Source organism: Artemia sp. Qi Xiang Cuo, chromosome 4, assembly GCF_049724085.1.
Source record: "Artemia sp. Qi Xiang Cuo chromosome 4, ASM4972408v1, whole genome shotgun sequence".
NCBI lineage: Eukaryota > Metazoa > Arthropoda > Branchiopoda > Anostraca > Artemiidae > Artemia > Artemia sp. Qi Xiang Cuo.
Window position 1 is genome coordinate 5,245,646 of NC_142797.1, and position 110,968 is coordinate 5,356,613.

The 110,968-nt window shown below is 34.8% G+C and overlaps 2 protein-coding genes across 2 annotated transcripts; one reads left to right on the forward strand and one right to left on the reverse strand.

Moving 5' to 3' along the window:
- Positions 1–9,248: 9,248 nt before the first annotated feature.
- Positions 9,249–87,856, reverse strand: Rpi (Ribose-5-phosphate isomerase). The gene is made up of 7 exons (XM_089088051.1): positions 87,731–87,856; positions 59,536–59,593; positions 56,430–56,545; positions 51,156–51,289; positions 34,880–35,024; positions 20,256–20,355; positions 9,249–10,529 (listed from the first exon to the last, which is right to left on the reverse strand). Exons 1-7 carry the CDS (start codon positions 87,854–87,856, stop codon positions 10,438–10,440), a joined length of 771 nt encoding a protein of 256 aa, XP_088944177.1. The 3' UTR covers positions 9,249–10,437.
- Positions 87,857–91,946: 4,090 nt separating this feature from the next.
- Positions 91,947–93,978, forward strand: LOC148952708 (2-aminoethanethiol dioxygenase). The gene has a single exon (XM_089087370.1). It carries the CDS (start codon positions 91,972–91,974, stop codon positions 92,683–92,685), a length of 714 nt encoding a protein of 237 aa, XP_088943496.1. The 5' UTR covers positions 91,947–91,971; the 3' UTR covers positions 92,686–93,978.
- The last annotated feature ends 16,990 nt before the right edge of the window (positions 93,979–110,968 follow it).

The following is a 110,968-nucleotide window of genomic DNA, read 5'->3' on the forward strand; positions in this document are numbered from 1 at the left end:
AACGATTTTAGGAAAACCTTAATTAAGCCACTCTGTAAGAAAGGTGATAAAAGTGAGTGTGGTAATTATCGAGGCATTAGTCTGGTCTCTGTAGGTAGTAAATTACTTAGTAATATGATAGTTTTCAGACTGAATGCCGTAGACAAAGTTTTAAGAGAAGAGCAGTGCGGTTTTAGAAAAGGTAGAGGATGTGTTGACCAACTTTTCACTCTTAGGCTAATAATTGAGAAGTGCCTCAGTTTTCAAACACCATTGGTCCTCAGTTTCATAGATTACGAGCAAGCGTTCGATTCTGTTGATAGAAGAGCTTTAGTAAAGGTTTTATCCTTGTATGGTATACCAGACAAATACATTAAAGTGATTAGTGCTATTTCGATAATAACACTGCTGCGGTTAAGGTAGGAAATGAGGTTAACAGCTGGTTTTGTATTAAATCAGGAGTTAAGCAGGGTTGTGTTCTATCCCCCTTTGTATGGATTATTTTGATGGACTTTGGCTTAAGGAGCACAGGAAAGGCAATGGGAGACCACGGAATCAAATGGGGAGGAAAAAGTCCCCAGGACTTAGATTATGCTGATGATTTAAGCATCTTAGATGAAAGTGTGAGCAAAATGAATGAAGTTTTAGAGGTTTTGCGAGTTCAGGGTGCTAGAATTGGCTTGAAAATTATTGTTAGAAAGACTAAGTCACTAAGGCTAGGAATAAGTGAAGATGAAAAGGTGACGTTGGGTAATGAAAAGATTGATCAGGTGGGCAGCTTCACTTACCTTGGTAGTATTATTAGTAGTAATGATACTATTGATTCTAATTACACATGAAAACCTACATTGAATTGCGCAAGGAAAACCCACTATTGATTCTAATTACACATGAAAAAAATCTTTTCAAAGAGATTCAGAGCTCCCTCACATAATGGAATTTGAGGGTCGATAAAATGAAATTATGTCACTATTCTAGTTTCTCTAAACCAGTATTGCCTATAACTTAATTTACGTAGACAATGAACGATATTAATTAATGTTTTGAATAATAGGAGCGTGAATGATTCTAATTAGTGATTGGATTGTATGAAGGTGGAGAAAAAAAAAGGATTATGAAATTATGTCTCTATTCTAGTTTTTCTAAACCAGTATTGACTATAACTTCATTTACGTAGACAATGAACGATATTAATTAATGTTTTGAATAATAGGAGTGTGAATGATTCTAATTAGTGATTGGATTGTATCAGTGGAGAAGAAAAGGATTAAACTGATTAGCAGTTAAGGTAACCCAGAAGGAGTTGTTAACTGAGGTAATTTCTTATAAATTTGAAACAACATCAGTCTAGGAAAAATGCCTAACGACGAATCGGAAATGTTTGATTAACATTTGCAAAAAAAGGAGTAATGTGATTTGCGAATTGGAGGAGATGGGGTGATAGTTTACTGTATAATACACAAGTGATGTTTTGGAGAGTATTGCCAATTTAAAATAGTTTAGAAATAAAAAAAAATTTAACAAGAAATGGCTGAAAAGTGTTTTGAGGGCGATGGGTTGCATGGAGGGTTGAGTTAAAGGGGGTACAGTTACACGGGGGTTTAGTTAAATTGGGTCAAGTTGCACGAGGGTTCAGTAGCACGAGAGTTCATTAGCACGGGGGTTCAGTTGTACAGGGTTTCGGTTATACAGGGGTTCAGTTACATGGAGGGTTCAGTTGCACGGGGGGTTGAGTTAAATGGGGCTTGAGTTGCACGAGGGTTCAGTTAAAGGGATACTGTTACACGGGGGTTTAGTTAATTTGGGTCGTGTTGCACGAGGGTTCAGTAGCACGAGGGTTCAGTAGCACGGGGGTTCAGTTGTACAGGGTTTCGGTTATACAGGGGTTCAGTTACATGGAGGGTTCAGTTGCACGGGGGTTGAGTTAAATGGGGCTTGAGTTCCATGAGAGTCGACTATAAATAAGGCTTTTGCGTCTTTCTGAACTTTCTGTGAGAGGCAGGGCTAAGTATTTAGTTTCAATAATTCTAAGAGGAAATCTAACGTTCCCTTCGTTCCCCCATTTCTGAAGGCAGGGAGGGGAGGGGTCAATTTTGGAGGGAAAACCAAAAATACTCAGAATCAAAAATAAACGGGATCTGCCTCAAGGGAAAGGCTCAAAGACCCTTCGTTCCTCCATTTCTGAGGGGCAGGAGAAGTGGGGGGTCAATTTTGGAGGGAAAACTAAAAATACTCAAAAAGTTCATTTTGAATTTCTTTCATGAAATGCAAGAGTTGGTATATTTCAGTAGTGTTTTGTTGTGCTTTACCTTGTCACAGTTACATTCTGTTGATTTTCATGGTTCATTTTGAATTTTTTTCAGTGAAATGCAAGAGTTGGAATATTTCAGTAGTGTTTTGTTGTGCTTTACCTTGTCACAGTTACATTCTGTTAATTTTCATATTTCATTTTGAACTTCTTTCATTGAAATGCAAGAGTTGGAATATTTCAGTAGTGTTTTGTTGTGCTTTACCTTGTCACAGTTACATTCTCTTAATTTTTCAAAGTTCATTTTAAATTTCTTTCGTTGAAATGCAAGAGTTGGAATATTTCAGTAGTGACTTATTGTGCTTTACCTTGTCACAGTTACATTCTCTTGATTTTTCGAAGTTCATTTTGAATTTCTCTCAGTAGTGTTTTGTTGTGCTTTACCTTGTCACAGTTACATTCTCTTGATTTTTCGAAGTTCATTTTGAATTTCAGTCGTGAAATGCAAGAGTTGGAATATTTCAGTAGTGTTTTGTTGTGCTTTACCTTGTCACAGTTACATTCTGTTGATTTTCATAGTTCATTTTGAATTTCTTTCATTGAAATGCACGAGTTGGAATATTTCAGTAGTGTTTTGTTGTGCTTGACCTTGTCACAGTTACATTCTCTTAAGTTTTCAAAGTTCATTTTGAATTTCTTTCGTGAAATGCAAGAATTGGAATATTTCAGTAGTGTCTTGTCTTGGATTACCTTGTCACAGCTACATTCTCTTGATTTTTCATAGTTCATTTTAGATTTCTTTCATTGAAATGCAAGAGTTGGAATATTTCAGTAGTGACTTGTTGTGCTTTACCTTAACACAGTTACAATATGTTTATTTTTCGAAGTTTATTTTGAATTTCTTTCGTGAAATGCAAGAGTTGGAATATTTCAGTAGTGTTTTGTTGTGCTTTACCTTGTCACAGTTACATTCTGTTGATTTTCATAGTTCATTTTGAATTTCTTTCATTGAAATGCAAGAGTTGGAATATTTCAGTAGTGTTTTGTTGTGCTTTACCTTGTCACAGTTACATTCTCTTAATTTTTCAAATTTCATTTTAAAATTCTTTCGTGAAATGCAAGAATTGGAATATTTCAGTAGTGTCTTGTCGTGGTTTACCTTGTCACAGCTACATTCTCATGATTTTTCAAAGTTCATTTTTAATTTCTGTCGTGAAATGCAAGAGTTGGAATATTTCAGTAGTTACTTGTTGTGCTTTACCTTGTCACAGTTACATTCTCTTGATTTTTCGAAGTTAATTTTGAATTTCTGTCGTGAAATGCAAGAGTTGGAAAATTAGGGTCTTAGTCCACCAGCCTGAATGGTGGAAATCCACTAGCTCAGTATTGGGGTCTTAGTCCACCAGTCTGAATGGTGGAAATTCACTAGTTCAGAATTAGGATCTTAGTCCACCAGCCTGAATGGTGGAAATCCACTAGCTCAGTATTGGGATCTTAGTCCACCAGCCTGAATGGTAGAAATCCACTAGCTCAGTATTGGGGTCTTAGTCCACCAGCCTGAATGGTGGAAATCCACAGCTTTACCTTGTCACAGTTATATTCTCTTGATTTTTCGAAGTGCATTTTGAATTTCTGTCGTGAAATGCAAGAGTTGGAATATTTCAGTAGTGTTTTGCTGTGCTTTACCTTGTCACCGTTACATTCTGTTTATTTTCATAGTTCATTTTGAATTTCTTTCATTGAAATGCAAGATTTGGAATATTTCAGCAGTGTTTTGTTGTGCTTTACCTTGTCACAGTTACATTCTCTTGATTTTTCGAAGTTCATTTTGAATTTCTGTCGTGAAATGCAAGAGTCGGAATATTTCAGTAGTGTTTTGTTGTGCTTTACCTTGTCACAGTTACATTCTCTTGATTTTTCGAAGTTTATTTTGAATTTCTTTCGTGAAATGCAAGAGTTGGAAAATTGGGGTCTTAGTCCTGCCCTCAGAAATGGGGGAACGAAGGGAACGTTAGATTTCCTCTTAGAATTATTTAAACTAAATACTTACCCCCACCTCTCACAGAAAGTTCAGAAAGACGCAAAAGACTTATTTATAGTCTACTCTCGTGGAACTCACGCCCCCATTTAACTCAACCCCCCTGCAACTGACCCCTCCAGGTAACTGAACCCCAGTCTAACTAAAACCCTGTAAAACTGAACCCCCGTGCAACTGAACCCTCGTGCTACTGAACACTCGTGCAACTCGACCCAATTTAACTAAACCCGCGTGTAACAGTATCCCTTTAACTGAACCCTCGTGCAACTCAAGCCCCATTTAACTCAACCCCCCGTGCATCTGAACCCTCCATGTAACTGAACCCCTGTATAACCGAAACCCCACAGTTACATTCTCTTGATTTTTCAAAGTTCATTTTGAATTTCTTTCATTGAAATGCAAGAGTTGGATTATTTCAGTAGTGTTTTGTCGTGGTTTACCTTGTCAAAGTTACATTCTCTTGATTTTTCAAAGTTCATTTCTAATTTCTTTCGTTGAAATGCAAGAGTTGGAATATTTCAGTAGTGTTTGGTTGTGGTTTACCTTGTCACAGATACATTCTCTTGATTTTTCAAAGTTCATTTTGGATTTCTTTCATTGAAATGCAAGAGTTGGAATATTTCAGTAGTGTTTTCTCGTGGTTTACCTTACCACACTTACAGTCTCTTGATTTTTCAAAGATCATTTTTGATTTCTTTCGTTGAAATGCAAGAGTTGGAATATTTCAGTAGTGTTTTGCCGTGGTTTACTTTGTCAAAGTTACATTCTCTTAATTTTTCAAAGTTCATTTTGGATTTCTTGCGTTGAAATGCAAGAGTTGGAATATTTCAGTAGTGTTTTGTCGTGGTTTACTTTGTCACAGTTACATTCTCTTGATTTTTCAAAGTTCTTTGTGGATTTCATTCGTTGAAACATGTTTTGTTGTGCTTTACCTTGACACAGTTACATTTTATTGATTTTTGTTAGGTTAAGTTAGGCTAGATCAAGTTAGGTTAGGTTAGGTTAGGTTAGGTTAGGTTAGCCTACGTACGCGCGCGTACGTAGGCTAACCTAACCTAACTTAACCTAACCTAACCTAACTTGATCTAGCCTAACCTAACCTAACAAAAATCAAGAAAATGTAACTGTGTCAAGGTAAAGCACAACAAAACACATTTCAACGAAAGAAATCCACAATGAACTTTGAAAAATCAAGAGAATGTAACTGTGACAAAGTAAACCACGACAAAACACTACTGAAATATTCCAACTCTTGCATTTCAACGAAAGAAATCCAAAATGAACTTTGAAAAATTAAGAGAATGTAACTTTGACAAAGTAAACACCGGCAAAACACTACTGAAATATTCCAACTCTTGCATTTCAACGAAAGAAATCCAAAATGATCTTTGAAAAATCAAGAGAATGTAAGTGTGGTAAGGTAAACCACGAGAAAACACTACTGAAATATTCCAACTCTTGCATTTAAATGAAAGAAATCCAAAATGAACTTTGAAAAATCAAGAGAATGTAACTCTGACAAGGTAAACCACAACCAAACACTACTGAAACATTCCAACTCTTGCATTTCAACGAAAGAAATTCAAAATGAACTTTGAAAAATCAAGAGAATGTAACTTTGACAAGGTAAACCACGACAAAACACTACTGAAATAATCCAACTCTTGCATTTCAATGAAAGAAATTCAAAATGAAATTTGAAAAATCAAGAGAATGTAACTGTGACAAGGTAAACCACGACAAAAAACTACTGAAAAATTCAAACTCTTGCATTTAAACGAAAGAAATTCAAAATGAACTTTGAAAAATTAAGAGAATATAACTGTGACATGGTAAACCAAGACAAAACATTACTGAAATAATCTAACTTTTGTATTTCAACGAAAGAAATCCAAAATCATCTTTGAAAAATCAAAAGAATGTAGCTGTGATAGGGTAAACCACGACAAAACACTACTGAAATAATTCAACTCTTGCATTTAAACGAGAGAAATCCAAAATGAACTTTGAACAATCAAGAGAATGTAACTGTGACAACGTAAACCACGACAAAACACTACTGAAACATTCCAAACCTTGAATTTCAATGACGGAAATACAAAATGAACTGAAAAATCAATATAATGTAAGTGTTACAAGTTAAACCACAAAAAAACACTACTGAAATAATCCAACGAGCATTTCAATTAAAGAAATTCAAAATGAACTTTGAAAAATCAAGAGAATATAAGTATGACAAGGTAAACCACGACAAAACACTACTGAAATATTCCAACTCTTGCATTTCAATGAAAGAAATCCAAAATGAACTTTGAAAAATCATGAGAATGTAAGTGTGACAAAGTAAACCACACCAAAACACTACTGAAATATTCCAACTCTTGCATTTCAAAGAAAGAAATTCAAACTGAACTTTGAAAAATTAAGAGAATGTAACTGTGACAAGGTAAAACACAACAAAACACTACTGAAATAATCCAACTCTTGCATTTCAATTAAAGAAATCCAAAATGAACTTTGAAAAATCAAGGGAATGTAACTGTGACATGGTAACCCACTACAAAACAGTTCATTAGTCACAAATTTAGAAAATAATAAATGATGTTAGTTAACGTCCTATCAAAAGAATACACAGATGTTATTTTGCTTATCTGTTATGATGTCACTGCTCAAAGGACTGAGAAAAGGGCAAATGGTGAATCTATTGAGTGTGCCCTTTTGCAGCCCATTAATTAGAGATTGTGGTGCATGGAAAAGTATTTTTATATTTCAAAACATCATATAGCAACGTTAATATATAAACTCCAATGCTTTGCATTGGGGGATTTTATTTATTTCTTGTCTTATATTTCATGTTTGTACAGTGTGAAAAAAAGTAATATTAACCTATCGTGTTATATTGAATTGTTGCCTTTAGTGTTTGAGTTGCTTTTCCTATGCGACGGAAATGCCCCGCGTGAACGTTTCAATAGACATTTGGATCGTTAAGGTGCCAACTTAGCTCAGTCAATGAAACAAATAGTGGCGAGAACGCAAAACGAAGATTAATTGTCCCAATAACCATATTGTTCAAAAAGTTATCATAATAAATGTTAATGGTAGAAAAACGTCAATAATTTTTCAAAGTTGGTTGCAAAAATTTCAAAATTTTTCAAAGTTCGATAGCAAAATACTCCCAGATATTTTAACGTTATTGAGTTTTGAAGAAAAAAGACCATTTTAATCCTATAATGTAATTTTAATCCATTTCAAATTCAATAATGCAATTTTGTTCTTCTACAAAGAGCTGGCGTTTTTTGTACGCGTATGAACTAGAGTTAATTATTAAAAGAACTATTTTATCAAGCGCCAACAGTCTATTAGTATGAATTGCACTTTAGGACGAGATCAGATTGGCTTCCGAAAAATATAAAGGACACTAAAATGATTTTCAATTCTTTAAACTGTTTAAGCGGAAACCTACACAACCATATACAACTGAAAACACAATGAAAAACTTGGAGTTGAATTTTTAGCGAAAAAAATCTTCAATATTTGATTCAGTTTTTACACTCGCGCGCACCAAGTTTAAAAATGAACGTGCGTGAAAAATTAGCAGAAAATGGAGCTAAAAAGATATATCATCATGAAGGTCTAAAAAATGTTACTGTCCTGATTGCTATCATAAGCAAAACACGATCATTAATTCTCAGTAAATTATTTGCCAATCTAGTGATTGGATGATTAAAATTATGTAAAAATATTATGTAAAATTATGTAAAAATTATGTAATAGGCTGACCCTAACATCTTGTTAGCAAATAGAAATTGGAAATAAGTGTACATCGTAGAACAATTTAAAATCTAAGCTATTCATTAATTTTGTTATTATTTAAATTATTCAACGCTTTAAATTATTAGTTCTTGACTTACCTGTGAGAACATCATTTAGGAAAGATTTATTATATTTATCTCTTTCAAATATTTATCGCAAATTATCACTTTTATTACTTAATTTGTGTCGCATAAAGCAAACACATTAAATTCATAGTTTCGCTTCAGAAACCAAGAAAAGAAATACAGACATGACACATTCAAGCGTAATAGAACGACTTCTACTGAAATATCATTAGTCTGTTTGACTTATACAATTAGGCTAGCTCTTATAGGATAAACATCGAATACTGTGTAATGGAAAACTTAGAACCTCCTTAGATTATTTGAATGTTTCTGCAATATCTTTGAATTTTTAAGTGTTAAAAGTGTTAATTTTTAAATCAAATTTTCGTCATTGGTTTCCGCGTATTGTTTTTCACGGTTGGGTTTGGAAACACTATAAAACTTTGCGCCCAAATTCTGACCTCGAATATCTTGTAACAACCAAACTATAATTCATAGAAAATCCTTGTTGTCAGTTATGGATAGACCTTAGATAGAGCCAGGGAGCAAAAATGTTTTCATTTTGATGTCCTTGGTACTTGCTGTTCCTAGAGGGGGGGGGGCTGGGTTGGCTGCCCAGGGTGCCGTAGCTGGGGGTGCGTACTGGGTTGGGGATTGTCAACTTTGTTTGGACCTGTTTTGCTTATATTTGAGTTGGGAGAGGGGCGCTATGATCACATTTGACCCAGGTGCCACCAACCCAAGGAACGGCTCTGGGTGTCATTATTACATCACAGGGCTGAAACAACAACATTCCATGGCGATTACACAAAAAGTAGACGCTTCGCTCCTTAATGGGTATCCTACTACCCCGGGTTTACAATTTGAAGTAATACAAAAACACTTTGAGCAACTCACTAGACATATGAATGATCAGAATCCTTCACTTCTACACAAATTGGGGAGCCAGGGGGGATAATCTCTATTAAGGTTATTCTAAAGGACTTTTCCAAAAATTGTTGACCTAAGACAGCTTTGGTTTAATATCACTCATCGAAAACCCTCCCGTCTCTCCAGTGGCTATGTAAACTTATCAGCTATAGGGTAGAATGATAAATACTTGGAGAGAAGGCGTGCGTAAAAATTTAATAAACAGTAGTAAACAAAAATAGAAAACAAAAGAAAGATACGATACTCGTTATGTTGAAAGGAATGTTGTAGAAGAACAAGTAGCCAAAAGATAATACAAAAAAGTATACATCCTATATTGACAAGTAACTATCGATGGAAGTAAATTCGGTGCAAAAATTAAAGCTTTTATTCAAGAAGACGAGTCGTGGCAAACCTTTTAAAACTCACTGTCAAGGTAATAAAAAAATCTGAAAAATTCAGAACACGAATCTTTACACAAAATTCATTACACAAACGTAAGCAAGAGAGGAGGGGGAGAGGTACTGATTTTTAACATAATTCTACAAACGACTAATCGTATGAAAACCCAAAATCTGTGGTCAGTTTATTGTGATGGATCCCTTTGATTGAGTTCAGTTTTTAGATATATGACTTTACATTTAATACTTCTGGAGTTAGACCATTGCGATGGTTAAAACCAACGTCTCTCCTACGGACAAGAAAACGCAAGAAATGAGACATTTTATATGAAATTAGCTTAGATTAAAAAGATCAATAAAGTATATATATATATTATTTTGTAATTATCGTTGTTTTAAGATTATTTTGCAAAACTTCACGTTTCGGGCTCCAATTGTTTGGACGTTTATTCAATCACCAAATATTTTATGTTTTTTTTCTCAAATTCTTTACTAAATATTTTCAAAATTATTTAATATGAACTTTCTTCATTCCATTAAGTCAGTTTTGGACCCGACAACCGCCTCCTTCTCTCTCGAACAAACTTTTTGAGGGTATCGATAGTTTAGGGTTTGATATATAAAACCCAATTTGAGGATCAAAATCCCTAGATCTCGGAAAAATTCCAATGAGTAGGAAACTTGCACACTACATTATAAATTTTCATCTAAAAAACCGACCGTAAATTTTCATCTAAAAACCGTAAATTTTCATCTAAAAAACCGACCGTAAATTTTCATCTAAAACCGTAAATTTTCATCTAAAAAACCGACCGTAAATTTTCATCTAAAAACCGTAAATTTTCATCTAAAAAACCGACCGTAAATTGTCATCTAAAAAAATATTTAAATTGCTTAGATTTGCCAAGTGCCGTCTCTTAAAAATATCGCTCAAAAGTAAGGAATACGTTGTCAAACGCTTTGTATCCAAAACGATAACATAGACTATTCACGCTGCTTCGTCATTACTGATCCATCCTTCATACCAAAATAAGCCACATGTGCCATATCGATAAATAGCCCGTTCTCAACAACACCTGAAAATAATCATTGTTCAATTTATAGCGCGTTTAAAAGAGCTGTAAATCCCTATGCGTCGTCGGCAGCATACCATAAGAAAGCATTACAACGAGAAGGTCTATAGACACAGAAGAATCATCCAAAAGGTTTAAGTTCATATCACCCATGACAACCCTATCACACGGCTGATTTTGGACCAATTCCATGGTTTCATTAAGAATATTTAAGAAATCTGGAATAAAATAGCCATTTAAGATTCCTTTCCATGAATACACATAAAATTTTGAATAATAAAATCTAACTAAGGGCATCAGGATTTTAGAAATGCCCAGGTGGGGTATGGCCCAAAATCAATTGGGAATTACTGCTATAGCCTCAAGCGGTGAGGCCCCATCAGACAGTGAACTAGTATATAACGAGTCAGGTCATATTTAAACGAGAGACAAACGTTATGACCAGACACAGTATAAATACATTAAACTGACAAACGTGAGGAAAACTAAACTGCTGAAACGGAGCTGAAAAGGGGAAGCATTTTTTAAGTAAAACGAATATAAAATATGTTTATGATTCAATTTATCCAAAGTTAAATAAGCTCGAAAATTAAGAGAGTATTATCCGTTAATAGTACGAAAAAAACATAAAACGTATTTTATATATAATTATTATATATAATAATTTGACTTTTTAATAATTTATATATATATATATATATATATATATATATATATATATATATATATATATATATATATATATATATATATATATATATATATATATATATATATATATATATATATATATATATATATATATTAATTTTATTATATATATTATTTGACTTTTATAAAGATAACCACCCAAATAGGATAGTGGAATACCAGAGACGATACATGTACTAAGGAAGAACCAGTGAAAGAGAAAATCGAACTTGGAAATAAATGTTTCAGAGCTCGTTTCAGAATCTTAGTAATTTAAAATGATATATGAAATCAGGTAATTTGAATCGGTATCTTTATCGAAAACAATTTGTAATATTTTGACTATATTTGTGTATTTTGTATATTTGTGATATTGTTTTGGCTTTTTCTACCGTTATTAACGTTCTACCAAAGTACACATCTGGGAGGAGGGGCCAAATTTCATGGAAGTTTGATAAAACGAACAAAACAGGCGTCACTGTACTTTTAGTTTCTGACGGGAATTAATTGAAAATTAGTGCAATTGAAAACACTAGAAGAGAAAAAAAAAATTTTTACTCTTGAAGATCAAATGCCCCATACCCCCTTTACAAAGGAGCAAATTCCTTACAATTCCAGTTCATGTTTCCTTTTTCTTTTTGTTTCCTCTATGTTTCCTTTTTCTTCTCTGCACTATGAATTTTACAAATACGCAAATACACCTTAATGTCTCGTTTTACGTCTGATTACCTGAATAATTTGAAAAAGTCAAAACAGATTTCTTGGACTTGTTAACCTTACATTTTGAATTAAATTTCAAATTTAATCCTGCTTAGTTTTCTTCAGAAGGGGTGAAGGCTGGAGAGGTGTGACTATACTTAAAATAAATCAATTTTAGATTCTGATTTTAAATTATTAATCGCTTTACATAGTGATATTTATATGAAACTCCAAATTTTGGCGAATTTAAGAAACGATATAAAAAAAACTTCTTTTTTTACAATTTAGTTATATAATCAAATTAATTCAGCATATTTATGGTACTTTGAATTCTTTCCTCATAATTAGAATATTGTTGCTTAGCAAAATGTAGTAAACAAATGGTTGTCTGCAAAAAGGGTGGGGGGAGGTTTTAGAGACAGCCATGAATTTGGACCTGACGCTTTTTCATCCTTTATCCCATCCCCATCTAAGAAATCTTTACAAACTTACTTACCTCATCGGGTATCATCGGGCATCGACACAAACACCCACTCAAATTACACAACACTTGACTAAGACAAAAAACACAAAACACTTAATCAAACTGACTAAAAACGTGTAGTGTCGTTAAAAGTCTAGCCAGAGAGTAAAATCACGCCTCTAGTTAATTTTGAAAATAAGTTACCACATTGCCTCTTGCAAAATACAATATATTATTACCATATTAATTAGAACAGCCTAGGTAATTCCATATTAAAATTTCATAGAAAATGACCAATAAGAATTCACAACCGCATTTACACAAATTTCCGCACCGTTCTGATATATGGTATCAAATCCAATTGAAATTTTAACAGGAGACACTATGTTACTCGGAGTAGATTTCTCGGGTAGTTGGAATTCTACTCATCGCCTACAATCTTCACCGTCACAGAATAGATGGCGGAACAACCTACCGGCGTCCCCAAAACAGCGTTTAGCAGAGAGAAATTTTGATAGCTGGTATTAGACCCAGACGCCACGCCAGTTTTCTCTTCGGCGAATAATTGATTTTTTGGGGAATGGCGGTGCGCCGTCCGCCATTTTTTTTTGGCACTTTCGATTTTCCTCCGGCGACGTGCCGCCGGCTGGCGCCGATTTTTCTTATTAGGAAAGATATCCAAATCTGTTCAAAAGCCCTGAGCGACATATCATTTAAATGCGAATAAACAGAAAAGTTTGTTAAAGCCTTTTAGAACTGCGAAGACACGTACTACAAAATAACACGTAAATTCGAGGAAAACACGACAAAAGCACCAACACTCATAAATCTGTAGGATCGGGTGTCTTTTTGTCAGACTTCCTAATCTCTTGCTTATCAATAATCAGCACCGTTCTCTTCCCTCCATGCTTGTGTTTGATTGTGTGTGATTTCACACACAAGAAGTTCAGACTCGGTTTGTTTGGGGGAAGAGGAAGAAAAACAACAGACAATCATTTCTTACAAATACCTTATTGATCTTACAAACTTACAAAACCAGCTTGATTCAAGTTGAACACTGAGCAACAAAATAAATCAGCAAAATATGGCCTTGACTGCGAGAATTCAAGATATAATTTCAACTCTTAGAAATATTCTCAACTTAGAATAATTGATCTGAGCTAGTTTTATCTGAGTAAAAAAAAAAATGATTGAAGGTATTTTATTTTAGCATCCCAATTCGAAACAAATTCGAAACAATTCGAAAAAAAAACTGTTCTGGTTCTTTCATTACTATCATAAATTCAAGCTGTTAAAATCTTTTGTTACTCCATGACATTGTCAGGTCGTTTTATGAAGGAAGAAAAGCTTTACGGAAAAGATCACCTTGTAATCCTCTAAATCATAAATCTCATATATAATCACAAGGCCGTATCCAGGGGGGGGGGGGTTACCCGGTTTGAATCCCCCCCGAAATTTTTGACCGAGTCGAAAATAAGTCTAAAATTAGTAAAACCTAGGTAAAAATCAGTAAAATTAGTCGAATACTGAGTAAAAAATATAGTAAACCCCCCCGAAAAAGTCAAACATTAGTACCCCCCCCCAAAAAAAAAAATCCTGGATCCGCCCTTGTATAATCATATATCTATATATCTTGCCTCATACTGAGTCACTTGAAAGATGGAAACTGATAATCCTTAATCCAAGATTAAAATTAAAAAGAAATTCTTTCAATGAAAGACACACTAGATGGAATGACAAATTAGGGCTAATGATGTGAGATAGATCTTAAAAGTGAATAAAATAATTTCATCTGAAAGTAAGGAGCAATATTACAATTTAAAACGAATAGCAATTATTCCTTAATCTTCAATCGCTCAATCCCTCACTCTTCACGCTAAAGTTTCTCAGTCCTTTAAAAAAGCTTCTTATTCTAATAAAATAACCCTTGTGTTTCAGGAGTCATTCTTATAGAGTTGGGACAAAAACTCAAAATTTAGCGTAAAGAGCAAGCTATTGAGGAGGCAACCCCCCCTCCTTATGTGGAAGATTCCTGATCGTTTCAAGTTTTAATTTTGCTCCTTACTTTCAGTTGAATTTTTTTTTTAATATAGGTTCTGATCGTGTTTCAAATAATGCCAGGAAATCCAACTCTCCTTTACTGAACCCCCTCCCCACGAAAATCATTTCCATGGGTAGTTCCTCCTGTGCAAAATCGCCCCTGAAAAATTCACCCGAGCGACTCCATCCTCGCTGAAAATCACTTCCATGATATTTCCTCGGACAATTCTGCCTGGAAAAGTCTCCCGACCCACTTTTATCTAAAAAAGACTTTTTTTTTATTTAATTTCTGATAGTTTTACAATCTTGTTAAAAATCCCCACCGATAGAATTTTTCCCTAGAAATCACCCCTTCCTATCCCTCCTGGAAAGGTTCTCCTGAGGAAAACTCCCCCATAGAGAATTTCTGCTGTGGGGAATTCCCCCATAGAGAATTTCTCCCACAGGAAAAAAAACAGGCAATTCCATCAGCGCTGAAAATTTTTCTCCGGACAATTCCGCTGCAACGTCTCCAAACATAAACTTCAGTCAAATAAAAAGAAATTTCTATAGGAATTCTAGAAAATTCTACCGTATTCTGCAAGAAAAATTGTCCTAGTGAAAAATCCCCACCCCCAATATGCAGGAAATAACACACCCTCCCGAAAAAAGTCTTCATAGATCCTAATATCATATACTATACGTAAACAACGGACAAATTCTATGGATACATCCCTTTCCCAAGAGGATGGGGAGGGGCCATGTCATCTCCGGAGGCGTTGTTATTAGATCTTTCTACTATGCTGAAGAAAATGGCTATCTCATAATTTTGATCGGTTGATTTGTGAAGGCTAGTTGCCATCCTTTCTCTTTGGTCACTTAAAAAAGGCACTAAAAATTTTAATATCCGTTCGAATGAAAACTCCCAATCTTGACCATTGGTTCGATACGATCACCCCTTAGGAAAAAACAAACATATAAATAAGCATTCGTGACAGTTTTTCTGGCAAACACACACACACACACACAAACACAAAAAAAAACAACATAATTCCAGATTTTTTCGGGTGAAAGCTTGAACCCTATATAGTAGTGTTCTCTGATACGCTGAATATAACGAAGCGATTTTCATTAAGATTCCTTGACGTTTTGGGTTTGTTTCTCCTTTTTTTTTTTTTTAAATGATAAAAATCAAACAGTTCGTGGTAACGAGTAAACGTGGTAACGTGGTGTAAGTAAGGAGCGACCCGGCTCAATGGTAACCGAAACTCTAGAAAACGGGTTTTTGATACCAATAGATATATCAAAAGAATCAGATTTCAAAGCTGATTTCAAATATATAACTTTCATCAAGTTTAGTGCTACCCATCAAAAGTTACGCGCCTGAGAAAATTTGGCTGATTTTCAAAAAAAGGGGGAAACACCCCTAAAAGTTATAGAACCTTAATGAAAATCACACCATCAGATTCAGCGTATCAGAAAACCCTACTGTGGAGTTTTCAAGCTCCTATCATCAAAAATGTGGAATTTTGCATTTTTTGACCAGAAGAAAGATCACGGATGCGTGTTTGTTTGTGTTTTTTTTTTTTTTTTTTTTTTTTTCCTCAGGGGTGATCGTATCGACCCAGTGGTCCTAGAATATCGTGGGAGGGTTCATTGGAACGGAAATTAAAAGTTCTAGTGCCCTTTTTAAGTGACCAAAAAAATTGGAGGGCAACTAGGCCCCCTCCCACGCTTATTTTTTTCCCGAAGTCCCCCGATCAAAATTTCGAGATTGCCATTTTGTTCAGCATGGCCGAAAATATGATAAATATGTATTTTAGGGTGAAATAATCCCCCAAAGTTCCCAGAGGGAGGGCTAAAAGTTATGAACTTTACCCAATGTTAACATATAGCATTGGTTAATGGGAAGTATACAGAAGTTTTCAGGAGGTTTTTTTCTGGTAGTGGGAGGGAAGGTTGGGTCGGTGGTTATGTTGGAGGATCTGTTCATGATGGAAGTTTTCATGGGGGAAGGGAAATTGCCATGAAGGGGGCGCCGGACTTGCCAGCATTATTTATTGGTTATTGGGAAGTATACAACCATTTTCAGGAAGGATTTTTTCTGGTGGGGGGGACTAGAGGAGGGGGTTACTCTGGAGAATATTTCCGTGGAGGATGTTTTTTTGGGGTAAGAGAAATTTCTATGAAGGGGGCGCCGGATTTCCAAGCATTATTTAAAAAACGATCAGAAATTAAATAAAAAAAACAAGTTTTTTCAACTGAAATGTAAGAAGGAATATTAGAACTTAAAACGAACAGAAATTGTAACATATGTGAGGGGTTCTCCCCCAAGTCAATACCTCGCTCTTTACGCTACAGTTTTTTTTAGTGCTTTCAAAAGAGCTATCTATTCTAATTAAACGGCCTTTGTGATTCAGGGGTTTGTGAATCAAAATTTTTTTAAACTTTTAACGTAAAGAGCGTGGTATTGACTAAGGGGAGAACCCCTTCATATACGTAATAACATATACGTAATAAAAAAAAACAATTAAAAAAAAAGCGATACGGCTCAATAGTAATCGAAACTTTTAAAAACGGAATTTTGATGTCAATAAATGTATCAAAAGAATGTGTTTATAATGCTGATCCTAAATATATAAATTTTATTAAGTTTAGTATTACTCATCGAAGGCTACGAGCCTGAGAAAATTTACTCGATTTTTTAAAGAGGGGGGAAACATCCCCTACAAGTGAAAGAATTTTAATGAAAATCACACCGTCAGATTAGCGTATCAGAAAACCCTATTACATAGGTTTCAAGCTCATATCTGCAAAAATCTGCAACTTTGTATTTTTTGCCAGAAGAAAAATATACGAATATAGAAGTTAGTTACGTAAGTTAATTTGTAAAGACATCCATTTAGCAAAAGAAGAGTAAAATTTTTATGCAAATAAAAGCTGCATTAACTAAAAAACGATCAGAAATTAAATAAAAAAAACAAGTTTTTTTAAATGAAAGTAAGGAGCGACATTAAAACTTAAAAAGAACAGAAATTATTCCGTATATGAAAGGGGCTGTCCCATCCTCAATGCCTCGCTCTTTAAGCTAAAGTTTGACTCTGTCTCACAACTTTATTTTTTAAAACAATAAAAAACTTTAGCGTAAAGAGCGAGGCGTTGAGGAGGGGACAGCCCCTTTCATATACGGAATAATTTCTGTTCGTTTTAAGTTTTAATGTCGCTCCTTACTTTCAGTTTAAAAAACTTGTTTTTTTTATTTAATTTTCTCAGGATCGTAGCTTATGATGGTTAACATTAAACTTAATGAATTTTAGATATTTGAAATCAGGACACCTTTTTAAAAATTTATTTATTGTTATCAATATTTTGCTTCTTAGAGTTTCGGTTACTATTTGGCCGAGTTGCTCCTTACTTACTTGTCGTTGCCACGAACTGTTGGATAATCTTAATAGATGTATAAAAGCAAAATACGATCTGTAAATGGGAAAATTGCTGTTCATGTGAGCCTCTTCAAATAAGTTATCAAACTTTGCTGCAAGAAATCAACAAAAATGCTTCCAGTGAGAGAACAAGCTCTTTAGAAAAATTCTGAAAAATTCTGGGGCCCTCCGTCTTCTCCTTAATTGCGCCACTGCCTGCTCTGTCTGTAAGCTCTTATTCCAATTTTCTGGTTAGAACTCAACTTCGACTGACTTTTCAAAGTAACTTAGCACGTTAGCTTACTTAGCACACCGAAATCAACAAATCACTGCAAAAACACAATGCTAAAGACAGACAGGCCGATGAGGAACCACCGTGCCGCCGAAATTTTTCTCCAAGCCAGTGCGTCCTTCATCAGTTGCGTGCCGCCGATAAATCGGCGTGGCGTCAAGGTCTAGTTCGTACCACTACCGTCTAAAAGATAGTACACCCAGACGTATGTTACTTTACGTAGGTTTACATTAGGCAGTGCCTGGACAACACCTACTGAAAATTGTTTGCCTCGATCAGGACTAATATCACCCACTGTCAATGAAGTAAATACACCCGTGTAAACGAAATCGTTGCATATAGTTCCATCAGAGGATAACTTCTTTTAAACCCCGCTTCTGAGATGAGATGGGTTTTATTTTCAACTAATAATTATATCATACTTAACTGGCACTTACCACATTTTTTAAATAACATTATCAACCAAACCTAGAAAATTGACAAAAAGCAAGCTGAATATCTTTGTATGAAGCGGTGTGAGAATAACCATCCCGCTGAGAGTTGCCGAGCTTCATGTGTTACAGGCATGCGCTCCGTATGGGCCTTCGTTGCAATACCCCAATCAAAATCAGGGGGATTTTTACAATTTTTCTTGTTATATTTTCCATATGACACCTATTTTTGGTAAGTCTTTCCGAAGTTGCTAAACTGTTATTTTAAGGTTAATCTTTAAATTTTGGTTTTAATCATTTCTGTGAATTGGCTACAATTGGCTACACTGTTACTTTTATTAAAGAGATTAAGCTTTAGCCATGTGTCTACACTCCACCCCCCCTACAGATCCAACCCCCATCTCAACATCAATAATGTTTCAATTATTGAATATATTTTTAAAGTAAATGACAACTCAAATGTTGTACATAGATCTAAAAACGGAAATTTATGAAGCATTTTACGAAAAAAAAACACGTTCTAATAACATGTGGAAAGCTGTAAATAAGACTGTGAAGCAACCGTTGCACATATTTTCAAATATGTGCAAGCGCAACCGGCAGATATTGATATAAAAACAGACCCATATGCAGAACTATACGACAATAGTCGTTCACATGAATTTTGAAGACCTGCACACAAGAGTGCATTTTTTAAATACTTGAAATAAAAATTATTGAAAATTTTCTTCAATTATGAATGTCAACTTGTATTCAGTTGTATAGTATGGCCGTATATTCACGACACGGTCTTCAATTGTATGGCCTTCCGTTGACAAAAAATAAACAAAACAAGCTAAGAACATTTGGACCACAGATAATATTTTAAGTGCTCTTGTGGCTTACAAATATTTTATAATAGGTCTATACGTCTATATATTAGTCATTATAAACAAAAGCACTGTGTAAACAATAGTGAAAAAATGCAGTTAATAGACCATATAGAATATGTGCACCATATAGAAGTATATTATAGGCATAAATTATACAAAAATATATAGAAGCAGTGCATCGTATAGAAGAAGTGCACCATATAGAAGTATATTATAAGCATAAATTATAGAGAAATATATAGAAGTAGTACACCATATAGAAGTATATTATAAGCATAAATTATACAAAAATATATAGAAGCAGTGCACCATATAGAAGTATATTATAAGAATAAATTATACAGAAATATATAGAAGCAGTGCACCAAATAGAAGAAGTTGCACCATATAGAAGAAGTGCACCATATAGAAGGAGTACATCATATAGAAGTATATTATAAGCATAAATTATAAAGAAATATATAGAAGTAGTGCACCATATAGAAGAAGTGCATCATATAGAAGTATTTTATAAGCATAAATTATACAGAAATATACAGAAGAAGTGCACCATATAGAAGTATACTTATATTACAAGCATAAATTATACAGAAATATATAGAAGTAGTGCATCATATAGAAGCATATTATAAGCATAAATTATACGGAAATATATAGAAGAAGTGCACCATATAGAAGTATATTATAAGCATAAATAATACAGAAATATATAGAATTAGTGAAAAAATAAAAGATTCTTTTCACAAGAAGATTTTAACAACTTTATCAGAAAAATAACAATACGATTGAACTTTTAAATAAACTTAAATTATTAGAAATAAGGTCAGCATTGCAGAATTACCTGGTATCATATTTAAAAATACTTCTACTTCTTTCCAATCCAAAGTGCTTGGAAACTTCCAATCTAGAATGAAATTGCCATTATCTGTAACAACCGGACCCTGAAATGAAATGAAAAGGAATGAAATAACTTGATAACGGAATGAAAACTCCATTGAAAGGGTTTAGGAAATAAAACCATACGAAATAAAACCAATACGAAATACGAAATAAACAAAACGAAATAAAACCATACGAAATAAAAACGAATGAAATAAATTGATAACGGAATGACTGAAGTAAATAAAAACGGGACGAAATTTGATAACGGATAATTTGAAGTAAATATGGAATGACTTAAGTAAATAAAAAACGGAACGAAATTTGATAACGGATAATTTGAAAACGGAAATTTGAAACGGGATAACAGAAAATTGATAACGGATAACGGAACGGATTGATACTCCATTGAAAGGGTTTACGAAATAAAACCTTACGAAAAAAAAACCATACGAAATAAAAATGAATGAAATAAATTGATAATGGAATGACTGAAGTAAATAAAAACGGGACGAAATTTGATTGTTGCAATCCTCAGAATTAAGCCTGTAGAAAACTCCTGTTAACGATACAACAACACAGTACACTCAAATACAGCGTACAGTAACACTGTATATGCTCAAAATAATTTTCATTTTATTCAGCACCTTTGGCAAGCAAATTTAAAAAATACTGCAGATAATAGTTTATCAATAAAGTCTTCTAATCTATTCTCTTTTCTTGCATATTTCCCTAGTATTCCTTGTTCGGGTGGAAAGTTTTACATAAGCCAAACTCACCAACAATCAGGTGAGCGATTTATTGAGCATCCTAACTCCATATTGAACATCGTAACTCCACACATTTTCTGGGTTAGAAATGTTTGTTGTGAGGGGTATTAAGTTTCTTTAATATTTTTTGTGGCTTGGTTTCAAATATCTATTTGGAATTTGGTTTAATTCATTGGATTGTCCTAAATCTTCTATTTTTTTTGGGGGGGGGGCTCTTAAAATTGCTTTTTGTTATAGTCTTATAAATATTGTTTTTTTTATTTGTCTTGTGTGCCAGGACGGTTAAAATAATTAGGAGTACAGTTAATATTAGTAGTCTTAGATTAGTAGCTGCAGTAGTGGTAGCAGTAATAATAATAGTAGCAGTAGTTGTGCGAGAAGAACATAGGCGCCCATAAGCTGAATTCCAGGGGGGGGGGCAAACCACGTCTAATTGGCACTTTTAATGCTATATAATAGAAATCTCAGAACAAAAATATAAAAAAAGGCAGCATCATTCACCCGGGGGGAGGCGGGCGCCTCTCCCTCCCCCCTTATGGGTGCCCATGGAACAGAAGCCTTAGTTTTATGATGTAAATATTGTTTGTAAAGTGGGTATAAATAAATTGTTTTTATTATTACTATTAATTAAAAAAAAAAACTTTTTCCACAAAATAAGTTTTTCAAAGAAAGGTAAAGAACTCCATTAAACAAAAAATGAGCAAAAATAAAATCAAATAATCTACCAAGCGTGAAACTACCACAAATAAGCATCGATAAATAAATGAAAGCCAAAACCGAACAAAAATTACAATAAATAACCGAGTCAAACTCAAAACGAGCAGAAATTAACATAAGCCGGGCGCAAAACCCTTATGTCTTCCCAAGGCCAGAACAAAATTTGCACTTTACTGAAAAAAATTTAATGTTTTAACTTTTATAACCTTGATAAATCAAAATTTTTATTGGATGTGTTTGGGGGAATGATGGGCGTGGGGGAGGAGGGCTAGTTGCCCTCCAATCACTTTCGACTATTAAAAAGAACACTAACCTTTTAAATTTCCAATGAACTTTTTTTGAAGTTTCTACAACAACACCTTCTATAAAAACCTTATATGCCCCCAGGACATAGCTTAAAACCCTTGCCCTGAGGGCTGTTGGGGAGTATCCTCCTCAAAAACATATTTTCTATTTGGAAATCAACTACGGTACGCTAAACAGAATGGCTATCTCAAAAGTTTGATTGGATGTGTTTGGGGGAATGATGGGCAAGGGGGGGATAGTTGCCCTCCAATAACTTTCGACTGTTAAAAAGAGCACTAACCCTTTGAATTTCCAATCGAATGAGCCTTTTTTGAAGTTCCTACAACAACACCTTCTGTAAAAACCTTATATTCTCTCAGGGCATAACTTCAAACCCTTGCCCCGAGGGTTTTGGGGGAGTGTCCTCCTCAGAAAAATATTTTCTATCTGGAAATCAACTACGCTGAACAAAATGGATATCTCAAAATTTTGATTGGATGTGTTTGGGGAAATGATGGGCGTGGGGGGGGGGGCTAGTTGCCCTCCAATCAATTCCGACTATTAAAAAAGGCACTAGCCCTTTGAATTTCCAATCGAATGAGCCTTTTTTTGAGTTTCTACGACAACGCCTTCTACAAAAACCTTATATTCCCTCAGGGCATAACTTAAAACCCTTGCCCCGAGGGTTGTGGGGGAGTGTATTCCTCAAAGACGTATTTTCTATCTGGAAATCAACTACGCTGAACCAAATGGCTATCTCAAAATTTTGATTGGATGTGTTTGAGGGAATGATGGGCGTGGGGGGGGGGGCTAGTTCAAATTCAAATTCATTTAATTCAAAAACAAGACATAGCTCTCGTGGGCAAAGCCCAAATATGATATCTCTTAGTCCTTGATAGCAAAATAAAGTTGTCTGATAAAACTTTGTCAGGATAAATAAACTAAAGGATAAAAACACTTGAGATTGAGAGTAAAATTGTGTGACAAAATTTCGTCAGGATAAAATAAACTAAACAATAAAAATACTAGAGATCATTTTAATATTTCACAAAGCTTGGCACAAAGCTTTTACTGTAGCGCATGGTGTTACAGTGGACTGGGGTTAGTTTCGGAACCTTCTCAGCCACTTCCCTGGGGGGACGAGATCTTATAGGGACAAAAGGTGGGAGAAGGAATGATCGGTAGATGGGATGTTGAAGGAGAGTGGAGCCAAATCTTTGGCATAATTTTCCTCGGCGGGAAGAGAGGGATTCAAGTTTAAATTCCTCGAGGTAAAAGGAGTAAGGTAGAGGGGAATCGCCATAAATGATTTGCAGTGATCTCTTCTGAACTCGTTCTATTTTATCAATTTCATCCTGGGTAAGAGCAAAGTGCCAAACCGGACAAGCATATTCGAAAGTGATTGGAGGGCTAGTTGCCCTCCAATCACTTTCGACTATTAAAAAGGGCACTTGAACTCTGAATTTCCAGTCGAATGAGCCCCTTTTGAAGTTTCTACGACGACCCGTTCCATATGAAGTGCCTGCTCTAAAGGAAAAAAAATAATACATGGTATATTGTGCCAACATTGTTCTTATGTGCCCTCAGGGCATAACTTAAACTCCTTTCCCCGAGGGTAGTAGGAGAGATTCCTCCTCAAAAACCCATTTTCAATTTGGAAATAAACTACGCTGAACAAAATGGCTTTCTCAAAATTTTGATTGGTTGTGTTTGGGGGAATAATGGGCGTGGTGGGGGGGGGGGGCTAGTTGCCCTCCAATCACTTTCGACTATTAAAAAGGGCACTAGCCACTCAAATTTCCGATCGAATGAGCCCTTTTCGAAATTTCTACGCCAACTCCTTCGATACAAAGTGCCCGACTGAAAAAAAAAACAAAACACATTGTGCCCACACCGTTCTTTACTTAGGCAACGCTAGCGTGCTGCCTATGATTGTCTTTTGGTTAGTTCAACTTCCCCCACAACAAGCGTTGTAAGTTTTAATTTCACATACGGAACTGTTCCTAAGATATTGCTGATATGCCCTTTTGACAGCCTGCATACGGATGTCAGGTTGTCTTCCTCACGCCAGATATTTTCTCTAAAAGTTTCGCCTTCATACCCTCATAGGTGGTGGATTTTGAGCTAGCCAGAAGACACTTTGCGTATTCATTTAATGCTGCTTCTACGGTTACTCTAACTAACGACACTAATGGCATTAAGTTGAAACGTTTAGGGAACTTTTAGGAGGAGTTTCAACTAAACGAAAAACCTATATACATGCAGGTATTAAAAGGGCATATAAGCACTATAGGGCATGTATGGACATAGGCAACGATACTCTATTATAGCTAGTAGTATCATTCATATTTGAAAGGAGCTAATTTGATTTTACATTAAAAGTTCTAGTACCCTCTTAAGAGTCAAAAATGATTGGAGGGCAATCAGCCCTCCTCTTTAGCTCATAATTTTCCACACGCTTCCAATCAAAATTTTAAGACAGCCATTTTTCTCGGCATAGCTGAATGGTCTAGTAACTATATTTCTAGGGTTATTGGGTAGGTCAACCCCCCAGAGTTATTTAATTTGCCCGTTATGCTTAAAAACTAAATGTTGTTTTAAAATGAAATCAAAACACACTGTTTGCATGCTTGCTGCCAATAAGACATCTCAGCAATATACCAAGAATGACTGAGGGTATTAAATTCAAATTTTCGGGGCTACTTCTATTACTACTTCTTCTCTTAAAATTTTACTAAATCAAAAGAGTGTAATTGTATCCAGGCTGTGAAAGAGCATAGATATAATATTTGGGAATGGTATTGAGTTTTTTTATCAGGTCAATTAGAGGATGAATATTACTAAATTAAACACTATTATTTTTGTCATGACTTTCAAAAGAGTTTATGTTGTTAAAAATTGCAGAAAAAGTTTCTCCAGCATATAAATAGCAAACCAAACTTTAAATTCTTAAAGAAAAACCGGATAGATTCAAACTATTATTTTCTTTTTTCCCTAAAAAAGACTCTGTCAATATAGAACGTAACAGAAATTAATTAAAAAAAACCTTTTCTACAAAATAAGTTTTTCAAAAAAAATGTAAATAACTCGATTAAACCAAAAATGAACAAACATAGAATCATACAACTAGCACAAATCAGTATCAATAAATAAATGAAACCCAAAACGAACGGAAACTAAAATAAACAACAGAGTCAAACTCAAAACGAGCAGAAATTAATGTGATTAGGGTTCAAAACCCCTATGCTTTCTAAAAACAAGAATATAATTTGTACTTTACTGAAAAAGTTCATTTAAATGTTTTCACTTTTATAACTTTAAGAAATCAAAAATTGATTAAGATTTTAAGGAATAAATATCAGCATATGTATATTAAACTGACAATGCACATTCATTTGAGTTTTTCAGTGAATTACAAATTACATTCTGGCTTTAAGAAAGCATAGGGGTTTTTAACCTAACTCATATTAATTTCTGCTCGTTTTGAGTTTGACTCTGTCATTTGTTTTCTGTCCGTTTTGGGTTTCATTTATATATTGATACAGATTTGTGGTACTTGTATGCTTGGTAGATTATTTGATTCTATTTTGTCCATTTTTGATTTAATAGAGTTCTTCACTTTTTTTTCAAAAAGTTATTTTGTAGAATTTTTTTTTTAATTAATCAAAATTAAACGGTCAGATATTTTCCCTTTAGAAGAAAGTGCGACTATATGAAACATACATATGATTATGATAAAAATCGTATAAATCGTTGACATTTCGGGGAGAGTACAGAGGAACGTGCTGCAACCGGCGGCAGATCTGGTATAGCATATGCCCAATATTCATTGAATAAAACATTCCAGAGGTCTTCTATTTGCTACCTTATCTCTGCTGAATTAAACAAAAAAGCAAGTTTTTCTACTGAAAGTAAGAAGCAGCATTAAAACCTAAAACGAACAGAAATTATTTCATATATGAGTGGGACTGCCCCCTCCTCAATACCCCTTTCTTCATGCGAAAGTTTTTTAAGAACATTTTGATTCTAATTAAACGGCCCTTGTGTTTCTGGAATCGTTCTTAAAGAATTGGGACAAAAGGTCGAACTTTAGCGTAAAGAAAGGGGTATTGTGGAGGGGCCAGCCCCACTTATATACGGAATAATTTCATTTCGGTTTAATGTTGCTCCTTATTTTCAGTAGAAAACTCGTTTTTCTTTATTTAATTTCTGATCGTTTTTCAAATAATTCAAGGAAATCCGCCCCCTCGAGAAAATATCCCCATGAAAAATTCCTCCATAGAAAGTTCCTCTGTAAAATTCTTCCCCGTGAAAGTTATCCCAAAGTTATCTGATCAAACTTTTGAGATGGCCATTTTGTTCAGTATTGTGGTAACCGCCTAATTAAGCAGAAATAATTTAATATGAAATAAAACATTTATAACACAAAAAAAAAATACAAGGTGCAAAGTTTTGAAACACTACTTTTTACCAAGATAAAAGAGCACATGTTTAGGCTTGAAAGGAAATTGCTAAGTAACCACTTTTCCTGGCTAAGTATGGCAATTGGCCGGATTAATGCGGTTGATATTTCATATATATATTGAGATTTGTGAGACCGAGCTCGCTCTAATCCATTTGCCAGGCAAACTTCTGTCCGTTTCATACCTTAGAAATACCTTGGATTATATGTTCAAATATCGTAAGTGTTCAAGTGTCTTATTGTATTATATCTTATCATAGCATTCTTATAATTCTTGATTCTCTGGGACAACTAGTCCCAGTGGTTTATAGCGGTCCAAGCGGTTAACTAGTCCCAGACCTTGTATCGGGTGTTGCATAAATAAAAGTATTATGTTAAAGCCAACCTCTCTACAATCTTTTTTAAGCTTCTCGGTTAACCCCAATCGGTACGCCCCAAAAGTAATTGGTCTAAGGCACGCTACCAAAGTTTACTTACCTTAGGACCGTAATTATACCCCCTATAAAGGGCGTAATAAGGTACCAACCCAAACCTACGATATACCAGTTGGTAACAGTTGGGTGGACAACTATAGCCTTACTTTACAATAAATATAACCTCACTTCTACAGTTTGAACCCACTTTACTACAAGTATAGTTGAAAGATCCATTAACTATGTCTTTAGGGGTAAAATGACCCCCCATAACCCATGGGAAGAGGCCTGAAAGTTGTGAAATTTGCAAATTGTTTACGTATAGTATTTGTTATTGGGAAGTATACTTTAAGTATTTGTTATTGGGAGGGGGGGGGGTGATTTTTTGCTTGAGGTGGATTTTTATAGCGAAAATCTTCCTTGTTAAGGTAAATTTCAGGGGGGGAGGTGACCTTTCTAGGGAATATTTTACAATGGAAAGATTTGACATATTTCCTATATGAAATTCTTTTTAATGGTTCTACATTTTCTTTGCCAACTCAATTTTGCACGTGGAGATGTTCCGTGGAGCTGTCCGGGGGCTATTTTCCTCGCTTTTTGATTTCCGCAAAAATATTTCCACGGAAGGGGGCATTCCCTGAGTGATAAAAAAAAAAACGATTAGAAATTGGTCTTTTTCAAATGAAAGTATACTAAGAAAAATCTTTCAGACTGAATCGTCCGCAAGAAATTTTACGGGGAGGCGGATTTTCAGTGAGGATGGAACTGTCTGGAGGAAATTTGACGGGAGGGGGGGGGGGGTGCACTTTACGTTGGATGAAATTTCAAAGGAGTTTCCCGTGAGGGGGGGGGTATATTTCTAGGATAGTGATCAGATTTACCGGCATTACTTGAAAAACAATTATAAATTAAATAAAAACACAAGTTTCTTTAACTGAAAGTAATGAGCAACATTAAAACAAAAAACTAACGGAAATTGTTCCGTATATGAAGAGTTGCTCCCTCCTCAATAACTTGCTCTTTACGCTAAATTTCGACTGTTTGTCCCAATTTTGTAAGAACGGCTTCTGAAACATAGGGGCCGATTAATTAGAATAGGAAGCTTTTCTAAAAGTGCGAACAGCTTTAGCTTAAAGAGCGAGATATTGAAGAGGGGGCAAACCTTCATATACGGGATAATTTCTGTTCGTTTTGAGTTTTGATGTTGCTCTTTACTTTCAGTTAAAAAACTGTTTTTTTTTAAATTTAATCATATAAAAGAAGCATCTTGGCAAAAACACATGTGCTAGAGAGCAGCCAGCAGAAATGGACTTTTAATGAATTAGTTTTAATTTCAATTAAATGGATATTTTAAGATATCTTATTATCTTTTTAAGTGCAGTCATTTTGCGAACCCACAACTTCACAAAAATGCACCTGGTAGGGTTGCCTCCCCCCTCTGCTACATTTATCGTCGCTACTTCCGTTAACTAATGCGTCAGCTTCTGACCTCGGGAATATATTCCCAAGACCTACTTTGAATCTTTCAAGAATTTTAGGTCTAATGCTACAGTTTATTTGCTACTTGTATGGAATCCAGTAAACAGGCGAGATGTGAAGTTGGGTTAATGCTGATGAAAAAAAAATAAGATGAAAATATAATAGTTTAGAAACAAATTTGGGCTATATATTTGCACATTAGGGGGGATGGGGGTAAAGCATAGCATATATTAAATATGTAACCTAACTTAAACTAGCTACCTTTTAGTCCCCCTAAACGCCAAAAAACTAACGTTTAAATCTTTGTCACCGAGTGAGCAGCATCACATAAACCTGTTTGTCAATAGCAGCTTTGAGATTTTGATGCAGTATTTCATCGCGTGTTTACCCGATTCCATACAAGTACCGTTTATTTTTAAGCAAACAAGGTAGATAACCGAAGAAAACGTAAAAAAAAGGACCGCGAACGCTGATAGTATCTAGTATCGTAGTCTAGTATCGATAGCATGATAGTATCGCTGATAGTATCACCGTGAGTCCTGTCCTCAAATTGGAAATGAAAAGGATAAACTAGAGACGAAGACAAACTATCTGAAGTACAGAGCACCGTTTACTACTATACATTAGTTCCATAAAAGGCAGAAATTAATATTCTTTAATTAACCGTCTGTTCAACTACAATTTGACCAAAACCTTATCTTGATCATTTACTACTCCCAAATGGCAGTACAAATTATACAGAAGGAAAAGTTAAAAACTTGATAAAATGCACTCTCGAAACAACTTTGCCTCAGAAGTATACACGAATCAAACTAGTCACTTCTCTCAGTACAAACATGTACATCATCCTACGAATTGTAAGAACAAAAACCAGCCCCGTCGTTTCTCCGAAAACTAGGGAGGAGGGAGGGCAAAACTTTCGAACCTTCATGCACGTCATTTCATTTAGTCTTAAAAAGGAATTTTTGGCCTCGAAGAAATGAAAGATTTCAATTTATCAATCCGAGCTGTGAAATGCACTAAAAAAGAATGCGCCTTTAATTTTTCAAAAAAAAAAGACAAGAGTAAAGCAGCGAAAATATCTACTCTGCTTGAGCAAAAGGTTTAAAACTAGACTTTCTGCCAAGAAGCAGCGAATATGTCAAAAGATATTTTGCAAAAAATGTATTGTATTTTTGCCAAAATAACAACATTCCTTCGTAATAAAGAATAAAAATAACAAAAAAATACGAAAGTCCGATTATTTCACCTCAGTAAGACAGTAAAACCAATCATACACGGAATGTCGACCACTTTTGTAGAAAATCACCAAACTAAAGAGGAAAATCACCGGATTATAGAAAATCACGAATAGAGTGGAAAATCACCAAATTTGGTGATAAATCAACGATGGTGGCAACACTGGACTTGAGTCATTTTTCTGTTTTGATTCAATCCCGTTTCATTCGGTTTTGTATTGGTCAAAAGTTGGCAAAACTTGTTTTTTCAGTACAGCTGATTCCTGAAGATAAAGGGAGCCTCACATCAAAAGTGATTCATTTTACGATTGTAACACCATGCAACACATTGTAACACATTCCTGAAGATAAAGGGAGCCTCACATCAAAAGCGATTCATTTTACGATTGTAACACCATGCAATTTCTGTTTACGAAAAAAATGTAAGAGATTTAGAACAGCGGTGGGCGGTGGGTAGTCAAATTTGAGAATTGTAAAAGTAGTTTCGTTAGTGCTTACCAAAAATACCGAACACTGAAAATTTATTGGCAAAGTCTTATTGGAAATTACATTTGGAAAATATAGGAGCCAATAAGAAGGAGATGCGACTAAACAAAAATGAGACAGATATCCTAGTTGAACATTTCGAAGCTGCGTTCAGTCTGTAGGAAATCAGGAGCCCATCAAATTTGAGAAATCTTGGAGACTCGAGTCATTTTCGATTCACGACCACTCCCACTCACTTGGTTCTGCATTGGCCAGAAGGTTGCATAACCTATACTAATTGGAATTCAATAGTTTCTTTAAAAAAACAGTGCAAAACGGAAAAATGGTAAATTATTCTGAGAACTGTAGAAACTCTAAACTTTCGAGGGAAATGGTAGAGATGAACACCCGATTTGGAGAAAGATCCTTCGGTGGGAAATTTTTTCTATAATAATCTCCCATTTATTGTTAAAGAAAATTTCAAGCAGATCGTCGGTTTTCTTTATCAAAACTATATAGTTTATAAAACTTTAACAGTTTTTTTGTAAACCCCTCCTGGAAAAATTCTTTTGTAAAATTCCCCCCCCCCCTTTTATTCTTTGTTTAAAAAAAAAGGATCAGCCCTATTTCATATGCCGTTAACTACAGTATATGCTAAAAAATTAATAATATTTGCTCTTTAGCATAGGAATTCATCGCATATTCAGTTTATATACACACATTTATAAGACTGCCTATCTTTATACCTATAGGGATGTGTGGAATTAATAACAGAAAATATTTTAAGTTAAATAAACTTAAGGTCTTTAAGAGTCAAGACAATAACAATGATTTAAGACTCTTTAGAGTGAAGTCTTCCGTGTATTGTCCCCCCCCCCCACCTGCCACTTCATATGAAAAGGTTGATTGTAGAAACTTGGAAGTGAGCAAATTTGATTGAAAACTAAAAATTCTGGCTCTCTTCTTAGCACCAAAAGTGAATAGAGGGTAATCCACCCCCTGGGCTTTTTTCCCCCATGATCCCCTGAACAGTTTTGAAATTAAATTTGCAAGCTCCTGGTTAATGGAGGCCTTTTTAATATACAATACCAATTTTAAGTTGGGGTATGAGCCCCCTGGAAAAGGGGTCCAAAAACTATTTTTCTGATCGGCCTATAACTCATGTCCGTAAGTCCACGGGCAATGATTCCCGATAAAAATAAAACTGAACAGAAACATTGATTCGTCAAAAATTTGGGCCCAAAAAAGGGCCAAAAAATATGTTTGCCGAACGGCTTTAATACCACATTCATAAGTCCTTAGGCTTATAAGACCCTAATGTAAAAACGGAATTTTTAGTTAGGGGCACGTCTGGATGCTGAGCCGCTGGGCCGAAGTGTTTAGCCGAACACAAAAAAAATTTAAAGTTTCAAAATGTGTAGATATAAATCAAAATTTGGAATCTAAAAACATAAATTACTCCATTGAAAGGGTTTTTTCTACTTCCTGTTTCAGCATGTCAGAACTCGACCCCTTAAAACTAGCAATAACATTGTCTATTACACAATCTATTACATTGTCTATAAACATAAGACAATGTAATGGGCTCAAACCCTCTAAAGGCGAAAAAAGTCCAAGCTGCAAATGAGATCCAAAAGACGCTCTTTATGCCAGAAAATAGCAAGAATGTACCCCCTCCCTAAAGAGTTCTAAATGCGCACAGGCACCCAAAATTATAGCTATATCTATTGACTAAGATTTGTTAAATGAATTTAAAAAGCCCTCCAAGTAATGCGGCAGATTAAAAGGGACTTTGACATCCCTCTCTTCTGCTAGAGAGGTCAGGTCAGAGGTAGAATATGTAGACACACCTATTAGCCTTGCTCTTATTTCCCAACAGGTTTGGTTGGGATTTGACATTACACATGTGCTTATGATAAGATTCATACTTACCTCCCAGACGGAGGTCAAATAAATCAAAGACTCCAAAATAGAATAGCTGGAACATCAACTGTTGCTTCTAGCTTATTTTGTTTAGATCTAACAACCCCTTTCTGGATAGATACTATGGTGACAAGTATAAAGGTACCCCATTCCCTCCCTCCTACAACAGAAGTCAGACAAGTCTCAGACTAGAGACTAAGGTCCTAGAAACTAGGCAGACTAGAAAACTAATCCCTTCCAGTCCGGTCCCTGTTCCCAATAGGAATTATTAGACACAGCGTGAAAAAAAAATGATTTCTGTTTAAGTTTTGGCAAACTTTAGAGAAACTTTTCTTCTCCATTTCACGGTCCCCAAGCAAGAAAATCTTACAAGTTTTTCATATACAGTCGACTCTCGATAACTCGAACCTCGATAAGTCCAAATCCTCGGTATCTCAAATTATTTCAATACTCTTGGAAAAACCTGTGAAAGTCGAAGAAAAAATTATTCATAGCTCGATATAATTTTGCCGTTATATTTTACCTCTGTAAAACGAAGTGACCATAGAATTACCTCTATAGCTCTATATAATTACCTCTATATAGTGGCCGGAGAATTACCTCTATAGCTCTACATAATTACCTCTATATTCAGTAAATAAGTCGTCATTTGATTTTCATTTTACCTCCACAAGTCACAGTTTCTCCAAGTATCTGTATCCCCAAGTTTTTTCCAACAGACTTCTGTTAGTCGAAACCCCGGTATGCAGGTTGTAACGTGTAAACTTTGATATGTATTGATTTTGTTTAATATATGTATCAGATTCAGTTAATGTTCATGTGCCTGTTTCCTAGCAAACTAAATTTATTATTGACATTGAAAAGTCAAGTCTAACATTTGAAAGTAATATCTTAATACGTAGTGGCTACAAGGAGTAACTTAGCGATTTTGTACATCAGTGACCCGATTTTCCATTTGGCTTACCTCTAGAACTTGTAACCTTTATAAGGCGAATTTTATGTAGAATGACCTCTGAAACTCGAACTATGCAGAAGTCGAACTATACGTAACTCGAAGAAAAATCTTGGCCCCGTGATTTTTGAGTTGCAGAAAGGGAATTTTTAAGCTTCTCGTGGGACCAGTTTTCGTTGATAGTCACAGTGGCGGATCCAGGATTTTTTTTAAGGGGGGGAGGCAAAATAGGTTGATTCGGCAAACTTGCGTTAGGAGCAAGTTTAATTAACGCAAACTTGCCTTAATTAAGTAAATTATACTACTTCAGAGTATTTTAGGGGGGCGCGCGCCCCACTCGCCCCTCCCCTGGATCCATCACTGGATAGTCATGGTACTCTTTCTACCAAGGCTTGGCAGACTTTCAGACAGAGATACTAAAACATTTATCTCCGTCGATCTACAATAATGCATTAGTCCTCATACCTCAGTCTCTCCTACCTCCTACAATTTACTTGCATCCCTGCAAATTCAAACAGTAGATAGAATTTTGGTAAAAGAATATTTTTCAGCTTCTGGCTTTTTTTCTGGAAAATATGTTGATTACATTCGTTCGTTTGGCTTGTACGATTTCACAAAGAGAAAAGATCGAATACAGCAAATTGACAAAGTTACTTAAATAGAATGGTGCAATAATGGTCGCTACTGAAAGAAGAAAATTAAATGCTCTACAAACCTGGCAATTTGATCAGCAACTTTTCCTTCCTCCTACATTTGCTTCCGAAAGGGAAAGCAATCCCCCTCCTGCATTTTGTTCAAAAAGGGAAGACAATCTCCCTCCTTCTGCTATCGAGTGCAGCTCTCATCACCGCCAACTGCTACCTATATCGATCGTTCAGTGCCCGTCTACAAATTTTTAACTGGCTGCTCTAATGCAACATATTTTTCAAAACCCTCCATTCAGGAAAGTTTTTTTTTGTGGGAAAAGTGACACCAGACACGATTTTTGGGACTCCCCAAAAACCGTACTATGAAGTTCTGGCTGTACTTCATAGTAACTAATGCGCAATTCTGAATTACTGAACATATTTCTTTGAAACACCACATAAAGCAACTTCATTAAATGAAGTTTAAAAATTCTGAATTCTGAATTACTGAACATATTTCTTTGAAACACCACATAAAGCAACTTCATTAAATGAAGTTTAAAAATTCTGAATTACTGAACATGTTTCTTTGAAACACCACATAAAGCAACTTCATTAAATGAAGTTTAAAAAAATGCCTACATTAATCATTTATCTTATATAGACTACATGACTTTTTAGGAACCAATTCGCCACAAAGCGATATCCCTTCCTAGGACATTGGGAAGCTGAAATACAGTTTTGCTATACTTTTAAATCCGTTGGCTATTTCAGAATTTTTAATCGATAGCAAATTGGCCCTCTTTGGGGAAAAATTGTAGTTTCGTGCCATACAATGACAAAAAACGTCACTTTACCGGGCATAATCTTTATGACTACTTGCCAAAAAGGCACTAGATCTTTTAATTTCAGTTTAAATGAAATGCGGAAAATCACTTTAACCCATTAAATGAAGCTCAAAATGAACAAATTTCAATTCTCAAAAACAAACGAATTCTGCCAAATTCAACCTCACCTTTGAGACCAAGGATTCCAAAGGTATGACATATTGATACAAGAAAGCCTTCATGCAAAATTGATTATTAATTGTTATAATTGATTAATTATTAATATCATTTCCACAAATTAATTATTATTTTGAAGCTACAGTTCTATTTACGACGGAGTTTTGCCGTATTTCGCTTTTTGCAAACCATAGTGAAATATATTCTCAAAATCAACATTTTCATTGGTTATTCCCAAATGCATTAACTTACAGCTTTACTTTCGCCTGACAACCGTAGATCAATACTTCCTCCATACCGAGACACGATTTTCATTTCCACACATCTGTAGGAAAAGGGAATGACTTCAATGGGAATGCCCTTGGTCCATTGTTCACCCAAGTTGTTGGACTTTTTCCTGGAAAGGAATGACGGTGATGGGATCTAACAGACCTTACAAGTATTACTAATAAATCACTTCAGCACCAAGCTGCATGGGCCAAAATAGCTACAGACGCACTTCATCGATCCCAGTCTAAACAACGTATCCTTCTTAGATCCTAATGAAAAGTTCTAATTTCCCTTAAAACCTTTCTTACGACCTCCTCCCACCCCAGGGACTACATGCTTTTCGTGTGGCCCTAGATGATTCGCCAAAAACCCAAACTTGTTCCAAAAAAAGTTAACTTTCAATTTCAATAAAGTTTAACTTTTAATTTCCCTATTTTTTTCATGGATTTGTACCTCTACAGGCCAGGATAGGGGGTAGTGGAGGGATCCACTAAGAAAAAAAAACACTTTGAGATGGCACAAAAGAAAAACTAAAAACTATATTTATATACAGCTATTCAATATGCAATGATGCGCTAAAACTAACGGACGAAACAGCAGAAACTTACAAATTAAAAACAATGTTCCACAGTTAATCATTTACCAAGCTGCTAGTACCGAGAGATATTACAAATCATCTATCCTGCTAAAAGATACCTACCAAATCTTGCCATATTCAAATAAGGATGAGCATTACTGAGTGATACAACCAAAATCGGAATTGCTGCCCAGAGCCTAAATGGGTCAAATTCACCCTTTAAATACGGAGGGGGGGGCTATAAAGTTTATTTCGTGCTTGTACAAAGAAAGAGATGTCTTCCATGGGGGTTATTGAGGTCGTGGATAATGAAAATGAAGGTAAAAAGGATACATCACCCGTATTACAGGGACATTTTTACGAATTGCCTCTTAGAGTTTGAAGCGAGAGACCAAAACCAGTGAAATGTCACTTTTTAGAGAGTAAAGAGTCCTTTCAAGGATTTAATTGATTGTGTATAACGAAAAAGAAGAGCAAAACAGACTTACAACCAACAAAACAGCCGCAATTACAATACCACTGAATATGAAATTCTTAGTTGAAGAAAGTTTTTTTTTAATACTGAATAGACAGAACGAAAGTATAGAACACAACTTAGCTGAATGTCCTGCTCAAGAGAAGAAAAAAAATCCAAGGCTTCAGGATATTTAAATTATAGCCAATTTAATAACATAGTAAAAATCTATTCATATAAAGATTAGAAAATTAACTAATTACTCGTTGGATCCTTAAGATCCAACATTATTTTCCACCACCTTCTTGGGGGCTCCTACCACCGTCTTCTTCTTCATCCGTGCTTCCTTTGCTCACTTTAGATGCTGTGAATTCAGGAATTCTGTAAATTCATCATCTAATTTAATCATCTAAGGGTATATCGCACCAGTGTTGCGCCACTGCTGCTATTTTTTGCCCCTACCGCCACCGACCTTCCCTTATTGGTACGGCGCCGGGGTCTAGTTGTATAATAGAAATCACAGAATAAAAAATAAATAAAAATATAAGACAGCGTCATTCGGCCAGGGGGGCGCTGGTGCCCCCTCTGCCCCCGCCCCTTATGGGTGCCCATGGTTACTGTTGAGCCACATCGCTCCTTACTTGCAGTTCGTTACCACGAACTGTTTAACCAGCTAACTTTTGTTGAAATCCTAAGTTGAGGAAAGTTTTTTTTTAAGAATGAATAGACTGAACGAAAGTGTAGATCACAGCTTAACTGACACAACTTACCCTACTCAAGAAAAAAAAAAAAATACAATGCTTCGAGATATATGAAGTATGACCCATTTAATAATAAAGTAAAACCTATTCATGTAAAGACTAGGAAGTTAACTAAGTACTCTTGGAATCCCTATGAAGTTGGAAGTTGGATAGTTCAAGTTAAAGTTCTTCAGATATGCCAGAATTATTATGAACATTGGCGTCTAATCTTTCATGTTGACTATGTTTATTCTCTCTTTCCGTCTAAATACTGTGTGCACCACCTCTGTTCCTATTAAAGGTATTTCTCCCTCTACCCGTGTTAAACTCGTAACTATTTCTGTTCATGTTGCACAGGTTTTCTCTTTGTTTATGTTTCATTATAGCCACTTCTTGTTGGTGTAGCTTTTGATCTCTTCGTTGAGCCTCTCATTAGCCTCTTTGAAGCTTTCCTCTTTTTCTACCGCCTCTTTTTTTTCTTTCAACAATTGCTCCTCAAATATCGCTGACAAAACCATAATTTTATCTTGAAGCTGGCTTACAACATTCGCGTGCAGAGCAGAGCTTTTGATCTGTTCGTTGAGCCTCTCATTAGCCTCTTTGAAGCTTTTCTATTTTTCTACCGCCTCTTTTTTTCTTTCAACAATTGCTCCTCAAATGTCGTTGACAAAACCATAATTTTATCTTGAAGCTGGCTTACAACATCCGCATGCAGAGCAGAGCTTTTGATCTGTTCGTTAAGCCTCTCATTAGCCTCTTTGAAGCTTTCCTCTTTTTCTACCGCCTCTTTTTTTCTTTCAACAATTGCTCCTCAAATGTCGTTGACAAAACCATAATTTTATCTTGAAGCTAGCTTAAAACATCTGCGTTCAGAGCAGAGATTTTGATCTGTTCGTTGAGCCTCTTATTAGCCTCTTTGAAGCTTTCCTCTTTTTCTACCGCCTCTTTTTTTCTTTCAACAATTGTTCCTCAACTGTTGTTGACAAAAACATTATTTTATCTTGAAGCTGGCTTAAAATATCTGCGCTCAGAGCAGAGCTTTTGATCTGTTCGTTGAGCCTCTCATTAGCCTCTTTGAAGCTTTTCTCTTTTTCTACCGCCTCTTTTTTTTCTTTAAACAATTGCTCCTTTACTGTTGTTGACAAAACCATAATTTTATCTTGAAGCTGGCTTAAAACATCTGCGTTCAGAGCAGAGCTTTTGATCTGTTCGTTGAGCCTCTCATTAGCCTCTTTGAAGCTTTCCTCTTTTCTACCGCCTCTTTTTTTTTATTTCAACAATTGCTCCTCAACTGTCGTTAAAAAAACCATAATTTTATCTTGAAGCTGGCTTACAACATCCGCGTGCAGAGCAGAGCTTTTGATCTGTTCGTTAAGCCTCTCATTAGCCTCTTTGAAGCTTTTCTCTTTTTCTACCGCCTCTTTTTTTCTTTCAACAATTGCTCCTCAAATGTCGTTCACAAAAACATAATTTTATCTTCAAGCTAGCTTAAAACATCTGCGTTCAGAGCAGAGATTTTGATCTGTTCGTTGAGCCTCTCATTAGCCTCTTTGAAGCTTTTCTCTTTTTCTACCGCCTCTTTTTTTCTTTCAACAATTGTTCCTCAACTGTTGTTAACAAAACCATTATTTTATCTTGAAGCTGGCTTAAAATATCTGCGCTCAGGGCAGAGCTTTTGATCTGTTCGTTGAGCCTCTCATTAGCCTCTTTGAAGCTTTTCTCTTTTTCTATCGCCTCTTTTTTTTCTTTAAACAATTGCTCCTTAACTGTTGTTGACAACACCATAATTTTATCTTGAAGCTGGCTTAAAACATCTGCGTTCAGAGCAGAGCTTTTGATCTGTTCGTTGAGCCTCTCATTAGCCTCTTTGAAGCTTTCCTCTTTTCTACCGCCTCTTTTTTTTTATTTCAACAATTGCTCCTCAACTGTCGTTAACAAAACCATAATTTTATCTTGAAGCTGGCTTACAACATCCGCGTGCAGAGCAGAGCTTTTGATCTTTTCGTTAAGCCTCTCATTAGCCTCTTTGAAGCTTTTCTCTTTTTCTAGCGCCTCTTCTTTTCTTTCAACAATTGCTCCTCAACTGTCGTTGAAAAAACCATAATTTCATCTTGAAGCTGGCTTACAACATCCGCGTGCAGAGCAGAGCTTTTGATCTTTTCGTTAAGCCTCTCATTAGCCTCTTTGAAGCTTTTCTCTTTTTCTAGCGCCTCTTCTTTTCTTTCAACAATTGCTCCTCAACTGTCGTTGACAAAACCATATTTTATCTTGAAGCTGGCTTACAACATCCGCGTGCAGAGCAGAGCTTTTGATCTTTTCGTTAAGCCTCTCATTAGCCTCTTTGAAGCTTTTCTCTTTTTCTAGCGCCTCTTCTTTTCTTTCAACAATTGCTCCTCAACTGTCGTTGAAAAAACCATATTTTATCTTGAAGCTGGCTTACAACATCCGCGTGCAGAGCAGAGCTTTTGATCTGTTCGTTAAGCCTCTCATTAGCCTCTTTGAAGCTTTTCTCTTTTTCTACCGCCTCTTTTTTTTCTTTCAACAATTGCTCCTCAACTGTCGTTGACAAAACCATAATTTTATCTTGAAGCTGGCTTAAAACATCTGCGTGCAGAGCAGAGCTTTAGATCTTTTCGTTAAGCCTCTCATTAGCCTCTTTGAAGCTTTTCTCTTTTTCTAGCGCCTCTTCTTTTCTTTCAACAATTGCTCCTCAACTGTCGTTGAAAAAACCATAATTTTATCTTGAAGCTGGCTTACAACATCCGCGTGCAGAGCAGAGCTTTTGATCTGTTCGTTAAGCCTCTCATTAGCCTCTTTGAAGCTTTTCTCTTTTTCTACCGCCTTTTTTTTTCTTTCAAAATTTGCTCCTCAACTGTCGTTGACAAAATCATAATTTTATCTTGAAGCTGGCTTACAACATCCGCGTGCAGAGCAGAGCTTTTGATCTGTTCGTTAAGCCTCTCATTAGCCTCTTTGAAGCTTTTCTCTTTTTCTACCGCCTTTTTTTTTATTTAAAAATTTGCTCCTCAACTGTCATTGACAAAACCATAATTTTATCTTGAAGCTGGCTTACAACATCCGCGTGCAGAGCAGAGCTTTTGATCTGTTCGTTAAGCCTCTCATTAGCCTCTTTGAAGCTTTTCTCTTTTTCTACCGCCTCTTTTTTTTCTTTCAACAATTGCTCCTCAACTGTCGTTGACAAAACCATAATTTTATCTTGAAGCTGGCTTAAAACATCCGCGTGGCACTTAGCAGAGCTTCTGATCTCTTTTTCTTTAGAAAGATTATTTTGTTGTTGTTTCAGAACAGTGAAGTTTTTAGGGTAGTTTCACATCTTTGTAAGCCTTTCGACACTGAATTAATAATCAAACTAATTTTTTAAATTTGACAACGTTTTCGTCCGTAAAAATTCAACATTAGCAACATGATGGTTCCCAAAGACAATTTTACCGTCAAAGAAAACCCACAACTATTTTAGCTGATTGGTACCAAATGTTTTTCAATTCATTTCCCCGATTTTTCACTTTCCTTTTTTTTATTTAATTTAAATAAAAAAACATGTTTTTTCAGCCAAATTAAGAAACTATATTGAAACTTAATCCAGACATATATAATTCCACACATAAGGGGACCACACCTTCCTCAATTATCGCTCCTTACGTTTAAGTCTTCTGTGCTGAATCGAACAGCTATCTCAAAATCTTGGTCGGATGATTTTTTTTGAAAGTCATAGGCATAGTTATTGGACATGGAAAGGAGAAAAGTTACCCACCAATCCTCTTTGTTCACTTAAAAAGGGCACTATAACTTTTGATTTCCATTCGGATGAGCCCTCCACTAGCCCTTTGGGACCATTGGTTTGATACGATCCCCTAGCAACCCCCTCCAAAAAAAGAAAAAAAAAAAATAAAACAAATAAATAAAAACAAATGCATGATCTTTCTTCTGGCAAAAAAAAAAAAAAAAAAAAATTTTTGAAGTGGAAGCTGAAACTCCTAAAGTAGGGTTCACTGATACTCTCAATCTGATGGTGCAATTATCATTAAATTATCTCTACATGGAAACATCCAAACGTTTAAACAAACATTAAGAGTCAAACGATATTTCGCAGATAAAACAACTTGTGCCTCCAAGCTCCAAGCATGACTCTTTTACTTTGTTCCGGGCCTCTTATCTGTTTCTTGCTCTGCTCCATCTGCCTCCTGTTTGATGGGCATCTTGTGGTTTGATGCTTATGTTTGGCTACCATATCAGCTGTCCATTAATATCAGACGATTTTATCGAAATTTGTAACAAAATTTCTCAGTCGAAAACCAGTTTTTAGTTAAGCTTCACAACAATGGTTAAAATCCATGCTTCCACGTATAAGTATTAAAAGAAAAAAAAATCTCATTAAAAAAAGAAGTTCTTGTGAGAAAGTAAAGAGCTAAAACAGGTTGAAATAAATTCATATAAGGCTTCAAACTTAAAACAAACAGGAAGGGGAAGCCCCCTCAAATACGGAATAATTACTGTTTGTTTTAAGTTTGATATTGCTCCTTACTTTCAGACAAAAAAACTGGTTTTCTCGATTTAATCAATGAATAAACGGTATTAGATGGTGGTACAATGAATAATAGAATGGTGACGGAATAATTAGCATTCTTTCAAGATTGGAGTCTCCATTCTTTCTTTTTTTCATTTTCCCACAAACTTAATAAGTATTTGAAGAAATTAAGTGATCTGAGGATTAAACCAGCAGATTATTCACATTATTAGGACAACGATCAACCGAATGAACTCGCAGCACTTAAATAATAGCCTGATTTAGAGCATATGTAAATTCATTTTACAGTATATACCAAGCATTAAAAGAGATAACATGCATCAGTAATGAGCAAATATTTACAGCCCAGTAGGCGAGATGGCTAAGGAGTTAGAAACGTCCAAAACAAACATAAAATGTAGAGAACAATCCAGCCAAACTGAAAACGGACAGAAATCACCACAGATAGTAGTAGGGCTAATGCCCCCTGGCCCTTTTAGAGCAACGAAATAAAAATAAACATTTTTTTTTCAAGTGAAAACAAGGAAAACCATTGAAACTTAAAATGAATAGAAATTATTCCATATAAGCGTGGCTGCCCGTTCATCAACCCTCGCTCTCTACGCTCTAGTCTTCAATTTGTTTAAAACTACGTCTCATTCGAATTCAACCGCTCTTGTGTTTGAGGATTCTTTCTTAAAGAATTGTGGCGAAAGTCAAGTTTTAGCGTAAAGAGCAAGGGCTGATGAAAGGGGACCCCCTTCCTATAAACGGAAAATTTTATGTTCGCTTTAAGTTTTAATGTTGCTCCTTACTCTCACTTGAAAAAGCTTGTTTCTATTAAATTTAATTCCAGACCGTTTTTCAAATCATGTCAGGATCCCCCCCCCCCCAAGTGAAATTTACCCTGGTAAATTCTCTCCGGAAACTTTTCTCCCAGCAGAAAATTCTCCCCGTGGAAAATACCTCCTCCCTTAGCAGAAAATTTCTCACAATTTTTGTTTAGTATATTTAAAAATACTAGATGTGAACAACGGGCAACTTGCGCACCTTAAAGCCCTTTCACCGGGGACTGGGGGAGGGGATAATGCCATCCCCAAAGGCATACTTATTGTACCTCTCTACCATACTGAATCAAATGGCTACCTAAAAATTTCCATCAAATGTCTTTGGGGAAAAAAAAGGCTGCACTTGGGGTCTAATTGTTCATCTAGGATTATTGGTTTTACAAGATCATTCCTTGGCAAATAATATTAATAATAAAAAAAAGAATAAATACGCATCCGTGATCTTTGAATTCGACATTATTCTAGATAGGAACTTGCAACCTCCAAAAGATGACTCTGATCTGTCAAATCTGATGGTGTGATTTTTATTAAAATCAGTTGAGATTTTGGCCCCCTCCTCCCTTTTTGAATTAATGAATTATTATATAATGTTATATCTGCTCGACTCTGGAATAATAACGTACTGCTCTTTTTTTTATTAAAAAAAACTTTGTTTTTGGAAGTAGCTTTTTTAATTAATTCCTTTCGTTTTTAATTAGTATAATCTTTTCCATTGATCTATAAAAAAGTAATGTTTGTAAATCTGCTTAAAAATAAAGATTTTGGCTTGCTATTTATATTTGGGACATAGAATTTAATATAGAATTTTGGATAGACGGAAAGAGGGAACATTATTCAAATGGCTTAAAAACTTACATAATTTTCAACCTTATATAGGGCGGAAGCCATCCCGACCTGAATCATGGTTGTAACCAGAGTCTAGACAAATACTGATCAACTATTGTATTATATTTGTTTTGACTTCTCGTTTGTTTATATAAATCTATTTTGAGCTCATTTATTAAAAAGATTTGTTATGTTTGTTTAAATAAACACCAATAGAAATAGAATGTCAAGAATCAAATACAGCCACATTTAACTCCTGATTGAGGTTCCCTCTAATCTGAAATTTTAATTGAAGTTACTTCATGTCCTGAAATTTAAAGTAGATAAGCTCAGAAAAAAAGGGAATATTTTACCCTAAGAATTAATACAACTACATTTGTTTCAAAAACCATACTGTCCTTGATAAACTCCCTTTGGTCACCCCAAGCCAAATTTAAAATATACCCTCCCATCTCCCTGACCAATATTCATTCTAAGTTTTAACTGGTCCTTTAAGCCATTGATTTTAGTCCCCGAGATATGGCAGATACGGTGATTTGACAACAAGAGTACATATAATTTCTTCCGAGTTACCCTTACTCTCAATTTACAACTCATCGATTATTGCGACCCCCAAATTAAAGTTTTTTTTTCAAATTAAAGTATGCCAAGGAGAAATTTTTATTTAGCAAGGATGGAATTGTCCAGAGGAAATTTTACGGGGGGGGGGGGGGTGTGGGTGAACTTTCCACAGAGGAGTTTCCCGTGAAAAGATGTAATTTTTCATGCAGATGAAGCCGGAATTACCCGCATTATTTGAAAAACGGTCAGAAAAATAAATAAAAAAAACTAAGTTTTTTCAACTGAAAGTAAGGAGCAACATTAAAACTCAGAAAGAACAAAATTTGTTCCGCATATGAGGGAATTTCCTGCTTCCTTGATATCCTGCCCTTTATGCTAAAGTTTGACAGTTTGTTCCAAATTTTTAAGAACGACTCTTGAAACACAAGGGCCGTTTAGTTAGAAACGAAGACTTTTTTAAAAGTGATAAAAAAAAACTTTAGCGTGAAGAGCAAGGTATTGAGGAGGGGGAGGAACTCCCTAACATACAGAATAAGTTCTTCTCGTTTTGAGTTTTAATGTTGCTCCTTACTTTCAGTAGAAATAACTTGTTTTTTTATAATCATATAAGGGAGATTTGACATGACCAGCACACACTTGCAATTCGGTAATTCCTGTATGTTTTAACTTTGGATAGTCCTCTACTTTCAACTAAAAATCAACCTTTTCAAATTTATATCAACAAAAAATACTTTTTTTTTCTCAATATCAAAAATAATAGGCAGGGCAATAGCACTGCCTATGTAAAGAGAAACATTGCTTCGATGGATTATTTTGATTTTTTTTTTCCTCAGATCACTTCGTATGAGGTGAATTATCGTAGAAACTTCATACGGAGGTCATTTGATTGGAAATTGAAGATTCTAGTGCTGTTTTTAAGTTCAAAAGTGATTGGAAAGCAAAAAAGCCCCACACGTCCTTTTTATTTATCCCCCCCCCCCTACCTCAACACTGTTAAAAAAATTATTATAGCCGTTTTGTCACAAATAGTAAAAAAAACACAAAAATTCAAAAAGTCCAATGTATGGGGAGAGGGGGGTCATATCGTACGGGGGGCGAAGCCGAATCTTCAATTTTAGGGCATCTTATATTCAGTTTTTTAAACATAAAAATTCATGGTAGATGGCCTCCGTGTAGCGCAAAATCGGCATAAGTTTCAAATCAGTCTGAAAAGCCAAGCAACTTTTAACAACATCTGAAGTTTTTTAGCTCTTGCTGGAAATTAGAACTTAGCAGGTTGGTAATATATATTTTTTTTTAATTGAAACAGCCTAAATTCTTTATTTTTATAGGTGTGTAGGCTTCTATTTGTATTCTCTATGGAACGATTCTTATGTTAATTTGCTAGCCGGCTAGACCACAGTCGCCATTTAATTTTATTTTGTCCGTTTGCGGCGATTCCGAACGATAGTCTAGGGGTTATTACGAACGACTTTCAAGCGTCCGGTTTCAACCCTCACTGACCAAATAAAGTAAAGATTTTTAATTATGCTTGTTGTTTGTTCTATCTGTTACTGTTTAATGTTAGCGCTGGATACTAGGTTGTTTTTTTTTACCATTTATGCCAACTGTCTATAATGTACCGTGAGTAAAAGGTGATATATTTAAAATACAAAAAATAAAGTTCCTTCTTTCTAAAGATAATTCCGACTTCCTTTAATTAAGTTTAAATCTAGTTTCAAAAAAAGAAAAATTCTTAATCAGCAAAGAGAAAAATTGCATTTTAGCTTCAGTCAAACAATGACGCTAGACAGTTTTGAATTTCGCTAAGATATTCGGCACTAAAAAAACTACTAGATACATAGTTCACAGGAAACTTAAGTTATGAACATTTAATCATCAGAAATATTTAAAACTAATTATTGGACGAACAGTTCGCATAATGTAGTGAGTTTGCGAACATAATTACAAAATAGCGCCCCCTCCACAGGACTTGGGCCAATCGTGAAAAAAGCTAGTAATGCGCAGGAGCTTTATTTGTGTGATATAGTGAATATAGTTGTGTGATATACTATATGTGATATAGTTTTTTCGTTTCAATTATGGATTGTCTCTATTGCCATCAGCATTACCTTTGAGAGCCAATTTATCCTTGCCTTTGTCGTTGTCATTTGAAGTGAACCACTGCTGTACGCCTAAATATGTAGGTCATAACAAAACTATTGCTTTTCTTCTTGTGTTTATTTTATATGTCTATATCTAGTCGTACGGCAGGTAATTAGTTCGCATGCCTCCAAGCTAGCGTTCCCAGGGATCTGATTTCTACATAACATTAGAGGTAATTGATTTCCAGATAGCTCAAGGAAAAGAGGTTACATTTATATAGTTACACATTTTTTTTTCTCCCAAGAATTGAGGGTGGCGAGGTCATAAGTTTACTTCACTCCCCACTGCTGTGGCTTGAACATAAACTTAATTTTTCATTCTTTTTAAAGCTTACCTAGCCCATTAATTAGCTTAAGAAAATTCACCCCAGAAGAATTGGCGCGATAGATACACCACTTTAAACCAGAATATTATATATGACGCAGTCCTTAGTACTATAAGTGGTACTATCGGATAACTTATAAGGTGTAAGTTCACAGCCTTAAAGCATAATATTACATTTGACGTAATCAATCTTTATTACCACAATTAGTATAGTCATAAAAGTTTATCGCTACAATACTTACTGTTGTAACATTAAGTTATTAACTGAAATAAGTGCTTAAAGTACCAAGAACCATAAAAATGAAATCTGATTTTTGAGTTGGTTACCTGGAAACTTAATGGATTCTTTACATTCTGTGAAATTAGGGAAAACCACAATTTAAATTTCTAATTGAAACAACCTGTTTGGAAACTGTATATAAGCAAAATAAGCTAATTGCATGTGATGCCAAATAGGTTAAGAAAGCCTTAGCCTTACCTTTGAAGGATGTAGTTGTATTTGAGACACAATAGATTGCTACTGTTTGATGTTTAATTACAAAAAGTGCAGTCAAATTTAACAAGTTATTTTTCCCTATTTGCATCCATAAAAATTTCATAATTTTAAAGTAAGCAAAAGAAAAATATTAGGAAATTGCAATTTCTAGTTATGAATTTACGATCTCTCTGAAAAGCAAAAACAGATATTTATTTATTAGTTTCTTGGTACTCAAAGTCGTTTGTTTTAGCCATGAGTAACAGACCCCCTCTTTTTTTAGATGGTCCGAACGTATTTGAGAACTGTTCATGGACATCCTGAGCAGGAGAAACTTAAAAAGGCTGTGGAGTCTGTGTTAGCAGAGAGACTAACCTTTGCCAAAGCTGCTGAAGAGTGTGGGAGATCCTGTTATCCCTGAAGACATATGTCTTCAGGGATAACAGGATCTCCCACAGCACATGGGTTTAAAGCTTCCACAAGTCGTCCATTGTTTACATTTAGAATTTATTATTGGAAAAGGGAGGAATTTTGATCCTGGGTGACGTTAAAAAAAAAAGAAAAAGAAAAAAATACAGAAAAAAAGACAAAATGATGAAGTGAATATGTCAATACCCTTAGGAAACACCATACAGGCCACAGTAGGCCAGATTTAAATATCCTGATTGCAGTCCTAAAACAGTCCTTATGAAACAAAATTTTGCTTTCATTTCCATTACAACAGATGCAGTAAATAACGCAAATTCAGAATTAAAGTAAAATAAACAAAAGTCCCTTTTATGAAAAATCAGCTGGTTCAGTTGTCTAGCGTAAGGACCATAATTGTGCAACACACGTAAAAATTTTTATCTTGATACATTGCGTAGCAACATGAACATACGATCTATGTTATCAAAAATGTACACCAATAAGCTTCATGCATTTTTCGTCTATTTTTTTAGTTCTAATTTTTGTTATCAAAAATTGGTACACCAATAAGCTTCATGCATTTTTCGGCTATCTTTTTAGTTTTTTTTTCTGATATAGATTTTTGAAAGACTCAAGGGGGAGAGCCTCTGAAACAAAATTAATATTTTAAATTTTTTGCACAAAAAATAAATTTGCATTTAAATTTGAGGGTATCCCTTTACAGCCATCTTTTAAGCACCATTACAGGAAGATCAGTGTCTGTCAGCCCGTGGTAGCGAACTGTAAGTAAGGAGCAATTATAGCAACCAAAACCTGTTAAAAACAGAATTTCCATAACAACAGATACATAGAAAGAAAAAATTAATAAAGTTTAACGTTTACCCATCAAAAGTTAAGGGCATAAGAAATTTGCCTGATTTTGGAAAAATGGGGGAAACAACCCCAAGAAGTTAAGCAATCTCAGAGGAAATCCCACCATCAGATTGAACGTGTCAGAGAATCCTGTTGCAGAGGCTTTAAGCTCTTATCCACAAAAATGTAGAATTTGGCATCAAAGGTCAAAAAGGCCAACAAGACCCAAAATCCACATTCATTTTCCTAATTTCAAATTCGTCTTTCAATTACCAACAAAGGCCAAAAAGGCAAACAACAGTTAGAAAGGCCAAAAAAGCAATTGAGAGCCAAAATCCGCAATCATAGTCGTAACTTAACAATCATTTTGTTATCCTCAACAAACACAAAAAAAGGCGCACAAGAGCCGAAATTGAATAAAGTGAATTGTGATTATAAAAGAGAGACGAGCAATTCATCGTCAAATTGCCAACAAGGTCAAAAAGGCAAAAAAGAGCGAAGTCCAAAATCATCTTTGTAGCTTCACTCATCCTCCGAAAAATTAAGAGAGAAAAACGGGGTTTCATTTTTTTTTAAAGTAGCGGAACAAAAAACGAAATAAAACAACTCACAATCTGTTTAGAATATGAGTTGTACTTATTTGTTTTGTTTTTTAGTTGTTTTTTTTTATCTTTCTTTCTCCCGTGTGTTTTCTTTGTTGTTTTTTTAGGTGGTTTTATTTTTAAAAAAAAGTTTTTCTTCTTTAGAGTTTTTTCCGGACTTTTTTTTATTAATTAGTGTTTTGTTGTTGTTTTTTATATTTCGTTTTTTGTTCCACTGCTTTATTCAAATTAAACGCGTTTTTTCCTGTTAATTTTCGCATTAATTAAATGCGTTAATTTTCGTAAATGGAAAAGTAGCTGGGTCCAAGAAATTATTTAAACTCATCTTCCAATTGCCAACAAAGGCCAAAAAGGGCAACAAAAGTCAAAATCCACATCCATCCATATAACTTCTAAATAATTTTGCAGTAGCCAACAAAAAGGCCAAAAAGGCAAACAAGAGCCAAATCAAACTCATATTTGTAGCTTCAAACTCATCTTGCAATTGCGAACAAACACAAAAATGCGAACAAGAACCAAAATCCGCACTCGTTCTCCAACTTTAAACTCGTCCTGCAGTCAATCAGTTCGTGGTAACGAACTGTAAGTAAGGAGCGACCCGGCTTTATACTAACCAAAACTCTAAAAAACGGAAGTAACCGAACAAACCAATAGATACATCAAAAGAATCAGTTTTTTATGCTGATTTCAAATATATAAGTCTTATAAAGTTCAGTCTCACCCATAAAAGTTACGAGCCGGAGAAAATTTGCCTTATTTTTAGGAAAGCGGGGAAATACCCCCTAAAAGTCATGGAACTTGAATGAAAATCACACCATCATATTCAGAGTATCAGAGAACCATAGTATAGAAGTTTAAATCTCCTACCTGCAAAAATGTGGAATTTTGTATTCTTTGCCAAAATAAAGATCATGGATGCGTGTTTATTTCTTTTTTTTGTCTTTTGTTTTTTGTTGTTTTTTTTCCAGGGGTGATCGTATCGACCCAGTGGACCTAGAATATCGCGGGAGTGCTCATTTGAACGGAAATTAAAAGTTCTGGTGCCCTTTTTAAGTGACAAAAAATATGGTGGGCAACTAGGCCCCCTCCCCAACTCATTTTTTCCAAAAATCACCCAATCAAAATTTTTAGATATCCATTTTGTTCAGCATGGTCGAAAAATGCAATAGCTATGTCTTTGAGGATGACTTAATCCCCCACAATCCCCGGCGGAAGGTCGGCAAGTTATGAACTTTGCCCAACGTTTACATATAGTATTGGTTATTGGGAAGTATACAGAAGTTTTCAAGGAGGATTTTTTTCTGATAGTTGGGGGGGGGGAGTCGGGTTTTACGTGGGAAGATCTTTCCATGGAGGAAGTTTTCATGGGGAAGAGACACTACTATGAAGGGGGCGCCGGATTTCCCAGCATTATTTAAAAAACGATCAGAAATTAAATAAAAAAAAACTATTTTTTCAACTGAAAATAAGGAGCAACATCAAAACTTAAAACGAACAGAAATTATTAAGTACATGATTGGGAACGCCCCTTAGTCATTAACTCGCTCTTTACGCTAATTTTTTTTGTACTTTCATCAGAGCTATTTATTCTAGTTTTACGGCCTTTGTGCCAGCACAGGATGGATGGCCCCCAGACCCCCCATTGCACTTCCTGGCTGAAGGGCCACGAAACGGAGATCAGCACCACCGGTTCGGACCTTAAGGGTCTAGTGCCGTCATCATTCTTACAAAATTTGAACTTTAGCGTAAAGAGCGAGGCATTTACTAAGGGGCGAACTCCTTAATATACGTAATAAAAATATACGAATATAGAAGTTCATTACGTAAGTTACGTCAGAACAAAATTTTGAGAAAGCCATTAGCCAAAAAAGCACAATTGATATGCAAATTTCGTTTTAATTATTCATGTACGGTGAGCCAAAATCAAAGCTAAATTAATTCAAAAACGTTTAGAAATAAAAAAAAAAAGTTTTTCTAACTGAAAGTAAGGAGCGACATTAAAACTTAAAACGAACAGAAATCATTCCGTATATAAAAGGGGCTGTCCCCTCCTCAACGCCTCGATCTTTACGCTAAATTTTTTTATTGTTTTAAAAAATAGAGTTTTGAGAAAGAGTCAAACTTTAGCTTAAAGAGCGAGGCGTTGAAGAGGGGACAACCCCTTTTATACACGGAATGATTTCTGTTCGTTTTAAGTTTTAATGTCACTCCTTACTTTCAGTTAGAAAAAAAACAGTTTTTTTTTTTATTTAATTACCAAACAATGCCAAAAAGTCAAACAACGGCCAAAATCCGGACTGGTCCTTCTCACTTCCATATTGTCTGACAAATTGTCAAAAAAAAAGCCAAATAGGCAAACACGACCAACAATCAACATTAATCTCCCTAATTTCAAATTTGTCTTATAAGTTTTCAATAGATACAATGGCCTGTGAAAATAAAAGAGAAACGAACAACAGTCGAATTCACTATTAATTCATTTATCAAAGTCTTATAAAATCAAGTTCTTTGATAATCAAGAAATCAAATCGGAAAAAGCATTTCTTTAAAATCATTTTCCCTTTTCCCCCTTCCTTTCCCTTCTCATTTTTCCTTCCATTTACAGTTTTGGTTAGCACCGACAGAAACATACGTAGAATTTTTTTTTAGAGAGGAGAGGGGAACAAAAAGCCATACAACGTGAAGATAGATTCTATGCAACTCGGGTCATACATGACATATATCAAAATTGGCCTTCCAATTTTCACATAAAAAAACAACAAAAAATGGGTTTTCCATTTTTTTTTTTACACCATTAAAGCGGCAATTTTAATGAAAAAATACAAAAATTATTGGAGAATTGCAACATCTTGAAAATCTGGAGGAGATATCCCTGCGTATATGTCTTAGAAAAAATCTATTATATAAGGAAATTAGGCTTACCTGTAATCAGCAATTACAACGAACTTCTTTGCACAACTAGCAACAATCTTTTCTTGTAGAAGACATCCACCACCGCCTTTTATTAATGTCAAATCTTGGTCGACTTCATCCGCACCATCGATACACACGTCTAGCTACAAATAAAGCTCATATAATACAAGAACAAGGGATCGTCTCTCAAAGTTCTAAATCTCTACCATATTGCCTCAGTCGATAAATTCAATAGCGCCACAGATTTAGCCATAATGAGAGACTAACAGAATGAGACAAAAAAAATGGATTGGCCGGTTCTAATTTTTTTTCTACTTAAACATAATTTTTTTCGTTTCTAGCCATACCAACAGTTTTAATTTGTTCCTACATGAGCTTTTTGTCTTCACTACGATTGACAAGCACCACATAACAAGCAATCAAGGGACGATTCAGATATTTTTTTAATTCCAGTACCAATTCAAGTTCCGTTAAATGCTCTAGTTGTGCTTGCAGCAGGACCAGAGATTTTCAACCCTCCCTAGCATCTGACATTCAGATATTTCGTGAAAACTTTTTGAACCGTAAGCTCATCAGACTCATGCCGGCTGAGCTTGAAGTCATACCACTGAATCCCACCCAAGGCCGTATCCGGGGAGGAGGGATATGGGGTGTGACTGAAGCTGCACCAAAATTCGGCGGCGCGCCACCCCCGACCGTATTTGCGGCAAGCCCAAGCCATCTTGGCGGTGGCGCCATTGGCCCATTAACAGAATTAAATGCTCCTAATTCAACAACGATTCTTATTTCCAATTATATGGTAAACTTAAACGTACTATGCCTTCAACAAATTGGCACTTCATCGTATATATTGAAATGATGGAGACAATCCAAGTTCTAATCCATTACTACGAAGTTCTCAATTTAACTCAGCCAGTAACCAACTTATACAATTCGACAATCAAATCTTCAAATCTATTTCGGCTTAATTTCAATATATTCAACACTATTCCAACATACTACATCTTCACCGTATATAAAAAAATGACGGGGACAAACAAAGCCATAATCCACTATTGCTTGCCATATAACTCAGCCAGTGCATATATCTGTTATTCAACTACTGCACCTTTAACTCAATTGCATTATATTCAACTCTATTTCAACATTAAACAAAAAAAAAAAGTTTGTTTTTTTAACTGAAAGTAAGGAGCGACATTACAACTTAAAACGAACAGAAATTATTCCGTATATGAAAGGGGCTGTCCTCTCCTCAACGCCCCGCTCTTTACGCTAAAGTTCTTTATTGTTTTAAAAAGTAGAGTTGAGAGGAAGAGTCGAACAAAAAAAAAATTTTTAACTTCTGAACGTTTTTGAATTAATGCGGGTTTTGATTTTGGTTCACCGTACATGAATAATTGAAACGAAATTTGTATATTATTTTAAATTTTTCTTTGGCTAAATGTTTTTCTAAAAATTTTTACCGATCGATTTTGATAAACAAGGGGCGGGGGAGGGGGCCTTGTTACGCTCCAATTTTTTTGGTTACTTAGAAAGGGCACTGGAACTTTTAATTTTATTTACGAACGTTTTTATTAGCAATAAATATACGTCACTTACGAATTAACTTGAATAACAAACTTCTATATTCGTATATTTTTATTACGTATATGAGCGGGTTCTCCCCTCGTCAGTACCAGGCTCTTTACGCTAAAGTTCAAATTTTGTTCCAATTCTTTAAGAATGACCCCTGAATCAAAAAGGGTTTAATTAGAATAAATAGCTCTTATGAAAGTACTAAAAAAACTTTAGCGTAAAGAGCGAGGTATTGACGAGGGGACGAACCCCCTCATATACATAATAATTTCTGTTCGTTTTAAGTTTTAATGTTTGTCCTTACTTTCAGTTGAAGAAACTTTTTATTTAATTTCGGATCGTTTTTTAAACAATGCTGGGAAATCCGGCGCCCCTTCATGGAAAATTCCCTTCCCCCATCAAAAATTTCTCCATGAAAAGATCCTCCCACGCAACCTTCTCCCCCCCCCTCCACCAAAAAAATCCCCCCTGAAAACGTCTGTATAGTTCCCAATAACCAATGCTATATGTAGACAATGGGCAGAGTTCAGAACTTGCAGCCTTTCCCCCGGGTACTGTAGGGGATTTGAAGTCCCCTTCAAAGACATAGTTATTAGATTTTTCGACTATGCTGAACAAAATAGCTATCATAAAATTTTGATCAGGTGACCTTGGGGAAAAGATGAGCGTGGGAGGGGGCCTAGTTGCCCTCCAATTTTTTGGTCACTTCAAAAGGGCACTAGAACTTTTAATTTCCGTTCGAATGAGCCCTCTCGCGATATTCAAGGACCACTGTGTCGATACGATAACCCCTGGGAAAAAAGAACAACAACAAAGAAATCAAATTAACACGCATCCGTGACCTTTATTCTGGCAAAAAAAAAAACAAAATTCCACACTTTTTTAGATAGGACCTTGAAACCTCTAATGTAGGATCCTATGATATGATGAATCTGATGGTGTGATTTTCATTAAGAGTCTATGACTTTTAGGGGGTGGTTCCCTCTTTTTTCGAAAATAAGGCAAATATTCTCAGGCTCGGAACTTTTGATGGGTAAGTTGGAACTTGATGAAACTTATATATTTTAAACCAGCATAAAAATCCTATTCTTTTTATGTATCTATTGGTATCAAAATTCCGTTTTATTAGATTTTCGGTTTCTATTGAGCCAGGTCGCTTCTTAGACTACTTACCAGAATAAAACTCTATCATAAACAACCCTAAAGGTGGTCTTAGAGGGGGGACAGAGGGGGAGCTGGCTCCGGGAGCAAAAATTTTAGGCACGCGAATATTTCAAACAAGTAATCTAACGATTATAATTATTTTATAATTTTTTTTAAATTTTGTTATTAAAACAAAGTAGAGGGCGCAGATAATAAATTAGAGTAATTATTAATAATTAAATAATTTATAAAATAAGTTAAAAAATTAATTAATTAATTGAAAATAATTTTGTTAACAAATGTAATTTTTTTTTAATTTGACCTCGAAATTTTGTGGGAGACAGAGGGGGAAGGGACTAATTAAAATTCTGCCTCGAATCGTCATTGATAGTGGATGTATCATAGGCAATGCTATAGCACTGTCCAAGTAAAGAGCAATATAGGCACAATGTACTTTTTTTCTGACCAATGCACTTCGTGTAGAAGGACAAGTCGTAAAAACTTCGAAAGGACCTCATTCGATTGGAAGTTGAAAGTTCTAGTGCCGTTTTTCAGAGTAAAAAGCGATTGGAGGGGAACCAACCCCCCCCCCTCCTGCGCCCTGGTAGTTTCAACTGAATACTTTAAGCCATTTCTGAGATATTGCTGATAGTCCTTTTGATAACCTGCATGCACATAATGTCTTTTGATTTAGCCCAACATCCACCTAAACAGTCCCTGGAAGTTCCACATTAATACCATTATCGTTAGTAATACTAGTACTAACAGGAGAAGTAGTACTGCTATTACTTGTAGTAGCAGTACGCACAAAGTGCATTTTTTTTAGCCCATCAACATACCCTGAAAATTTCAAACTAATACTTTAAACTGTTCTTAAGATACTGCTCATACGGCATATAGATACCCTGCATTCGCAAAGCGTGTACAGGTAATTCCCTAAAATTTCAATTTCTAATACCGTCAGTGCTTCCTGAATTACACCCTTTTGACAACCTGTATGCACACAACGTTTTTATTTAGTTTAACCCACACACTCACCCCAACATTCTCTGAAAGCTTGACCTGAATGCCCTTGGTGTTTTTGGTCAAACAAGCCCCCCCCCTTTCCTAATAACAAATATAATATATAACAATGTGCGAACATAACTTACAGACACTCGCCTTTGAGTGTCTGTTCTGTCGTTGTCGGGTAAACTTCGAAAGGTTAGATTTTCGTTTTTTTTTTTTCTTTTTTTAGCACTGAGGACGACTTGGCGGACGTCCTTGTCGAAATATTTGCTTATTCTTCGTCTTCATGTTTTGCTACTAGCTGACAAAATCCACGTTTTCTCACTTTTTTTTTATTTTATTTTTTTCTTTTATTATTTTCTTTTCTCTCTTAGTTTTCATATGTCGGGAGACAGGGCTTATGAAGCCCATTACTAGCGCATAGTATTTGTCACTGGAATAAATACAGCGATTAATCGGGGGACGAGGGTTCTACAGGGGATGGGGCATATTTTCGAAAGGAAGAATTTTCTGTCAGAAGAGAAGTTTCCGGGGGCGAATTTTCTAGGGGAAATTTACCAGAATCCCTATATGAAATTATCTTTATTCATTTTTACATGTGGAGATGTACTAGGGAAATTGTTTGGTGGCAATTGATGAGGGGGGGGGGGGGCTCCAAAATTTCCACTTGGAAAGGAGGTGGTTTACGGGAAAAATTGTCCATGGAGGGGGATTACGGGCAGGATTTGGAAGCGATCAGTAATTAAATAAGAAACAAGTTTTTTTTTCAAATGAAAGCTAAGGAGAATTATCAGCGAGTATGAAATTGCATGGGGAATTAGTTCCGTATATGAGGGGTGCTTCCCCATCTTCAATCCCTTGCTCTTTATGCTAAAGTATTTTAGTACTTGAAGAAAGTTTTAATTCCAATTAAACAGCCCTTGTCTTTCAGGAGTTGTTATTATTGGATTGAGCCAAATAGTAAAACTTTAGCGTAAAGAGCACAGGATTGAGGATTGTGAAACACCCCTGATATACAAAATAATTCCTGTTCGTTTTTGAGTTTTTATGTTGCCCCTCACTCATAGCTGAACTTTTTTATTATTATTATTATTTAATTCTACACTTGAACTTCTTATTAAACAAAAAAAGAAGACTGGCCATCAACTTTGAACTAAAGGTAGACAGACAGGCAGAAGTCAAAACATCTCCTTTATAAAAAAAAAGAACACCTCTTAATAGGAAAAAAGGAAGAAGTACAAAAAAAAAACAGGTGATATGAATGGAAATCACCAAATAATTTTCAATGTATTAAAATAACCCATTACTGTAAGACTAAAAGAAATCATCTTTTTTAGATTCATTTTTATGGCTAAAACTAGGATGATTCACTTATTATTTTAGATAGCTTGCATTTACTCCCGCTGACAGGATGTTAATGCATTATACAGTACCTAATCTTGATCTTTCATTTGTAACACATGGAAAAATAAACTTATTCCTAGCCCTTGATAAATGACAATGGCTCAACAAGACAATTATAGAAAAAAAGACGCAAAAGTTAAGAAGACTGAATACCACTGGGTGCGTTTCCAAGTCTCCAAGAGGAAGTCCGTGACTAATAATTAGTTGCCTGGCCTGGAATGACGTAGGTATGCAAACAACATTCAAGTTTTGTTCAGCTACAATCTCAGCTAAAAAGGACAGAAATCACTTAAGACAAGAAATCAAATATTACAGCAGTGATATGCAGAGAGAGAGAGAGAGAAAGAGAGAGGGGGGAGAAAGAAAGAAAGGGGGAAGAGAAAGAGAGAAAAAAGAAACAGAAGAGGAGAGCAAGAGTGGGAAAGAGAGAAGGAGCGAGAAAACAGAAAGAGAGAAGCAGATAGCATAGGCTGGTAGATACTAATAGTCATGAAATTAAGTTAAACCTTCAGTTACAGGATGGAAAATTAATGTTCATCAAGAGACCCAAAACAACACAAACCAAATGGGTATATAATTAAAACATGGGTATAAAAATGGGTACATAAATATTCCAAAACATGTGCTAACGAAAATATTAATTGAAATTACTATCATGCTTGTATTTCATTTACACGACTAAATTAAACTGTCTGCAAACTATTGAAAAATGGATTTAAGAGAATATTAATATATATTTTCTTTCTGTAGATCTTTCTAATCTGGGCATGAGCAATTTTTGAACAGGTACAGCTGATCAAATTTGTCATTGAACCCCTTTAAATTATTGTAGCTCCTCAGATGTACAGACAGGGCTCTTCCTCAGAAAACTTGTCGGCAGAAACTACAGTTGAATGACTTTGTCAATTTTCATCAACTAGTTAATCAGCAAATAGTTATTAACAAGGTAGTAATCAAATGGATTCTCATTGAGGTAGTTGCCAAACACCAGCTCTGATCCCCTCCCCCCTTAAGAGGCTCTTCAACTGTAAAAAAATTGTCACGATTAGTATCATTTTTTCTTTATTAACGAGATAAGGGGGCTAAGTATATGTCAATCAATTACTAAAAATCAACGTCGAAAGGTGGGTACAACAGACAAGACCCCCAGGCAGACTTCATTGGAGACAAACTGAAACGTCAAGCCCTTTAAACTTAACAAACTTCTTTATCTTTCACCAGATTAGTCAAAATATTCCCATCATATCCACCAAACTTCCAGATGACAAGATGCCCCAATACAAGAACACAGTTTTTATGGGACTTGGGTCAAATAAGCTCAGTCCAAAAAAAAAGAAAAAAAAATAGGCTGGTCAATATTTTCTCTGTTGCATAAAATTATATGTTGCATATAATTTAGAAATTAAACTATTTCACAATTTCCACAAGTTTAAGAAATCTCCCGGTCATCACATTAAATTTCAAGCAGATTCTTCCTTAGAAAACTCTTCTAATATATCTAAAATGTAGGATATGGACTATCGGGTCTCTATGACTCTGCTCCTCCAAGATTCACTCCCTTTGCGGAGTTGGTTTAACTACAATAATAGGGGAAGATTTTTCAGATATAGCAATTAAGAAGGTAAAAAATGGAAATATAAATACGGGAACATTCAGAAGTTAAATGGTGATTTTATCATACATTTTGTTTCTTATGCATGGGTATGTAAAAAATCAATAGTTCTTCACAGCTTTTTCCTTTTAAAACAGAAGATATGTATATTTAAATGGAGAACCTACGTAAGTCCAAAGTTTTAGGGGAGGTCCGGTATAAATATGAGTTTTTATCATTATGATTCGTATTTCGACTTAAATTTTATATGATGTAAGAAGGATGCATATCATTTTTTTTAAGATTTCAATTTTTCGAATCAAGCGTCTTAATTTTGAAATTTATATTCTAATTTAGCTCTTAAATGCATGGCCAAATAGGAGTTTGAAAGGCCGTAGAGGAGGTGTTAGAGGCTTGATCCCCCCCCCCCCTCGAAATGTTTGTCTGACTCGTAAAAACGTTTTTATGGGTTTTTTGAGTTTTTTTTTAGTCAAAATAATAAATCAACTAAGATTTAAGTCCATTTATTATATGCCTCACATGTGTGTTGTTAGAAAAAAACTTAATAAGAGTCTTGCACACAATTGTGCTTTGGCAAGTTAATCTCTACAAGCATTTGTTAGTGAATTCCTCTAGAACGTCAAGATATTGAGCAAAATTTAAAACTTTTACAGAATAAAAATAAAAAATGCAATTTTTTTTATCTAAGAGACAATTATGACAACTTATGTATCTTTTTTTCACTTTTTACCCATTTTGAAGCTCCTCAAAATATTTTACTTACATTCTAACATTTTGCAGCAAATTGCATATTTTGTGCAAATTATTTTTAATAGTTACTTATTTATTTTATTGTCACAAAAAAAGTAACTTGTAGTCCAAGCAGTAAGCACACGAAACATTGGCATTAAAACAAAAAAGGATCATAAAAAAAAATGCTTCTATGCCAATAGAGAGAGACCATGAAATGCTCTACCATAGTAGCAGTTTTAGGCCTCATGATCTGGGGAGAATGTATACCACAGAAGCGTACAAATATAAAATAAAGGAAACTTGATGTCAGATATAAAAAAAACTGGGGGAGGGGGCACCTGGCCTAGAACTGCCACTGCTCTGCCAAGTAGAATTGTTTGTCTAAAATAGCTCTCTTGACTGATAACAAAATTTCGGCACAAATAAGGTCATCCAAACAGTTGGCCCTTTCAACGAAGCTAAAAACTTCGATGCATATTGCTGAGGCTTTGGTAAGTAGATTTTAAGTTATGCCAGTGGGCTGCCTAAAGCCTCGAAAATTCAACACTGACTCCAGGTTCTCATTATCAATACCACAGACAATATGACAAGCGTTAACGAGGCTAGACTGATTTGGTCAGAACCCCAAACTTTAGTATCTCATCCGTTTGTGATAAGGTAAATGCTTAAGGTATGCGACAACCTTAGTTGCATACATTTGAGCATTTGTAGTAAGGAGTTGACCTAATTTACATTAAATCATCTATTGTAAACAAGATACACTCTCACAGACATGGTCCAGTATTCCCATGCATTTATAGGGAGCTGTTTGCTAACAATTGTTAGCAAAAATTGGGGTGGCAGGAATACACAGACTGTAATTGTTTTGGGACATAGTTTTTGCAAAAAAAAAAAAAAAAAAAAAAATACACATACCAAGTTTGTCAACAGCATAAATTATGGTAGATCCACTGCCAATCCCTATAACTCCACTCTGAAAAGAAAAGATGGCATCTTAAACAAAAGGGTTAGGTACAACAACTCCACTCTGAAAAGAAAAGATGGCATCTTAAACAAAAGGGTTAGGTACACACTCAGCTAGAAGGTGCATTTTCATGCCAGAATATGTCATCCAGAACACTTTTAGTAAGGAAGGTTCTTAGAAATTGAGAACATTGAATCATTGGTTAATGAATATAAGGGTATGGCAATGCCATATCTTCCCAATGAATCCCACCTCTTAAAAGACTGCTTAAATCTAAAGTTTATGTGGGCTATAGAACCTCAAGATTAAGCTATCTTAAAAAGCTATTGCGCTACCTGAATGAAACCTCTAGGAATAGATTTGCAGCCTAAATCAGGAAATGGGATGGTCCCCTAATAGTCATTCCCATGAATTGCAAATTTTTGAAGGTAGATTTGTTAAAAGGATGGACCAACTTTATAGTCTTTTAAACATTAAAGACAATAAAGGATTGGGGGGGGGGGGACATGATACTAAGCACACTTTTCTGGACTGATGTTTGGGCTTTATATACATTTTGGGAATTTGTTATTTGTCTGAGAAAGTATTTTCTGAAGTTCAGGAAAATTCAGTACTCTGGTGGGGAAAAGAGGTGGACATGGGAACTTGAAAACCCCTTGTTAGGCCAGAGGCTAATTTGGGCAGCAGATGGATTCCTGAAAATTTGTTTTTATGTAGCTTAATAGCTTTTCAATTACATACCCTATTCAGATTAAGATTTAGCTACCACCAGACCCTTTCATAACAAGATCTAGTTAAATTCTGTAGCTTGTGACCACAGTATATAAATAATAGACAGTATAATCATTTCCTATCTCAACCATTATACAAACCCGGACCAAGATGCAAGTGTTCTGGAGAAAATTTAAACAACTAAAAACATAAGCGACATTCAATTTTTCCACGGGTAGACAAGTCAGATTCCTCTTGAACGCGAAACTTGGTTTCAATGTTGTAACACTAAATTGTAAAGAATCTAATTTTAAATGAATATATATATATATATATATATATATATATATATATATATATATATATATATACTACTAACAACTCACCGCAGCACCAAGCCACCTGAGGCCAACACAGCTAAGCACGCTCCTCCTCCATCCCAATCTATTCAAAGCCTTGCTTTTTACACCCTCCCACAAAGTTCCCATTTCCTTCAAATAGCAGGAAAGCCCTGCTTTCCATTTAGACGGTTGGCTGAAAAGAACAATCTTCGGCAATCTGTCATCCTTCATCCGCACAACGTGCCCTAGCCACCTCAACCTTTCTTTCATTATAGCCCTAGAGAGCGGTATTGAACCACATTTTTCGTATAGACTATTGTTTGAAATACGTTCAGTCAGCCTGGTACCCAGAATAATCCTTAAGCAATTTGTCTGGAAAACATCTTGCAAATCTTCATCCGCTTTTCGGAACGTCCATGCTTCAGAGCCATATTTGACCACTGTCATCACTGTTGTTTCTAATATTCTAATCTTGGTTTGCAGACCTATCCTCCTGTTCTTCCAAACTTTTCTTTAACTGTGTAAAAACACCCTTAGCCTTGGCTATTCTACTTTTAACGTCTTCACTGCTCACACCGTCTTTACTACTTATACTACAAAGGTAAGTAATACTATCATTACCCAACGTCACCTTTTCATCTTCACTTATTCCTAGCTTTAGTGACTAAATGACTTCCTAATTAATTATCAAACCTATTCTAGCACCCTGAACTTGAAAAACCTTTAAAAGTTCATTCATTTTGCTCACACTTTCCTCTAGGATGCTTAAACCATTGGTATAATCTAAATCATAGAGGCTTTTTCCTCTCCATTTGATTCCGTAGTCTCCCATTGCCTTTCTTGTGCTCCGTTATACAAAATTCATCAAAATAATCCATATAAAGGGGGATAGAACACAACCCTGCTTAACTCCTGATTTAATACAAAAACAGCTGCTAACCTCATTTCCTACCTTAACCGCAGCAGTGTTATTCTCGTACATAGCACTAATCACTTTAAAGTATTTGTCTGGTATACAATACAAGGATAAAACCTTTACTAAAGCTCTTCTATCAACAGAATCGAACACTTGCTCATTATCTGCAAAACTGAGGACCAAAGGTGTATGACAACTCAGGCACTTCTCAATTATAAACCTAACAGTGAAAATTTGGTTGATGCATCCTCTACCTTTTCTAAAACCGCACTGTTCTTCTCTTAAAACTTTGTCTACGGCGTCTCTGAGTCTAAAAAGCATCATATTACTAAGTAATTTGCTACCTGCAGAGACCAGACTAATGCCTCGATAATTACCACACTCACTTTTATCACCTTACTTATAAAGTGGCTTAATTATGGTTTTCCTAAAATCGTTAGGTGCTTCCCCTTCTTCAAAAATCATATTCATAATCTTCAGTAACTTATTTCTTACCTCAGAGCCGCCATATTTAAGAAACTCATTTACCACCCAAGCAGCACCCGGGCCTTATTATTTTTTAATCCTTTTAGTACTGTTGCTAATTCTTCCTCACAAAACAAATCTTCCTTCACATCCAAGGTATCAAAAACTTTTTATTTACCTCTATATCTTTTCCTGCAACTCTATCTCGTTTTGGCAAATTCTCAAAATTTTTGCCCATCTCTTTTTAATTCTTTCCTTATTGCTAATTGTGGCCCCATTACTATCTTTAACTGGACCAAGTCCAGATTGACTTCTCCCTCTCAATTTATTAAAATGCCAGTACAATATTTTACTATTATGCTGTCTAGTTACTACTACTACTACTACTAACAACTCATCGCAGCACCAAGCTGCCTGAGGCCAACACAGCTACGCACGCTCCTCCTCCATCCCAATCTATTCAAAGCCTCCCTTTTTACACCCGCCCACGAAGTTCCCATTTCCTTTAAATCTTTCTTTATGACGTCCTCCCACCCCAGACGGGGACGACCTGCTTTCCGTTTAGCCCTAGATGGTTGGCCGAAAAGAACAATCTTAGGCAATCTATCATCCTTCATCCGCACAACATGTCCTAACCACCTCAACCTTTCTTTCATTATAGACCTAGAAAGCGGTATTGAACCACATCTTTTGTATAGCCTATTGTTTGAAATACGGTCAGTCAGCTGGGTACCCAGAACAATCCTTAAGCAATTTCTCTGGAAAACATCTAGCAAATCGTCATCCGCTTTTCGGAGCGTCCATGCTTCAGAGCCATATTTGACCACTGTCATCACTGTAGCTTCTAAGATTCTAATCTTGGTTTGCAGACTTATCTTCCTATTCTTTCATACTTTTTTTAACTGTGAAAAAACACTCTGAGCCTTGGCTGTTCTATTTTTAACATCTTCGCTGCTCCCACCATCTTTGCTAATAATACTACCAAGGTAAGTGAAGCTGCCCACCTGATCAATCTTTTCATTACCCAAAGTCACCTTTTCATCTTCACTTATTCCTAGCCTTAGTGACTTAGTCTTCCTAACATTAATTTTCAAACCAACACTAGCACCCTGAACTCGCAAAACCTCTAAAACTTCATTCATTTTGCTTACAATTTCATCTAGGATGCTTAAATCATCAGCATAATCCAAGTCCAGAAGACTTTTTCCTTCCCATTTGAGTCCATATTTTCACATTTCCTTTCCTGTGCTCCTGAAAACAAAGTCCATCAAAATAATCCATATAAAGCAGGATAGAACACAATCCTGCTTAACTCCTGATTGAATGAAAAACCAGCTGCTAACATCATTTCCTACGTTAACTACAGCAGCATTATTCTTGTACATAGCACTAATCACTTTAATGTATTTATCTGGTATACCATACAAGGATAAAACCTTTACTAAAGCTCCTCTATCAACAGAATCGAACGCTTGCTCATAATCTATAAAACTGAGGACCAAAGGTGTTTGAAAACTCAGGCACTTCTCAATTATTAGCCTAAGAGTGAAAATTTGGTCAACACATCCTCTACCTTTTCTAAAACCGCAATGCTCTTCTCTTTAAACTTTGTCTACGGCATCTCTCAGTCTAAAAAGTATCATATTACTAAGCAATTTACTACCTACAGAGACCAGACTAATGCCTCGATAATTACCACACTCACTTTCATCACCTTTCTTATAAAGTGGCTTAATTAAGGTTTTCCTAAAATCATTAGGTGCTTACCCTTTTTCAAAAATCATATTCATAATCTTCAATAACTTATTTCTAACCTCAGAGCCACCATATTTAAGAAACTCATTTACTACCCTATCAGCACCTGGAGCCTTATTATTCTTTAATCCCTTTAGTACTGTTGCTAATTCCTCCTCACAAAATAAATCTTCCTTCACATCCAAGGTATCACAAACTTTTTCTTTTTCCTCTATATTTTTTCCTGCAACTTTATCTCGGTTAAGCAAATTCTCAAAATGTTCGGCCCATCTCGCTTTAGCTTTTTCCTTATCGCTGATTGCCACCCCATTCCTATCTTTAACTGGGACAAGTCCGGATTGACTACTACCTCTCAATTTGTTAACGTGCCCGTACAATATTTTACTATTATGCCGTCTAGCTGCATGGCCTCCACTTCACACCTCCTTAGTTCATATTTCAATGCTTTCTCCACTTTCTTTACATTTCTTTTGTTTTCATGCGATCTATCACTCAGATAATTCTTGTACAAGTCCCTTTTCCTTTCTATTAAACATAAAGCTTATTCACTAATATTCTTAGCTGCAGTCCTAGGTTTCTTCCCTAATACACCTTCAGCAACTTCATCAATTTCTTTTTGCCTGAAATTATTCCAACCATCTTGCACATCATCAAATTTTAAACTCTCAAGTTTAGTTTTCAACTGTTCCTGGAAATTTTCTCTCAAATTCTCATCCTGGAGTCTACCAACATCATAACTTCCTGGGAGGTAATTACCTTTCCGATATTTCAGCTTTAAATTAACCCTTGACACTACTAGATGGTGATCTTTACTTTTAACATCAATAACAGCACTCCCATATACCCTAGTATCTTGTATTGATCCTGCCAGTCTTCGGTTTACTATAACATAATAAATAAGGTTTGCTATGCTGTCTAGTTGCATCTTCCAAATCCTCAGCAATCTTACCCATTGCCTCCACTTCACACCTCCTTCGTTCGTATTTTAATGCTTTCTCCATTTTCTTTACTTTCTTTTTGTTTCCATATGATATATCACTCGGATAGTTCTTTCACAAGTGCCTTTCCCTTTCTAATTAACATAAAAATTTTTCAATATTATTCTAAGCTGCAGTTCTGGATTTCTTCCCTACGACTTCTTCAGCAACTTCACAAATTATTTTTCTAAAATTATTCCATCCGTATTCCATATTATCTAATTTTAAACTCTCAAGGTTGGTATTCAACTGTTCCTGGAAATTTTCTCTCAAATTCTCATCCTGGAGTCTACGCACATCATAACATCTCGGGAAGTAGTAACCCTTTGGAATTTTAATTTTTAAATTAACCCTTGACACTACTAGATGGAGATCTTTACTTTTAAAACCAATTACAGCACTCCTATATACCCTAGTATCCTGTATTGATCCTGTCAGTCTTCGGTTTACTATAACATAATCAATAAGGTTTGCTGTCTTACCATCACATGAATACCATGTTAACTTATGAGCCATTTTATGACCAAGCACCATATTTGTTATAACTAGATTGTTATACCTACAAAATTGCAAAAGTTTGTATCCATTACTGTTTTCTTTTCCTACACCAAATTTACCTAGGCTAGGATACCATCTATCCTTATTTCTACCAACCTGGGCATTAAAATCTCCTAGTAAAAACATCATATTTCTACCTGGGATCCTGTCTATTTGCTCCTGTAATTGTAAGTAAAATTCATCTGAGTCACTAGTATCTCCGTCAGTTGGTTCTACAGGGGCATACACTAATCAATAAGGTTTGCTGTCTTACCATCACGTGAATACCATGTTAACTTATGAGTCATTTTATGACCAAACACCGTATTGGTTATAACTAGATTGTTATACCTACAAAATTGCAAAAGTATGTATCCATTACTGTTTTCTTTTCCTACACCAAATTTATCTAGGCTGGGATACCATCTATCCCTATTTATACCAGCTTGGGCGTTAAAATCTCCTAGTAAAAACACCATATTTCTACCTGGAACCCTGTTTATTTGCTCCTGTAGCAGTAAGTAAAATTCATCTTAATCACTAGTATCTCCGTCAGTCGGTCCTACAGGGACATATAATACTATAACTGGTACCCTTAACTTTTCTGTCATAGGTATAATGAGCAATTAGTATTCTATTATTAATACCATCCCAGCCTAAACAAGACTTAGCAGCTTCCTTATTCATCATGAGCCCTACTCCCTGTCTATGTGCCCCATCCTTCCTGGCTGAGTAAACAAATTCTATATAATCTAACTTCAGGCTTCCTACCCTTGGGATATGAGTTTCTGAAAATCCTAATAAGTCCAGTTCAAATCGTCTGAATTTGTCAGTCAAAATGTCGATATAATGGTCATTTTTTAACGTCGTAACATTCCAAGCTCCAATTTCCATGTTCTTTAAATCAATGAAATTATTTTGGCATCAGGAAAAGCAATGATCCCAGATACCATTGCAGGACGGAGATCACAAATCTTCTCAAGTCTACTCCAAAGTGCTTAAGCCGGCTTAGAACTGGACAGCAAAAAGCCCTTTGGACCTCCATGAATGGAAGTTTTGTGCAATCCTGGGCCCATCTTGGTCACAACATGGTTTTCAGCACTTAGCAATGCTCTTCTATCGACAAGAGTTGAAATCCTGCACAGACAATCTCAAGCCTATTACATCTGACTCATTATATATTCATGCCTACAAATATTATGCTACTACGTAGAGGCAGCCTATAACAAAAAAATTAGCTATGCTGTAATAATGCAAAAGGTAAATATATAACATTGGTTTAAGAATGGAAAGAAAAACAAACTATGAATTTACAACAATAATCAAGTTCAAAATAAGTTTTATTTGAACAATGCCATAATGATGACATTTCAATTCAATTCAATTCAATTCAATTTATTCAAATAAAAACATAACACAAACATTAATAACAATAAAGATCCTAGAAGATAACTTGTTAAGGACCAAGAGAAAAAAATTAAAGTAACACTGAAAGAGAAAAAAAAAATAGAAGAATAAAACATGGCTAATTAGAGCAAATTTGTTAAAAATGGAAATATTAAATTATACCATCAAGTTTTGTTACATTTGATTATGAAATTTGGCACTTTGCATTGATTTTTGAGTTCTAAAGCTTTATCAATTTTTTCTCAAAGAAAAATTACGTGGTGGGCATGAATACAGACTTGCAGCTAAATTAAATATAATCACTTCCTTTTTTCATATATGTTTATTGATATTGGTTTGATTTTTATTGTCTGTAGTACTGAAGAGCTCATTAAGGAGATAATCAAACAAAAGTTTTTAATAATTTTGCCCCTTTGTTCAAAAAAAGAGATAATCAAATATTTAAACTACTAATACTAAAATAATTACTTGCTAGTTTATTTTCCTTGATAGGTATGTCTCTCGATTTCCTGATTCTTAAATTTTACTTTGTAATATGCACGTGTGCGCAAAAAAAAATCTTATAGATTTTTTTTCAAGGAGGAAGATCAAGGGGGAAGTCCTTGCAGCCAGTTTCCCAGGTCTTTGCACTCCAGCCAAATTCGATCGGTTAATCCCGGTTTCCAACAAGAATTTAATGTTTGAAGAGAATGAAGTCACAGTCTTGCAGAAACGAAACAACACCTAGCAAAGGAGCTTTAAGGTTGGATAAATTCAGGCTTGACTGCTCGTAGGCCTTTTCTGCCATAAAAGAATAAGTTTCATCAAAAACTTCACTATCGCCTTGAAGCACACATTGGACACTTGTGCCAAGTGAGCAGCTTCTTAACAGCAAAACCAACGATATATGTAAAAACGTGTAATTTTCTAGGCTGTCAGATACTTCATTGAAGTCTTCATTTTCTTCTTCCAACAGAAGCTTATTGCTTTAGTGAGCTGTGGTAAGCCCAGTCAGTTTCACCTGTGGTATGTCACTTTTTTTCTGTGAAAGGAAGTCAACCAAAATATTTCCCTGGTCAGAAATGGGCACGCAGTTGCCTGTATTTTTGCAGCTACTAACCAGCAACTTACATGTTGCCTGTCAATAGAGAACTGCAAACATGTTGGATGTAGGTTTGTTCCAATACCCTCCACCATGCTTTATTTGTCCAGAGAAATGTTCCAAGTTGTCTTGGTTGAGTTGTTATGGTAATACAAATTTTACACCTCTACCAAGAAGATCATCAGTTATAGAGAAGACGGAGTTGATAGTGAGCATCCACCCTCTCACACAGTGAATTATGTTGTCAGCAGGATTTCTTGTACTTCTATTTACAAATTTAAGCTTTGTTAAAAAGCCAACAGTTTCTTAAAAAGTGGTACAATTGTGATTTCTTTGTAAGACCTTGGTGATGACATCTTGGATCTAGAAAAGAATTTCCATTAACACTGTCCAACAGTTTGTCAAAAAAGGTGCAAATCTGTGCAGTGTCTTTTGCCTTTGAAGGAATTGCATGTTTCTTGGCATAAAATCTAAGCGCAGAGCTCACGGAATGGCTGAAAACCTGGACTTCTAGTTTTACTTTCATTTTGTCAAAATTGGAAGGAAACACGTGACGCGTGCTAAGGCGCGGGGCAGCTCTGCTTCTATATCGGGAATCAATTTTAAAAAGATTGATAACGTCAACCCAAGATGCTTGGCTATCTTCAAACAAAATGTCATTTTTCAGCAGATTGTTTCTGACACATTTTAGTAGGTCGGGCAGATCATAAATGTAGAAGGCCTATACTTTTTCTTCACTGGTCTCAAAAAATATTTTTTTCTTGCTGGCACCAAGATTCTTTACAAGTCCTCTGAAGTTCCTCTGCTCTTATCAGAGATCAAAGCATTGACTTGCAATCCCATATTTTTACACCTCTGAACGCATTCTTTAACCATAGTCAGCAGCTAGTTACCTTTTGGCCCTTTCTCAGTAAAAAGTAATCAACCACCTGCTTCTATTTATCCGTAATACCTTGGAGCATGAAAACAATTGCAAATTTTACAAGGTTTCTACCACTGTCAAGTCCGGTAACGACACCCTCAAACCAATCGTAAGGTTTTGAAACCGATCCAGGTTTCAGTGATATGTCATCCACAGCTAATTTGCAATATCTATCAGCTTGTTTCTCTAGTTTAGCTTCTGGCAATTGGAATACGTCATCATCAAAGCCATCTCGCACTTTGAACGTTCTTAAGTATCTACAAATAGTTGGAAGCAATGGCAACTGAAAAAGACCAGCTTTCTTGATAGTCATATAAGAAGAGGGTGAGGTGAAGAAGACCAACAAAGCAATTTTTTCTCATTTTCTGTGTATGATAGACATTTTTTTCCTCTCCGGATTTCAGACTGGATCATCCTTAGTGTAAGACCACTAAGATGGATGTCTGCTACATCAAAATCCTTTCTTTTTTGCTAGTTTCAGAAAGCTGTTTCAGTTTTGCTTTCATTACACAATTTCTAGCATGGCCTCTTGATATCATTTTTTCTTGGTTCTTGATGATCTGTTTAAACCTTTTTATACAAGGAGCATACCTATCTTGACTTTGTATCATTGTCTTTTTTGAGCTAAGAAACTGCTCCATGCACTCCTTTTCTACCCTCTCCACCATCCCTAATTTTCCACCTGTTGAGTTCTGAGGCAGCTCATCAAACAACCTTTCAACTTTTTTAGGCAAGGGGGAGTTTTGTTTGTCAATGTGTCCTTTCCTTTTTGATGTTGTCAAGACGGATTTTTCACGGATAGCTTCATTTTCATATTTTGGGGACTCTATGTTTTCTAGGAGTTGCATCAGACTGGTTATATGTGGCAAGAGCGTTTGTCTTGCTATTACCGAAAAGCCTCCTTCTTCCCGCTTTAGCAAGGCCATCACTGAATTCGTGAGCTCTACCCACTCCTGAAGAATGGCGTATCCAGTTTGGTCCCTAAGAGAAACTTCTGGATTCAAATTACGAGTTGCAACAAAGGAACAGCTAGAAAGCGTTGGCAAATATCTATTTTGCTTAGAAGAATCAGTTATCTCTGAAAAATGGGACACATTTTCTTCTTCGTCAATGGTTTCTAAAGCAGGGACGAAAGTGAAATTAACTTCATTCAGCTTGTAACTTTTCGGAATTGCAACCATAGCATCACTTAAGGTTGCTTTGACACCTTTTTTTATGGTCTTATACTTCTTCCTCACAACACAGTCACTTGCTAAAAACAGCCTCTGACCCTCAATAGTCTCTGGATTAGCAGGTAAGAGAAGAGATGGTATAGCATTGAATTTAACTTTCCGACGTCTGCCATGAAGACCCTCTTCCTCACAAACAAGGTCCGATGGGCCAAAATGGCGGTTGCACACGATGGCATACTTCCTTATATAAGCAGTAAAATTGGGTTTTCTCAAAATATCCTACTGACCACATACTGTTAGTCATTCTGTTGCCTTTGAAAATCAAACGTATAAATAAGTATAAGTAGTTTCCCTTTAGAAAAAAGTTTACAAAATATTCTAGAAATTGTGCTGCAAAGGTCTAAGATTATACAGACTCAGCAGTAAGAAATGCATTTTATTTATTTTCTGGTAAACAAACTGAAAGAATATTCTATAATAGGAGCTTTCCCAGCATAAAGCCCTGTAAAATTTTGGATCTGCCACTAAAATGTGTGATGTCCTACAATTTTCTGAAAACTCAGAAAAAGAATTTTACAAAAAACACTTCTTAATGGACGTTTGGTATTTTCTTAGATAGGGCTATTGTGGCAACTTTTAACACAGCAGCCAATAATTAGAACCAAAGTCTTAAAATTGATCTCAATCAGGAACCCTTATTACTATCTAAATTCACTAAGTGCAAAGATTTTCAAACAGGGGTGTTTATTCTTTACAGTTCAGGAAAGGTCTGAGAATTTCATACAAGAACATTCATAAACAACAAAACTAGCTCTTATCTCGGCCAAAACAGGTTATTAGTCTTTTTCAAGTCACAAATGAACTACAATCTGGGAAAATGAATATCACGATGTGAAAATAATATAATGACAAAAAAAATGATAAACCATCACAGCTATTTCACCAGTTATTAGAAGAAAAACAAAGATCCTATATCAAATTTTGAATGATATTTCTATGGCCCAAAAAAAGAGCATGAACAAGGAAAAATTAAATGAAAATTAAACGAAATTAAAATTAAAAGGAAAATAAAATGGAAATTAAAGGGAACATTTTTCCTTACCAATAAAAAAAAACAATAAGAAAAAGTTCTGATGCTCCATGGTGCAATATTACCATCTAAAACCACAATTGCTCTGAAGTGCTGAAGTGGATGTTGAGTGGAATGGTGTTCCCTGGAAATATCAGAGGGATGCATCTGATGTTTGATCTACCACATCCTCAACTATGGAGCAATTCACAGATCAAGAAGGATCTTAATATGCTCTGAAGTGCAAATTAAGTCAATTAATTAAGGTAATCCAATTTATAAAGCAAGCCCAAGTAAAATAATGAGAGAAAGATTTACACATACCAAGATTTCTTCAGACAGATATCATTCAGACATCCATGAATGTCTACTGGAATGGCAAAATTTCCACTTTAGTGCTCTTCAAATAGTCCTTACAACTATTAAATTCAGAATATCAGAGAACCATATGGCAGAGCTTTCAAGTCCATATCCACAAAATTGCAAAATTTTGTTTAATGAAGAAAAACAATGTCCAGGTAATGGCTAGTGCAGGCCAGTCATACATCTAGAGGGTAGCCACTACCAAATGGGTTTAAATTGCAGAACATACACCACCTGAGCAACCCACCCTTTTAGCTCTCAAACATGCCTGGTCAGCAATACATCTAGTGACACCCAACAATGAAACCAAACTGTCCTGTATATATGCAAATTGTGATGATCTACTCATGAACTGTGACATGAATATCAAGTCAATGTTACCTGGCAACATCTACAGGTTCTTCAACCTTAGTTGCTAGAAGATACAATTTAAGGTAATGTGTGGAGAAAGGAGAAATACCAAAAAGTACATTCTAACATTTTACAGCAGGAAATACTCCTCAAGCAGCAAATAAAAGAGCAACAGTAAAGCTTAGTTGTTAATCACTTCTAAAGGAAATATGCTAACAACATAAAAGTAGTATCATCAAATTTCTTATTTTATACTCTTTCCAGATATTGGGGTCACTATTCCAACAATTCAACCCACACTACATCCCATGGTGGTCCTAGATAAAAAAAAAACAAAGAAAACTAAATAAAAAGAAAAGATCAAGACAATGAATTTCTTACTTTAAAATAGCAGCATGTTTTCATTATTAGATTATCATGTTTCCTTCCAATATTATGCACATTTTTGATCATATGTTCTGCTTAATTTCATCTTAATCACTTGATCATATTTTCTGCTTAAACACTTATAAAACAAGGTTTTCATGGGTCAAGAAAGTATCAAACCCTTTTTAACAAATAAGATTTAACCCACCATGAGATAATAAACAAGAAAGGTACATTATTAAAAAAAATACCTGAGACCAATATGGGGTGTGAGGGGGTGCATTTTGAAAGGAATGATCAAGCTATTTAGAAATAATGAAAAGTAAGGAACCTAATGGTACTACTTTTATATTATAAACATGTTTCCTTCAAAAGCAGTCAGCCACATAAACAAATTAAACAGATTTTGAATAAATAAATATGTATAAATAAATATTCCCCATCATGGGGTGAGGTTAAAATGAGGGAGATATGCCTAAAAATGTATTTATGATTGTTTTAAGTAGTTTTCAGAATTTTTACTGTTTCCATTGGTTTGAGTCTAGAAGTACTAGCTTTCTGAAGGAAAAAACTTAGTAAAATAAAAGTAGTACCATGAGATTTTTTCTTTTATGCTCCTTTTCAATGTAATATGTCTTACCATTACCCAGACAATGTACCCTGTACATCATGAATCAACCCAAAAATCTTGATCATCTCTGAAGTTCTATGACTATCTACCTTAGTTCTGCCCTAATATGGATGGATAGATGATAGACTATCTATCAACAAGTGAAAATGACATAATTTTTATACATTCCTGAAAAAGTATTATGTCAACAATGCTTCTTACTCAGATTAAATAAAAAAAACAAGTTTTTTAAACTGAAAGTAAGGAGCGACATTAAAACTTAAAACGAACAGAAATTATTACGTATATGAAAATGGCTGTAAGCTTCTCACTCCCTCTATATTTAAGATAAATTTTTTTATTGTTTTAAAAAATAAATTTTTGAGAAATAGTAAAACATTAGATTAAAGCGCGAGGTGTTTTGGTGGTGATCTTCCATGTAATAAAAAGAATAATTTATGTTCGTTTTAAGTTTTAATGTCGCTCCTTACTTTCAGTTTAAAAAACTTGTTTTTTTTACTTAATTTCTGATCGTTTTTTAGTTAATGCAGTTTTTATTTGCATAAAAATTTTACTTTCCTTTTGCTAAATGGATGTCTTTACAAATTAACTTACGTAACTAACTTCTATATTCGTATATTTTTCTTCTGGCAAAAAATACAAAGTTGCAGATTTTTGCAGATACGAGCTTGAAACCTATGTAATAGGGTTTTCTGATACGCTGAATCTGACGGTGTGATTTTCATTAAAATTCTTTGACTTGTAGGGGATGTTTCCCCCTCTTTAAAAAATCGAGTAAATTTTCTCAGGCTCGTAGCCTTTGATGAGTAATACTAAACTTAATGAAATTTATATATTTAGAATCAGCATTATAAACACATTCTTTTGATAGATTTATTAACATCAAAATTCCGTTTTTAAAAGTTTCGACTACTATTGAGCTGTATTGCTTGTTTTTTTATTGTTTTTTTTTATTACGTATGTGTTATTACGTATATGAGGGGGTTCTCCCCTTTGTCAATACCACGCTCTTTACGTTAAAAGTTAAAAAAAAAATTTATTCACAAACCCCTGAATCACAAAGGCCGTTTAATTAGAATAGATAGCTCTTTTGAAAGCACTAAAAAAAAAACTGTAGCGTAAAGAGCGAGGTATTGACTTGGGGGAGAACCCCCTCACATACGTTATAATTTCTGTTCGTTTTAAGTTCTAATATTCCTTCTTACATTTCAGTTGAAAAAACTTGGTTTTTTTTTATTTAATTTCTGCTCGTTTTTTAAATAATGCTTGGAAATCCGGCGCCCCCTTCATAGACATGTCCCTTACCCCAAAGAAACATCCTCCACGGAACTCTTCTCCAGAGTAACTCCCTCCTCTAGCCCCCCCTCCAGAAAAAATCCTTCCTGAAAATGGTTGTATACTTCCCAATAACCAATAAATAATGCTGGCAAGTCCGGCGCCCCCTTCATGGCAATTTCCCTTCCCCCATGACAACTTCCTTCAGGAACAGATCCTCCACCATAACCCCCGACCCACCCTTCCCACCCACTACCAGAAAAAAAACCTCCTGAAAACTTCGGTATACTTCCGAATAACCAATACTATATGTTAACATTGGGTAAAGTTCATATCTTTTAGCCCTCCCTCTGGGTACTTCGGGGATTAAGTCATCCCAAAAGACATATTTATCATATTTTCGACCATGTTGAACAAAATGGCTATCTAAAAATTTTGATCGGGTGACTTTGGGAACAAAATGAGTATGGGAGGGAGCCCTGTTGACCTCCATTTTTTTGGTCTCTTAAAAGAAGAACTAGAACTTATAATATCCGTTCCAACGAGCCCTCCCTAAATATTGTAGAACCATTGGGTCAATACAATCACTCCTGGGAAAAAAACAAAAAACAAACAAACAAACAAACAAACAAATAAACACGCATCCGTGATCTTTCTTCCGGCAAAAAAATGTAAAATCCCACATTTTCGTAGATAGGATCTTGAAACCTCTACTGTAGGGTTCTCTAATACGCTGAATATGATGGTGTGATTTTCATTAAGGTTCTATAACTTTTAGGGGTGTTTCCCCCTTTTTTTGAAAATCAGCCAAATTTTCTCAGGCGCGTAACTTTTGATGGGTAGCACTAAACTTGATGAAAGTTATATATTTGAAATCAGCATTGAAATCTGATTCTTTTGATTTATATATTAGTATCAAAAACCCGTTTTCTAGAGTTTCGGTTACCATTGAGCCGGGTTGCTCCTTACTTAGAGTTCGTTACCACAAACTGTTTGACTATCTGTCTTGGCTTATTTCTCCAATTAGCAACAGATCAATTGCAACTTGATTTTAGTTCAAATTCTCCTCTCTGAAGGTCCCATATATATTACAAACAATATATTTCTCAATTAATTCAATATAGTCAAACATCATAGGTCCACATCATAATCAGGTTATCATATTTCCTTTCATTACTATTTGTTTTTTTTAAACCATTTCAAGCAATGTTTTGGTAAATTTTGCACTTAATAGAACCAAGTTCAACAAATTCTAGACAGAACCAAGCTTGACAAATTCTTCTGTAGTCAGACTAATGTCTATACTAGGGGTCATTCTGCAAAAATCCAGAAACAAACAGCATCAACTAGACAGAGATCTTCTTTCTGGTCAGTTAGAGCAGTTAAAGACTGGAACTTGTTACCTGAAGAAGCAGTGTCAGCACCAACTCTAAACAGCTTCAAAAACCCTCTTGACAAGCATCTACAGAAAGAAGTGTTTATTCATAATACATAACATGCATAAGTGATATGACTTTGTGCACTATGTTGAGCCAAGATTAGAGAGTGCCACAACATGATATGATATCCTAGTAAGAGGCACTGTTCCTGTAAGTCCCTAATCACAGACAAATATGGATTTCAGATTGCAAAAAAAAAACATAATGTAAACAGATTTATAAATAATGATGAAGCAAGCAACAACTTTTTCAGGACTCATGGTGTCTTACCATCACTAGTAATGTGCCAAAGCTGCAATACACCATTTAACTATTATGCATCTGAAAATATGTGGAAATGCAGCAAGAGCTATGTCATCCCAAAGACCAAAAAGAGAAGATTTTACAGCTATTCAGTATCTGATAGAAAAGGGAGTTTCTTGCATCAGGCCAGGATTAAGCCTCATCAAATCCTGATATTTATAAATAACTTTCTTTCAGATCATTGGGACCATAAAACTGTTATTGAGAAACTGCAAATAAGTAAGAAAACGAGTACTGACTGGAGGTCTTTTTGCTCAGAAGTTCTGATGGCTTGGAAAGGAAACCAAGAACCTATAGGAGGGCAGGGTGTTGAAGTTGAAATCAATGAAGCTTTAATGGCAAGAAGAAAGTACAACAGGGAAAGCATTTCATGGCAACTTTGGGTATTTGGTGGAATAGAGAGAGAGCAAAAGAAAAATTATTATAGCTCTGACTGATGGCCAAGAAGACCTCCAAAGAAACTTTAATTCCTATTATTAAAAAAATATTAAGCCTGGAAGCTTTATTTACAGCAATAAATGGGGAGCTTATAGTATATTGTCCAGCCATGGATATACTCATTACCAAATGCATCATTCAGCCAATTTTGTCTATCCAAAGGACTGTTCTATTCATACACAAAATATAGAAAGCCTGTGGATCACTCCAAAAGAGCAGGGGTGCAAACAGCATAGATGGAATAGTATGTGTCTTGCTTCTTATTTCTACAAAATTTTGAGCAAAAAGACCAACTTCAATATTTTTTTATTGAAGCTGCAAAGTTCTATCCCCCTGGAGTCAATACAGCCCCTAGAGCACCAGACAGTGACACCCCTAGTGAATCAGAAAGTGATGATGAAGAGTTAGATATAAGTGATCAGTTTGTTTATATTAAGTGCTATTTGTCTGATATTTATAAAACTTTATATGTAGCTGCCATAAAGTATTTGTTTTGATGAAAGAAGTTTTGCTGTTTTTAAAGAAGCTTAGAAGCAATTTTGAAAATAATTTGCAATGGAAATGGGGTCCCTCATACATTGGCAATGCTATCAAAATTGAAATGGTGCAGAGACATGTCACCAAACAACTCCCTGGACTAAAAGAAATGGCATATGAAGAGCACCTGAAACAAACAAAGCTGCCAAGCCTAAACTATAGAAGAAAAAGAGGGGACCTGATCTAGATTTTCAAATCAATAAAGGTTCTAGATAGAACCAAGTTCAACAAATTCTTCTGTAGTCAGACTAATATCTACACTAGGGGTCATTCTGCGAAAATCCAGAAACAAACAGCATCAACTAGACAGAGATCTTCTTTCTGGTCAGTTAGAGCAGATAAAGAACTTGTTACCTGAAGAAGTAGTGTCTGCACCAACTCTCAACAGCTTCAAAAACCATCTTGACAAGCATCTACAGAAAGAAGTGTTTATTCATAATATATAACATTCAAAAGTGATATGACTTTGTGCAATAGACACACTTATGTTGAGCCAAGATTAGAGAGTGCCATAACAGGATATGACATCCTAGTAAGAGGCACTGTTCCTGTAAGTTATATTTGGATTCAGGATGAGATTCTGATACTAGTGGTAAGTTTTTCCCCAAAAAATTAATAATTCAAACTGTTTTGTATTTTTCATATCAAATCACTGCTCAGCCAGATTTAGTATTTTTCATATCAAATAACCACTCAACAAGATTTAGTATATTTCAATTCAAATTGGAGCTTTCAGCAAAATTTAGTATTTGTCAAATCAAATCACCACCATGACATTTTTGAAAGGAAGAGAAAATTGAAGAAACTCAAAGAAGCTTAGAATTAATTTAGAAAATAATTTGTGACAGAAATGAATATCCTATTTGGATTCAGGATGAAATTTTGATGGTAGTGTATTTTTTTAATTGATCTGATTAATGTGTTAATATAAACCTTATCTGTTATTTGAATACTGTCAACAAAAATAGCATTGAAATTTGCAATTTGAAACTTTGCCATTGATAATTCAGGGTAGGCTATATATTTGCACATTTAAGGGGAGGGCAGTAAAGTTCATGGTAAATTTGCAGTGGGCCATATAATTTAGCTAGGATACAAGTGAAAATATCATTTGATACTTTTTTATGCTCTTTCATAATTCAAGTAAAATACATTTGGGTCCCTTTAAGTGCTCAAGATGCAATTAGCCCCAGAAGCAATTATTAAATTATGAAAGAGAAAAAAAGGCTTCAAATGAAGTTTTCACTTTCATCTGAGCTAAATAATATTACCTTAAATCGCATTGTCCAGCGAAATAAGGAAAGATCCTGTAGAGTCGCTGGTCAGTGACAATGGGGAGTCACTGGTTCGGTGGCGTCCCACTCTGTTTTCCATGGTTTGGTGGACCAATTCTTATCAATGGCAATCTTGAATGCATTGACAGAGGGAGCGGTGACAGCTGTATTGGGAAGACTGTTCCAGGGGCCCACCACTCTATTTGAGAAGTAGTGGTTGCGGAGTCTGCTGTGAGCTCTCTTCCTGAGCAGCTTCTTACTATGCCCTCTTGTCCTGAATGATTTGTCAACTTGTAAAGAACTGTGAGAAGAGGAATCAGCATTCAGTAGCTTGTAAGCCATAATGACATCGCCCCTCCGCCGTCTGTAGACGAGTGTTGGGAGCTGTAGTTTGTTCAGGCGGGATGGATAGTCAAGGTTCTTGCATCCATCAATAGCTTTGGTTGTGCGCTTTTGAACAGATTCTATTTTTTGTTGGTCAATCTTATTCAGAGGCATGGCAACACACATCCCAAACTCCAGCAATGGTTGTACAAGACCCTTGTGCAGCTTTGTCATAACTTTAGATGATCTGCTATGTACTGTATGCTTAATTATTCTGAGGGTCTGAGATGCTTTGGCAACCGCTGTTTGGGTGTGTTTGTCAAATTTTAATTCTTCATCGACGACTATTCCCAAATCTCTTTCAGCTGCCGAGGAACCAATTAATTGTCTCGAGCCATCCCCCCCACTCATATGGTACTGCTACTTCTCATTCTTTTTCCCGAAATATACCACCTTGCATTTCTGGATGTTAAACTCAATCTTCCATTGGCGGGCCCAAAGGAAAAGTGCATCCAGGTCTTCCTGTATGGTGGCTCTAGTCGCTGACAACTCTGAAGGCCCAATAAGCTTTGCATCATCAGAAAAGAAGCTCATCTTATTTCTTACAGCCCGTGGAGCATCATTAATATAAATATTGAAAAGTGTTGGGCCCAAGATCGTTCCCTGGGGCATGCCACTATCAACTTCTGAGAAAAAGTCTTGCCCGTTATCCCCAAACACTCTAACTCTCTGCTTTCTTCCTGAGAGGAACTGCATCACCCATTTAACAATCTCCACATGTATCCCGGTAGCTAAAAGTTTAGCCTTCAAACGACGATGGCAAACTTTGTCAAAAGCCTTTGCAAAGTCTAATAAAATCATATCAACAGGGATATCCTGGTCCAGCAGTTCGGTGACACATTCATATGCGTCAATAAGATTTGTCTCGACTGAGCGGCCAGATCTGAATCCATGTTGGCTATCGGTAAGTAGTTTATTGTCAATCAGGTGTTTCATAACAGAGGTGTTTGCAATTCCTTCGAAGATTTTACTGACTGTTGAGGTGATGCTAATTGGTCGGTAATTGGCAGCAGAGTTCCTGCTACCACCCTTGTGAACAGGTGTAATATTTGCATTTCTCCAATCTTGAGGGACTTGTTTTGTGTCAAGAGACTTCTGGAACAGTTTTGCTAGGGGGAGGGCAAGCTCCGCATGAGCCTCTTTCAAAGTTCGAGGGTGTACTCCATCAGGGCAAACTGACTTATTCGGGTTCAATCTTTTGAGCTGTGATTCAACATCCGAAGTGCTGATAGTAATAATTTGGATCGGTTTCTGAATATCATATTCCGGAATTTGTGGCAAGAGATCATTATCTGGAGGTGTAAAAACTGACTTGAACTGCTGGTTCAGAGCTTCAGCTATATTTCCAGGGTTGATTATGGTATTCTCATTAACTGAGAGTTCAGTTACCGAATGTCTTCCGGGCTTTTGAGTGGAGGCATACTTCCAAAATTTCTTCGGATTTGTTTTCGATGCTGAAGCTAAAGACTCCTCATACTTGCTAGTAACTTCTCTTGTAAGGTAGCGGACTTTGTTTCGTATTTGTTTGAATTTGTCTTCTTCTTCTATTTAACAGCAGGCGGGCTTTTCAGTATAACTATTTAGCCCTTTTCCTTTTGCTTCACTCTGTGGGCTACAGAGCTACTGGCTTGATTGCCTCATATTTATTAAATATATTCAGATATCTTTCAGCAGATCTTTCGACTCTAGGAGTTCAAATATAAGATGATAGATGTCGATTTCTATGCTCTGTGTGCAGGTATAGTTGGCTAGGCTCTTGGCTGATAGTTGGATTTTGTGGTCTTTGAAGTATTTTAACAGTTTACAAAGCAAGGTATGTAATGCAGACGTCAGCATATTACATTCAAATAGGCAATGGTCAATTGTTTCATTATTCATATTACAATGCCTGCAAAGAGGGGACAGGGGAATTGAGCCACTTGAATTAGAAATCTTATATGAGAATGCAAGGAAATTTAGTCCATTTGTTCCAGAACGAATTCTATTATAAATTTTGGAAAGATACTTATTGGGAAAGGGGGAAAGGATAGGATTAATCTTATTAAAATTAATATCTGATATCCTCCATTGGAAAATATCTCTAATTGGGATTGGTCTCCCACTTGGCTGGTCAATATTTATAGCATTTTTTGCTATTTCATCAACCTGATGATTACCACTTATGCCAGAGTGGCTAGGAATGTACTGAAAGTAAGTTTTTATGCCACTTGAAGCAAGATTATCAATAATACTGTGACAATGATAAGTGTCAATGTCCAACTTATATTGAGGAGCTGAGGCCAGCAACTGAAGGCTTGATAAAGAGTCGGAATAGATGATAATATTATTCGAATTTTCAATCAAAGGCTGGTTTTGCTTAAGGTGTTCTAATGCCATGATTATGTCATTTAACTCAGCAGACATTATAGATAAATTATTAAATAATCTCTCGCCCATTGCAATTTTCAGGTGAGGAAGGAAAACACCACTTGCAACCTTCTCATCCATTCTTGACCCATCAACAAATATTTGGAAGTGATTTTTATAGGTAATTGTATTAAGTTCTGCAAATTTTTTCTGGACAAAAGCAATGGGGGTTAAATCTTTATTCCATTTTGAAAATTCAGTATTTATTATGGGAAATGACCAATTCCATGGAGGGGATTGGGGGAAAGTAGGTGCAATAGACTTTGCTGGTACAGGGAACTTCTTTTGAATATTGGCATACTCATCTGCAATACCTCTATACATGGCTGGATTTCTTAACCAATTATGTAATGTGTGTGAGCTATTTGATTCAATTTTTGTAAGATGTTTTATCAAGAGAAAGCTACGTCTCTCCCTTATTGTTGTTAATCCCCTCTCCATAAGCAGAAACTTGGTGCTTGTGGGTTTCCTAAGACCAAATATGAGACGTAATATATCATTTTGCGTTGTTTCAATTTTTTGCATCTGGGTCTTTGCACATGCACCATAGACAATGAGCCCATAGTCAATATGGGGTCTTATATGTGATTTATAAAACTGGAGTAAGGTTTTCTCCTTACAACCCCAGGGTGTGGAAAGAAGTCTTTTTAGTATATTTGCTTTTCTATAACATTTTTTTATTTTGTTTGAAATGTGGAGGTGGAAATTAAGTTTTTGGTCAAGCATGAGACCTAGGTAAATAATATTATTATCTTCTGGAATAGTTGTTTTATTTAGAGTTAGTTTTGCATTAACAAGGTTTCGCTTCCGGTGAAATTGGATTTTTTTGACTTGCTGGGTGCAATGGGTAAATCTGAATGTTGAGAGAATTTTTCAAACTGGAAAAGTGACTTTTGCAGATTTGACTGTGCTATCTGAAAGGTGTTGCCAGATGACCATAGCACCAGATCATCAGCATATTGTAGATTCGTGTGGGGTAGGTTCATGTCCCATAGATATAGGGCAAATAGGAGGCAACTGAGGACTGCTCCCTGAGGTAGGCCTTTGGATATTGTCATTTGGGGTGAAGAGGCTGAACCAACACAAACAATGAAACTTCGCACTTCTATGAAGGATTTAATAAAGGATACTAGCTTAGGAGGTACTCCAAGGTTTGCAAGTTTATTTAAAAGGATCTGGTGGTTCACATTGTCATATGCTCCTTCAAAATCTAGGAAAGCTGCCACTAGGATGTTATTTTTTGAGAAAGATTCATTTATTGCATTTGTTAGCAAAATGAAAGCATCTGTTGAGGAGTGGTATTTCCTGAATCCAGTTTGAGTGTGTGGGATCATGTTATTTTTCTCAACAAACCAGAGGAGTCTGTGATAAATCATTTTCTCCATTATTTTCCCCATCACAGGTGTAATCATTATAGGCCTATAAGACTCAGGGTTATCTTTTGGTTTATTTTTCTTTAGGATTGGTAGGAGGGACGAACATTTCCATATATTGGGGAACCTAGAAGATGCCCAAGCGTGATTATAACAGTTTAGCAGTTCTTGTTTGCATGAAGGTGTGAGATTCTTTATCCATATAGGGTGTATATTGTCATAGCTACTGCTAGTTTTGGACTTAATATGATGTATTGCATTATTCAATTCCTGGATTGAAAATGGATTAGTTATGTACTCGGATCCTGGGCGTGGTTGGTAACTATGGTTCATAGGAATTGTGGCCAGCTTGCTTTGATTATTTGATGTTAGCTTATTAACAAAAAGAATTGCAAATAGGTTAGCCTTTTCATTATCATTGTCATAATGGGTATTATTATGTATAAGCTCATACAGGAGTGGGTTGGGAGAAGTCTTTTTCCCACATATGTGGCTTATGACTTTATGTATAATTGGCTCATTTGTTTCTCTGGAGAGATTATTTGCAAAATTATTCCAGTATTTATATTTAGCATCTATTATAGTCCTTTTTAGATTAGATTCTGCTTGTAATTTTTTTAAATATGTAGTAGATGTTGGTTTTTTTATGAATTCTGTCCTAGCTGCCTTTTTTATCCTCCATTTATTTAGGCACTCATTTGTACACCATGCTTTATGAATTTGTTTAGGGAATGTTTTCTTAGGTGTTGTCCTGGGGATAGCATGATTAGCTGTATTTATTAGTAAAGATGTCAATGCTTCAGCATGTGTGTCAACTGTTGTGTTAGAAATGCATGAACTTTGGGTGAAACTTGTAATTTCATCATTTAGCTTATATTGGAAAATAGACCAATTTGCTTTAGTGTTGATATATTTGGATGTATGAGATAAGGTTTCAGCAGGTTCATTTAGGGAACAAACTATGGCAAAGTGGTCTGTACATAGACTATCAATTTTATTTATGTAAATTTTATTCAAAATATTTAATGACACAATTTGTAGATCAATTGTAGAGAAACTGCCACTTTTGGGGTTGAAATATGTATTCAGGTTTGGAGGGGTAGCAACAACTAATTCATTATTATTTGAAGTCATATGCTCAATAAATTTACCAGCTTTATTTGCTGGTTTATTCCCCCACAAAAGGCTGTGGGCATTGAAATCTCCACAAATAATGATATTTTTTAACATATTAGAATTATTTATATAATTAAAGAAATCCTTGGCATCCGTAGTTTGGCCATTAGGGTTATAAAAGCTTATTATGTAGGTTTTTAAATTATTCAGCCAAACACTTATACCAATTACATCAACATCATTTTCAAAATCTGGAAAATTTATGCCACAAAATTTTATATTATTATTAACTAATAAAGCTACACCACCTCCTTTTCTCTCTGAAGATCTATCCTTTCTCACGATAGTATATCCCAGAGACTTAATTTGTTGATTTTGGGTTAAATGAGTTTCTTGGAGGCAAGCAATATTAATTGAATTATTATTCATAAATGATGTTAGTTCATTTAGCTTATTTTCTGTGAGTGATCTTACATTCAATTGGAGTATTGATAAATGTTGTGTTGTTGATTTATTCTTCATATGAATGTGTATCAATGTTCAGCTTTGTTAAGAGTAAAGCAAGATCGTTTTTTGCTTGAATGAGCATATCATCTGGGATGTAAATTTTTGCCAATTCTGCAATAATATTTGTTTTCTGTAGTTGATGTATGTTCATGGCCTGAACTGCATTACAGTTTAGAATGAATAAGGATATGTTTGGGGATTGCATTTTTGGTAGTGCATCCTGTTTGTTGGTTAAGGGATTAATTAATGGTAGTGTTTCTGGATTTTTTCTTCTTGGGAGGGAGGGCCAGGCTGGCCTCATTTCACCGGGCAGGGAGGCTTGTTGGCTTGGTGATTGCTTCGGATAGGGCTTTGAGCTTGGGGGCTTAGAAGATGGTGTTTTATATGGGGTGCTTTATGCATTAGGGGCATTTGACTTGGGGGTGTTGGTTGGTTTCATTACATGCTTTATTTGGTATTGTTGGGCAGCATTTGCTTCCATTGCTGCAAAGGGGTATGGGATTGCCTTCTCTGTTGATATTTGGAGTGTTAGAGCTCTTTTCTTGTATGCAGGGCATAATGATTTATTTGTAGATTCATGTGGTCCTTTGCAATTGATGCATGTAGGCTGTGTGTTGTTTCAAGTTGTCAGCTCTTTATGATTGAAAGATTTAAAATTACTACAATCTTGGAGAATTTCATTGCATTTGTTTGTTGTGTGTCCCAGTTTGAAACACTTCTGACACTGAATAGGCTTAGGTTTGTATTCCTTGTGTGGTTTGATTTGCCCAAATAGGAATAATTTTTCTGGGATATCAATTTTATCCTTCAGTGTGAATAAGAAGGATCTACTAGTTTTTAGGCCATTAGAGTTGGGTTTTCCAAGTTGGGTAACATCCTCAACTGGAATTGTGTTTCCAGCCCTATCTGAAAGGCCTTCTTTTAACTCCTGAGTAGATATCTCTGGGGGAACATTATAAACTACTATTTTTGTTGGTGATTGTTTTGGGTTCCAATTAGATGCAATAATTGGGGTATTCAGAAGGGATTTAAGGTTAATTATTGTATCTGCTGATTTCTGATCTTCTACAGCTATTAGCAAAGATCCATCACGGTTAATATTCAGAGAGAACATTGATTTTAGCAATTTAAAAATTGCAACTCTTATTGCAGTGATCAGTTTTATTTCAAAGGGGGTAGTGGGAATACTGTTAATGTCAATTCCTAAGTTTTTGGAGGGAGGATCTTGGGCAGGGAGAGGGGACATGCTTTTAATTGGGGAGATTTATTTCCTCTTTTTAGAACTTCTAGAGAGGAAGGAGGACCTCTTGAAACCCATTATCATCATTTATGGTTACATTAGCCCCTACACTTATCATTGTCCTATTCTCCGAATTGGAGCTATCATTTGAACTTTGAGAAAGTGTGCTTGACCAGCCAAGATGGGTATATTTCACTATGGCACATTCACTGGAATTTGATTTGGGATCTGGGGGGAATTTTTTTTTGGAGGACTTCTAAACATTGCCTATTGGAAAAAGCTTTAAACAGAGAAAAACAAAACTAAAGCAAGAAGGGAAAATGGAATGATATCAAACCGTCTGCACTATAATATGGGGAGGAGAACACCACAGTATAGCCCTGAGGATGAGTTGAGCAGGATTGGTGTGGTATAACTGCTGATTAGAAGTGATAATAATTCACAAGAAAATTTGTTTTAATTTTCTTATAGAGTTGCTGTTGTGTTGGGACGTCCTTGTACCTTCTCCAGAACTTCTTCTTCTTCTGGACTGCTAGTTTGATTTCTCGTGTGATGAAAGGGGGTGTTCTTGGTCTTCGTTTCCAAGTGCTTGTCGTGTGTTTTGTAATTGTCTCACAGAGGACCCTTTTCATCACAAGTCAAGCTCCCTGTACATTATTCTTTTTGACAAAAGACCAATCTTGGTTAGCCAAATCTTGCCTGACCTTGTTGTAATTTGTAAACACATGTTTTCTAAAATTATTTTTCTGAGGGTACAACTTTAGTCAACAAGTTATGGCTATATGGTCACTTGCGCCAAAAGGTGGCTCTGAGTCTATATTTTGGATTGCCTCCTCATCTTTGACAAATAGGAGATCTAAGAGAGATGGGTTCTGACCCTCTCTGTACCTAGTTGGGAAATTGATTGTCTGGTACAATGAATGTTCTTGTAGGCATTCAAGGAGTGTGCCAATCTGGCCATTATTATCTCCTGTGGCAGCATAACCACTAATCCATTGGATCTGAGGCAGGTTGAAGTCTCCAACAATTACAATATTATGGCAAGGATGACTCATCACCGAACTTATAGAATTTGCAATTGCGTGGTGAGAACTTTTCTGGCAAGGAGAGCTTGGGCTTCTATAAATACAACCTATAATTAAGGGGTGACCCTTTAGCTCAATTTTTATCCAGACCTGCTCCACCCACGGCTCATACTGAGAACCAAGATTAAGGTCTCCTACCTTCAGTGATGATTTAACGTACAGGACAATTCCTCTTCCTTGTGGTTTCGACAGATTTGAGATTATTCTGGATCCGGTAATCTGGATTTGTACATCAGTCAGTGGCACTGAAGTATACTTTGGTTTAACTTCAGTGAAGGCACAGACACTCACTTTAGGTCTTGCTAAAACTACAGCTTTTATTTCATCCATTTCTGTGGTGACGCAATCCACGTTACTATAAAGTATTAATGGTCTGTCTTCATTTTCAATATGGGCATCACCAATATCTCCAAATTTTGACTCACAAGATTCGAAAGTGGAACTATCCAAAGGTTCTCCACTATGATTACTTGATAATGCACTTGCAAACGATTCATCATTATTGATCTCAAATGTGGGGCTTGCGTTTGAATCACTCACACTAAAGTTTCTATGTACAGTACTATTTACATTGTTTTGACAGGTGTTATCTCCTAGATCTCCATCACCTGCGACCCCAGCATAGCTGGAGGCTGCTGGAAGTTTCTTGGGACAATCTTGTTGCCTTTAATAACAATATTTGCTTCATCACCTGCCTGCCTTATGTATAGTTCTTCATATAACTTCTGCCTTTTGTCACAGTCTGTTTTTGATACATCATTTCTGAAATGAACTGCCCCTTTTTTCTCAAAAGATTTCTGGAGAATCAGCTTCTTGATCTTGAAGTTGGGGACAGCAAACATGATTGGGGGTGGGCGTAGTGGATTTTGGGTTACGGAGACAGTGGGATTCACTAGGCGGCGGATATTTGAAATAGGGACACCAGGTAAGGCGTATTCGTTAGCTAGGTGCTCGCGGACAAACTGGGCATCATCAGTTTGAGTAGCAACTCCAAAGGCCACTATATTCAATCTTCTCTTCTGTCTATCGCGGTCTACGAAGATTAGCACCTTCACCCTGCTTTCAAATTGTTCGTTTAGGGCTTCCTTTAGAGCAGTTGTTTCAGCAGTCACAAGGTCTTTTAACACTTTTTGGTCTGTGGCAGCTCCAGAGTGCTAAATTACACACTAGAAATTTAGGCTACCCATAATTTAAGCTCTGCAGCTAATCCAGAAAGTTTCCTCCTTCTACCATGACTATTTTGTCAAGATATTAAAATGTCAATATCTACAAAATCATATTATTGAGTTAGGAATAAAGTGAATACACCATTTGATGCCTTTTTTATGCTGATTACAAATATAATAAGCATTTCTATCGGAAATGAATTTCAGTCCCCCCCCCTATATAGGCTAAACCTAACCCTGACTTGGCCTATATAGGGGGGGGGGCTGAAACTCATTTCCAATAGAAATGCTTATTATGTTTGTAATCAGCATAAAAAAAGGCATTGAATGGTGTATTCTCTTTTGTCCTAACTCAAAATTATGATTTCGTAGATATTGACCTATTAAAAACCTCTTCATTTAAGATTTTGACAAGATGGGTTATTTAAACCTGTGTTATATGATGTTTAGATAATAGGCTATTAAGCTGTTTCAAGGGTGACAAGTAGGCTAGCACTAATTCATTGGTAAGACTAAATAAATAGCAAAGAATAATATACTTTAACATTTTTTTCTACAGCAATACAAGCAGCTTCTTTTTTAGATCCTTCAACTGACATGCCTGAGGAACAGTATTTTATACAAAATACTGGACCCTGTCTCAGAAGCTTCAAAAATCTCGCCATTTATTTGCCAGCTCAGTTACGATTACTTCCTGCTTCCGTGCTGAAAACCACTAGTGTGCAACCGGAAAAAAATTTCGATGATTAATAGCCATGGCCACTATCAAAAATACTATCTTACCATAGTAGATGTTAGTAGAGGGATTTTTCTATTGACGGCTAAGATTAAGAAGAAATAAAGTGAAACAAAGAAAAGTGTGCAGTGAAGTGTTAAATAGAAGAAGAAGAAGTGAAGAAAAAAGAGAGGAATCTTGAGTAGAGAGCTAATAAGGAGCATGGCTGAAAGAATATGATTTCCCAGAAGCACTTTTTGGAACCTAATTAGTAGTTGCTATTTCAAGATGCAAGATTTGAAATCTAAAGGTATAATAATTTCTTGGACAGTGTTAAGATATAGCATGCACGTAACCTTATTTAACTAGTTTACCCTTGTTACCCGAGCTAGCCTTGGATTCTTTTAGTTTATATAGGTGATTCTCTGTCTAATTGATCCCTGGGTTTCCAAGTATCTATAATATTTATTAGATATTTTCTATTTCGTAATCCTTGAATTCCTTGGCAAGCTGCTCAGTGTGTTAGCATAGACTTATATGGTAAGTACCATGTAGGCTACAGAAATGTAGACAAAAAACACAACTGTAAGTACATTCACTTCAAGTCAACCAAAATATTGTTTTATTACCTTGACGTAGCTAACAAATCCTAAAAGAAAAGTCATTGTAAGGTGTAAGTAGGTATACAGACAGCCTTTAATGGTAAAAAGATTTAATTACACAGACAAGATGGGAGCTGGAGTGCAAATCTTAATTTTTTAAAATGCATTGATGATAAAAGTAAATTCAACAAATTATCTGTCCGCTAATATCCGGAGGCATCTCTTAACTTAATCAATGAAAATAAACATAAAAACTAAACTTTATCTTATAACAGATAATCATTTCGTTAGTTTTTAGCTTTAATTACTCTGGTGCATATTCAATAAGAATAGGCTTTCTTTTCTTTTGTTTTCTTTTAAAAATCATTGTGGCTCTCGCTATTGCTTCTCTTTTAACCGCAGATTAAATTTACGATTCGATTTGGTCATCCCTGTCGTTTTTCTTCTATCCACAAATTTCGTAGTCCATTATTTTCATTTGGTATTAGTTGTGACGCTTGTTGTTGCATTTTTTCTAGCCGTAGATTTTGTTGCGCTTTATTTTCGTGCATCCTATAGAATATGGCCAATGCTCTTTTGTGTTTTTCCATGGAAAATTCTATTGAGGTAAAAATAAAAATTTCGCTTGGGCAAAATAGGAGACACAAATTTTAAAGAGAAGTGGAAATGACTAATAAAAACAGGAGTATCTACTACCAATGTATTTATAGCCACATCACAATGGAAATACGACAGCCAACTATTAGCAGACATTTGACAGTTTGAGATGACGATCAGCATCGTCATTGAATGGCAGATAAAGGGCGCTGCTTGCTTAACTATTACACACTATCCCGTTAAAGGAAATAAAAAATAATAACAGAAAAAGCCCAAACAGTAGACTCAGGGTCAAACAGATAGAAAAAACAAATACAGATTAGATTCTGCGAAAATTTACAGTAATGTTTTGCCGTTAGCCCAGGGTATTGCCAGACTTTTTAATTCCAAATCATAGTCGTGATTCTATAATTTAAAGCTAAACTTCGTTTGGCAAATTCTGAAAATCTGCCGTCTTGCAGAAAAAGCAACGTCGAAGGTTGCAGTATCTGCAAACTGCCATTACGGAGCCGGAAAAGAAGTCTCCATTGGAATAAAATTTGAAGATTGGCGGTGCATATTTAAAGAATCTGCCAAATGGAGACTGGCTTTTAGCTTAGTGTTTACTTGCACTTGTATTGACTAAGAAAGACCGTGGTATATATTCCTTTGCTCTTTTGCTAAATACTTGGAACTACGACCTTGATTTCAGAATTAAAATCTTTGGTATTATTCCGGGTAAAACTTAACATTCAATGAGACAGGTGTTTCACGGAAAATTGAATGGAGTGTTGATTTTGCATAGTCCCGAAAGCTGCACAAAAAAAACTTCTACGATGGCCCGGGACAATTCTTAGCGATGGGGACACATCTTGGCCTGGCCAATTTTATTTTTGCGGTGTATTACTAAAATTTAGTGGACGGTGCGTCAAAATCTATCAGCATAAGTCTATTTTTGGGCTTTAGTGAGACCTTATTGTGACTATCTACACTATAATGTATTGCTTACAACAATCAATAAAAAAACTTTCGCGTAAAAAGTTTTCTAAAAATTTACCGCGGTTACTTAAACTGAATGGTATGGTAACAAAAACTTAGAAGTATAGAAGAAAAATGTTTTTAGCAAGTTCAACTGATCAGAAATGTGTTATCAAAGGCCTTAGGAAGCATGTATAAAGAACATTTTTTAACCTCTGGGGTTAAAATATGGACCATTTGCCCATTAAAATCACTTTAGTACATTTGAATACCAAAGTTTCATTTTCCAAAAGGAAAAGGAACAGAAGGAGATCATGGATTTAGCCAAGTCTGGGGCCTAAATTGTTTTTTCACGTGCTGCTACACTTTGATTGAAATCACTGTGACGCCTGATGGAGTCATCCCTCTAATTCTTATGATTATCATTAACTTCTTGCACCGCTGTTAGCTCGATAAATTTTTTACTTCATATAATATTTGATGTCAAGAGTGGCTTTTGAACTTCTACTCCAAGAAAAGGAGCAAATAAGGGATTTCTTAGGTGACTCATCAGCAGATTCTCTCTTCACTTTTAATTTTCTCTTCATGCTTCTCCTGGGCTTTCATATTATTCATACGGAAAAAATTGAATCCCAGAGCCTCCTTTATCACTCGTTGGGGTTTGGGAATGGATGCAGGATCATTTGAAATTACCAAAACCAGATTGAGAAACTTGATGTTTGTTTTGGACAAAAGTATAGTCACCATTTCAGATGAGTATACTCTTCTTATCATTGGTCCATTAACAACTGATTGATGATTATCAATTTTTGTATCTCGAATAATTTGAAATTTATCAGTGTGGCTGTGACCATTTTATAGTCTCTATAAAATGAAATTCAAATTGATCCCTAAATTTCTCATTCAGAAGCTTAAACTATTCCTCCAAGGCCTTTACAAATGACATAACTGTAAAGTGAGTTACAAGGAAGACTTGTATATTCATACTAATCAAAGTCGGGAAAGAAATCCGGTCTTCCTTTCTGACCCAAGACGTATGATAAGGAAGCTGCAAGATTAAAAATGTTCGTAACTATACAAAAGGGTAATGTTCTGCCTTTAGGACAAACCAAATTTCAGTTATATACGTTTTGAATCTAATGGTGCTATAGAGATAACTATAGCACCATAATTATTGATCAGCGGCCTTAAGAACTAGCAACTGGAAATCGGCGTGAAGCGGAAAGATTGTCGTTTGTTTCAAGCAAAATAAATTTCCTGAACGTTCGAAATCTATCTTTTCAATGAAGGAGAAACACCTGCGAGAAATCTAACGAGCAATATAAACACAATGTGGTATAAATAGCACGCTCAGACTACGTTTGATTTTCTGGCTTGAACCATGCTTAAATGTTTGTCAGCAATATTAAAGTAGGATAATATTCCGTGCTTATGTTTTCAGCAATGTGGCTATCGATTATTTTAACACAATTGAATGTAGTTATTAGAATATAATAGAAAGGTATGTTTTGGGGAACTTCTAGATTATGCTGTGGTGCTTGGTAGTATACTGTATTCTACTATTTACTTCAAAATGACTAATGTGAAATGGATGCTTACCATGAGAAACAAATATGACCATCCAAAGAGCTTACTAGGCATATTAAAAATTACAGAATAACAATTGGACAGGAAATACAGCAAGTAATTAACAAGACAGGAATTTGATGATATACTCATCATTTTTCCCAGAACGCTGATCAGAGCAGAATGATGAAAGAGGTTTGCATAAAAAGCGACAAAAGATGTAAGATCTTAAAGATTTCAATTTTAAGCGTTTTCTGACAAAAGATGTAAGATTTGGCACATTGATGAGTGGAAAAACAGCCCTAATTTTGGCGTTAGCGCGGTTAAATTAAATTTTTATCTCATGATTTTTCTAGATAAGATGAGCAAAATAGAAAAAGTTATGAAATGTGCTTGTACTGCATTTTCTCCATGTATAAGCCAGCAAGGTCTTCAAGAAAATATATACCGCCTTGAAGGACTGATGAGCAAACTTGTTCAAAATGATGTCAAGCTGCAAGAAAGCTTGGAAATAATTGATGCAAGGAAGAAGAAGAAACCCCAAGATAGTGCTCCTGTAACATATATTGATTTAATTCAATGCTCTCTATTTTCAGCAGGCATATTTATTATACAAAAAGACTGCAAAATTCCTCTTCATGATCATCCTGGCATGACTGGTATTCTAAAGGTTTTGCATGGATGTCTAAGAATTACAAGCTATGATACAGATGTACCTACACTTATCAATATACCATCATACAGCATTGCCAACAAAACTATTGTTGACATCACCCCTGATGACAAATGTTTACTCCTAAATGCTGTGGAGAATAATGTTCATGAAATAAGTGCAGTAGGTGGTTCAGCCTCTTTTCTAGACATTCTTGCTCCTCCATATGACTATGATAAAAGGTCTGGAGAAAAAAGAATCTGCAACTATTATTCTGTTAAAGAAACAATTGATAATGACAAAAAAAGCTTAGAGCTACATAAATCTCACTGTCCTTTTGACTTCTGGTGTGATGATGCTCCTTATTTGGGACCTTCAGTTTCACATTTGGTTGATGATTTTTGAATTCAGCTCACCCTTTTTATAATCTACTTATCATTTCCAGCAGTTACTGACTATTAAGTGTTAATGATTAATTAATTACTATAGAAACTCAATTATATAGACTAGGCTAATTGTTGCTGGTATACATCTAGGTAATCAAATATGTAAAAAAATGGTACTTGTCTGTTAAACAGAAGGCATCCAATAAGTGTAGTTAGGTTAATCCTAATGAAATATGTCAAAACATGACAATAATATAATACTTTAGAAACAAAATATTGGAAATTACAGCAAAGAATTATGGAAAGCAGGCCATGCTGAACACATTATATTAACTACCTTACCCCTAAACACCTCTACATATTAAATGTTTAATGAAAGTATACATACATTATAGTTTTCTCCCTCAAAATAAGCAAATCATAACTGATCCAGGAAAGGAAACATGTTTCTTTGAAATCTTACACAGCATAATTCTTGAGTGTTTATGTATTACAGACAAGCCCCAAAGGATAACTAATATGTTAAAACTAATCAAACCAATTCATAACCAAAGTAATTCAACAACAAATTGTATAGAGCAGACAGCTACTGGTCATAGAGAAGCAACACTAGTTCAGACATGTCTGTGCACACATAGATATGACTTGAAAATTTTCTTATTTGATTAGAATGCTTAATCTAGATAATTGTGAATTCAGATAAATGAAGGCTAAATAATTGAGTGTCTACTGTATTAATTTAATTGAGTTCTACATTTACTGTACTCAGGGGTGTTGTTTTGGGGTGGCAAGGGGGGGGGGCAATTGCCCCCACCAATAATGTGGAGAAAAAAATATTATACATCCCATGCCCTTTGACTATCCAGATATGGTCCCCTCTTGCCCCCCCCCCACAACAAGAATGGCGGAGATTTGTCCCTGACTGTACTCTCTGGAATTGATTCTCAAATATAATGCATTAGATTCTTTTGTTTCTGAAAATAAGTAATGGCAAATAAAGTGCTATATTCAACCATGGTTTTACTGAGCTAACAACCCTCAAATTACTATATTAGTATGTTACGGTTGCTTATTATTGTATTACCTCATTTTCTTACACCAAAATATTATTTTTCATTTATTTGTGATTATCAGCTTAGTCAATAATCCCCAAGTTTTGGGTATATTATATGTGTTTTGTAGATGAATTTATTTAGTAATATCTTTGGTTGACTATGTATTTCTGATGAAAGATATTGTGCATTTCAGTATATTTTGCTTTGTTTTTCAGAAATGTATTCAAGTATTTGTTTCATTAAACTTAGATTATTGGTCAAAAGATATCTATCACTGTTATATCAAATAGCTTATATCAGCTATTTGCTCATATCATATACCAGTAAATAGCTTATGTCAAACCAGTAAATTTAAACATTAGGCAAATACACTGATCTTCTAAGGTACCCCTGGTCACCTTAAGCTATCATTATCTGCTAATTTCTATTGCCATTTACCTAAAGTTTTGTTTTTTCTTGTGTATCCTTCAATATTTAAACAATCTCATTATCTTGAGGCATTCAAATAATTTTGTTACCTAGATCAGTGGTTCTCAAACTGTGGTATGTGTACCCCTAGGGGTACACAAATTTTTGTAGGGGGTATGTGGCCAGCCAAAAAAAAAACAAAGCAACCCTTTAACTCTAGGACTTCCAATTTTATTCATATTTTAGCTATAGTTTTCTTAGTCCTGGTAACTGAGAAGGGGTACCTGTTTGTGGGTAAAAAGGGTTATAGTGTCTAAATAGATTTGTGAACCACTGACCTACATAAAGGATAGAAGACATGGTTGTCAATTTTGGCTCAAAATTATGTCTACTTTGCAAGGTCTCTGATTGGTAAAAACCTAGTAAGAACATGCTTTTGCTAGTGCAATCAAAAGTTGTAACAGCTTGAGTACTAAAAACTTAGAGCCTGAATGAGAGACTTGGTTGTTTTCATAAAATTTTTCTCTATCTAACAGCTAGGAAGTTTCAGTAAAACAATCTTACTGACAATGCCATGATAAAGATCAAAAGTAGTATTTACATTTTGTCAAAAAGTGTAATTAAAAGCATATATGGGTATCATTAAAAACAACATATTGACAAAGATAGATGGTAACTTGAATGCTGGTATAAATAAGCATTAAGCTCAAATTAATAAACAAACAATTCAAAGAAGAAGACTAGAAGGGTTTTATCTTTATGGCCAGTTTTTGATCTCATCAGACAAAAAACAAAATCAGATAAACCCTTTGGTCCTTGTCATAACTCTTTGAATTTGTCTGGTAAGTAAAACAAAAACATAATATGTCAAGCAAATGACTCAACTTACTTCAGGTATATAGAGTGAAAATTATTTAAATCAAGGGACTTGTGAAACACAATGATTCTTGTTAATGACTATGTGCAGTCTATAACTTTTGTTGAAGTTCCAACTCAACATTATTGAATAACATTTTTTTTTCTGGTTTAGTACTTTACAGGGGAAAACAAAATTATCCCCAAATATACCTTGGTTTGAAGTAATCAGGGTATCTCATGTAAATTTGGTAAAAAAAAAAACATATACCAAAGCAAAAAGGGTATATCTTAGGAAAGTTTATCTTCAGGCATTGGGTATTTTAATGGATCCCATTTTGGCACTTGATAAATTTTATGTTTTTTTGTTTGTCTTTTTCTTATTAGTTGTCATGTTTTAAGAAATTCAAGGGATGCTTATCCAAAAGAACTTTCTATATAATTTTTCTTTCATATGAGATCAACTAGGCAATCAAACCTGTGGTCTTAGACTTTGACAATTTGGTGGGTTTTTTCACTTGGTGGATATATACAACTCCACAAATTTTTCTTTGTATTTTTTGTTATTTTGATTTTGCAGCTGTTCAAAGTTTTGATGATTTTGACCTTGTACCTTGTGGAAGCCAAATACTCAAATAATCTCTTTGAAAAATCATCTGTCTATTCCTTATTTCTGGATTAATTCTGAAGAAATTTAGGGTTGTTTCAATTCAATGTATAAAGAACATACAAAATTATAATTTGGCCCTCCATATTCTCCCAAAAGCTAAAGTAAATTATTCTAACTAGTATATACATTTTTTTCAAACAAATTCAAGTTTTATGCTTTAGGACTTATATCCCATAAAACATAATTAAGAAAATTACTCTTTAGGGTTCAATCAGTCTATTATAGATTATGAAAAAATGAATTTGGTATAGCCTCTGTATATTCAAAACATTCTGGTGCTTTCCACTTCTTTTCCACTTGCTTGAATTTATCAGCAATTTATTACTGTTTTTATTTGGTGTTTTTTTTTCTAACCAAAGTTAAAAAAAGCTTAGGATTTGCTTCATATCTCAAGCTTTCAGTATGTATCATTGAGAAACAAAAACAAAATTTTCTTGTATAGTTTTGAGTCAAGCACAGGGATTATTTGCCTTGCTTAAATATAAGTATTATTGCAAAAGTTTTGGACTTCTGCAGGGGAAGAGGGCAAAGCTCTATAGGCTCGAATCCTGCATACATACTCCATCCATGGAATAAGCTCAGACAGAACTGCATTTTTCTAGAAACGAAATATTTTACGTTAGACATCCATCTTTGGTGTAAGATTCAGGTCCCATACATGCAAAAAAAAGAAGAAAAATAGCAGATACATACATAATGGGTATTGTATTTTAATGCACACACGGAAAAAATATATGGGCATTAGAGAACACAGGAGGAGGCTCTTGGCAAAGTGACTCCCTCTAAAGGCTATATTCAGAAGAAAAGGTCCTATATACCTACTTGCCATAGGTCTCTATTATATTTAGAGTTTACTCAGCAAGAGATTTCTGGTTATATTACATACTTCTGAATAAAAGTGGAAAATAGTCATTTTCAAACAAGGGTTTATCAGAGTTTTTTCAAATAACCTGTCCACCTCATCATGTCTAAAAATGGTGTAGACATTATTATTTTCCTCCCAGTAATGTACTCTGAAAGTTTGAACTATGAGACAAATCTTAAGCTTTATTTGGAGAGGTTTCTCCCCCAGTCACCCTGAAGAGGATGAAAATCCCTTGATGACACCTTGCTTGTGCATTTGCAGCAAGCTTCATAATTTTGAAGTATACAGCATTACTGAAAGATCCAAGAAAGTCTGAGATTGTGTGTGTCAAAATGCTTTTAAAAATTATATGGGGTGACTCTAAAATATGAGCATTAGGGGCATTCTGGTATGACTCTTGGGGGCGTTTGAATTTGGAAATAAGTATATTAATTAGAAGCAAAAAAAAGAAAATCTAAACTCAACTCAGTGATTAAAAAGACTCAAATATATGACTTCTAAAAGCAAGTATCAATAATGAGGTACGGTAAACTGACACACAAAAAACGTCTGTAATTGAAAGTTACAGTTTCTATACTTATTATTGCAGTATAAAGTTCATCACCTTGGCATTTTCAAATCTACTGGAATAAATTCAAAATGAAGGCAAGTAGCTATCATTTCTTTATACAAAGTACTGGCTAATGCAACTTCAGACCACACTTGAACCCATATAAAAAAGAGCTGAGGTATGTACCAATTTCGGACCAGAAAACATGTAATTACTTTAAATTAAGATAGTTTGACTTACAGAATTATAAATTTTCTGAAAAAAATTCCTTGATAATGCCCATGAGCACTTTGAATCAAAATAATGCTTAGATTAAGCAACACTATCATGTGAAACATATATCCCATCCTGTTACTAACCCTAGGCAATTCATGTCTAAGCATGGATTTTCATTTCAAAATGTTTGTGGTAATGAACAAAAATTATAGAAGAATCTTTCTCCATAGTAAGCAAAGCCATGAAATTAAAGAGCTAAAATAATATATTCATTTTAAAAATATACCTTTTATGTTGATTCCTAATGTTAGACATTTACAAAGTTCGAGTCAAAAGTTATTTGACTAAGAAAATATTTGTAGCTTTAGAAAAAGTGGATAATACCCCAATACATTCTTGATCGAAATTACTCCATCAAATTCAGCATGTCTGATAACCTCAGAGCAGAGGTTTGAGCCATATATCTAAAAAAATAATAGTTGTGTTTTCCTTGAGAATGGAGGTTATGGACAAAGCTCATTGTAGGTAGCAAGAGAGATTGTGGAGACAAAATTGACGCTTTTGGTCATCTCGTATGTTTTTAATTGCTGTTCTTCTTTTGTTAGCGTGTGGAGAGTCAGCCTACTCAATATAAAAAATTTAAACATAAAAGTGAAAAATTATTTTAGTTAAATGAAATGACCATTCCACTTTCATAGTTGTGGTTTGAGGGTAAGGGTTCTTCCACTTTAATGTTTATATAGTATTAGGAATTTGTGTTGAACACAGGCTTTTAAAAGTAGTGGTGACTGCTATGAAAAAGTTTTCCTGTTAATGATGATACTATTTGACTCGTGTCAAGCTTTTTTTTATTATATATTGAAGAATCATACATGAGGCCCAGTGAGTGGCCTACCTCCACTACACAGTTTATATAATTATCCAGTATGAGCTTTCCCTATCTCACCCATTATAAAAACCCGGACCGAGGTGCGAGTGCTCCAGAGAACGTTTTTGCAGATATAAACATAAGCGGCATTAGATCTTTTCACGGGTAGACAAAGAATAATCACCTACGGAACAAGTACTGACAAAACCACTTGGCTGCCTCAACCAATAAGTGCAGAAATAAGTGGGAGGAGCTTTTTGTTTGCACCAAGAATGAAGAGCCAAAAATCATCTGCCGTAAACTTACTGGTATATTATATAAACTGTGCTCCACTACAAGAAGGTATCCAGGATTTTTTTTTCCAGGGAGTGGAGGGGCAAAATAAATTTTAAAATACACATCCGAGATTTGTTCATATTCATTTTTGTTACGTTTTTATGAGTCAGACAACCATTTCAGGGTGGGGGGTTCAAACCCCCTAACCCCCTACATACAGTCTTTCTTCATTATAATAAATTGGCATTCAAAGATGCAAAAAAAATTGGTCCTAAGAACGTAAAGAATGTTGCCCATAATCCAAAAATCCTAATTACTTTTAATTGTGACAACCAGTACAACCCCCTTTTTGTTTTTTTTAGGACAAAATCAATTCTCTCTTATCATTATCTGGACCTTCAATTGTTCTCCCTTGCATTCTTGGTTTTTTTTTCTCCAAGTCACAATTTTGAATAAAAACAGATTACTTGACAAATACCAATGAATTTTGACGATCTTTTTAATAAAGCAGAATTGTTTGGTAGATATCTTTGAAATGAAAAGTTGGCACATCCCACTTTCCCCCAAAACTCAAAATGTTCTTCTCTCAACCAACAATGCTACTCAGAAAATACATAGGGTGCTTGCGAAATTCCTTCCTATTTTAAATCCTGAAAAGTTAATTACTATCTATAGTATTTCAAAGTCATGTTTTTGCATTTCTTCCGTGAAACATGGGGACATAATGTAAAACATCTTTTTTCTCTTTCTCCATCTTTTTCTTTAAAATTTGATCTTATTTAATATATTAAAAAACAACTAACGGGATGTTCTAAGTTCCAATAGAATTTCGGGTCCATTCATTATTGAACCTTTCCCAAAATATGCACAACTATGGTGCAAGACAAAGCCTGAAGATACAGCCAGCTTTTAACGGTAGGGTTGTTAATTGGGGCGAGTTTATTTTTATACCCTCCCTCAGATTAAAAAAAAATACCGTTATTTTATTTCTGTTGAAGAGTTAAAAAAACAACAAAATACTCCCTAGATTTTCAAAACTGTATTTTACCCCCAGCGCCTTCTAATAATTTCCTGAACTAACGTCGCTGATTTAACACTTCTGAGGACACTAAAGAAATTCTCATGAAAGTTGGGTGCTCGTCTCATTCTTGTTATTTATGAATGGCTGAATGAATGTGGCATTATGTAATTCGTTGCATCGCGAATCTTTCCCTTTAGAAAATTTTTATTTGTCAAATTTTAGCTCTTCGAGTATAAGAAACTGTTCGAGTTTTTAAATTAGTAAAAAAAAAATTTTTTCAAGTAAAAGTAAGAATTAACATTGAATAAACAAGCCCCTGCTCTAAGCTGGAGTTTAGCAGATTAACATACGTGTTCATGAGAACTTTTACTTGAATTGTTGCTAACATTCCTCAAACTCTATACAGGAATTCACTCCCAATTTATTATGTGATAATGATTAAATAACTGTCATAATAAGCTGTTCAAAGAGAACACTTTAGCCGTATAAGAGGTAAAGGCTATGACCAGCATTGACAGTTTTCCATTACCCAAGAGAACTAGAAACCCTTAAACCACGTTTGATTTTCAGCCATTAAAATTTTGGAATCAATTTAAAGTTTAAGTTTATTTGGATTTAACCTAAAATTCTGGGAAAAATGGTATATTCTTTTGTTTCAATTTTTTTTATTGATTACAAAATGGTTAGGGCTGGATAAGTATACGATCCAGGGCTTTTCGAAAGACTGAGGAGGATGTTTTAAATGTTTTCCACAAACATTTTTTAAGAATAGTCTTGAGTCAAACAGTTCATGGTAACGAACTGTAAGTAAGGAGCGATCCGCCTCAATAGTAACCGAAACTCTAAAAAACGGAATTTTTATACCAATAGATTTATCAAAAGAATCGGCTTATTATGCTGATTTTAAATATATAAGTTTCATTAAATTTAGTTTTACCGATTAAAGGCTACGAGCCTGAGAAAATTTGCCAGATTTTCGAAAAAAGGAGGAAATACCCCATAAAAGTACTATAATCTCAATGAAAATCACATAATCAGATTCAGCGTATCAGAAAACATTACTATAGTAGTTTTTAGCTCCTATTTGCAAAAATGTGGAATTTTTTGCCAGAAGAAAGATCACGGATGTGTGTTTATTTATTTTAATGTTTTTCCCAGGGGTGATCATATCGACCCAGTGGTCCTAGAATATCATGAGAGGGCTCATTCGAACGAAAATCAAAAGTTCTAGTGGCCTTTTTAAGTGACCAGAAAGATTGGAGGGCAACCTGGCACCCTCCCCCGCCTTTTTATTTTCGAAAGTCGTCTGATCAAAATTTTTAGATAGCCATTTTTCTCATCATAGTTGAAAGGCCCAATATCTATTCCTTTGGATATAACACGACCCTCCCCCCTCCACAACCCCAGGAAAAAGGTCTTATGTCATAAAATTTTTATTGTTTCAAGGGGGTGAACTTGTCAGGAAAATTTGCCAGGATTCCATTACAAAATTCCTTTTAAATGTCTTGCTTTCTCTTTCTGTTTCAATTTTACGCGTGGAGTTGCTAAGGGTAATTGTGAGGGGTAAGTTTTCACCAGGATTGAATTGTCTAGAGGATATTTCCATGGGGAGGACATTTCTCCGTGGAGCTGAGGCCAGACTCCCTGGCATTACTGAAAAACGATCAGAAATTAAATTAAAAATAAAAGTTTTTCAACCGAAAATAAGGAGCAATATTAAAACTTAAAAAGAACAGAAATTATTACGTGTATGAAGGGGATTGCCCCCTCTTCAACACCTCACTCTTTATGCTCAAGTTTTTCGTATCTTTAAAAAAACTCCCTATTGTTCTAATTAAACAACCTTTGTGTTTCAGAAGTCGTTCTTAAAGGATTGGGACAAAATTCGAACTTTAGCGTAAATACCGAGGTGTTGAGGAGAGGGCAATTTCCTTCATACACGTAATAATTTCTGTTCGTTTTAAGAGTTAAGGTCACTCCATATTTTTAGTTGAAAGAATTTTTTTTAATTTAATTTCTGATCGTTTCTAAGTAATGCCAAGAAATCTGACCCCACCTTTACGGAGAAATGCCCCTCCCCACGGAAATATCCTCTAGATAATTCAATCCCGGTGAAAATTTACCCCGGACAATTGCCTTTAACAGCCCCACTCGTAAAATTGAGACAAAAAAGAGAAAACAAGACATTTAAAAAGGATTTTATATAGGAATTCTGGCCAATTTCCCCAGAGTATATTTTGCACTGACAAGTTCACCCCTTGGAAACTTCCCTCTCCATAGAAAATTCCCCTAGAAAAACCCACAGCAAAAAATTTGCCCCCCGCCCCTCCACCCGAAAATGTATAACAAACTTCACAATATCAAATACTATGTGTAAAAAAGGACAAATTTTATGACTTAAAGACCTTTCTCCTGGGGCTGTGGAGGGGGGGGGGTCTTTTTATATCCAAAGGCTTAGTTATTGTGCTGTAAAGATTTGATCGGACAACTTTAGGAAAAAAGGGGAGGGGCCAGGTCGCTCTCCAATCTTTTTGATCACTTAAAAAAGCACTAGAACATTTATTTCCTTTCAAATGAGCCCTCTCGCAGTATTCTAGGACCATTGGCTCGATAAGATCATCCCTGAAAAAAAAAAAAAACAACAAACAAACAAATAAACATGCATCCGTGATCTTTCTTCTAGCCAAAAATACAAAATTCCACATTTTTGCAGATACGAGCTTGAAATCACTACAGTAGGGTTTCCTGATACGCTGAATCTGATGGTGTGATTTCTCATTAAAATTCTAATACTTTTAGAGGGTATTTCCCCCTTTTTTCAAAAATCAGGCAAATTTTCTCATGCTTGTGGTCTTTTTTTTTTTTTACTGTTTACTGTTTATTTGATTAATTAAACATAACAAAAAATATGTACCCCCAACAGAGAGCGAAGCTCGTAAAATTGGGTAAAAAACAAAAAAAAAAAAAAAAAAAAAAAACATTTTCTCATCATAACAAAAGAGAGAAAGAAAAGAAAAGAAAAAAAAAAAAAAAACCTGGTTAAATAAAAAAAAGAAAAACATAACAAACAAAAATAAAACAAACTCTGTACAAGTGAGGCACGGAAGGCTATCCCAAAATGGGTAACAAAAATAAACAAAAAAAAATAATAATAATAATAAAAAAAATTCTAGTCCACCATCACAGGTCAATACATAATTTTAATATTTTCTTCCTTAGAACTGATATTTGCCGAAATGATGCCTCAATTTGAATTCTATCTTTCAGCCTATATTTATTTGAAATAAATGGTATTTGGTATCTAATTGAAAATCTAGATCTTTCACAATTAACAAAGGGTATTCGATATGTTCCAGAACACCTAAGAGCCGAAGGAGGGGGCAGAATCAACAGAGATTTTTCATAAAAATAACTACTAGGATCTTGTATTTTAAAATGCCATATTGATATATTAAGTTCTCTTATATGTTTCAGATCTAATAAATTCAAGAAAAGAAATAATGTTTCATTTTCCGATGCATCTCTAAGTTTTGATGGACGATGTAAAAAATTTCTAAGTATTCTCACTGCTTTATTTTGAAGGATCTGTAGGGGTTTTATATGCGTCCAAAAAGTAGTTAAATAAATAATTGTGCAATAATTTAAATAAGGAGCAATCAAAGAATGATAAATTATTTTTAAAATTGAAAATGGAAAAACATGTTGCAAACGATACATAGACCCAATATTTTGAGGAAGTTTTACCCTTAAATGATCAATATGATTTTGAAATGAAAAAAGGGGATCAATAAAAACTCCTAAATAACGATACGATTGAACTCTACGTATTTTATGCTCACCAACTTGAAGCTCCTGACATGAAATTTTTTTAGTAGCACGTTTTGAATGACCAAAAACCATAAATTCAGTCTTCTTAAAATTCGGTACTAAATAATTAGAAAAAAAACCATCGATTAACTGAACTAACAGTGTTAAACAAATTTTGAATCAATGTAGATGAATCCTTCGCTTTAACAGAAACAGCTGTGTCATCTGCAAATAAAATTGCAAGACCATTATTTCCCTGCAAACATCGTTTAAGATCATTAATATACATAAAAAATAAAAGCGGACCTAATACCGATCCTTGTGGGACACCAATATCTTCAAGATCATTTAAACTAGACAAATGTCCATCAACATCTACCACGATTTTACGTCCATAAAGGTATGATCTTATTATATCTAGTCCTTTCCCTCTTATACCAGAATTTTCCATTTTATCAAAAAGAATTTCATGGTTTAAAGTGTCAAAGGCTTTTTTAACATCATAAAAAACAGTAGATACATGATAATTACTATCTAAGCAGTCATTTATTTCTAATACAAGAGCTGCAACTGCTTGTTCCGTCGAATGACCTGCCCTAAATCCAAACTGATATTTTGTAAAAAAATTTATTTTATCTAGATAATTAGCAATCCTTCCTTTTAGAATTTTTTCCAATACTGTAGACAATGGTGATAAAATTGTAATAGGACGATAATTATTTGTATCATATTTATCTCCTTTTTTATGTAATGGTATTACACGTGCAATTTTCCATCTTTTAGGAAATGTACCTGAGAAAATACATAAATTTAAAATATGAAGCAATGGTTCAAAAATTACACCTGCAATATTTTTTAGCAAATTAGTTGAAAGTTCATCATATCCCAATGAATTACCATTTTTAAATTCTTAATGACCTTTTGAAATTCTGCAAAAGTAACCGGGGCCATAAATATGCTCGTATCTTGAGTGGGCGGTAGATATTTTTTATGCGACCTTGGGGAAGAAAGGTCAACTTCTCCTGAAACAACAGATGATCCAATACTAGCAAAATATTCACTAAACTTCTTAGCAACAGCTTGTGGTCCTCTAAATTCTTTACCATTAATATCAAATAACACTTCAGGATGTAACAACTTTTTATTTCTTCCAATTTTATCATTAATCAAACTCCAAGTTTTTCTAGGGGAATCTGAATTTCGAAAAGATTTTTCATAATAAAGTCTTTCACTTAATCTAAGGATCCTTACCAGCATATTCTTATAATTTTTAAAACGCGTTATATTTATTTCCATGGGATATTTTATTCTAATTTTATATAAACGATTTTTCTCATTAATAGATCTCAAAAGTGATTCATTTATCCAAGGTTTTTTTGGGGTAAGTTTCTTTCCTCTCGGGTTCTTATATGGGCAAAAAAGATCAAGCTTTTCATTCATAATATAATAAAATTTATCTAATGATTGGTTCGGATCCTTCTCATCAATCACAGGACTCCAATCAACATCACCAAGCCCTTCTTTTAACCTTAACACATTTTTATGTGAAAAATCTCTACGCTGGGTTTGATTTTTTTTTATTATGCGGAAAATTTATAAGAAAATCAGACATAATTATACAGTGGTCAGATGAATCATCAGGAATAATAAATGTATTAACAGCACTATAAGGTGAAAAAATATTATCAATAAGTGAAAATGATGTATCAGCTATTCTAGAGGGCACAAAACATACGGGGTCTAGTCCATAAGATAGTGGGCCCTCCAAAAACTGCAAAATATTTCTATCTATTCTATTCTGATCTGCAGATAGGAGTTTCATTAAATTAATATTAAAATCACCCATAACTAAATAAGGAGTATTAAGACTAGCTAATTTATCCAAAATACTTTCAAAATGATTTTTAAATTATATCTGGCTGGATGACGGAGTACGGTAAATAACTGCAATTAAAAACTTCCGATTATTTGGAAAAGAGCATTCAACTACACAAGATTCAAAAATCATTTCAATATTCATTGGCAAAAAATCAATCCTTATACGTGCTGGTTTGCAATTTTTAATCAAAACACCTAGACCCCCTTGTTTTTGTCTTTTCCGACCGATGTGAACAAATTGGTAATCTTATACATGTATATTTTCAATTGACAAATCATCTAAAAAAGTTTCACATAGGCCTAATATATCTGTATCTGAATCCGACAAAAAAGTTTCAATCACATCCTGCGCAGTCCTCCAACCCCGGCAATTCCAAAACGACATACTACTTGTATTTACATTTTTTCTTACCAGCTCATTCATAAATATATATTGATTTTTTGGGATATCAAAATTACTAGAAGTATCTTCATCATCACCAGCTACAATAGTTTGAAAAATTGACTGAAATGAAAGAGAATTCCGCTCAAATTCTTTTAACCTTGATGATGGAATTTCACGATTATCTCTATCCATTATCAAATATTAATTCCACGTTAAGAGAAACCACACCATGCCCCAAAAGACCAGCGAACCATAATAAAAAATAACAATTCAAAAAACAAAAAAAAATAATCTCCATTCCAAGTCGTTTTCAAACTGATTAAGACCATTCCATGTCTTAATCAGTACATTTAAACTTAATGAAACTTTTATATTTAAAATCAGCATAATAAGCCGAATCTTTTAATATATTTATTGGTATAAAAATTCCGCTTTTTAGAGTTACGGTTACTATTGAGCTGGGTCGCTCCTTACTTACAGTTCGTTCCCACTAACTGTTTGACAATAAACTGTACAAAAAATGCGGTTCGATTCCACGTTCTAGGGTTATAACAAAAGAAAGGATAATAGGGCTACCTCACGTTTTACGGATGACAGATTGCCAAAAATTTTACTTTTTGGCCATAAATCCAGAGCAAACAAAAAGTAGGGCCCGGGAAGCTTGGCTCATAAATTCAGGGCCTGAAGGGAGTGGGAAGAGGTCATACGAAAGGATTTAGAGAAAATGGATGTTCCTGGGAGGAAATAAAGAATGAAGCTTTGAACATACTGGGATAAAGAAGGAGTTAGAGCACCTGTGTTGGCCTCAGGCGGCTTGATTCTCCAGTGCGTTGCTATTAGTATTAGTGTGCAAACATATGCTAGTTGGAAAATAAAAAGAAGCTACGTGAATAAAAAGATAACTTATATGATTATATTTGATATAAGAAGAATAATGACGAAAAAAGGGAAAATAGTAAGTTATTAGGAACTAAATCGGTTTAGCCAATACCTGCTTTTGTCACTTCATTTCGTTTTTTTCCACTGGCTAAAAAAGACTCTCGTTTCCTTGATTATTTTTGAACTTAAATTTTCTATTATTATTATTTTTTTTGTCAACTTGACGTCAACAATGAAGTGGTGACATTTATATTATCATATATATAACCATTTTGTTTACTTATTTTTTATTTTTCCACTAACTTTTTTATGTAAATAGTTAAATTATTAGATTATATTATTATATTATATTATAGTTATAATTATTATTATTGTTATAGTTATTATTTTATTTATTATTGTAATTATAAATTATTAGATCGAATTGTATGAAATTATAAGACATTAAATTATTAAATAGAAAATAGTAAATTAATTGGAAATTTTGTACTTTCTAAATCAGTTTAGCCAACCGACCACTGCGGGAGGACTCTAGGGTTAGGCCAAGTGTATGCGGACTACTTTTGTCAAAATAAGTTGTATAACTGCCTTGAGACAGTGACATATACTGCATACACACAAGCTGCATACAAATATATATATAATGCCCTTTTGCAAAGCATGTTTCGTATAACAAATATGAAAGTAGAGAGTAAAAAAGAGTACAGCCACTATTTTCATTTAGATTTTAATGATCAACTTTGTGAATTTTCTGGGTAATAGTAGATGGCATTGAAATTTTATTTTATCAGACAAGCTTGAATCTGTTCCCATACTCTTTTTATACCCGTACTACCCAAACACGTATTTACATCAATTTCGCATACTCTCTGTTTCAGCTTTCATAAGGTCAGCTCGTAAAACACTATCGTTTAGTATCTATTCAATATAGTATCTATTTAATTTAATACCAAAAAATACACGGCTTTGTATTAAATCACTGAATATACAAGCAAAGCCTTTGAGATACGGCTTATTAATTAACAAAACACTTCCTCTCTGAACACTACAATATCTTTACAAGGACTATAATTCTATAAAAGGATAACAAGGACTTTAATTCTATATGATTCTATAAAAGGATTACAATATCTTTACAATGACTATAATTCACAAAAATGCAGGTGGATTTGTCAAGAGGCTTAGTAATAAATAAATAGTAATAAGTAATAAATAAGTAGTAATGTAGTAAAGTAAAACAATTTTAAATCAGTAATAAATAATTCGCTTTTTTTCAGTTTAAAATTTACATTAGTTATAGCATAGCCTAAGGCAGGATTATCTTCTTTTGTTCATTGTTGTTATTCTTTTTACAGAAGAATTAATTTAATTTAATGAATAAGGATTTAATTAATAGTTACAATTCTTTGTTAAAAAACGATTCGAAAAACAGTGCACAATTTGGAACGAAATTTCATATGCAATATAAATGAATATTAATTTCAATACGAAAAATAGTATAAAAAATAATATAAATGTAGGCTAATATGAATAATTATAATACAAACGTAATGTAGTAGGCTAACGTACATAAAAAATAAACATTAGATCAGTAATAAACAAATCCCTTTCATCAGTTTCAAATTTTCATATATACTTTATACTTATAATGATATAATGATACCTTATATCATTTTAAAGTCATTAACTTATAGTGTACATTTCATTCATTTCCTTTTTCAATTTTTTCATTTCGTTTAGAAATTTCGTCAATTTATAGCATAATCTATAGCATAAAAAGGCTAAGTAATAAATAAATAGTGGAACCTAGTAATATAGAATATAATAAATACATGCAGGAGAAACAATAAATATCTCCTTTAATTTCAAATTTCATTAGTTATACTATAGCCTAAGGCCAAATTATTGACTTTTTTATTTTTTTTATTCTTTTTGCAAAAAAAGGAACACAAACGGATTTACTTAGTTATTGCAACTTTTCTGCTACACGTGGCATAGTATGGTTCTGCTAATGCACTTAGCAGATCCTAAGTGCCATATGCACAAACATGCCACAAAATTTGTGGCATGTGGCATAGTATGGTTCTGCTAATGCACTTAGCATGACAGGTAATTGAACAATTCCAAGTAGCATTGGGCGAAACCTGCATATTTAGCGAAGTTTTTACATAGCAGGCACGTGGCACCTTGTTTTTGAGAAAAATAGCTTCTAGACAGAGGATTGTGGCAACCCTGTTTTTGACTCCAAGTGGTGGTTTTCATGATGAGTTAAAGACTCAATTTTTTTGATTTTGTTATTGTTTTTATTTGATGGTTTTCACGTATTTTAAAGAATGACTGATCATAGCCTAAACCTGACAATTAAAAAATAGTCTAAACCTGCATAGCCTAAAACCTGACAATTGTTGTTTGTGTCTGTTTCTTAAAAAAAACCATTGTTGTAGTTATTCGTTAAAGACAAAACAAAAAAAGTTTTTGTTTTGTTGGAAAAAAGGATTGATATTTTACAGACAAAATGGGGACTTAAAATTTTTACCAGTTCATCATATATACAACACAGGGGCGTATAGGGAACTCTTAATTTTATAATTCTCATGTAGTTTAGGAAATAAACATCGAAATGGAAATGATTCCAGGGCTGTTAAAATATTCTCTCATTCTGCTAGCTGACAAGTGCCTGTATGAAATTTAAACGAAATAACCGGACCACAGTAATACTTCTGAACGGGTTCAAATCTTGAAGCAGAGACGTTGATTAGTTATTCTTTCTTTTTTTTAAATGCGAAGTTTTTTAAACTTGTCAAATTTTTGGATTCTTTGAGAAGGAAAGGCATCTCCAAGCTCAGCGAGTACGAAACATGACAGTATACCAGATGTTATCATATTAAGGTCAGTGGCACCAATTCAAGACATTTCTTTTTTTGGGGGGGGGGGGGCAATATATATTTTTCAAAAGAGGGTGGATGGGTAATTTCCTTTTTTTCAATGAAAATACGTAATAGGGTATTTATCATTAAAACTACCAAAAAAGATATTTTTCTAAATCTAAGGGTGGGGGGGGGGGGCAGATATCCCTTCCCCACATTGGTTCTACAGACTAAGAACCACAAAGGATATAAAAGTAAAAACATATATAGGAATCAAAAAGCCCAGAAACCAAAGGAATAATTTACCGATATTCAACTAAACTTATTTAGTGACTAAATAAGAGAGAGAAAAAAGAAAATTACGATAAAACAGAAAAAAAGTGCGAGAACAGAAAGATGATGAATAAATCAAATACAGAAAATTAAATTAAATACCCACAAGCCAGATGGTAAAAATTATTATTTTTCAAACATAGACACTTCAGGAAAGGGGAAGATAGTTATAAGTCGACTATTAACAAAATTGTAAATCTGATTTAGTTAATTTAGTTAAATTTTGCATTTGTATTTGATTGTCAGTGATGACAAATATCGGAAACATGAACGGAATGGTCGGCGGCTATTGTTACGTGATTTAATGAAGAATTATGTGATTTTATCAAGAATTCTACAGTTTAATCAGTTTGATTAATTGAACGAAATATCAGCTGACAACGAGTTTCAGTTCAAAACAACGGTATAAATTATATATATATTTTTTTATAAATATTGTTTTATTATTGATCTTACATTTATTTTTATATTATACATTACTGCATTACATTTATACTATTATTATTATCTATTTATATTACATTATTTATATTACATTTTTTATAATATATTACATATATTACGTTATTAATTATATTACATTTATAGTACTGTTTTACTTAATGGTACACACCGCTATAGACTCTATCAAGGAAACTAATCAAACGGGAGAGACAGATACCCGGTTATAATGGTTTATGAAACAAATTTGGGCTATATATTTGCACATTAGGAGGGTGGGGGGTAAAGCACAGCATATACTAAATGCGTAACCTAACCTAGGTACCTCTCTCCCTAAACCCCAAAAAGCAACAGTTTAAATATTGTAAATTCAATGAGGAACCACGCTTTGTGTGGTTTCACCCATTTATATTATTTTTCGTCTGTAAATTCATAATTCATTCATGTTGTCTAACAAAATTTGTTTCACCTTGTGCACTGTCTTTTTAATGGTTTTTGAACAAAAAATTGTAATAATTAACTAACAAAATTTTTTCAAATTGCAATTTTATAATTTGAAACTTTAAATTTTTGGTCTAAACTGTTTGCGAATACATAAAAATAAAACAAACTTCACCAGACCCCAAAATTACGGAAAAAAGACAGGGGCACTCATTCATAAAAGTATAGAGGGAGATTTACTATACAAATCTAGGGTAATTTTCGTTTTTTGATTTTTTCTACAAAATAACCAAAATATGTTTTTCAAAGTCCAGGGGGGGGGGAGAGGAATAGGTTGAAACTATAAACTATATATTCTTTAAACTATAAGCACAACAGACAGCATGGTGTGAAAATAAACAAAACAAAAATGAAAACATTGAAAAAAAAATTGGTGTTAAAATTGAAAAAAAAAACGAAAAAAAAAACCACTCAATGTAACGTAACG

What these genes read in the sequence shown, in the direction of transcription:
- Rpi (XM_089088051.1), bottom strand. Translation starts at nt 87,856, where the DNA reads ATGGCGAGATTTTTGAAGCTTCTGAGACAGGGTCCAGTATTTTGTATA. An exon ending in TTATGCTGTTGACAAACTTG is followed by an intron (nt 56,546 to 59,535) that starts GTATGTGTATTT and finishes TGTCCTTTTTAG; the next exon opens with CTGAGATTGTAGCTGAACAA. An exon ending in ATTTTTAAATATGATACCAG is followed by an intron (nt 10,530 to 20,255) that starts GTAATTCTGCAA and finishes GATTATTTTCAG; the next exon opens with GTGTTGTTGAGAACGGGCTA.
- LOC148952708 (XM_089087370.1), top strand. Translation starts at nt 91,972, where the DNA reads ATGATTTTTCTAGATAAGATGAGCAAAATAGAAAAAGTTATGAAATGT.